Source organism: Xenopus tropicalis, chromosome 7 (assembly GCF_000004195.4).
Source record: "Xenopus tropicalis strain Nigerian chromosome 7, UCB_Xtro_10.0, whole genome shotgun sequence".
Classification (NCBI taxonomy): domain Eukaryota; kingdom Metazoa; phylum Chordata; class Amphibia; order Anura; family Pipidae; genus Xenopus; species Xenopus tropicalis.
The window spans coordinates 75860649-76004827 of NC_030683.2; the positions used below are offsets into that span (position 1 = coordinate 75860649).

The 144179-nt window shown below is 39.4% G+C and overlaps 2 protein-coding genes across 5 annotated transcripts; both read right to left on the bottom strand.

Moving 5' to 3' along the window:
• Window positions 1–15861: 15861 nt before the first annotated feature.
• On the bottom strand, window positions 15862–50640 carry LOC100487011 (NXPE family member 4). The gene is made up of 6 exons (XM_002940452.5): window positions 50531–50640; window positions 44921–45029; window positions 30324–31015; window positions 27759–27820; window positions 19963–20181; window positions 15862–18271 (listed from the first exon to the last, which is right to left on the bottom strand). The coding sequence occupies exons 2-6, from the start codon at window positions 44999–45001 to the stop codon at window positions 17736–17738; spliced, it is 1590 nt and encodes a 529-aa protein (XP_002940498.2). The 5' UTR covers window positions 45002–45029; window positions 50531–50640; the 3' UTR covers window positions 15862–17735.
• Window positions 50641–93151: 42511 nt separating this feature from the next.
• Window positions 93152–125412, bottom strand: LOC100486856 (NXPE family member 2). 4 transcript variants are annotated; one of them, XM_031905623.1, is made up of 7 exons: window positions 125277–125412; window positions 116464–116556; window positions 112061–112166; window positions 107919–108637; window positions 101022–101083; window positions 96906–97124; window positions 93152–95919 (listed from the first exon to the last, which is right to left on the bottom strand). In XM_031905623.1, the coding sequence occupies exons 1-7, from the start codon at window positions 125318–125320 to the stop codon at window positions 95372–95374; spliced, it is 1791 nt and encodes a 596-aa protein (XP_031761483.1). In that variant the 5' UTR covers window positions 125321–125412; the 3' UTR covers window positions 93152–95371. The 4 variants fall into 4 exon arrangements, with proteins under 4 accessions (XP_031761483.1, XP_031761481.1, XP_002940497.3 ...); XM_031905621.1 differs by having other exon boundaries at window positions 112061–112145; window positions 125277–125403; XM_002940451.4 differs by lacking the exons at window positions 112061–112166; window positions 125277–125412 and having other exon boundaries at window positions 116464–116531.
• Window positions 125413–144179: the final 18767 nt, after the last annotated feature.

The window sequence follows — 144179 nt, forward strand, 5'->3', positions numbered from 1 at the left end:
CTTTTTTCTACATACTATACTCTATACTTCTATCAATCAAGTTTCCTTGTCCCATACTAAAATAGGGAATGACCATGAAATAATCTAAATAGTTAGAAACAAGAGGGCCCACTGACACCTGGGCCCACCGGAAGTTTTCCTGGTATCTTGGTGGGCCAGTCCAACACTGTTTATAGGACATTAGTGGCAGTGGTTTAAAACACTCCACATCTGGGATTTGTGAAAAAAAACTCCTCCAAGGACCAATCAAATTATTGAACCCGTCTAAATCATTCATACACCATCAATAAAATGATACCAACAAAGACAATATTCACGTGAATTGTATTTCTTTTCAAATATGTTCATGAAGATGTTAGTATAGGATGGGGCCACATCGGAAACCATGTTGGTCCCCCTGAGTTGAATGAAATATTGATCCTGGAACAGAAAAAAGTTATTATATAGAATCAACTCAAAGCATTTTATTGCAACATTTTTTTGAACACCATCCAGTGCCTCATCCCTCTCTGATTGGATACGGACAGCCTCCACACCCCCATTCCTTATGCTCTGTAATTTATTTAAAAAAATCACCAGTATCTCTAATATATGATGCATATTGCATCACATATGGATTGATGATCCATATAAAAGGTGCGTGCTTCAGTCTCTTGTGTATTTTGGGGAGAAAATAGAACACCAGAGTTATCAGATGATCAATCACCAAATACCTTGCCAATTGTTCATCTATCACTTTCAAATGCAACGTTTCCATTACCAACTCTGTCACTCTTAAGTGCTATACTACTTTTGCCATGTATGGAGCGTATGCTATAAAAATATCCTTGTGACTTTTTTAAGTGGGACAGACAGGTAGACAGTTGAAAGAAGGGATCGGTAAAAACACATCAGAAATAAGACATAATGTAAGATACATAAAATAGCCCGGTTGATATTTCAAATTCTGCAACAGGTTCCTAACCACGCTAAAATGTTGATAAAATAAAGAATGTTTAAAGATGCACTAGGTGCATATGTAAGCCAGAGACATTAATGGCAAAACGGTTTGCAGTTTGTAATGATTTAAATGTCCTTTTTACTTTTAGAGTTTACTAGTGAACTTTATACAAGGACACGTGATTCATATTTGAGATTAAGAATATAACAAAATAAAAAAAACCTTCCCTCGGAATTGTTGCCAAACTAGGGATCTATAATGGTGGTTTATCTATTGTGATAATAGCAACATTTACCTGTGAGTGTGGAAATATATACGAAATAGAGTGATAGTACTCATCGCAACTGCCCATAAAGCTCTTACTCTTGAATGAGAGGTCAAGAGAAATATCCCCTACATATGCGTTTGATTTGTTGAACTGTTACAATTTTGTTTTTGTTATGTTTCTCTGACCCTCTGGATTGTTACACTTTGCTTTTTGATTAGTTACAGGGGAGGTGATACGCACACACAAGGTAACTTGCAACAGAGTAACAAAATCCAGAATCTGCTGGCTAGAGTATAGCCTGTAATATTCCTCTAATAGGTATAGTGATATTTGTGGTTTTAACACCTTCTTTATCTTTTCTTTTTGAATTTTAAAAGCTAAGATTTTAACTCAGGTTAAATAAAAGTGGTTTTAAAAATCTAAACAGGTGTGCCTAGATTTTAGGTGTGTCTCCATTACTTTCAGTTCATAACTTTGACAAAGGCTGGTGTAACAGCCAAAACGTTAGTTCACGTGTCTGACATTAAAATATTTTCTCTTATTTTCATAGACCTGAGTGTGCGACTTCTATTTTTTTCTGTATGCTTTTTTCTGAACTTTGCACCCAGGCATTCTTTGTTTCTGGTTTCGTGAGTGCCGGCTGTTCCACTATGTATATATATATGTATGTGTGTGTGTGTGAATAGATAGATGTATAGTTTTATTCAGATTTTTAACTTGTATAGGTCTAACAATTTGTTTGGCAATTTTAAATGAACTTGTCATGCATGTCTTTAAATTACAAATTTGAATATTGATAGAACAAATGTATCAAATGTAATTGAATTATTAATCTTAGTCACAAGATGGCGATAAAAGACATATATATATATATATAAGTAAAGAATGTCGGCACTCACAGGGTTTCTTTAACTGGTTCACAAAAAGAATAAACAAACATAAATAGATGCAAGTGGTGAGATTTATTAATCCTATGTTTCATTTCCCTACTGGAACCTTCATCAGGGAAACAAGAAAGCGTACATAGCAGTGTTTAAATGCGTACTTTGGCACGATATTTGAACCCATCACTGTCCCACATAACTGTAGGTAAAAAGTGTCCTTAAACCGAAAATAGTTGTTGCATAAAATCAAGCATATCCATAAAAAAAGACTTGTGTTTCTGTATAGTTACCATACTTCCTCAAAAGGCGATTACTTGCATTAATACCATCTCCACTGGGGGATAGAGGGTATCTAGTGTGCCCAAGTCCACCTCCCCCCAATCCTCCATGTGAATTGCAAGCAACTTCTACAGTCGTTATCACATACTAACATGGTGTTGATCCTGGGGAAGCAAGGTGGACGTACATCTTTTTACTATTTTTGTGCAGAGTAACACAATGGTTAGAGATCACCTCCATGGGTGATATGGATAGTTTCTTTTACAGTTTCCCATGTTATATGCCCCTTGTCCAGAAACCTTAAATAAAGTTTTACTAACAGCACTGCACTGCTTTGACATCCTTACCCCGGTGGTTTCACAACAGTTCACACTTCCAGTCATGTACATAGAAGGATTAACACCTGCATCAATGAGAATCATGGTACTATTGTGACTGGATCATACCTTCTTACACCTGTCAGTTTCAGCCAACACCTAAACTGTTCAATGGAACAGTATGATTTGATGCCTGTGACTGTATTACCCCCAAGGGTTTAAAAGTCTGGGAATTCCCTACTAGTCATTTGAACTGAAGAAGCCACTTGGATGAGTGGTCAGGGCCAGATTTGTAAGCCGGGCGCCCTGAGGCCGCCCCCTGTCCGTCGCCCCCCCCTTCCCGCGCCTTTCCACATCCCCAGGCCTGTGAGTGGTAAAACATTTTCAAGAAAAAACTCAGAAAAGTCCAGTTGTTTTAGACTTAATTCTATTAGATACTGTATATCATGACCTGGATGAATGAGAATTGTCATAGACACTTCTAAGTTATATTTCTTACTTTCATCAATGATTGTAGTATATTTTATAATTTCATTCTTACGTCCTCTGCTTCACAATGGACTGTTCTTACTACTGCAGAGGCCTACAGCACCCAGTGGCGCCCCTTGAAGCCTTTGAAAAAGTGATATAAAATTGCTTGAGGTTTTTTTCTAAGCACTTTTGGAATTTAAATTGATTATTTTTTCAGTTTCAGAGTTATTTATTAGTTTATTAAAGGAAAATTAAGAGACAATGTAGGTCTCTATAAGAATATATATTGCATAAAACAGCTCATATTTAAAACCCTGCTTCATCTAAATAAACCATTTCCATAAAAATATTATTTTTAATAGTATGTGCCATTAGGTGATCCTAAATAAAAAATTGCCACTTTAAGTACTAAGGGCCGCCTCTTGGGATCATAGGATTCACAGTGCACACAAACAAACCAGGGGCACACACACATTAGGTCACATCAGCCTATCAGTGGGCAAAGTTCTGTGTTTTACTTCCACGCTTCTTCCTGTTACAGTTAGAGCTGCATTATTTCTGGTGAGGTGATCTCTGAGGGAGCACCCAGCCCATAACAAAATGGTGGCGCAAGGAAAAAGATGTTAAAGAGCAATTTTCACTCATATATATATATATATTCCAGCTTTGTAGGATTCTTTAATAGGCAACTTAATATGATACAAACTGTTAGTTAAGTATTCATCCTTGGGGTATAATTTTACTGTAACTGCTAATACAATGAATGAAGTAACAACAGCACCACCTGCTGGTCACTTTAGTACTGCTCATTGCCATCTCCTTTAGGGGCAAAGCAACATCAGAAAAATTCTCTATCATCCTTCTAAAAGTATGTTTCTCTGACTGTACAGTTACAGGAACTGACCAGCAGGCGGCGATGTTGTTACAAAATTCTGATGAAACCTTTCTCATGTATGTGATAATGGTACAAAAAAAAGTACATGATATATTGTTAATTGGTAGTATACTGGCCAGTCCATGTTTACATAGTTATGTATGTATATATGTATATCTAGATAGACAAGATCGTGATCTCCTGAGGAAAATTTTGAAAGCATTGATCATAACTATTATTGGAATATTGAACTTCTGGCCTTGTACAGTTCAGAATGTTTATTTTCAGTATACATAATTTAGCATTTCTCACAGCATTCTTCTTTTTTATTTCTCCTTTGAGTACAGGTATCGGACCCCTTATCCAGAAACCCGTTATCCAGAAAGCTCCAAATTACGGAAAGCCGGTCTTGCATAGACTCCATTTTAATCAAATAATCCAGAATTTTAAAACTGATTTCTTTTTTCTCTGTAGTAATAAAACAGTACCTTGTAATTGATCCCAACTAAGATATAAATAATCCTTATTGGATGCAAAATAATACTAGTGGGGTTAATTAATATTTTATTGATTTTTTAGCAGACTTAAGATATGGAGATCCAAATTACGGAAAGACCCCTTATCCGGAATACCCTTGGTCCAGAGCATTCTGGATAACGGGTCCTTTACCTGTATAATATCAGAGTTATTTAGGTGTAACCCTTTCTTGGCACAGCTCTGCAGAAGTTGGATTATATTCACTCCTCTGGCCTGTGCTTTGTTCAGGAGATGCATGAATTCCCCTTTTTCAGCCCGGGGGTCATAAAAAGAGCATACTATCATCATATGCAATAATCTTCTTTTTTTACTGCTCTTATTCAGTACTGCCATTTTCTCTGAAATGTGTTTTTTAAAGTTACACTGACCTCAAACCACCTACCTGGTAAGTAAATAGGGCCACGTATACCAGAAAATATGCACATTTCATTTCCTATGCCACTCTAATTCAGAAAACAATACAGTAGTCTACTCGCAGCACACAGATCAAGGCTTATTGATAATTGTTTGCCATAGGTCACTGCACTTGGAGAAATTATCCAAAGTGATACCAGCACAATAAATAATTATGAACAATATAATGGAAACTCAGCAGAGAAAATAGAAACATAGCCGTGAAAACTGCAAAATGCTAAACTTTATTGATTCTAAAAATATGCATTAAATGATATATATGATTAGGAGGACCAATAAGTAGCAATTTCTTAACACTCAATAAAATAATAAAACAGGAATTTTTAATAAAATACATGAATCTGCAAGACTCATGTTTTTACTCCACCCATAACTGTCATATTGCATCATTTCAGTAGTATTTGAATTGCACCTGTGCAGTAATCCAGTTTTTCAGTTAATGGGTGTAATTAAGCCCTCGCCCAGCAATTAGTAGGGTTTAGTATATGTGACCTGAATAACTTTGAAAAACAAATATGAAAAAAACTTTAACATAGCAACATTGTAATACAATGATCCATATAATACAGGTACATGTTCCTATGGAAAAAGCAGTTCCTGGCCGTTGTTTTACTATACTTGCTAGTGACTGGTAAATTTAGTTAATTAGAATTTATGTTTTGTGCTTTCCTACAGTGGTCGACTGAGTAGTTTTTGTTTAGTTGTACATGTTTTATTGGATTTGATAATACCTTATGGAATGCTGAAACCTGATTATTCTGATTGAATGAAGGCAGTTGTCTTGGACATCGTCTGGATGAGAGGATAGTCCTTGAAAAGTTTTGTTGTTTTCCGAATGAATGATTTCTGCTAACGTAATATAAAGTAAGATGGGGCCCAAGAAATGCAGGGCCAATGCATGTATTTGCATGCTTTATTTCACCGTATCACTGCCATTCCAACCTAAATAATTAAACTACACCTTCTAAGATTCCCATATCTTTACCAGTAGGTGTCAATTTAAATTATAAAATCCACGATAAGTTATAATGTCCAGTTGGATTATAATTGAACTAATAAAATATTTCCAGCTTTATATTAAAAACTACTTAAAACCAATTGGTCATTGAGGCTCCTTGGGCCATACAATACAATTCATATATGCAGAATGTATTTTGCTTTAAAAGTTCTTTATCTCTATCACCCCATCTTGATTATACAGGTATAGGACCCCTTATCCAGAATGCTCGGGACCAAGGGTATTCCGGATAAGGGGTCTTTCCGTAATTCGGATCTCCATACCTTAAGTCTACTATAAAATCAATAAAACATTAATTAAACCCGATAGGATTGTTTTGCATCCAGTAAGGATCATTTATATCTTAGTTGGGATCAATTACAAGGTAGTGTTTTATTATTACAGAGAAAAAGGAAATCAGTTTTAAAATTCTAAATTATTTGATTAAAATGGAGTCTATGGGAGATGGCCTTTCCGTAATTCTGAGCTTTCTGGATAATGGGTTTCTGGATAAGGAATCCCATACCTGTATTAGTATGTACTCTATAGGCATGCATATAAATGTAGCAGGGTCATGTTTAGCTGCTGCCTAATTATGTGCAACTGCTTGTTGTGGAATGCCTTGTTTTTTTCCTTACTCTTTGTGGGCCTATCAAGGGTTAAAGCAGTTATTATATTCTCCCCATGTGTGTCTATTCTCTGCTTCATCTTCCTGTTGGAATTCCCACATGGGTATTTTATTATGTATACCACTATACTGTAATGCTGTCACATTCTGTGTTTTAACATAAGTCTACTACACATTCTACTACTCATGACACATCCCTGTATACTTATATAGCCCTGGTTTTAATTTAAGGAAATTTATTGCAGATAATTTTACATATTTATCTACTGTATGCAGTTATGACAAAGCATGTTAAACATTCAGATTATAAGAACAGATGAGGGCTTGGCAAGGCAAGGCAAGGTTTGGATATAGCTATAATCTGAAAATTGTTCAACATGTTTTGGCATACCTGGTGACTATGTGGGCTATATTGACTCACATAATATAATCAGACATATTACATTTTATTTGATCAGGATCTAGGCAGGAATGTAACAGTTGCATGGGAGCCAAGGAGTGTAGAGTGCACAGTAAGACCCTAATTAATTTGATCATTTTAAAAAATAGATATTATTCTTCTGTGTAGCTTAGCTCCCAAAATTTTAATCTATTGTCCCTTTACACATTTGTTTAGTCAAAAGGTCTCTAATATGCCAGTGCAATCACCGCAGAAAGTAAAATAAGATGTGAACTGGTAATTGGAAAAGAGTTTGATGGGAGATATACTGTATTTCCCCAGATTAATCTCCTACTCACTCATGTACAGCTGTCCTGAGTGGGTTAATTCCACTAGGAAGTCTCACCTGGGGAGGTAATTAGCAAGTTAGATCTGCTAGCAGCCAGAGTAAGTGGGTCCCCAGACTGAGAACTGAGACCTGAGAGAGGAAAGGTCTATGCTTATGTCAAAGAGCTTGGAGTGCTGCTGGTTTTTCATCCCCAAAAAAAGGACTCCGTTAAGGTATGGTGAGTTGTACCTGGAGTTGTTTTTTTTTGGGTGTAGCTGGGAAGTAGGGGACCAGTAATAGAGAGGGAAAGTAGCCCGTGTAGTAGTTAAAGCCCAAGTGTGGCAATGGTTTTGTTTTATTTATGCTCCTGTGTAGTGATGAGCGAATTTTTTCGCTGTGTGAGGAAATAAAAAAAAGGAAAAAATTAGTTGCGGTTGTGTCAAAAAAGTTGTGGACACATCAAAAAAAGTTGCACACGTCAAAACAATAATGCAAAGCGAAATGGGACAACTTCATTCATCACTACTTCTATGTGGCAACAGTGTCTGAAACTGTGTATAATAAATTGACTTTTCAATGCTAAAAATCTGTCTGCTCATCTGATCCTGAAATTCTGTCCCACCTTGGAGTCACTTTGGCAGTTCATACCAAATGATTCAATGACTGGGTTTACACCAGAGGCAATCCTGCATGACCTTCTGTGTCTTACAAGAAAGTGACTACAGTCTGACCTCACTACAGCTCATCAAGAAGTGGTAAGATCGTCATAGAATGGTACAGAAAAACTCTACCCTGAGATCTCCAGTGTAGGGTTGGACAGGCAGACCCCTAGGATATGACCCAGATGGTGGAACTGGTGGAGAGGTATGTGGCTACTGGGGGCTACCTAGGAGAGGGAACTTCCCCACAGTACCCTGGCAAGGCCCTGAGACTGCAAGTATATCCTGGTAAGACTGTTTCAGTTGTTAAAGGAGTGGTTTCCCAAAGTAACAGGGACAGAAACTCTGATGTGACCACTGAATTTTAATTCAGATGCCAAGGCTAGAGTGGTGCCTAGTCAGGGGTGAGAGGTCCGAATTACCTCCCCAGGTGAGACTTCCTAATGGAATTAACCCACTCAGGACAGCTGTACATGAGTGAGTAGGAGATTCATCTGGGGGAAATACATCTCCCATCAAACTCTTTTCCAGTTACCAGTTCACATCTTATTTTACTTTCTGCAGTGATTGCACTGGCATATTAGAGACCTTTTGACTAAACAAATGTCTAAAGGGACAATAGATTAAAATTTTGGGAGCTAAGCTACACAGAAGAATAATATCTATTTTTTTAAAATGATCAAATTAATTAGGGTCTTAGTGTGCACTCTGCACTCCTTGGCTTCCATGCAACTGTTACATTCCTGCCTAGATCCTGATCAAATGAAATTTGAATTGGTGGAAGAGTAAAAAACTCAAAAACATAATATGTCTGATTATATTATGTGAGCCAATATAGCCTCATAGAGAGAGAAGGGTGCTACAATGTTGTCAGTGTAGAGAGTTTGGTCATTTTGATGCTTATTGCCCCCTAACAACAGGGTCTATAGACTGTAGTTGGGGAAGACAAAAGTCCCTGTGGTGGACACAATTAACTCTCTGAACTCACGGGTTAGGGTTATTTGCATACATGGGAACACAAAAGACTACCCAACTGCTGTGGTCATGATTGCAACCCCATTTGGAACTTTTTAGTATCTAGTCAGGTTGGTAAAAATCTAATGCATGCTGTTATACTGGGAAGAGTTTTTCCATTGTTTTGGCAGCTGTGGGATGGGGTAAGTAACTCTGAAAATGGGACCCTGAGGGAGGCAGAGAAACCCTTTGCACCCAGTGAGAATGCTGGAAAGGCTGAGGTAACTGCTGATTTTTCCACACCCCTGGAAGTGTTTGATGGCCTTGAAGAAGAATTACAGGAGGGTGATGGGGTACTTGTCAGGCTGGCTGTTGAATTGGGACTGCAGGAGTTAACTGTCTGTGTGTTTGAAGAGCCTGAGACTGCAAGAGTTAACTGTCTGTGCATGTTTGAAGAGCTTGCTGTTCAACCTATGAGAGCCTATTAGGATTTCTACACCTTACCAAAGGCCAATCAGCATGCATCACAGCTTTTTAAAGCCCAAACTGACCTTCCTTCCCTGCCAGATCAATTTGTTTCTGGGAGTTGCTAATGGTGTCTGCGTGTAGTGAGAAAACTACCTTCTTATCGTGAATATCATTGTGTTTTGGTAATTCTTTTGAATAACCCTTTCTTACACTGACCATCCCTAGTTTCTGACTAGGTACTATAAGCAGCTGTCGGTGTCTGTGCAGCTAAACATTACAGCCAGTTAGAGCAGCTGCTCTCTTATAACTCTCCCAGCCTAACATCTCTTTTGCACAGAGAGGGAGGGGGTGTGAGTACTCAGAAGTGCCTTCAGCCATAGGAATCCATTCAGCACATTCAGTTTTTTTAACATATTGATCTGGCTGCAATGGATTCTGCAGAGGCTAAAAAGCTATAGATAATAGGCCTGATTCACTAAAGTGGGTTAATTTTTATCGCACGCTTTTTTGCATTAAAATAGACGCAAAATTAACACGCGATTCACTACAGTATTACCGCGTGCATTAAGTTGCACATCGCATGCGTTGATTTGCGCGCCGAAATAACACTGATAACGCATGATTCACAAACACATAGACACGCTAAATATCGCTTTAGTCTGAGCGAAAATTAACACCTACTTAGGGCAGGCAGTAATTATAGAAAAGTACAGTTAATGAGCTTTTGGCAACACAATATGGACAGCAAACTGGAAAATGAGGTTCAATGTTGACAAGTGCAAAGTTATGCATTTTGGTAGAAATAATATAAACGCAAACTATCTACTGAATGGTAGTGTGTTGGGGGTATCCTTAATGGAGAAGGATCTAGGGGTTTTTGTAGATAACAAGTTGTCCAATTCCAGGCAGTGTCATTCTGTGGCTACTAAAGCAAATAAAGTGCTGTCTTGTATAAAAAAGGGCATTGACTCAAGGGATGAGAACATATTTTTGCCCCTATATAGGTCCCTGGTAAGGCCTCACCTTGAGTATGCAGTGCAGTTTTGGGCTCCAGTCCTTAAGAAGGATATTAATGAGCTGGAGAGAGTGCAGAGACGTGCAACTAAACTGGTTAAGGGGATGGAAGATTTAAACTATGAGGTTAGACTGTCGAGGTTGGGGTTGTTTTCTCTGGAAAAGAGGCGCTTGCGAGGGGACATGATTACTCTGTACAAGTACATTAGAGGGGATTATAGGCAGTTGGGGGATGTTCTTTTTTCCCATAAAAACAATCAACGCACCAGAGGTCACCCCTTTAGATTAGAGGAACAGAGCTTCCATTTGAAGCAGCGTAGGTGGTTTTTCACGGTGAGGGCAGTGAGGCTGTAGAATGCCCTTCCTAGTGATGTGGTAATGGCAGATTCTGTTAATGCCTTTAAGAGGGGCCTGGATGAGTTTTTGAACAAGCAGAATATCCAAGGCTATTGTGATACTAATATCTACAGTTAGTATTACTGGTTGTATATATATAGTTTATGTATGTGAGTGTATAGATTGGTTAGTATAGGTTGTGTGCTGGGTTTACTCGGATGGGTTGAACTTGATGGACAATGGTCTTTTTTCAACCCTATGTAACTATGTAACTATGACTTTGCAGTGGGATTTATTCAAGTATGTGTTGGCCCTAGAGTGATGCAGCTTCCAGTTTGCAGGGAAATGGTCATTTTCAGTACAGTAATTTTCCGCAAGTATTGGCATGTATAGCTAACATGGCGTGCTTTTATTTGCACTATTGTGACTATTTATATGCGGGTATTATTTATATGTGGCTACTATTTATATGCACCTACTATTTATATGCGGGTACTATTTATACGCGGCAACTATACGCGGGCGTTGATTAGCGCATGTACCGTCAAATACCGCACGAAAATAGTCTTTGCTAAAAAGTTTACCGCATGTTATAAATAGCGCACGTTTTAACGCACTTTAGTGAATTGCCCCTAATTTGTCTTAACAGTTTACCTAAATGGTGCAAGTTGTTACAACCTTGCAAACTCAAATGTAACAGTTGCATGGACATTACTCAGAGTGATGCCAATTCTGCTTCTCCAGCCCCCAGGGTAAAAGAGCCCAAACTACCTCTTTCAGAAAAATTTGATGGGGACAGGAAGGCATTCTGGGAATTTATTAATCAGTGCAGACTGATATTTCAATTACAACCCAATTTCCCCTTGTAATGCAGTGGTAAAGGCCAATTTTATGCAGAATGTCCCAAGAAGTCCAGGCGTTCTTATTACAAGAAGTCTGAGCCAAATTGTAAGGAAGCAGTTTAACCAATGCTCAATGTGTCCTCTAGTGCCAATGGGAATTCAAAATATCTCACTTTATCTGTTACCTTGCAGATGGCAAATCAACAAATTTAGACAGATGCTCTTATAGACTCTGGTACTGGAGGCAATTTAGTTTCAACTGAATTAGCGGACCAAGTTGGATTCCCAGTTACCTTTAAATCCTCTCCACTGAAAATTTAAGTGGTTGATGATTCAACTTTATGTTCAGGTCCAATTACCCATGAGTTTCAGAATGTATCTTTATTTTAAGAATTTATTGTTACTTGAGATATTTTGCCTTCTATTTAATTTTTTTACTGTTCCCCTGGCTACTTAAGGTTAATCCAGTTATAGATTGTGTAGGGATCCATAGGGTTAACTAGTCCCTATGGCTTTAAACCCTGCAGCTTCCTGGTTTTGTGCTGTTACTGGGCAAAGACCACTCCCTTGGCACTCTGATATAGTGCTTAGCAGGGGGGTGGGTCTGTCTCTTTGGCTGCCTGTGTTCTGAGAGAGAGGAGCATTGAGCCTGGAGGGAGAAGACTAGGCCTCCAGTAAAGCCATGTGCCCCAGGGTGTGGTCAGCCACTCTGGTGAAGTCGGGGACAGGGACCCCGTGAATGAGGACCAGTTAGATAGCAAGTTTTGTGGAGCACTTTCTAGTAAAGTGAGATAGTGAGGGAAGAGAGCACGAGCAGTTTGGCTCAGAGGAAAGTAGCTGTGGGAGTACCCTTCCAGACAGGCATTGTTGCCTTAGTGTAGGGCCACGGTTTAGACCTAGGAGGCAGGTAGATTGAACCCTGATCCAAAGTTGCCGTGGGGCCTGAGGAGTGTGGTATCCAGCTAGCTGTTCCACAGAGTGAGCAACTGAACCGGTGGCACTGATCCTGCCTGGCTCAAGGGGAGTTGGGAGGAGCGGGTGTGCACCCTCTCTGTGCTGTCCTCAGAGAAAGCTATGCTAACTAATGTGTGAGTATATTGCAAAACCCTGCAAGTTGCTTGTTGCTGAAAATAAACCAGTTCTACTGTTAAACTGCAAGAACCTTTTGACGCCCATTTGTTATTCTGCACTGCACACAGCTACAGTGGGTTGTAGTTGCACTACACCATAGCTCCGTTTGGTTACTTCCACATAGCGAAGGCCCATCCTGAAGGATTGAGTCACGTGTACCCCATGCTCAAGGCCTATCTAGCTGTGCTGTTGGCTTGTTACAGCCAAGAAAGGGTTACATTTATGGCGCCCAACGTGGGGCAGAGCCATCCTTGGACAGGGCGGAGCCATTATCCTGAGGGTGCTGAGCTGGTGTGCATGTACCTTTAAATTTTGCTGACAGGCTGCCGGACTCGATAGGAAAAAGGTGCCTGTGGATGCTGATCGTGAATTCTATGTTGTATTTGGCCGTGGGTTCGGGCTTGAAGGTTCCCCCGAGAGTACCCATTGGCTGTTGAAGCCGTCAATCAATCGCTGTGGGATTTGGCGCGCTTCTGTGAGATCCCGCGGGGGATGACCATGTCTGTTGCCCATAAAGGTGGGACAGAAGTGGACTAAATAAAGTTGATGTTGGGTGGGGTGTGTTTTTAACAGTTGCATGCACCCACTGACTTTTTCTCCTTTACAGCCAAGCACACGATGGGGTTGTAAGTGGTTGAGAAATGGTAACATGTTTTTTTTCCGCAGGAACCATTGTACCTGGTATGCCTCAGGAGAGGGTACCTGAAGAGGATGTTTGGTACTGTGTGTTGTATATGATTTTTGCACTGATTTGAAATGTGTATGTTTGAACCATTGCCGGGACGGAATGGGTTTTCCCCCGGGTGAATGTAGGGATCCATAGGGTTAACTAGTCCCTATGGCTTTAAACCCTGCAGCTTCCTGGTTTTGTGCTGTTACTGGGCAAAGACCCCTGTATCAGTTTTGAGTTCAGATGTGTGATTATTGGTTCACAGGGAGACCACTCCCTTGGCACTCTGATATAGTGCTTAGCAGGGGGGTGGGTCTGTCTCTTTGGCTGCCTGTGTTCTGAGAGAGAGGAGCATTGAGCCTGGAGGGAGAAGACTAGGCCTCCAGTAAAACCATGTGCCCCAGAGTGTGGTCAGCCACTCTGGTGAAGTCGGGGACAGGGACCCCGTGAATGAGGACCAGTTAGATAGCAAGTTTTGTGGAGCACTTTCTAGTAAAGTGAGATAGTGAGGGAAGAGAGCACGAGCAGTTTGGCTCAGAGGAAAGTAGCTGTGGGAGTACCCTTCCAGACAGGCATTGTTGCCTTAGTGTAGGGCCACGGTTTAGACCTAGGAGGCAGGTAGATTGAACCCTGATCCAAAGTTGCCGTGGGGCCTGAGGAGTGTGGTATCCAGCTAGCTGTTCCACAGAGTGAGCAACTGAACCGGTGGCACTGATCCTGCCTGGCTCAAGGGGAGTTGGGAAGAGCGGGTGTGCACCCTCTCTGTGCTGTCCTCAGAGAAAGCTATGCTAACTGATGTGTGAGTATATTGCAAAACCCTGCAAGTTGCTTGTTGCTGAAAATAAACCAGTTCTACTGTTAAACTGCAAGAACCTTCTGGCGCCCATTTGTTATTCTGCACTGCACACAGCTACAGTGGGTTGTAGTTGCACTACACCATAGCTCCGTTTGGTTACTTCCACATAGCGAAGGCTCATCCTGAAGGATTGAGTCACGTGTACCCCATGCTCAAGGCCTATCTAGCCGTGCTGTTGGCTTGTTACAGCCAAGAAAGGGTTACAATTGGGTGACAGGTAAAGCTTTGTTTTGCTTGGCCTATGGTGGTTGGAGATGTTAAACTATACTGTAATTCCTGCCCTGGCTGTCAGATAACAGCACCTAAACCTCATTACAGAGGTCCACTGGTTCCCCTTCTTATCGTTGAGGTCCAATTCAAGAGCATGGTAGGTCAACAACACATACTTGTAATATTGGATTATGTCACCCAATATCCTGAAGCATTCCCTATAAGAAATATTTCAGCAAAATATATTGCTAAAGAGCTGATTCAAATGTTTTCCAGAGATCCAGATAATGAAATGGTCTGCAGTTACCTCGTTTGGAGAGTAGTAGTCAGCACCAAGCCTTGTGATTAGTTAGAAGTAGTGCAGGTTCCCCAATGGCCACTTTCCATCGGCATATCCTGGTACAGAAGAACAGGAACAGCACCTCTTGTCTTTGTAGATTAAAATGCCTTTATTGCAACATTTTTTGGGGCAGCAATAGCAGCAATGTTTCAGGTCACATAAGACCTTTTATCAAGCTTGTGTAAAGTTTGGGAACCCTGGCATTAAACCAATAAAATTAAATTCAGGTAAAATATGATTGGCTGTTGGTGGCCACTTTTCACAACTAAAACTGCAGTCCCCTGTGAACAACTGTGAAAAGTTTTGGGACCCTGAAAAGTCAATAGATAAAATCTGATTGGCTGTTGGTGGCTCCACCCAATTTTTATAACCTTGAACTGCAGTTACCTGGTGCCTAACCCTGCAAAGTCTAGGGCTCCAGCGGTATTACTGTGAGAATGGCAGCAGGTTGAATTTCTGACAATATGTAAGTCAATATGTAAAATCTCATTGGATGTTCATAGCTCCGCCCACTTTTGGGCATCCAACAATCATCATATTTTCATTCAGGCTGATCCTATGACTGTGTGATTCAAGTTTGGGGAGTGTAGCCTCAAAGCTGTAAGATTGGCAGCAGTTTCAATTTCCCTATCAATGGATGAAATTTGATTGCCTGTTGTTGGCCCCTCCCACTTTGGGTTATCCAACAAATGTCGCTGTTTCATTTGGGGTGACCCCATGATTATGTTATTCAAGTTTGGGGGGTGTAGCTTCAAAGCTGTAAGTGTGGCAGCAGATTGAAAATCTTCCCTGTTAAAGTCAAAGGGGAAATTGGGGTGAAAAGCACAAGCAACCTGCTCCGCTATAGGGCGAAGAAGTGTGGAGAGTTTGGGTGTTGTACCCCTAAAACTGTAGGAGGAGGAGTGTTTAGAAAATGGGGGGCGCTAAGAATAGAAAGAAGAAGAAGAAAAAGCGGAAGAATAAGCTGAATTGGAAGAACAGTATGTTGGGTTTTTCAACCCAACATAATGAGTTATAAAAAATGCTGAGAAATGGGGATAGAGAAGAATTGTTGAAACCAAGGAGTTAGGGAGTGAAAATGCAAAAAAATACCTTTATTAACAAAATATGATAATATGAGCTATAAAGAACACATAGCCGCAAAGTTTTTCCCAATTTGGAAGCAGGGTTCCCTTTTTTTGTATGTAAGGATAAACTGTAAGTCAGATGTAACAAAAAAGATGGAACAAAAAGGGAGATTTTTAAGTACGTCTAAGCATGCAATTCTTTCATTAAAAGGTATCATGGAACATCCCTGTTCTGGTAGAATGATCCACATTAAAACATATGCAATGTGTGACACAAATTTTATAGTTTACCAATTAAAATGTGGCTAGGTGTATATAAGAGAAATAATACATTCAGTAAAAGAAAGGATTAAAGAACACAGAATTCATATACATATTTTTTTGCAGGAAATAAACATGAATTACCAGTAACAAGACATTTTAAGTTAAACAACAGTATAGCATCACAGTTTAAACAACAGGTGATAAATATGGTAGAACCAATGCCAATAGGGGAATAATTGCTACAAAAAGACAGTAACTAGACAGTTTGAATGAAAGTTAGAGTATAGACCCATTTTGGCATAAATACGATTTCATATGATCTAGAAAGATTTATGAAACATAATGACCTTGTAAGTTGTTTTCTATTATGTAGGAAGTATATAAGGTTAATGTTTAAAGTAGTGGTTAAAATGAAAGTACAATGCCATGTTTTGGAACACCATGGATAGGCCCCAGTGTGGCAGTTTGCAAGTTCTTTATGTGTTAAATATATACTGTATGTTGTACATTAAGGACTATGCCATCAAACTTGGCAAATGGGGACTACAAGTCACTTGTATACTATGGGAATTGTAGTTGTGAAATTCCATTCTGCAATATTTTGCAAAGGAAATGACATCACTAGAAGTGCGGTGTAAGGTTTAAAAATGATATACATTTCTGAATGTATCATACTTGAAAAATGGGAAGTACCCTAAAATTTGTGTGCATGAGCACTATAAAACAAATGCACATTATGCTAAGTGAGGACTAGCATTGGTTGCTACAATCAAGTTTATTATCTACAAAGTCCCCCATGTCTTTCTCCATTCATGATTTGCCCATCTTACTCCCATTAAGATCTGGGCCGGATTTACCTTTTTTGCCCCCCTAGGCCCAGATGCTGTGCTACCTGCAGAGAAGAGAGAACCGGCAATGTATCTGTCTAAGCCTGGCCACGCTCAGAGTGACATTATAATACTGTGTGCGCTGGACTGATACAAATCGGTTCCCTTTTCTCCAGACAAGATAAGGGGTCATATTTATGAGATTTAATAAAGCATGTGGTCATGTGTAGGGGTGGCATTGTGGAAATGGCAATCTTGAATATAAATTTACAGTACCATACTACACAGACAGCCAGTCATGTAGTTGTGCTGTGGCTGGCTGTTTTGGCTGACTGGACAGTTATATAGATGTTAAGGGTGCCTGCTTGCCACCCCTAAACATCTTGCCACCCTAGGCCTGGGCCTTTGTGGCCTTTCCAGAAATCCGACCCTGATTAAGAGTATAAATGGCCTCCATATTTTTAAATCCCAAATTTTCATTTATCAATGTTAAATCCACTTAGCTGCCCAGATAGCTGCCTAGACTGCTAGCTTGTCCAGATCCCCCTGCAAGGATTTTACAACTTGGATGAACTAAATTGTGCTGCAAAGTTTTATGTCATTAGCAAACACGGATACATTTCTTACTATGCCCTCCCCCAAGCCATTATTCAGCAAATCCAATAAGTGCACTCAATACAGAAGTTTGTAGCATATTATACTTATATTATATATTTTTGTAGTTTGGTTGTTCTTCAAGATCTGTATGTATGTCAACATCTTATTAGGCAATTTCCAGATTTTAACACAAATAGCTTAGTAACCAATCCATTTCACTGGCTATCACGTCTTGTGAAGGATGGGTATTTTCACTTGCAAAAGCAACAGTCATGTCCCAAGCATCCACAACGGCAACATTAAGACCTTGAAACATATTGGTTAGGATTGAATATTGCACATAGCCATGGAAATCATTCATCATTTCTATCTTGTCATCAATTTCACTGGTATTCTCCATTTTAACAACAACTTTGGTTTCAGGACTTCGTAAAAGTAGCTGTTCAATGGCCCGTCTTATATTAACGACCCTTCGGATGTAATGTTCTAAAGGAAATAAACGGAAGTGCATTCCTAGAGTAAATATGTAGACTGTATTTTGGTTACCACCAATGTGATCAATTTGATCAGGAATCGTATACTCCTCCTTAAATGTATGAAAAACAAGCATCATGAAAGGGTTTGTGTGTTTTCTCCATTCTATTTTTATATTTCTTTCCAAGTCCACAAATAAACGTGTCATTGGCCAGTTTTCATTATAAAGGTTAAATGCCTTAAGACCTAAAAAGAGAAAAATATAGTGGTCATTTAAGATGAGTAAATAAGTTATAAATTAAGTGTATTTGCTCAGTGAGGTTCTCCTTAGATAATATCAACATTTGTATTAAAATGTTTAAATCTGAATTGCAACAGTTTTTTTTATTTGTTTTGTTAAAATTAATTTGTTAAAACAGAACAAGAGTCACATTTGTCAGTGATGGGCCATGCGAAGAGTCATTTTATGTACACCAGATATTAAATGAATTAGACAGAAGGAACAAAAACTTTAGAATATGTTTCAGTTCCTTTGCTGTGTTCAGTGCTGCTCAAGGCTGATTCTGTCCTAGTTTAAAGGGTGGATCTATTTATTATAGTGATGAGCCATATCCTTGGATTGCAAGCAGATTAAGCAGAGGAGGAGGGTATTTGTTTGGAGACTATAAATAGATGACTATAAGCTTATTTATGGTGGTTGGATAAGCTATCCTTAACCTATGCTTCTGTCACCATTATCTCTTTTAGTACTAGTGAAACATCGCCAATGATTACTTAACAAGTTCAGTTTCTCTAGATTTACTTCTACTAGATACACCATAACCTGGATGAATTAAAACCTTCATAGTCATACCCTTTTCTGAAGCATTTCTAATTTGCTGGGGAAAAGATTCCTTCCTGACTCCAAGATGGCAATCGGACCAGCCCCTGGATCAACTTATAATAAGAACCAGCTTAACCCTGTATTCCCTCACTTGCTAAAAAGCCATCCACCACCCTTCTTGAAGCTATTTAATGTATTAGCCAGTATGACTGGTTCAGGGAGGGAATTCCACAACTTCGCAGCTCTCACTGTAAAAATCCCTTTCCAAATATTTAGACAAAACCTTCAAAATGGGTGCCATCATATCTGCTGAAATGACCTACTGGTAAATAAAGTGTTAATCCACAATAAATCTGAAACATGGGTTACCTTCCATTCTGCATGCACCTGCATTCCAATCACAGATATCTAAGCAGGGAACTAAAGTAACATGGCCCATGGTGGTGGGTAAGTAGCTTTGCACTTCTCTAGTCCCTATAGGAGTATGTGCAATTTGTGGCATTTGTCAGCTATGCATTTTGGTAAGGTGTCTGTTAGCAAGTGTAATTATGATTCATTAGAACTTATGCAAGGGGGATTTAGGTCACCATTAATTAGCATGAATCTGCAAGAATATTCCTGCAAACTTGAAAAAAGTTGTTAATTCATGAACATTGTGGCTGAATTGTACTTAACTGTACTTAATGGTTCTTAATTCATTAGTAGTCTAGTTAGTGTACATGAGTATAATTTAATATCATTTGTTAATTAACTTACTACTACTTACTTAACTTACTACTGACAATTAATATACAGGTATGGGACCTGTTATCTGAAATGCTTGGGACCTGGAGCTTTTTGGATAAGGAATCTTTTCGTAATTCAGAACTCCATACCTAAGTCTGCTAAAAAATAAATGAAACATTAAATAAGCTCAATGGGCTACTTTTGCCACCAGTATAAATTTATGCAACTTAATTAGGGCCAAGTACAAGGTACTGTTTAATTATTACAGAAAAAAAGGAATAATTTTTAAACAACTTAAATAAATACTCTTCCCACAATTTTAATTTTCTGCATAACAGGATACGGGATCCTATACCTGTATTTATATATGACTTGTTTCTAAACTTACTATTGACATGGTTATTGAGGTAAGTCATCCACTGAAACATTGTGGAATCTCCAGTCATATACACTATTTTTCCTTTCAAACATTCATTAATACTGTCCATGTTGCGATATCTTTTTATACTGCAATACCGGAGGTTCCACATATTCTGGTAGAAATAGCCACTGGGAAAAGTATAGTTCAATCCAGAGCTGCATTTCTTCTTTTCTTCCGTTATATTTCCTAACAAAATAAAATAAAAAACATATTGATAATAAAATAAATACAATTTGAATGACGTATTACTGCCTAACAGGAGGAGGTCTGGAAACACAGACCACTTTCTACCTCTTAAGCAACTTGGACACCGACAATTCTTATATAAAATGTACAATAATCCCACTTCCACTGTGCCCCCTTGGTCTCCAAAGTAGGTGGTCCAATCAATATTACAGAAAGAATATGATTTTTAATAGAATATTATTAACTATTATACCAGTTTATATTATGAATTTGTGTTTTTTTTAAATAATTTTTATATGCCTGCAGGGCAGTGGGTACTTAATCGCCGACAGAGTTGCCATCTGGTCATCTCCTGGGCTATACTATCCCTGCTCTGTGCTCCTGCTGACCAGTAATGTCATCAAGCTATCACTTGTGGGGAAGCAATCTACTTGACTAGGGGACTGGAGATCTCCCTTGGGGATGCTTTGAGCCCCAGAGAACTGCTGGGAAGCTGGTAGAAATCTGAAATTGGTGCCCAGCAGAACAAAGGCTCCACCAGAGGTTTATAAGGGCCAGAGCAAAACCTTTCCAGTGAAATCATCCAGAGAAGCACGGCAGAAGGTTAATGAGTAGAGCAGGGGCTTTATGTTACACAAAAAGTCTGATCAACTGCCTATCGAACTGCAAGACACCCAGGGAGTGACCAATGCTGCTGGTTAGGGTGCCAGCATTGCAGACTCTTGTAGTCTATTATTTCCAGTGAACCCATCCTAGCAAGAGAGCCACCACTGGTAGAGTTTTGCTTGTTTACCTGCTATGTGGGAGCAGATGCTTTGCCTAAGTAAAAAAGAACTTTGGGAAGATAGCACTGCCTGTGGGTTTTAAAAGGTTTTGGGAAGGGCTTTGTGCAAAAGATTTAACTGTGCCTTTAACTTGCCCATCTGGACTCTCCGTAGAGCCTGTTACTATTAATAAACTATTCTATACACAGTTCATTTAATGTAATAATAGTTAACTTGTATTACATTCTCCAATATTGTTTCTTCCCAACACATATTTTGAAAATGATATTGACACTATAAAAATTCACAGGAAAGTGTCAGTATTACTAAAGACTTGCAGCACCAAAATATTTCTTGCCCAAAGTCTCACAAAAAACCTATGTAGGTCAGACGTCAAGACCCGTTAAAACAAGGCTTAACGAACATAAATCTACTATAAGGAATTATAAACCTCCAATTCAGTCCCCCCAGGGAGCGATACAAACTACTAAAAAGAAGGAGATTGATAAGAAAAGGGAAACCCTGCTGGCTAAACATTTTTTTACACATGGCCACCAGGTGGCGTAGGTTAGGTGGCAGATCTTAGAAAAAATACAGGTACGACAGGGCCATGATAAAAAAAAAGCTGTTATCTCAAAGGGAGTGCTATTGGATTTGGCTCTTGCAATCTCGCCACCCAAAAGGGTTAAATGATGAATTTAACATGGCTTGCTTCCTATAAATATTACGTGTTTTTTTCATTTATGTTTTTATAGATAATGTTTCCTGGGTGCACATCAGGGATAGATATTCTTTTTCATCTTGTTGGGGTAAGATATACTGTTCCTTTGATCTGTACCTTTATGGATGTTGTTACATATGTTTTTATTCGATACTTAGCTGATTATTGATACTTTGTATTTTAGCTTCCTATGGGTTTTCTACGGTGATACACTGTTGCTATTCAGCTATAATTCTGGATGTAGATCAGAGAGAAAATGAGAAAATGTGATCACATTTGTATGTACAAAAATTGTTTTTAATGTATATTCATGCACTTTATGAGATGGACTATTCACTGACGTTTAATGTACACTATATATGATGCTCTGCACTTTTTTTAAAAAAACCAGGTTACTGTTGTCAATTAAGTATTTATTCAATTACCAATTAACTTGGGGATGTGGTTACTGCATCTGTATAAATTTCACTTGCCTTCACTGATTTGTATGCTTAATAAAGGGGTCACATTGCCCCGAAACGTTGCACCTCCGCAATAAACTTTTAAGGGTTATACCCTTGTTTGTAGTCCTGAGTGCCATTCGCTTTTTTTTTTTTTTTTTTTGTAGCTACAGTGTTTTTGGAGGGTGCCGATCCCTTCAGCAGTGTGCACCGGACAAAAATCTTTTGGAGTGTTAGGGTGTGCGGATAAGGTCTCTGTGATCCAAAGTCTCACAAAGCCATTGCCAGCTCAGTGATACTTACTGTACCTGAGCCAACTCTCCAACACAGCTAAAGGCTCCTCTACAGTCATACTGGGGTGGAGGTGGCGCAAAAGTTCTGGCTAAAGTTATGTTTTCATTTGTAATTAGCCTGTAGGAGTATTGCGCCGTCCCCAGTCCAGTGTGATTGTTGCAACTGCAGATGAGCATGTCTGAGGGCTGGCTCAGAAAAGTATTGCTGGCTTGGGGGGTTGCTTTGGGGGAACTTTTGGGCAGAAATATTTTGGTCCTGCAATTCTTTAATAATACTGACACATTCCTATGGATTTTTATAGGAACATGTCAGTATCTCTTTAAAGAGCTTCTTTGTATTCTATGTAATCTCCAGCTGTATTCAGGAAAACATGGGAAGAGGAAAGTACAAACAAATTTTATCACTTGTGCTTATTACACAGTGGAGCGGAAAGTCACAACTTATTTGCAGCATGGATTCTAGCGAATTGAAAAAAAAATAATACGCGTCATTTTTTTGACAACAATTTTTTTCCATGCGTGACAATTTTTTTGACACGCATCATTTTCGGTGTTTCGCTATTTTCTGGCCGTTTCGCAAATCTTTTAAAAGATTCGCAAATTTTTCGGCAAAGTGAAATGGGAGAGCTTCACTCATCAATAGTCATAAGCAGAAGACCAAAGCATCATAACCTGCTTAGAGTTTCATACAGAACAAGCAAGTAAGATTGTGAATGGCTAGATTGTGTGCATAATAGTAAATAGGCAGTGACAGGAACAAAAATGCCTTGTTATTCTTTATTCTTGCCTTTAGTGCCCCTGTACATGATCTTCACAACTTCTTTACATTTAACCTCTGTGAACTGAAAGTGAAGCCACATAATTAAAGGAATTTTGTCATGAATTTTATGGTGCACTTTTTATTTCTAAATTACACTGTTTATATAGCAAAAAAATCACTCTACAATTTAAAATGTTATTCTTAAACAAACAAATGTTTGTTGTATTTTTTTTTAGTTGTAATATTGGTGTGTAGGCAGCCATCTCTGTGCATTGTGCCTGAGTCTGAGCTTTCAGAAGCAGCCAGCGCTACACAACAGAACTACTTTCAGATAACCTATTGTTTCTCCTATGTAACTGGAGGAGTCCCAATCTGTTTGCGCTTTTGAAAAACAGATTTCAATGCAGGATTCTGCTGGAGAAGCTTTGTTAAATGCACATTTCCATGACAGTATTCTGTAATCTAACTAAGGGTGGCCAAAGTGCTGTATAAATGTTTAATGCTTCCAGCTCTAATCACAGTTAGAAGGAACAGGGAGCTAGGTAGGGGTGGCCCAAGCTGACCCAGGCACCCTAAGCAGTTCGGTCAGCAACCTCGCCCCTGCACCTTCCCCCCCCTCAAGTGTGTGCGCATGCACAGTTCCATCAAGCATGGGGCAGGGGGGAGTCATTGCTCCCACCACGTAATGACAACCGGTGGGGGCAATGAGAAGGGAGCGCGGGCTGGGGGTAGACAGGAGAGGTTCCTGTCTGGCGTCCCCCAATCGTTGCTCCCTAGGCAGGTGCCTCCTCTGCCTACCCCTAGTTCCGGCCCTGAAGCTGGGAGTACACACTGACCATTAAGAGCTCATAAAAATGTTTTAATTATTATTGACCTGTGCTGGTTTAGTATTTAATCTCTGATATTGTTAGACTACAGCTCCCAGCTTTAACCCTTAATAATAATAAACAGGGGGCAGGGTGCACACAGAGCAGGCAGATTCCTATGGGCCTCTCAGAAATGGAGAAAAGCTTTTCTGAGTAGTGTTGCTTCAAACATCTAGCACTAAACTGCAAGAATATAGCTTCCTGGATGTGTTGATTAACTCATGATAATATATTGGAATATGCTGGGAGTTATAAGCCAGTAATATATTGAAAGAGAATTTAAAAGGTCTGGCTATCACTCAGCCAGAGTGTAAAGGACTTAATGCATTTGGGTGGTATGCATAATGAATGAATGGCTGCATTATACTGTTTTTCTGTGATTATAATCTTTGTCATATATTATTACTTTTGTAAACATGCCTCTATGCATTATGGGGTGCCGTTTGTCCAAAGTACATTTTGTCTACAAAAATACATTCTGTATACAAAGGACAATCCCCAGTACACAGAATGAATGTGTGGCCATATACACTGGTAACAAATATACAAAAGATATATTTCTGTGAAAATAATCAATTTGCACAAAAGGATATAATTATATTACAAACTCAATTCTGTAAATTTTAACAAGCATTCTGTCTCACAGAACTGACTAGCATATTCCAAGCTAGATATTCATGACAAAATAGATGCTTGTGACAAAAAGGAAGATTCTATAGCATAGAATTAATTCTATCAACAAAATGTGAATTCTCAGTTCCACAAAACTGATAAAATATCCATTCTGTGAAACAACACTGTCAGTCAAATTACTGAACCAATAAGTAGCAAGTATATTCATTATCTAATAACATGCAAGTTTTAATTGAAGCCCATTTACTGGTATTTCTTCCCACTGTTTGAATTGTTTCTATAAACCACTCCTGTGGGTGCCTCTCAGTGTAGTACAATATACCAAACAAATATTTATGGTAGCAGTGTAACTCAGTATATGTGAGACACTTATAAATACACCAGTGAGTAGAGCACAAACCCATATAACATAAGCTCCTCCCTCCAAGGATACAGGTATGGGACCTGTTATCCAGAATGCTCGGGACCTGGGGTTTTCCGGGTAAGGGATCTTTCCATAATTTGGATCTCCATAACTTAAGTCTGTTAAAAATCATTCAAATATTGAATAAACCCAATAGGCTTGTTTTGCCTCTGATAAGGATTAATTATATCTTAGTTGGGATCAAGTACAAGGTACTGTTTTATTATTACAGAGAAAAAAGAAATAATTTTTAAAATTAGAATTATTTGCTTATAATGGAGTCTATGGGAGATGGGCTTTCCATAATTCGGCACTTTCTGGATAACAGGTTTCCAGATAAGGGATCCCATACCTGTACCAGCTGATTCATATCTTTACACTGCAATATGAAGTTGCACAAGTTTGCATAATTCCCCCACTGTAGTAGTGACCCTAATAAGCTTTGTAGATGATTGTTAGGCTCCAATGTCTTTCCTCCTCCTAGCCGTAATATTGCACCAGTTAGCTGATAGCGCTCTCTTAATAATGTGCTTAGCTATAGTTCAACTACTACATAATACGCATAGCCATGTGATTCAGCCACTTCAGAATTTGATGCAGACAGGCTGCTTGTATAGTATTATGTGTAGGCCTTATGAGCAGTATCCTAGTTAGCTGTAGTTCAACTACAACATATATGAGTACTATGTGCAAACAAAAGGGATCAGTTACATATTGGTACTTCAGGAGAATCATCATTTATTTATATGATGTATTATGTGTGTGCATGGTGATGGACTGGGGTGTCCAGGATTCACCAGGGCTGCCACCCCAAGAACCCCTCACCTCAGTTGCCAACTTCTCCACCGCTGCCAGCCTTCACCCCCACCCTGTGTGTAATGCACACTGCACACTCCTTGCAGCCGCTATTGGGGTTGGGAGTTGTGTGCCCAAAGTGGGGCCCACTGGATTTTTACCCTGTGGCTACATAATGTAGTAGTTGAGCTATAAGCACATTATTAAGAGGCTGCTGTAAGCTAACTAGTACAATATTACATAATAATAGAAGGAAGCCAAACATTGCAGTCTAACAATCATCTACAAATTTTTTTAGAGTCACTACTACGGGAGGGAAATTGTAAAGTTATGAAATTTCATGTTGTAGTGTAATGATGTGAATCAGCTGGTATCCTTGGAGGGAGGAGCTTAAGTTAGATGGTTTATACCAGGGGTGGCCAAGATGTCGATCGTGGCCCACTATTAATGTTTTTTGTTTTGTTTTCCTTAAAGCTCATTATCAGGAACAAAAGGCCTAGAAACATCATAACATCAGTGCTGTGGCGCAGCATCAGTACAGCACTATATTTCTCATCCATTTGAAAGACCTTCTGGTTAGAAACCTATAACACAGCAGACATTAGAGGGCGCCTTCTATAGCAGGCCAGACAGTATCCTCAGCACTAGGGATAATGTAGCCTTGTGGGGCAGAGCTGGCAGCTTTTCATACTGTCACACAAAGCCAACAAACAAATGTGTGTGTGTGTGTGAACACTTTACAGACAAAAACAGTGGAAAGACTAGTAAATTGACTCCAGTTAAAACCTGCATATTATTGGATAATGAGTATTCTTGTTTCTTATTGGTTCAGGAATTTGATTGACAGTGTTGTTTCACAGAATCGATATTTTATCAGTTTTGTGGAACTGAGTATTCATTTTGTTGATAGAATGTATTCTGTGTTATAGAATCTTTCTGTCATATGCATCTATTTTGTCATGAAAATCTAGTTGGAATATGCTATTCAGTTACACCATTATATAATTTGTCGAAGTTTTGTTTTGCATTATTCATTCTGTAAGTAACTGTACACATAACTGTTTTTTTATATGGATGTTTTACATTTGTGAGACAGAATTCTTGTTAAAATTTACAGAATGGAGTTTGTAATATAATAATATCCTTTTGTGCATAAAATTGATTTTGTTCTCTTGTTCTTCTTCACTAGAAATATATCTTTTGAATATTTTTTTACCAGTTTTTAAATCCACACTTTAATTATGTCTACTGGGGATTGCTTTTTGTATATAGAATGTATTTTTATAGACAAAATGTACTTTGGACAAATGGCACCCCATAATGCATAGGTATTGTTATATGTGTGTGCATGGAAGTTCTAAATTGTTTTACTATTGACCTAAACTCTATTAGTACTCAGTACTGTAGTTCACCTTTAAATTAACTTTTAATATGATGTAGAAGGTGATATTTGCAATTAGTATTCCTTTTTTGTTGTTTTTGAATTAATTTTGTTCAGCAGCTCTCTGGTTACTGTGGTCCTGTTTACCCTAGCAACCAAGCAGTGGTGTGAATAAAAGACAAGAATATGAATAGAGTATGACCTAAATAGAAAGATAAGAAATAAAAACAAACAATAACAATAAAACTATAGCCTCAAAAAACAATAGCTTTTTGGTTCTTAGGGTCAATGAATCCCCTCTGAATAAGGCAGAACAGAAAGACATATAATTTAAAAACTATTAAAAAAAAGACCAATTACAAAAATTGATAAGAATAGGCCATTTTAGAACATATTAAAAGTATGTCAATAATGAACCTCTATTATTTTTACTGGAAGTCTCAGGAAAATTGTTCTTTTTTTGGTAGGAAAGAACAAGTTATTTTATTTAACCTTAGTCTCATTCCAAAAATAATACTTACCATTACAAAGAGAAACAGAAATTTTCTCAAAATTTTTCGGGATTTCAACACGGATATTAGATCTTGAAAAAAGAGAGACACCACAGCTTTAAATTATTTGCTGTAACTTATCATTTGGGGCAGTAGGAATTACATACAGGTACAGAAACACTGAACTGCTTGGGTGACCAAAGACAGGAGTAGTCATTTCCATTACATTTTACAGCTCAGCCATTTGGGAGTTTTAACCTTGAAAGCAAGCAAATTGCAGATAAAACTCAGTCCCTGCATAAAATGTATAATGAAGCAGTAAAAAAGAGTAGAACTGGCCAGACCAGGGATGACTTGACATAGTTGGCCAGCTTGAAGTATATTGAAATGTATGGACAAACAATCCCTGTTTTGTTTAAAGGGGAGGGTATTTCTTAGTAGCTTAATGTACAGAATGTCTTAATGTGTTTTATATATTGATACTGTGTGAGTGCAGAGGACCTCGTTTGTCTGCATATGAATTTTGTGGTCCCAGCCTTATTGCACCCCTACCTATTGGTTTAACATTTAGTTGGGAGCACAACTCTCCCTTTATTGCTACATTCACAATAGCTGCCACTGCAGCTTGGTAGTAGTAGTAGCAGCAGTAAAAAGGTAGATACTAAGAGCTAATTATTATATGGCAAATCTATTCTGTATGGTGATTTCATGAATTCCAAACTGTGCCTGTTTGTGCACCTTCTACCACAAAGAAGTTAATTAAATCTGACCTAGAATGTTACTTGTTTACTACTCTGGAAGAAGACCTTTGGAATTCAATTTTCTTTACATAGATAGATCATAGTTATAGGAAATAAAATATATAACAAAACCAATTTCAGAACCTTTCAGCTGCTAAGCCGAACAATGTTAATTGGTTGCAAATCCAGGTAAAAGTCATGTTCTGACATTACTATGATTTGAATTTACTAAATTATTAAAGAAAAGGTCAATTTGCATAAATATAGAATTTTCAATTGCAACTGCTAGTCTTTTGAAACAAAGACTTGGCAAATGCCATCCATGGTCACTCTTACCTCTGCAAGAGTCCTGTCTAAAAAGAAGTTATGGCTAGAATAGTAGGGATCAAGTACTGTAACCAATCATTTACTGAGAGCACTGTAAGGCACACATTTTAAAAACAGGTTAGTCATTGCATCTAAACTGGATGATGAGAATACAATCTTAATTAGTAGTGCTGAGAGACAGTCTTATATGTATTATTTTATGCCATCACAGTTTCTCTGGCTTAAGAAAGGGCAACAACAAAATCAACTTTATTTTGTTGAGTATTACTTGGAACATGAAAAAAGAATCAAAATCATAAAGTTATAGATTTAAAAATGTATCCTTGTTTTTTTCATTTGCAGATAGTACTTGTTCCTTTTCTTAAAGATGCCACAGGAGTAAATGACAACAATTATTTGTTTAAGGTCAATTTAAATTATTTCTAATGTCATTACTATAGTGTTCTAGAATATACCGTGTCCATAAACCTACTTAATAAGATAACACAAGAAAAATATATAGTTTTATATATATTTGATGTTTGATCTAGATGCTATCATGACATGGGAAAACTGGGTCTTTGCTCTGTTAGGTAATAAAGCAATCTATAATTAGAAATATAAAATATTCTACCTACATTCTTGAGAAAATGACAATTTTATAGCTAAACATCATGAATGCTAGACAGATAATATGCATTGTAACTACAGAGCAGGGAAGCAGTAGGTAACAAGTAATTAGTAGTTAATCTTGGCATACAACTCCACCAGAGTATAAAAATCTAAAATAACCTTAAACAAAGCCACCAGGAGAGAGCAAAATGCAGTGCTTGCTTATCACCATATGCTGTGGTTTCTACTCAGGGGCGTTTGGGCCCCTCTTGGCTCCTGGATGCCGCCCCCCCCCCCCGTTCCCCAGCGCTTACCTCTCCAGCGCTTACCTCTCCAGCGCAGGAGTGGGTCCGGGGGCGGTCTTATCGCTAGTGCTCTTAAAGTTACCAGGAGCGGCTTTTTGTAACTGGGGCGCTTCTGCCGCCTGAGGCGAGTTTCTCAACTCGCCTCATGGCAGAAGCGCCCCTGTTTCTACTCTTTCTTTGTTAAAGTTATTTAACAGCAAACATGTTTTACAGTACTGGGTATTTCCACAGACAGTGTTATAACATTACAATTAGTGGTTCATTAAATTCAAATGTAAAAATTCACTTAATGAGACAGAACCATCTGGGACTACTACATTTAGTTTAACATGTGGATCCAGATGTAAAATTCTACTTAACTTTAGTTTGTGTTTGTCTCAAAAATATGTTCAGTATACAGGGTGAAGTAAAAAATGGCTCTAGCCCTTAAACATTTAGAAATAGCACAGAAGTTTACTTACAATATTCTGTATGCACTAGACCAGTTAAGGGTGAATGCTATCTGTTTTCTGTGGGACAGAGGGACATTTTTTCCATGTATGTGCATAACCACGTCATGTTTGAAATACGAATGCCTTCAAATGGGGCATAAAATACTAATTAGTTACTTTTGAGCTGGATGTATGACTTACCTGTTTAACAGATATTTTTCAGCTTCGCTTAGATACGAGTGAGATTTTACAAAAACACTCATCATTTGCCTCAGGGACCCACATGGAATATTCACAGGTTTTTCACAATAAAAATGTTCCTCTTCTTTGAGATTAGAATATTCACATAATTCATGTGTTTGATTTAGGTCAAATCCACACTTTACCTTTGCCTCATTGCCTTTGTATACAAAGCTTCCTGTGTAGGCTACATAGCCATGGCCTTTGTTTCTCCCTTGCCATAATGCTGAAGTTAATTCACTGGGATGGACCATAAGGATTGAAAATTGCACTGTGCCCTGCCAGAAAAGAGTATAATGTATGTGATAGCTGCCATTTCTTAGATCTTCTACTCTCCCCGATGCACTGGCTTTAACATCAGGAGAGTATATTCTTGCTGTCATGAAGTCTCCTCCATAGGTCTTCCTTTTGCCCAAGTGATCAAACATATCAACTTGGACGGTTAAGGAATCTCCAACACAGTACTTATCTTTAGGATTTATAATGGTGGCTTTGCTGTTCTTAGCACTGGTTGTGTTATTAAAATGAGTGAAGCTGATCTTTGGAATTGAGCTGTTTACTTTATTGAAGATTTTCTTTACTTCCTTTTGAAGTTCTGTCTCTTCTTTTGTCATCTTATCACAGTCTGACTTCAGATATATAATTGTGGGGCTCTAATAATGAAATTTACAAAAGCATGGTAAGGATAAAACAGTTGCCCGTACCTACTGATACACATTTCATGCACATGTAATTGAAGAACTAACTCTAGAATTAAGAAATATTTTACATAAATGATAAAAAAAAAGTTTCACAGTCATGTCAAAACAGTAGTTACAGAGCTCCTTTAAAGTGATACTGACCGGTCACTGTTGAATTTGTACTAATGCAAAATTGCCCTCCACAAAAATAGATAGTACTTGAGTGTGGTACTTTGTCAAAATAGTTGTATTTTTGTTATAGTCTCAGACTGCTTTCAGAGTACTTTAGGTGGCATCTGGTGCTCAGTGAGCAGCTGGGTCTTGGGATTGCATTTTTGCATTAGTTTAATACTAACCTGTCAGAAAGAACCTTCATGAAAGATACCACATAAAAACATGATGTACCCCAGGAGACAAACCTATGTCAGTGAGAACATCCAGTCAGGGGGATAGTATTATTCAGAGTAAGTCCACAATCCATATGGAGTAAATAAAATGTCCAGTACACTGCATATTTCATAAGGCTGGTAATCTAGTATTAATGTCAAGACTTTTGGTGATTAACTTTGCTTCCCCATCCAAGAACAAGACAGCAGTAGTGGGATGACAAGCTATGCATATGTGATACTAATCTGAATATTAGCAAGGGTAATTTTTTTGTTGTTATGCAAAATATAATGTAATGGAGTAAAGTTGACTGTGGGTAATGTGGCACACCCACCATAACTGATGTCCACCAATTCAATAGCAATGGAAGAAAAGTGCCAAAAGTGGATGCAAAATGTACAAGTGTTTTGCACTTTACACCTTATCTCTAGCTTATACACCATAAATGTAGTGAGCACAAAGAGTTGCAGACCTTTAGTATATAAAACATTGATTTCTAACACTGAATATGTTCAGGAGGTAGGCAAAATTTAGGTGTCCCCTATCCCTTCATCTAAAGTTACAGTAGGTCAAGAGTGTCAAGAGTTGCTGGGTACAGCAGAGCCCTGTACTTAATACATAAGTGCAGGGCTACTTGCATTCAACAGCATTGCACTGCCATGTCTTATAATCTAACATGAGGTCCAGAGTGCAGCAAAGCTCTGTACACAAGTTCTTAGTATATGAGTGATTTTATACCCCTTTGCGTGCATGCACCTGTGCCTGGCGCTTTAATAAATGAGTCCTACAATGTTTTAATTCTATGTGTAGTCAGAACAATTTGATACAGACAAATACTTATTTTAATAGCAATTACATCATATGACTATCATACATTTTCAAAATATAAACAATAAAAGTATCAATACTCAAGCAAAGTGAAAAATCTCGGATTCTTAGAAAAATTTATTCTTTAAAATAGTCAACCTTTGTTTTGATAAGAGCTTCCCTGGGAAACAGATACAATTAGACAAAGTGGGTTACACAGTAGAAAGACAACAATGAAAAACATATTATCCAATTTTGTGTGAAGGTTAAACATTATTTAAGTGCCAAGGGTGATCAGAAACCTGTTATCCAGAAAGCCCTGGAAAACCATACATGTAAAAATCTTATCCCATAGTAATCAGTTTACATTTTTTTTTATGTGATTTTCTATTTCTCTGTTATAGAAACAGTGCATTAAAAGTAGTGAAAAAAACTAAGCTAGCATAAATCACTGTTAATAACAGTCCAATAGTTTTTTCCATGTTCAATGTTTAAAGGAGAAGGAAAGGCTAGTAAAGAGTTAATCTCAAGCTGCAGGCATACCTTCAGTTGTCTCAATAGTGCCCTTAAGTCTCCCCATATTTCACCTGTTTAGAAGATCAGAAGCCAAACAGGAAAAAAAAACGCTGAGCTGGGTAGAGAAGATTCCCATAATGCAACGCTCCTCCCCAGACTTGGCGACTTGGACTGTAGGCAGGGCATGCACACAAGCAGGAGCGTCTGGTTGCCATGGCGACTGAGCCACAGGAGAGCGAGGAGCGTTGTGATGGGGGGGGGGTGGTGCTTCTGGGATCCCTGCTATTCAACCCCTGCTCTTTAACCCCTTCCTTGCCACTTGTATTGCCTGTGGTAGGAGATTTTAATCCAAGCCTCCTGCTAAATTCAGTGACATGCACACAGATGGCAGGTGCGGGGATCAGAGGGGGGGGAGAGCCGGGGGGGGCAGATGCAGGAATCGGAGGGGGGGGGTTGTGTAAGGCGGCAGGCGGCTGCTGAGGCAATCGGGGGGGTTGGTGAGCCGGCAGCTAATGCAATTGGAGGGGGGGGGGTTTTGTGAGGCGGCAGGCAGCTGCTGAGGCGATCGGATGGGGGGTTGGTTGAGCAGCTGATGTGATTGGAGGGGGGTGAGGCGGCAGGCAGCTGCAGAGGCAATCGGAGGGGGGGGTTGTGTGAGGCGGCAGGCAGCCGCTGAGGCGATTGTGGGGGATGGGGGGTGGGATTGGTGAACAGCAGCTGATTTGATTGGAGGGGCTGGTTTGTGAGCCGGCTGGCTTGTGCTTTTCAGCCCATACAGACATACTGGACAAGATGGCGGCGCCGTTCACTGAAACAAGTATGTAGGTTCTAGTATGTGTATCTCTGTAAATCTTTCATTAGGCAAACCAGAAATATAGCGTTTTTACACAGCAATAGTAGTACTATTTAATAGTGTGCTTAATAGATTTTGACTTTCCTTGTCCTTTAAATGATAATTGCTGTAGTGAGCAATGACAGACAGTTGCAGGAAGGACCAGCAATCTAATGTCCCGTATTATAGTGGGTTTAGGCGGGGGGGTTTAGGGAGTTTAGGGAGATGTGTATCTCTTTGATCAACATGGGTTTAATGAACAGAGCCTTTGCTGAACATAGTTTTAATCTTACTAAGAATATTTCCCAAATCCTGTAAGTTGAAAACTTCCTCGTTTGATGGTCTCAATAACTACTTCTGATAGTCCTACACATTCTATCTTCTGCTAAACAATGCTAAAGCTGATGGCTCTGAGTGATAAAGAGCTCCCTGCAGAAGAGGTCTGTATTCCAAGGCAAGGCCAAGGATCCTCTCTCCAAAGTCTCAAAAGAAAAATAAATAAAGGACAGTGAGGCCAATGTTGAGTATGACAATTGCTTACACTTGCTTACACTTCCTCCACTGCTAGCAAAGAAAGTACTAAGGGGAAGAACATACACCAGGCAAAAATGTTAGTTCTGTCAGAGAATTCACTGATGTTGGTTGGGGGTGTCACGGGAGGTACCGTGATCTAATCAATGACTGCTCACCAGCAACCACGATTGCAAGAGAAATAACTTCTTTATTTCATAGAGAAACTCCTAACTGAAAGCTTCAACTGGCAAGTCCCCAGTCACCAGCTTCTTCTCTTGAGCTCCTCAGATTGGCCAGTGAATACAGTTGAGCTCCATTGGCTGTTGGAATTCACAGACCCCCTTCACTGTGAGGATAGGCACCGTGACAAAATGCCGTATCTATCTACCTTGTACTGACTGTAACCAAAGTAAAACTATATAAATAAACAGTCAGTCCCCGCTTATTGCTTCCTCACATTGGGGAGTCCACTGTACAGTCGTCCCTCTCCTCCGACTGATTAGATCTGTAAGGGGTTTAACAATAGAGCTATAGTTGGGTATGAATTTCCTATAGTAATTTGCAGTCCCTTAGAATGCCTGCACCTGTTTCTGTGTACGGGGAGTTAGCAGGATCTGGACGTAGTCGCCCTCCCCCCACATAATGTCGTAGATAAGGCATCTCCGCCATGGCAAACTGGCACTTGTCTGGGCGTAGTGTAAGGACAGCCTTCTGGATCCTCTCTAAAACTTGCTGTAAGTGGTGAAGATGTTCCTCCCAAGTGTTACTGTAGACAGCAATGTCATCCAGGTAAGCCTGGGCAAAGTTTTGAATCGAATACTCCCATCTTTTTTAGGCACCAACACTACAGGGGCAGCCCATGGGCTATGTGAGGGTACAATAACACCATTTCCAGTATTGTATCTAGCTCTTTGCGTATGGTGACCCGTACTGATTCAGGTGATAGGCCTGTCAGCGAATTGGAGGGTGATCCCCAGTAAGAACTTTGTGTTTTGTTAGCTTAGTGTAACCTGGGATAGACGAGAATAGGTATTTGTATCTTTGCAAGAGTTCTTGCAGTTGCTCCTTTTGGGAGGGCTGCATATGGCTTAAACCATTCCACCTCTATCATAATAGGGTTTCATCATGTTGAAATGTACAGTTCATAAGGACCATCCCAGGCAGCTTGCAGTTTGTCCTTACGGAATGGCAGTAGAAGGAGAACTTGATCTAGAAATATCTTCACGGGCATTACGGTCATACCAAGCCTTCTGCAGTTGCTGAGCTGTGGAGAGATTTTGATGGGCCCGACGGGTCATCTGGTCTAGCTTTTCTCGGAATTTAAGTACATGTTATAACTGGTTCCCCATTTGCTTGGTTTTCCCCTTCCCAGTACTCTTTTAGCAGGTCTAGAGGACCACGGACTCGTTGCCCATACAGCAGTTCAAAGGGTGAACCTTTCACACAGTCCGTTGGTTTGGGTATGATAAGGATGATGACTGCAGAATCTGGGATATTAACTGAGGGCCTTGGTCAGATAATATCTTTCTTGGGAATCCAACTCTAGAAAAAATCTGAATGAGGGCATCAGCCACTGACACAGTATCAGTTTGCTTGAGAGCAATGGCCTCTGGGTAACGGGTGGCATAGTCCACTACAGTTAATATGTACTGTTTCCCTGTTCAGCTGGGCTTTGCTAATGGTCCAACCAAATCTACAGCCACCCTCCGAAATGGCTCCTCTATGATAGGGAGGGGCTGCAAGGGTTGACACTGCATTTCTCCAGCTCTCCCAATTCTTTGGCAACTATCACAGGAACGGCAAGCGTGTTCTACATCCTGAGAAATGCCTGGCCAATAGAAGTTTTTTGTTAACCTGTGTCGGGTTCGTTTCATTCCTTGGTGTCCAGGTAGGGGAATTTCATGAGCTAAATGCAATAACTGCAGGCAATATGGCTGGGAAATTACTAATTGTCGAGTGCCAGTCCATGGTTGCCCCGGAGGTGCCTTGGTGACCCTATAATAACTGTCTTGCTCAAACACACTCCTGTCACCCCTGTGATCATCTAGTTTCCGAACCCTTTTTCTGATTGCCAGCAGGCTTGGGTCAGTTTCTTGGGCTTCCCTAAAAGCAGGCAGTTGTTTGTCATTTAAAGGTTTACAAAGGTCTGTTAGGTTAGTGTCTCTGGTAACCAGTTCTGATGTGTTGCTAGCTGTCAGTTCTGAAGTTGTTGAGGATACGCATGACATATCTCTTCCTGTGAGACTGCAGTGAATGTTGCCAATATCATTGCCCACCTATACTGGAGCGGAAAGATGATCAAGGACCCCAACTGTATGTTGTATAGGTCCATTACCCACATCCAAACTGACTTGAGCCACTGGAATCTCCTTCTTGGTTCCTCCAGGTAGAAGAATATGAGCAGACTGTCCTGGGAGGACATCCGAGGCAGAGCTTCCACGTGAGGTTCCACTAGGGCAATTGAACATCACTGAGATGAAATGTGTCAGGAACTGTGGGGAATTGAACCCTGGACTTTGTGCCGAGCTGCAGGTGCACTTGCTTGCTAAGCCACAGGAGGCTCTTTGAGCTACATGGGATCTGTTGCCCTTCTGCATTTCTACCAGTTTCCCTTCAGTCGCAACCTATATTGTTCATCACATGTGTGGCTGCTTTAATATTCACCAGCCTATATAAACCCTCTCTGGGCAACACACAGTTGCTCGATCATCATCGCTGCTGAGCCTGGTCCTGCCACATTCCAATGAACTCCCAGAAGGACATACTCCTTTTGCTTGGGTAGAGATACCCCATGGGTGTGTTGTTGTACTGCTTGAATGGCCTTTCATTGAGCAGCAGTTAACTCCCATCTGAGAGCAGTAACTGGGCATACTACTGGGTTAATAGAGGTTCTGGGTGGTTTTGGACAGTGTGCTATAAGATGTGCAGAAGGTTGTTGTGGTGTTGGCCAGATAAGCAATAGAGATGAAGAACCTGCCTGTGGTTTTGTTCCAGGACAGGCCCCAACAGATGACAGAACTGTGGAAGGCATATTACCTCTGCCACGGCGAGTTTGAGCCTGTCCTTCTAAGCACTTGTCAGCCAGCCGAACTGCTTCCTCTAAAGTTTTCGGGAAATGATCCCATATCCACCACCTGATTTCTGGTGAACATTTTTTATCCTGTATTGTCTGAACTTGACTTGTGTTAACCCATTGGTCAAAGGCTCTCCGCAATCGATTTCCAAAATCCCAGTATGTATCAGAGTCGAGTTTATTTAGAGTGTGGAATGACTGCCGATATGTTTCTGGAGAGATAGCATAATGATTCAGCAATACGCGCTTTACTTCCTCATAATCAGCATGCTGGGGATATGGGATCTCTCTACAGATGTCACTCGCTTTCCCCCCCAGTTTACCAGCAAGTATCTTGGTCCATTCTGCCTTAAGGACAGCGTAATCCACACACATAATCTCAAAGATGTGCAGGTACGTGTCAATTCCTTCCCGGTAGTTATCAAAAGAGGGAAAGGCTGCATGGGCGAGCTTGACAACAGGTTTGAAATGCTCAGTATTGGGGGGCTGCAGTTCTGTTCCATCTGCTCCTCCTGAATGGTTAATTCCAGCAGTTTAAGACGTTTTGAACCAGTGAGGTCCAATCCCAGAGCCGTAAGCCTTGACTGATACTTCACCATAGTGGGGTCATCATCCCCCTGACACACTGCTACTCTGTGTAGTGGCAGTTCAGTTTCAGCAGCCATTGACTTGCATGCATCATCTGGGTTGAGGACGGACCTGCCTGCTCCTCTTCCTGTTTCACTAATAAACTTGCCATATCTGTCAGCCCTGGCTGAGTAGCCTTTGTGTGTTGGGCAATAAGAGCTGCCATCTGTGCTTTAGTTAGAACAGTAGTTTTGATTCCCCTATTCTTACACAAACCTTTGAGAATGGGGACACGAAGTTCAGCCAATTCATGCTCCATGGTATGTGGTTCTGGGCACAGTCTCTGCTTAAAAATAATCCCACTGCTGCCACCACTTTCTGTCACGGGATGTACTGTGATCTAATTCATGACTGCTCACCAGCAACCATGATTGCAAGAGAAATAACTTCTTTATTTCATATAGAAAGACTCCTAACTGAAAGCTTCAAATGGCAAGTCCCCAGTCACCAGCTTCTTCTCTTGAGCTCCTCAGACTGGCCAGTGAATACAGTTGAGCTCCATTGGCTGTTGGAATTCACAGACCCCTTCACTGTGAGGATAGGCATCATGACAGAATGCCGGGTCTATTTATAAATACCTTGTAATGACTGCAACCAAAGTAAAACTATATACATAAACAGTCAGTCCCCGTTACTGGCATGGGGCACCTATCACATTGGGTGATAAGCTATTGAGAAAAACTGAGGACCAGAACATTATTTGGCTGAGGTGGTTTTTTCCTTTCTTTCTACCAACTGAAAATTGAGATTGAGCTGCCATTTGTGTTTGCATAAGGTGTTCCTTTTTTAGAAAATCTGCTAACAATGGTTTAGGCATTTATCCCTTGATAGATGTACCACCATTTCTCAAAAGCCTGCTAATACTCAGAACATCCCTTGGCTAGTACTGCAAACAACAGATTTCTAACTATTCTGAACCCATCAAGCCTCTTTTAGTTTTTTATCCAGCAAGTTAATGTCAAGTTTTTTTCAAAACCTAAACAACGGCCATTTGCCATGGACCACTAAGTAATAGTAAATTGTTGAAAAACGACACATAACCATTGAGCTTAACTTTTCCCGTCTAACTGAAACCTGCTTAATGGCTAACTGATCTAGAGGATGACAAAAAAAACCCATGTAAAGTATCTCCAATTTGCCTCATAGAGGGAAAATTTATTTTCTGACTCCAAGATCCATTGCTACTTTGTTTTAAGGGCTATTTCCTACTAACTTTATGCAATCAGATATGTTTGCCATGACCTAGCCTGCATAATACTATGGTGGTTACTACTCATAATGCCCTTCTCCAGAACATAATCTTGAATGTGAGATCTTAACAAACCTTTAAATAACTTGCCCACCATAGGTGTCAAATTTACAGGCCTATAACTGCCAGGTTGAGATTGTAATCCCTTCGAAAAAATTGGAATTACGTTAGTTTTCCTCCAATCCAGAGGTACCACATGAGAGGGAATCTCAGAAAATCAAAAAAAGTATTAAGTTCTCTAAGTACCTACGGGTGTATTCCATCAGGCCCTGGTGACTAGTTCACATAAATTTGTAATAGACATTTATGTACCATAGCCTGTATCAACCACTGGTCAGACTGAACTGAGCCATCTGTGCCCCTATTGAGTGTGTATTGATACTCTGACTTCTTTATTGTATACACTGAAGAAGAGCTGATTGAGTACATTTGCTTTATCTGTATACTTTCTAATCAAATTATTCCATTATTTAATGAAGCGACATATGCAACCTGCATTTTTTTTTTTACTATTAATATACAGGTATTGGATCTCCTTAACTTAACTGTTTTGCCTCCGATAAGGATTAATTATATCTTAGTTGGGATCAAGTACAAGGTACTGTTTCATTATTACAGAGAAAAAGGAAATCATTTTTAAAAAATCTAATTATTTGCTTATAATGGAGTCTATGGTAGATGGCCTTTCCGTAATTCGGAACTTTCTGGATAATGGGTTTCCGGATAAGGGATCCCATACTTGTACTTTAAAAAAGTTTTGGGGTTAGTCTTACTTTGTGTGGCAGTCAGTTCTTCATTTTCTATCTTTGCTATCTCTTGTTATAGTGTTTGTATTGTTAAAAGCAGCATCTGTCCTCTCTGACTTTTAGTTTTAAATGATTCATTTGTTTTAATTTCCTTACTTCTGAGTAAGGATGGTTCTTAATGCTCTTAAATGTTTTCATTAGGGAAAAAATTAAGAACAGTACTGATTTAATATCATTTGAAATGACAACTATTTCTGCTTTTATTAACTTGCGTTAATTTACGTGATGCTGTTTGAGTTATTTAATCGCAAAGACTATTTTCGTGCGGTATTTGACACAACGCAAGCTAATTAACGCAGCGTGCACAAATTGTCACAGTGTACGAAAAAACGCACGCCATATAAGCCATACACGCCAAAACTACTGTTCTGAAAATGACCATTTCCCTGCAAACTGGAGGCTACATTACTCTAGGGCCAACACATACTGGGATAAATCACACTGCAAAGTCCATATTGTGTTGCCAAAAGCTCATGAACTGTACTTTTCTATAATTACCGCCTGCCCCAAGTAGGTGTTAATTTTCGCATAGACTAATGCGATATTTAGTGCGTCTAAGTGTTTGTGAATCATGCGTTAGTATTATTTCTGCATAAGAATTAACGCAATGCGGTAAAATTAACGCATTTGGTTGCGCGCTATTTAACACACGCAGCATGCGACTTAACGCATGCGATAATACTTTAGCGAATTGCGCATTTTTTTCTCATCAATTTTAACGCAAAAAAGCATGTGATAACGCTTATCGACCTTTAATGAATCAACCCTAATGTCTACTATTACCCTGGGGTTCTCTGAATTATGAGATGCAGTAAAGCTTGATTTCTGATTGGTTCCTCAACTGCCTGTGACAAAAAAACGTAATGCAACAGGTAGTACATTTTAAGCAATAAAATCAAATTGTTAAAAATAATGATTTATCTTTGTAATAATAAAACAGTACAATTTGTTTAATGTTTAAATGACTTTTCCCAGATATAAGGTATTCAAATACAAATTCTGGAAAGATCCCTTATTCAGAAAACCCCAGGTCCCAAGAATTTGAATACTGACATATTCCTTACCTGTATTTTGCTTTGCTTTGAATGTTATGCTTGTGCACACCTATGGCTGCTATATTAAATATGATATGATATATCATGATATGAGTTCTCCCTTTTAAGTAATATGTGCTCACATATTCTGGGAAAAGGAGCCCTGAGATGTCAAAAAGATAATTTTTGGATTTTCTCACAATACCTTAACCCTAGAGATTAAACAAAAAAATAGAAATCCATATGTGTTAAAGAAAAAGAGAAGGTTATTAACTAAAGGCTTCTCCTGTAATCTGAGTATAATAAAATAGTTTATATTTATTAATGATAGTTGCCTATATTCTTATACAGTGCTGTCCAACTTCTGCGGTGCCGAGGGCTGGAATTTCTCTAGCATACATGGTGGAGGGCCACTAATGGAAACCATTTTGACCACCCCCCCTTTTTTAAAACCACACCCACTTTAAACCACACCCATTTTATCACAATGGTGGTAGTGCAGCAAAAAACCAAATGCCTGGTCCTCCCTGCAGGGATATCAACCATCATTCATATGTGAAAGAATTATATTATGTTATATTAAAACACACCCATAAATTCATATGCCTCCTCCTACCCTGTGGATAGCACAGCAACCAGTTATAATATCAAGGTATTCTCTCATCCAGAGTATCTGCCTTCATATCCTTTTGTTCAGTTTTTTCACTGGGTGGTATGTATTGTATATTAATGGATATTGTACTATTTAAGATGCAATATTTTGGCTGCATAATGATTTGTTAAATAAAAATGTTTTTTAACTATAAAAAAAATAAAAGTTCTTTTCAGTGTGCAGGGTTTATCTGGGGATTGTTTTCCGATTGTTTGTAAAGGGCAAGAATATCTTAGCCTGGAGTGCCCTCCATTATTCTAAATTTGATAGCACAGCAACCCCCATCATATAATTACACACCTTAGAGACCATTTCCAACTGCTAACAAACTCCCAGAACAAACCCCTGCCAGGTTTACCTCCCACAGGCAGCATAGGGTAGGCAGAGTATGGCACACAGGCAGCACTCTGCCTGCCCTATGCTGCCTGTGTGTGCCATACTCTGCCCTACCCTGCCTGTGTGTGCCATACTCTGCCTGTCCTATGCTGCCTGTGTGTGCCATACTCTGCCTGCCCTATGCTGCCTGTGTGTGCCATACTCTGCCCTTCCCTGCCTGTGTGTGCCATACCCTGTTTGTCCTATACTGCCTGTGTGTACCATACTCTGCCTGCCCTACCCTGTCTGTCTACCCTGTCTGTGTGTGCCATACCCTCCCTGCCATACTCTGCCTACCCTATGCTGCCTACACACAGGCAGCATGGTCCAGGCAGTACATACAATGTCTGAGGTATGAACAGGAGAACAATGTGGGTGATTACAGCCTGAGCCTGAGGTGTGAACAATGCAGGGAGCCAGTTAAGCTCAGTACTGATACCATTTAAAGCTTACACAAAAGTAAGCCATCAAAGCAGCCAGACAGGTGGGGGGGGCCACACAGAGGGGGGTTGCGGGCCGCCAGTTGGACAGCACTGTTCTTATATATATATATTATGAATTTTGTGCTTTTCTAGAGTTTATGTGTGGTTAATCCATTAAGGTAATGTTTTGGTGTGTAAATATAAGGTTTTCAATTAATGTCCTTTTTGAATTAATGTTGCTTTAATATGGAAGTTGATCTTTAAAATATGCATACCCTTTATATAGCAAGAAAGAAGGAGGAGTGCCTTGATGACGGGTCACATGACCAGAAATACATAGGCAGCTGCCAGTCAGAGTTATCTGAGGGTAGAGTCTGGAAACAGCTATCTCTTCCCCCACCAGCCTCTTTAGACACTTCCCAGTAAATCACAGTGGATGCTAAAGGATTACCACAAATATGTGGTGGTGCATGAAATGGCAAAAAAAATATGCTAGAGGAGCAGAGATAAAAAAAAAAGCTCTAATACAGAACAGTACAGCAATTAACAACTATTTGGGTGCATATATGTGCATTCTGCCCTATTGGCACTTACTGTAAATACTGGCTTATTTTTTTTTTCTTGTTATATGGATATTTTAATATCTGGGGATCCTTGTGTCCTAGAGAGGCTGAGCAGTCAGAGAGATAGTCTGCCAGTTTACAAAGAAATGAGGATCAACGCTGGAAGGTTTTAACGTTTGTAAACATTTACCACCTTACCAGGCCTGGACTGGCAATCTGTGGATTCTGGCAAATGCCAGAGGGGCTGCTGTAAGATGCCATAGACAGTCACTATTTATAGGGCCTGTGGTGGCTGTTTGGGCTTCTGTGTATTTGGAATGTCAGGGCCTATTTTGAACCCAAATCCAGACCTGCACCTTAGATACATTTAAAAAATTAATGAGAATCAATAGTTACAATTAATTTAATTAGATATGAACCCTGGCCTTCTAAAAGAGCTATTTTCACACTTAAGATTGCTTTAACATTTAAATTTAGAAAAATGGCCTCCTATTGTAAGTTACCCTCTCATTTAGATTGTAAGCTCTTTGGAGGAAGGACCATGTCTGACATTTACCTCTGGGAAATTCTTAATACAACTGTAGTTTATATATATATATTTGTATTTATTATCTTACATTGTATTTATTTATCTATTATTTTAATTATCCCCTGCTCAAGGGATTCTTATGTCGGGACCTATAGGGTTAACAATTCCTATAGCTTTAAACAGCTTGTAACCGATTTTCCTATTTACATGTTGTGCATTATTGGCCCATAGGTAGACCACTCCCTTTCACACTCTAACATAGTGTATTCAAAGGGGTGGATCTTCCTCTTTGGCCTGTATCTGAACCAGATGTATAATCCACTGAGCCTTGGATCAACAAGGCCGCAGTAAAGTCCTTTTACTCCAGAGGGACTATTACCTTTGGAGAAGTCAGGGAGCAGGTACCGCGTGAAGGAGGATTAGCTAGTGCAGGATATATATATGTAATAGTACTTTATAGGAAAGTGAGATAGTCAGCTTTATTAAGAAAGAGCAGCTTTCTGGCTCCAAACAGGAGAGTTTAAGTGGGAGTATTCTCTTTTAGGGCGGCTTCGACAAATCGTATGCCATGCCACCGACGATTTACATCCTTGCCGGTGGAATGGCATTGTGGGTAGATTAGTTGCCCGCGGCAACAAAGATTTGTAACAGGGCGACTAACCTCCCCATCTGCCACTGCCCTTACAGGCTCAGCTACCTTAGTTAAGGGATCGCAGTAGTGACAAGAGTATCAGGCATAGTCTTCTCCCTGAATCACGTCTGCTGTAAGAGATCCGGAACACTATAGGTAGAAACCCTAAAGATTTTGTTACTTCCAAGACTACCAGAGTGGTGCCTCTGCACATTGCTTGATCTAAATTGAACCTGCCAATCCATTGTTCTAGATCTGCATTGTGAGTATTTCTGCATAACCCTGTGAATCAATTGTGTTATACAATAAAACCAGTTTGTTTGAGTTTGCTGCAAGAACCTTCTGGTATCCTTTTATTTATTTACTTTTACACAGCCCTACCTCCCCCTTGATCTTTCTATGTAGTGTGTGTTAGGGCTCTGGTACATGGGGGAGATTAGTCGCATGCGACAAAACTCCCTGTTCGCGGGCGACTAATCTCCCCGAGTTGCCATCACCTGCCATCCCACCGGCGAAAATGTAAGTCGATTTCGGTCTTGTGAGGCTTTTTCAGCGATTTGCCGAAATCGCGCCGCCGCGTGTGCCATCCCACCGGCGACTTACATTTTCACCAGTGGGATGGCAGGTGATGGCAACTCGGGGAGATTAGTCGCCCGTGAACAGGGAGTTTTGTCGCGGGCGACTAATCTCCCCATGTGCCAGAGCCCTTAGAGTCCAGTGTACCCCATGATTTATAGCCTATCTAACTGGTCTTTGTCTGTTTTCAGCCAAAAAGGGTTACACATTATTATATCATATGGTAAATCTGGACTTGCCTTTACTAAATCAAGGTAAACGAAGATAATGTAAAAAGTTCTCTTACCTTGACAAACCTGTGATGCACCCAAAATATAGTCATTGCTACTAAAAGAAAACTAAAAACAAGAAGATGGCGTTGCTTCATTGCAGGCTGTTGAATAGACCAATCAAGCCTATAAAATAAAAAAAAAAACATTTATTTTATGATTCTATTGTAAATATGTGCTCATTTTATAATTTTTAAGTCGTAACTAGCATGATTATTAAAAATTCTTAAACATTTGGATGCACAAAATATAAAGCTTGCTATAAACTATAAGATTCACTCTTTAGCTGGCTACACATATTTGTAGTGTAGTGCCTGTGTATACAAACTGTGTTATTCTACCATTGAATGCCAATATTATGATAATATCAACATGAACAAGTAGATTGTAGTTAGGCAGGCCCAACAATGAAGCAACTTAAAGATATAACAGTTATTCACAATGCCCCATGCAGTATGTAAAGTGCAAAAAAGGCTGCAATCAGCAGGGGAAGACTCCTAGTTTGAGCACTAAGGGTACTGGAGGTTATGCAGTAGAGTGAAGGTGACACATGTAAAATAACTGTTGCAGGGGGTTGTTTGCACATCCAGAGGGCAGGACACACCTGTGGGGTTATGCTCTAGAGTGTGGGCACTCGGAACAGTGCATGAAAGTTAATGGGATGATGATGGAGCTGGCAGAGTACGGTAATTGGAAGATGAAACTTGTGGGGAAGCAGAAGATGGGTGTGCTGGCAGTTTTTCATAAAAGTGAAAAGTTTGGGAGTTGACTAATTGTTGATTGACTAGTTGTTAATGAAACCTCAGAAGGATTAGAGTTTAGAGTTGATCTGGTGCCAGAGTATTGAAGAATGGGCATGGACTTTTAAAACGTATGACATTCTCTTTTCACAATCATATAAAGTAACGTAATAAAAATGTTAAGTTTGCCCACATCTAAAAATCTGCAACTAGACAGACTTTCTTTCAAATAAGTTACCAATAAATACTACCTACCGATTGGTTGCAACGGGTTGCTACACAAGTATCAAACTGAAGACCCTTCATTACATTACTCCCATAGATTAAAAAAGATAATATATACCCTATTACATTTTAAAGGCTATTAGAAATCAGCTCAGAGTGCCATAATAAAATGTTTTTATATATGAAAGGACATGTTACCCCCCACATAAAAATGTAATCAGGGATCTGCCTTTTTTAAATATTTAAATACCTGCCATTTGTTGTTCAGATGTTATTAATAAGGGTGCAGTGTCTCCTTAATAACTTGGGATTCCTTCTCCTCTAACTTACTTGCCCTTCCTTTAGGAACTTGCATTGGCTACTGAGCATGCTCAGTTCTTCTCAGCTCAGATTACAAAACACATCTCCCCAGTCTAGAAGCCAATGAAGAGTTGGCATTGCTTGTTCCTATAGAAACTCTGCTCTAGCTGTCTGTGTTCTGGCCTGCCACTTATATATTACCAGTTTGGTAATGCCTTTGTTCTCAACATGTTATTACTAGTTCAGTTAAAGGCTTAGCAGACCTTTACAGTCTTGAGTTTTTCTACATTACCCCACTGAAATAATTACCTGTAGGTTATTCTGTCTTGTAGTTATATGTCTTTAAAAACTTGACTAGGCAAGGAAAATGCAATTTCTGATTTCGAAGCTTGTTAGATGTTTCTTATAGTAGATGGCCACTTTCATAATACTGCTGGTATTTGGATACCATCAAGCAAGATTCTTCCAGTAGTCTGTGCTAGTATAGAGACACATTAGGGGCTACAGAATCAGGACAGCAGAGTAAACATGGATGTTCAAGAGCTGGATGTGAGGTCTGTTTGTCCAGGTCTTCAGCTGTTTCAAGCATCAGTGTGGCAGCAGCTAGAGCATGCACTACGGCTGAAGCTGCCCAAGCTAGAGCTGCATATTCAGAGAGAGATAGAAATAAGAATAGAAAAGGTTTGTAAAGAAGCCACGCAAGATAAAGAGAGAGAAGTAGAGGCTGCTGTGGTTGAAGTAGCTGAAATGGAAGTGGCAGCCTCAAACCTAGAGGTGGCAGAGATGAGACTTGTGACTCAGTTACTGCCTGTACAGAGTCAGCAACAGCGTACCACTGAGTATGAAAATAAACGCACACAGTTTAACAGTGATAAACACTTATTTAGAGAATAACCAGGAGCCCCAGTGGATCAAGTATGCTGTTAACAGCTGAGAGCACTCCCCTGCGAGTGTAGGGTCTTTCAACTTCAGCTATATGGAATATAAAAACTTCTGACATGATATTCCATATCATGGAAGAATTCTAACAACTGGTACTTGCAGGGAAGTTTAACTGTTTGAGGAAAAATTGTTCTTAGGAATAGTGAAATATTAAAGGTCAACTTGTTCTTTCAGGTACCTGTGCAGCAGGAACTCGGAAGGTAAGTATAATTATGGTTGTGCATGAATGGTATGCATATATATATATATATATATATATATATATATATATATATATATATATATATATATATATATATATATATATATATATAGGAGAGCTAGTATGCCAGCAGGGATGAAGAAAGAGGGAACGTGCCAAGTCAAACCAGGAATCAGTACCCACAAGTGAAGTACCTGAGGGGGGAACCGAAAGCCAAAGAAGAAAAGCCGAAATCTTTACCGTAGAGCCAACTGAAGAATCAAGCAGCAGGAGTCTAGTCTGAAACTCCAAACTATGCAATGTATTGCACATGCGCGTCCCCTTTAACCCCTGAAGGAGGAAGTCACTATTGTTCATGTCTGGTCCCAAAAGCAGGGAAGGCCTCTCTGTAAATAGGGCTTTCCGTTAACTTTTACTCACAAACAAGAAGGCAGAATCCAATGTGTTTTCTTTATGCCAAGTGTCTTTAAGGTCTATATGCTACTCGTACCACCTTATCAAAGAAGTCCGGTGAGAGGGCACGTTTTCCTAGTTTCCCTGGTATGTAGTGCTGCTGCAGAAGAATCTGTTCTGGGGAAAGTAGTATTGTGCAGAGGGATCTGGGATGCGCTGATCGCCGTGAACGAGCAGGAGAGAATCGTAGATATAATAGGGAGCACAGCAGAGGCAGAGTGAATGGTAGTGTCTGGAAAAGGTATGTCCCTTCAGGAAAGAGGTGCCAATGTCAGTCTAATAACAACAATCCAGGGGGGGTCACTGTGATGTTTACAGAGAAACACTGTTGGGGCCCAGCAGCAAGATGACACACAAGATGCAGGAGGAAGGTCCCATTTAGAGCAGGGCGAGAATAAGAGAGCAGAAAATCACATTCTAAGACCCCCAAAGTGCAGTCTAATACAACCTCTGACCTGTCGTGAGAGGAGAAAATCATATTCTAAGACCCGCAAAGTCCAGTCTAATACAACCTTTAACCCGTCCAAAGGACACTAAAAGGGGCTATAGCTCTTCTAACATTACCAAATCTAGAGGATACTGGATAAATAAACACAGTGCTAGCCCAGATCACAGATCACAGACCAACTCTCCCAGCTCTGCTAAAAAACCAAAGCACTTCAGCATGCTATGCCCTTTTCAGGGCCAAGCGACCAAACAATAAACCCAAGAAGAAACAAGGCAGAAAAGAGCAGCTGTTTCCTTCTGCGTCATTGATATTAGAGGGAAAATGGCCACTGGATGAAAGCTGCTGTTTGTTTTAGGAAAATGTGATGGTGCCGGCAAACAGAGGGGATATATGCAACACAAATTATGCCATTTGGCCTACCTTATATACATGGTAGAAAAGTGTAGACCTTACATGTACCTTTAAAGTGATTCAGTAACCAACCAACTCGCATTAGCACATGCCCTGCATGCACAGGCTTATCGTCACAGGCAGCACCCACTTATCATCAATCAAGGCAGTACTCGCTAAGTCATAGATGCTACCTCTTCCAAGGCTCTAGATAAATCCATCATCAAGGCAGAGGTAAATGCAAGATTTAGCATTTTATACATTCTAAAAAGCCTGTTTGACTGTTTGCTTGACAAATAAAGAGACAATTCTCTAGATGCCATTTTCGATCTTATTTTTGCAGACACATTTTTTTACATTGCATATACATTGCATTGTTGTACACTGTACATTGTTGCTGAGGGATTGATGATTTTAACCCTTTTAGTGCCACAGAGATCTGTGACAAAAAGGTCCAAAGGATTACTGCTTGTAGATTCTACCATCTACAGCTCTTCTGGGGGCAATAGCGTATAACCAGGTTTTACACCACCTCTAGGTAAAGGACGGAGCTGAGGAATGAGTTTATTTTTTTATTATTAATAAATGTCAGTATTCAGAGTCATATGAATTTTATGGTGGAATTTTATATTCTACATAGGAAGGCCCCTAAAACAAAAGGATACATACCCCATATTTAATAAAAGGCACTACGTTTGCCTATGAGAAGTAGCCCATTGCAATCAATAAGACTTTTCTTTTTTAAAAAAAGGTGACCAGTAAATGCTAATTGCTTGTTATGGGATACTGCTCATAACAGCCAGGTGCTGGTTGAACTATGAAATCACATATTTGACTTGTTGCCAGGGGTTACTGCTCATGTGCAAATTTGCCCAGTGTTATAAATGAGCTGCCCTTTAACATTTAATAAAGTGCAAAATAAACAGCAACTTAAAAGGCTGAATGCAACAGATGGTACAGCCTTAAGTTTTACAGTTAAACCCCCATTTTACATTTTTCAAGGGACCAGGAAAACCATGTTAAATCTGGGAAAATCTAAAATCAGGGAAATGTGTTAAAACAACTTAATCCTCAAGTACTCAGAGGATATTAGCGCACAAGTCATTTTTACTTTGACATACATTATTTACTGTGCTAACAACCAGGGTTACACAGTGCAGCATTAATGTTACACTATAGGACTGTATGTGTAAGACCTCTCTGACAATCAGATGCGAAACCTAAAGCAAAAAGATTTGTATATGACTGTATGAGGAGCAAACTAATTGGAACTAACTATTTAAAGACATACCCATGACAAAGCATGGATCTGGTTAGTATTTTAAACTAATCTATTCACATTCTAATAACATTCACAGAGGTCAAAAAGGTATTTTTGGGAATGTTTGGACAAAATGTTAATGTAAAATCTGGAAAAAGATTATGTAAAATCAGGGGAAAGCACCCACTGGAATGAATTATTGCGGTTCACCTACAAATGATCTACTTATACTGATAAATCCACACTGTTGTGCCTTTAAGATCAATTTTATTTTATTCTTTATAGCTTAATACTTTCGTTCTTAGCTCCTCTGCTTTACACTGTCCCTATAGCACACAGAAGCACTCCTTTCCCTATCTTCTTACCAATAAATTACTGAAGATACTAAGTACATACATACAGTACATACATACATACATACATATTGATTTGTTTATGTACTGTATGTCTATCATTATGTAGTTATCTACATAATGATAGTTAGACATACAGTACATAAACAAATCAATATGACACCATATTAACTAAACTGTTAATAACTCTAAACAGAAAAAGGACAGTGCTAATGCCACAGTAATAAACTATACACATTTCAAATATAAAAAATCATATACAAAATATTAGTCCACTATCTAGAGAAGTGTAACTAAAGCACATTATACTTACTGGGCTTCAAAAAGAGAAGTCAAGTTTCTGCTTCTTTAGTCAATGTAATATTGTTCGTCCCACAATTTTGTCTTTCAGTGTTCACTCAGATGTTCATTCCTCCTTGCATGTCTTGATTTACACTGCAGTTATATACTAATGAGCTTCTTTTCTGTCTCAATGTCTTCTATAATTAGCTGCACAAACAGGTTTCTTTTTAACAGTGGGCTGGTGTAAGCAGAGAGAACATATTCAATTTACATATTTGTTTTCTTAGTAAGCGTGAAATAGCAGCACAGGGCTATTAGTACTAATCATATGCTATCTATACCTGTACTGCTGTTATCTTTTAAGAATAACCTTATAGAAGGAAAATAAGGGTGTGTACATAAGTGGGAAATGGGAAAGGGTGAGAAAAAAGGGACACTGGGCTAAAGAGGTAGAAGGAACTGGGAAAGGGTAAGAAGGTTGATTAACTTAAAGAAGGACTAAACCCTAAAAATGATTATGGCTAATAATTCCATATTTTACATATTGAACTCACTGCAACATGCTAAATTTTCAGCATCTCAGTGGCATTAGGTCTTGTTGTCACAGAAGCTCCCCATCTTGGAAAGTGGCACTCAACTGCTCAGTGTGCTCTGAGAAGCTAAGCTTAGGGGTTGTCACAAATGATCAAGCAGAAAATGAGGTTTGCTTGTCATATAAGCTGATGTTACAGGGCTGATTATCAACTTCTAATGTTAATTGCACTGGCTTCAGAGCTAATATGTTATGGGAATCTGAATAAATTACTAATCTGCCATAAAAAGACCAATTGAGAAGTTGCTAAGAATTTACCAAACTGAAGTAAAATATGACTTTCTAATTGAAATATTCTGAAAAATAAAACTGTTCTTTATATATTGTGACATTGAAACTGGTTTCCTGTGTTTTCTTTCATTACATATTGTGACTTTGCGTGACAATAAATAAGAATACCTGGGCACCCTTCACAGTCATCCCAAACCATACCACTGGGAACGCCCTAAACATAGCTCTACCTTGTTCTGAAAAGCAGAGTAGTGCAGAAGGGCTGGGGGTGCCACCTTGGGCTGCATCAGATTCTCTTCTGATAACGATGATACTAGCATGCACAGTTAAATGTTAAATGTTTTACATTTACAACTTATATAAAGAATACCACTTTAATTTACATTTTAGTAGATATCATTACATTAACAAAGTTAAATTGGCAATTTTTTTTTTTGCACAATGTAGATAGTGATTACTGGTCTGGTTTATTGTGTTGTTTTTTTTAAATCTATTTTGCTTTCAAAGCTGATTTGAAAATAATCTGATTGTTAAGGGCACTACCTCTCCTACAGAAAATTACCACCAGAAAACTTGATCACAAGGGCCCCCAAATACTCACAATCTCATAGTTCTGCTCAATTCCAGAACTTTCCAATAACAGGGTGCCACAAGTCTGGCTGTGGCTTCAGGTGGTAGTGTTGCAGTGAGAAAATGAAGACAATTTAGGGGCCCCATCAGCCCAGGGCCCTGCCAGCAGGTGACAGGGTGAACTGTCACACCTTATGAATATTTAACCCGATGGTGGGCCTGCTGGATAGTGGAAATTTACATAAATTGTTTAACTTACTATGCACTTCTGTGCATGGCTGTCTCTATATCACTGCCCAAACAGCTGGTCAGACCCCTGCTGAATATGATCAATAATGCTGTGGAGGCAAGGGTTAACTAAAAACGTAACCTTAGTCATTTAAGGAGTCAAGGCAGGCTGAGTTCTTTCTTAGTCAAAAATCAGGCAGAGGGTCAAATCCAGAAATCTGAACAAAAACAAAGGCTTGGGAAGGAACTGAATACAATGTTTACAAGCAAACAGCGCCTTAAATTTTTAAATTCCAAGCCAAAATGGTGTCACTGTGCATGTGCCGTGTGCAAGACATTGATGCGCATATGCACGTCCTAATGCCTGCCTAGCCAGAAGGCGTTGTGGGAGGTAAGGGCTTTACATCCACCCAATCACAACTAGAGTTGCCACCTGTTTTTCTTGTAATTCTGGCCTTTGTGTCAGGGGAGTAGGTGGGGGCGTAATTTGGGGCAGGTTAATGATGTCATTGGGCAGGGAAATGGGTGGAGTGGGGTGGGAAATAGGTGGGTCTGTACTCATAGGAATTATACTTCAGAAAAGGAAGGATTTGTAGGGTATTGTAGTAATTGCATTGCCAGTGAACCTGTAATTCCAGCCCCAGCCTAATTGGTGATTTACTGGCTGGGCCAGTCAAATGCAGCCGGGTGGTAACCCTAATTGTGAATAAGTAACACAATGCTCTGTTATTGTATGCAAGTGAATGTTACCAGTGCTTAGTTCTGGACTAATTCACCATAAGAATTTTTTTCTCACTCCAAATACATTAAAGTCAATGGACGTTTCTTCTCTGCAAATTTTTGCCAACGTTTCGCAACAAAATTTGCTGATGGCAAAATGCAGAAATTTGACACTAATTTTTCCTTTATTAAGGATTAATAATATCTTAGTTGGGATCAAGTACAAGGTATTGTTTTATTATTATAAAGTAAAAGAAAATATGATTTAAAAGTCTGAATTATTTGCTTCAAATAGAGCCTTCCCATATCTCAGAGTTTTCTGGATAACAGGTTTTCAGATAACTGATCCTGTACCTGTATCATATACTGCCATGCACTCTATGACCTCTAACTTCCCCCCACACAGAATCTTCATCTTCTACTTTATATCATATACAGTACCTTGAGGAGAACTATGCTTGGGCTCCAGTTTGGGAGTATGCTGGCCTGTGACCTAAAGTCCATAAGACTGCAGAGGAGTAGTGATGGACGAAAAAATCCACCAGACATGGATTCGCTGTGAATTTTTGCATTTCGTGAACTGGCCGGCGCAATTCACCATGGCAAAATTTGCTGCGTGTCAAAAAAATTGTAGTGAGCATCAAAACAGTTGTAAAAAGAATTGTCCTGTACCAAAAAGAATTGTCTCTCTCATGAAAAGAATTGCCTCTCACGTTAAAAAGAATTATCTCTCATCAAAAGAATTGTCTCACATCAAAAAGAATTGTTGCGCATCAAACGTATTGTCTCTAGCGTCAAAAAGAATTGTCTTGCATAAAAAAAATTGTCACGTGTTAAACGTATTGTCTCTTGCATCAAAAAAAATTGTCTCTCATCAAAAGAATTGTCTCTGATCAAAAGAATTGTCGCACATCCAATGTATTGTCGCGAGGCAAAAGTATTGTTGCATGCAACAATTTATTTTTTTGATGCACAGCATTTTCCCCATTTCGCATTTTTTTTTTTTAAAGATTCGCAAATTTTTCAGCAAAGCGAAACGGGACAGATTCGCTAAACACTACACAGGAGCTTCATGAACACTGTTTTTGGCTCTTCTAAAGAAATTAGGTGTGTGCATGTTTCTTCTACTAAGCAGTGATGTGTCTTTACTGCAAAAGTAGTAGATGGAACAAACTGCTGCAGTTAATGGTGTCCATGACCAAAAACACTGCCGCACCAAAAACATTTCACACTGCACCAAAATATTTAGGCCATCCAGAACAGTGTGTGTGTGTGTGTGACATGGGTGCTACCTTAAATCATTAATATATCTGGAGACAAAATTTTGGACCCAGTCTGGAGACCTTTTCTCAAGACTTCAAATAGAACACAGCATCCCTAGTGCCTATATACACACAGTACAAACACAAAATGGCTTCATAATGTTGCTAATGATGTCACAGCTTCATTATACAGGCTTGTGAAAGTAACAGTAAAGTATCACATTTGGTCCCTATTATCTAATGGATATTGTCCAGTCTGTGCTGTACCTATCTATCATTTTTACCCTGTTTATTTTCTGTACCAACTAATTACTAGGGTCTTTTCCTATCTATATTACTGCACTGCCTTAAGCAAATTGGACTGTGTGTTATTATGATAGCAACAGTAGGCAATATTTGCTTTTTTTTTTTTTAAACAGAAACAGCACAGGCTGGATCATACCCTACATTAGATATAAGGACTTCTGAATCCTACAGCACTGGGTCTGTATGCTCATTAAATATATATGTAACATTAAGAAACATAACCCACTTATACAAATCTTTTTGGCATATACCGTACTGACTTGTGGCAATTATTTAGTGAGTAGTTCAAATAAACAGCTTAAAGGACATGTAAAGCCTACATTTGCCTACACTGTATTGGGTTGGGTATGTCTCCCTCACCCAAATGGCATCATTTGTACTGCATATATATAGATAGCAGCTTTCACCTGGTGGCCATTTTTCCTCTGATACATAATCAGATACATTTAAATCTGCAAACATCATACACACACACAGACCCTTATTCAGCATACATTTCATCAAGAATACAGGCTCACACAGGCAGAACTACCGTGTCTGATAAAAGTTCTGCTTTGTTTGAGCACTGTAATGGTAAAGCTGAGCTCAGGAGAAAAAACTGAAGCAGACAGCTAGAGCTGAGTTTCTATGGGAACCAGCAATACCATCTCTTTACTGGCTGCTAGACTGGGGGGCGTGTTTAGTAATCTTTTTTTTTTTTTTCAATTCTTTATTTTTCAAAGTATTTTTAAAAAGGGAGGGGGTACAGAAAGAAAAGGGTATGGGTAAGGGGAACATTGCATTTACATTGATTTTCCATAGATAACATAGTAGTTTTATAAAGGACAACATTCAACAAGTCATGTCTAGGTGTGTTTAGTAATCTAAGCTTAGAAGAACTCAGCATGCCCACAAGCCAACAGCCAAAGCAAATTCCTGAGGGAGGGGGAAGAGTGGGTTACAGGAGGAGAAGAAAATCTAAGTGATTAAGGGGATGTTGCAGCCTTACTATTAACCTCTGGACAACCAGAGTGGCAGGTATTGAAAGATTTCAAAGAGGCTGTTCACAGATTAAATTTTTGTGTGTGGGGTTTACATGTCCTTTAATAAATGGACTTGTGCACTATATGTTTCGACTGCTTTCTCTTTTGATACCTGATCTCTTGGCTGGTTGATTAACACTTTCACATTGTATTTTTCATTAAGACAAGTGGGGGACCTCTAGCATTTTGCAATTGAGATACTTTATTACTTTGTTGTCTGTAAATATACAATTCTCAGAAGTGTTAAACATGGCATGAACTGTGTGTCTGAATAGTGTATCACGGGACAAGCAATTCAGTTATAAAAGCATAAGAGCATTGTGTCATGATAACATAATACATTAGTGCAGCAAATCATAGAAACACTACAGTAACAATGTCTATGAAGATTCTCATTCATCCAGGTCATGATATACAGTATCTAGTAGAATTAAGTCTAAAACAACTGGACTTTTCTGAGTTTTTCCTTGAAAACGTTTCACCACTCATCCGAGTGGCTTCTTCAGTTCAAATAACTGGTAGGGAATTCCCCGGTATTTAAACCCTTGATGGTAGTAGAGTCACAGACATCCAATCACAATGGTTCCATTCAACTTGTTCAGTTAGGTGTTAGCTGAAACTGACAGGTGTAAGAAGGTATGATCCAATCACAATGGTACCAAGATTCTCATTGATGAAGGTGTTAATCCTTCAAAGTACATGACTGGAAGTGTGAACTGTTGTGAAACTGCCGGGGTAAGGATGTCAAAGTGGCATTGTACGTAGGTGACAAGCGGTGTCTCAGGCCGCCTCCTCTGTTCAGGGATGGTTTTTCCAGGCTGGCATAAATGGCCTCTTTCACACCTCTTTCAAACCATCTGTCCTCTCGGTCCAAGATATGCACATTACTGTCCTCAAAAGAGTGACCTTTTTCCCTGAGGTGTAGATAGACTGCTGAGTCTTGTCCTGAGGAGTTCGCCTGCCTATGTTGGGCCATTCTCTTACAGAGAGGTTGTTTTGTCTCCCCAATGTATAAGTCAGAGCACTCTTCACTACACTGGACAGCATAGACCACATTACTTTTCATGTGCTTGGGTGTAGGGTCTTTAGGGTGCACCAGCTTTTGTCTCAGGTTGTTGCTGGGTTTGAAAAACACAGGAATGCGATGTTTGTTAAAAATTCTCCTAAGTTTTTCTGATGTTCCAGCAACATATGGAATGGCTATGTTGTTTCGCCTGCTGTGTTCCTCCCTTCTGTTTGTAGGTCTGGTCTTTCTGTTGGTCTTTGATTTGTTTTTGATGAAGGCCCAGTCTGGGTACCCACAAGTTTTCAGAGCTCCTTTTAGATGTTTATATTCTTTCTCCTTAGCCTCTGCATTGGATGCCACAGTTTCAGCCTGATGATTTAGAGTCCTAATAACACCCAGTTTATGTTCCAAAGGGTGGTGGGAATCAAACAGCAAGTACTGGTCTGTGTGGGTGGGTTTCCTGTATACTTCAATATCCAGGTCCCTCCCCTCTTTGATAACTATAGCACAGTCCAAAAAAGCCAGTTTGCTGTCTTTCACATCTTCTCTTGTGAACGCAATGTTTTTGTCCAACGAGTTTATGTGATTGGTGAAGGCTGGAACCTCACATGCTTTAATTTTGACCCAGGTGTCATCCACATATCTGAACCAATGACTTGGTGTTGTTCCCTTGAAAGTGTCCAGGGCTTTCTTTTCCACTTCTTCCATGTAAAGGTTTGCTACAATTGGAGACACAGGTGAACCCATGGCACAGCCATGTTTTTGTCTATAGAAAACTTCTTGTGCTTGAAGTAAGTGGTATTGAGACATAGGTCCAGTAAGGAACAAACTTGTTCTGGGGTCAGCTTTGTTCTGCTGCTGAGGGTGGTGTCTTGTTTCAGCCGTTTCCTCACTGTTTCAATTGCCTCGGTAGTGGGTATGCATGTGAACAGAGATGTTACGTCATAGGACACCATTGTATCATCGATCTCCAGCTTTAACTCCTTCACTTTTTTGACAAAGTCCATGGTCCATGTTCTGAATGTGGTGTACTGTGTTTCCAACTAAGGGGGCTAAGATGTTGGCCACGTATTTAGCAATGTCACACAGTTAATGCTGCTGACAATTGGCCTCAAAGGGGCTCCTTCTTTGTGTATTTTTGGGAGTCCATATAGGCATGGAGTGGCTTCGCCTGGGTAAAGGCGACGGTACAAAGCTGGACTGATGACCTTTTCCTTCTCAAGGTGCTGCAAGCAGTCTATAACCTTCTTCTTGTAGTTGCTTGTTGGATCTCTCTTGAGTTGCTCATATGTGTCTGAATCGTTGAGCAGTGTGGACACTTTGGCATGGTAGTCTGATGTATTCAGTACCAATGTACACCTTCCTTTGTCTGCTGGCAGGATGGTGACACTTGAGTCCTTGGCAAGTGATGTCAGAGCCCTCCTCTCTTGCAGACTTAGGTTGGAAGGGGGAGCTTTTGCATTAGCTAGGGCTGCTGATACTTTTAACTGGATGTTTTCAGCCTCATCCACTGGTATGTTATTGTTGTGGATTGATGATTCTGTGGCTGTGATGAAGTCTACTACTGGGACATACCGTGGGGCCACTGCAAAGTTCAGTCCCTTGGCTAAGACATCCTTCTCTGGTTCTGTGAGTTCACTGTCTGATAAATTCTTTACCCACAGATCCTTGATGTTCTGGCATGTCTTGTTTTCATCTTCCTTCTTCCCTGTTGATTTGTCTGTTCACTGGGTGTTGTTGGTACGTGATAATAAACTGGTGAATTTGTATATTTGTCGCTCCTTGGCATGTTGTGCAAGTTGCGCCCGCTCTGTGAATTCAACAACTCTTTGCAACGTCAGCACCAGTAGTTGTGCTGTTAGTCTCTGTTTTGCATTATCAAATTTATGAACCAGGACCTCAATTGAGAAGTTAGTCTGCCTCACCCATTCATTTAACAGTTGTTTCTGGGCTTTCTGAAGGATTACCTTGGCCCTGTGACCTTTAACCGAAGAACCCAGACGTAGGCTGCATGGTGTGATTCCCTGATATCGGCATCGTAGGTTAAAACGAAGATGGTTTCTGTAATCCGCAAGTTTTCTGGCCGTCCTCTCATATGTCCCCAAAATGAGTAGCAATATGTCTATGAAGATTCTCATTCAACCAGGTCATGATATACAGTATCTAGTAGAATTAAGTCTAAAACAACTGGACTTTTCTGAGTTTTTCCTTGAAAACGTTTCACCACTCATCCGAGTGGCTTCTTCAGTTCAAATGACTGGTAGGGAATTCCCCGGTATTTAAACCCTTGATGGTAGTAGAGTCACACACATCCAATCACAATGGTTCCATTGAACTTGTTCAGTTAGGTGTTAGCTGAAAGTGACAGGTGTAAGAAGGTGATATATAGTGTTATAGACACAACAAAAGTCAAAAACTGGCACGCCTAATTTAAGTTAAAATGTAACTTTTACTTCTAAATGGTTAAAATACTTCTAAAAATAGATATCTATTTTTAGAAGTATTTTAACCATTTAGAAGTAAAAGTTACATTTTAACTTAAATTAGGTGTGCCAGTTTTTTACTTTTGCTGTGTCTATAACACTATATATCATATTTGAGATTTCTGAAATACTGTGCACCCTAAATCACTGTAGTGCGAGGTTTAACACACTTACTATATAGGTGTAAGAAGGTATGATCCCATCACAATGGTACCAAGATTCTCATTGATGAAGGTGTTAATCCTTCAAAGTACATGACTGGAAGTGTGAACTGTTGTGAAACTGCCGGGGTAAGGATGAAAAGTAATGTGGTCTATGCTGTCCAGTGTAGTGAAGAGTGCTCTGACTTATACATTGGGGAGACAAAACAACCTCTCTGTAAGAGAATGGCCCAACATAGGCGGGCGAACTCCTCAGGACAAGACTCAGTGGTCTATCTAAACCTCAAGGAAAAAGGTCACTCTTTTGAGGACAGTAATGTGCATATCTTGGACCAAGAGGACAGATGGTTTGAAAGAGGTGTGAAAGAGGCCATTTATGCCAGCCTGGAAAAACCATCCCTGAACAGAGGAGGCGGCCTGAGACACCGTTTGTCACCTACGTACAATGCCGCTTTGACATCCTTACCCCGGCAGTTTCACAACAGTTCACACTTCCAGTCATGTACTTTGAAGGATTAACACCTTCATCAATGAGAATCTTGGTACCATTGTGATTGGATCATACCTTCTTACACCTGTCAGTTTCAGCTAACACCTAACTGAACAAGTTGAATGGAACCATTGTGATTGGATGTCTGTGACTCTACTACCATCAAGGGTTTAAATACCGGGGAATTCCCTACCAGTCATTTGAACTGAAGAAGCCACTCGGATGAGTGGTGAAACGTTTTCAAGGAAAAACTCAGAAAAGTCCAGTTGTTTTAGACTCAATTCTACTAGATACTACAGTAACAATGTTATCACTGTTAGATTGAATATTTGTGGAAGGCTTGCCTTTGTTTGTAGTGGTCACTTCGGCAACTGAAGTAGATTTCGACATTGTATGTTACCAAAACACTGGAGATTCAAGTAAAACAAAAGATCAGTGAGTGCAAATGTGAGTGCAAATGTGAGTGCATTTAGATAATATACGTTATAGCTTTTTTCTTTAAAGATAACACAGTCAGGGTCTTGAGTTTTATGACTTTTTGCTCTACAAGATGAAATGGTGCATGCTGGAATAAACAGAGTTGCATAAGGACAGTACATTTCCAATGGTGTTGTGATGCCCAGTTTCAAACACAACAATCTATAGTATATCCTGGTAGCACAGCTGGTGTGCACTGTCATTTCTGAACATCGAGAAAGTTGATAATGGTATCACCACCTCCAATTGGTACAAGCATCACAAAAACATTATACAGGAAATTTTAATGGAAACTGGCATGCTATGTACATTATATAAATAGGTTGAGGCCAGATAAGAATACATGAAACAACTTTATTTTATGGTTTATCACATGAAAATTTATGGGCGGGATTCAATTTAATGAGAAAAAATTCAGTTCCAGTTTTTCTCATAGACTTCGAAAGAGCTTTAATGTGATAAGCAATAAGATAAGGTCTGTCACTATCATTTGGTATCTCAGATCCCAGTGTAAATTAAACATTTTCCTTTTTTAAACATAACGACAACTCTGGGGCCACAAGCAAATATTTGTATTTGTATGCAGTTGGGGAGCAATAAGTGCAAGTGCAATACCCAAAGCAAAAATCTCTGGATCTTATACCACCTATGACACAGACAGTTCCTAACTGTGTTGTTCAGATAAGAGGGAGGAGAAAAAAAAAAAACATTTTGTTTAGTTGTTATGTTTGTTGCGTGTGCCAGGCTCACTTTAATCATTTTATGCGTTTGTAGCCATTCGGGCACTTCTGACAGTGTTACATTACTACTCTGCTGATCACATGATGGCATTTGACAAACCTGAGTCACTTTGTGATGGTATGTGGAGAGACTGGGTACGTGATACTTGTAAATAATACACCTCCACCTACCAATACCTGGTCATACAGGAACAATAATGAGGCAATTATAGATATATATGATAATAATAACTTTTCAAAAATAAAAGGGGGGAAAACTAATCATACAAAAGTGTTATGTGCTTCACTACCACTTACTTCGCCAGTGTGAGCTGACTCACTAAGCATAAAGTCATTACCAGACATTCACAGTGAAAGGTGGCTTTCAGCTGTATATTAAGCAGCTATTGTAAACATACATGGTGCCCTTCATAGGGAAACACAGGCTCAATGTCTGCAATGCTACAGGTGAGAGATGCAGGAGGGCAGTAAGTGTGATAGCTAAGAGTCAATTAAGCTCACAGCAAACAAGAGATGGAGGCAGTCAAAGCGTTAATTAGACAGATATTGTTTTTTTTAAAGAGGCTTCAGATGGGGTTTTTTGCCTTCCTCTGGATCAACTTGTAGTTAGGCAGGTTAGGTATAGGCATTATGGTTGAACTTGATGGACGTATGTCTTTTTTCAACCCAACTTACTATGTTACTATGTTACCAGGGTGGGGGACACAGGTGATCTTTGCTTACCACTAGCATACCTCCCAACATTTTGAAAATGGAAAGAGGGACAAAAATTCTAATTCTCCCTTAGCTAATGTAAACATCAGAGGGAGAAGTAATAATCTCCGCTGCATGCTGGCTAATGCGCGTAGCTTGTCGGGTAAATTAGGGGAGCTGCAAGCTATTGCATGTATTGAAAATTATGATTTAATAGGTATCACTGAGACCTGGTGGGATGATAAATGTGACTGGGCTGCGAATTTAAATGATTATACACTTTTTAGGAGGGACAGAGAGATTAAAAAGGGTGGAGGGGTTTGTCTTTACGTAAAGTCAGATTTAAAGCCATGTAATAAAGACATTACCAATGAAAACATTGAATCTCTTTGGGTAGAAATTTCAGTAGGGCTGAAGGTCACAAAGAAAATGATCATTGGTGTATGCTATAAACCACCCCGTATAGATGAGGGGGATGAGGCCCAGCTATTGTTGCAAATGGAGGAGGCTTCAAAACTGGGTCAAGTTGTTATTATGGGGGACTTTAATTATCCGGACATTGACTGGAGTAATGGGGTGGCTAAGTCAGAAAAAGCTAGTAGGTTTGTAAATATGCTAAATGACAACTTTTTATTTCAGGCGGTTCAAGAACCCACTAGGAATGACTCTATTTTGGACCTGGTGATATCTAATAATAATGAACTCATCTCTAACATTTGTGTGGGTGAGCATTTGGGGAACAGTGATCACAACATGGTCTCCTTTGAGATAATGCTGCAGAGACAGCTCTATAAGGGAGTAACTAAAACCCTCAATTTTAGACGTGCAGACTTTGCCAGTATAAGGGCATCTCTGCAATGTGTCAACTGGGAAAGGCTTTTCATGGGGTTAGACACAGAAGGAAAATGGAACATCTTTAAAACATTGCTTTGCAAGTATACACAACAGTATATTCCCCTTGTAAACAAGGAGAGGCATCGCAAAGCAAAACCTTTATGGCTGAATAAAAGTGTTATTGTCGAGGTTGGTAAGAAAAAACGTGCTTTTAGGGCATTCAAGTTAGCTGGGACAGCAGAAACTTTCATCAGGTACAAGGAAGCAAATAAAGCATGCAAAAAAGCTATCAAGCAAGCTAAAATAGAAATGGAAAGGAATATTGCAGCTAGGAGTAAAAAGAATCCAAAATTATTTTTTAATTATGTGAATAGTAAAAAAATGAAGCAAGAAGGGGTGGGAACTTTATTATCACAGGGGGGTAAGTTGGTTGATGAGAACGGGGAAAAAGCTGAAATTTTGAACTCTTATTTTTCATCTGTCTATACATCTGAGGAGCCAGATAATGAAGGCTTCTCTTGTAATATGCCAAGTTCTAGTAATTTAGCTACTGACGCATGGGTCACTCGGGAGGAAATTCAAAAGAGACTTGAACATGTAAAGGTAAACAAAGGTCCAGGGCCGGATGGGATTCATCCCAGGGTATTAAATGAGCTGAGCGCTGTGATTGCCAAGCCTCTTCACTTAATTTTTCAGGATTCATTGAGGTCTGGCATGGTGCCGAGAGACTGGCGGATTGCTAATGTGGTGCCATTATTTAAAAAGGGATCCCGTTCTCAGCCTGAAAACTATAAGCCTGTTAGTCTGACATCAGTAGTAGGAAAACGTTTGGAAGGGGTAATAAGGGATAGGGTTCTTGAATACATTGCAGTTCACAATACTATTAGTTTGTGCCAGCATGGTTTTATGCGTAACAGATCTTGCCAGACTAATTTAGTCGCCTTTTATGAGGAGGTGAGTAGGAACCTTGATGCTGGAATGGCAGTTGATGTCATCTACTTGGACTTTGCTAAAGCGTTTGATACAGTACCTCACAGAAGGTTAATGATCAAATTAAGGAATATTGGCCTAGAACATAATATTTGTAATTGGATAGAGAACTGGCTGAAGGATAGAGTACAAAGAGTGGTTGTAAATGGAACATTTTCTAATTGGACCAGTGTGGTTAGTGGAGTACCGCAGGGGTCAGTCCTTGGTCCTTTGCTTTTTAACTTGTTTATTAATGACCTGGAGGTAGGCATAGACAGTACTGTTTCTATTTTTGCTGATGACACTAAATTGTGCAAAGTTCCATGCAGGATGCTGCCGCTTTGCAGAGCGATTTGACAAAATTAGATAACTGGGCAGCAAACTGGAAAATGAGGTTCAATGTTGATAAGTGCAAAGTTATGCACTTTGGTAGAAATAATATAAACGCAAACTATCTACTGAATGGTAGTGTGTTGGGGGTATCCTTAATGGAGAAGGATCTAGGGGTTTTTGTTGATAACAAGTTGTCTAATTCCAGGCAGTGTCATTCTGTGGCTACTAAAGCAAATAAAGTGCTGTCTTGTATAAAAAAGGGCATTGACTCAAGGGATGAGAACATAATTTTGCCCCAGGTCCCTGGTAAGGCCTCACCTTGAGTATGCAGTGCGGTTTTGGGCTCCAGTCCTTAAGAGGGATATTAATGAGCTGGAGAAAGTGCAGAGACGTGCAACTAAACTGGTTAATGGGATGGAAGATTTAAACTATGAGGTGAGACTGTCGAGGTTGAGGTTGTTTTCTCTGGAAAAGAGGCGCTTGCGAGGGGACATGATTACTCTGTACAAGTACATTAGAGGGGATTATAGGCAGTTGGGGGATGTTCTTTTTTCCCATAAAAACAATCAATGCACCAGAGGTCACCCCTTTAGATTAGAGGAACGGAGATTCCATTTGAAGCAGTGTAGGGGGTTTTTCACGGTGAGGGCAGTGAGGTTGGGGAATGCCCTTCCTAGTGATGTGGTAATGGCAGATTCTGTTAATGCCTTTAAGAGGGGCCTGGATGAGTTCTTGATCAATCAGAATATCCAAGGCTATTGTGATACTAATATCTACAGTTAGTACTAGTGGTTGTATTTATAGTTTATGTATGTGAGTGTATAGATTGGTAGGTGTGATTACAGTTTTGCTAATGAAGGTAAAGTTGCCCTTTAAGCTGTGAGTCTCAGTTCCCCCAAGCGACCTGTTTAGCTTATTAGTTACAATTGTATCTCAGCGCAGGTGTAGCTTGTTAACTTTCTGGGCTCTCTGCCAAAAGCCAACTTATTTAATTAAGTCTGAGAACAATGTATCTATGTGCAGGTGAAGCTTGTTAAGATTTCTGTGCTCTCTGCCAAAAGCTACTTTTTAATTAAGTTTGCATCTTTTTTAGCATTCAGTGCAGGAGATTAAAGGGAAATGAGGGACTTTTCAGTAAGAATCCGGGACTGCGGGCTGAGCTGTTAAAAGAGGGACTGTCCCGACAAAATCGGGACAGTTGGGTGGGGTTGGGTTGGGGTTGATTCACTAAAGTGCGATAAATTTTATCGCACGCTTTTTTGCGTTAAATAAGATGCGTCAAATAGCATGCGATTCACAACAGTATTACCGCGTGCGTTAATTTTCGCGCTGAAAAGAATACGAACGCATGATTCACAAACACTTAGGCGCGCTAAATATCGCATTGGTCTATGCGAAAATTAACACCTACTTCAGGCAGGCGATAATTATAGAAAAGTACAGGTAATGAGTTTTTGGCAATAAAATATGGACTTAGCAGTGTTATTTATTCAAGTATGTGTTTTTTTACGAAATTTTACTAAAGTCTTGGCATGTATGTAATTTCGCTACTATAGCGATAAATATTTTGTCGCCATAATATGCAGTACTGTAGCGGTAAATATTTAGTCGCCATAATATGCAGTACTGTAGCGGTAAATATTTAGTCGCCATAATATGCAGTACTGTAGCGGTAAATATTTAGTCTCCATAACATGCAGTACTGTAGCGGTAAATATTTAGCTGCACAAATACATTACTTATTTGTCGCGACTTTGTAATCTCGCGACTTGCGGACATTTTGTAGCAACTTTGTAATCTCGTGACATGTGCGACTTGCGGCCATTTTGTGTCATTGAGCCTGCAGTCACACTACAGAGAGCATCATGCCTGGGGTTCTGATCTGCTACCAGGGGAGAGGCGCTATATTGTGACTTTTTTCCTGCGCTCAGGATATGACAGTCTGCCACTGGGGCCCTTAGGGGTCCACGAGAGGAAGAGGGCAATCCTGCGTGACCTCCAAGACGGGTTGCGTGCCAGGTTTGCCCTTGATGTGGACCTCCGCCTGCTCCAGCGCATATGGTCGGACCTGAAGCGCAGGAATTCAGATCTGGTCGCTGAAATAGCGGAAGATAATTATTGTACTTTATTATGCTTTTACAGAATACGTTCAGTAAAAGATTTAGCAAGTAATTTGAACTAAAAGTACAAATGTAAGAAATGTCAGGGATGACGAAAGTAACATAGTAACATAGTAAGTTGGGTTGAAATAAGACATACGTCCATCACGTTCAACCATAATGCCAGTGAGGAACTGAAATGTTGGTCACAATAAACCTCTGAATATTATTTCACATCTTTGTGACTCCTTGTGAAAATCCTGTGTGTGCCATCACCCCATGCCTGTCTAGATTTTGTTTTGCCACAGGCACCCAGGTATTATTCTTCCTTATGGTGTGCAGCTTCCCAACACTTCAAATTGTATATATATATATATATATATACACATCTATTTTCAAATACATATGCATAAATAAGTTTAAAGCAGGGGGGAAGCAGCAGGGAGTGGCCCATAGTGTGAGTCATTTGGGGAAGGATCACAAATGTTTTAGGGGGCCCTGGCTAACAATGTCTGTGTGTCCTTTGTATTGATGTGAGGGTTCACAGGGGGAGGGGCCATTGGGGGCATGGGAGGAGGGGGGCCCAAAAAATGTTGTTGTGAGGGGCCCCGTTATTTATGATGGTGTATGAATGTATATATATATATATATATGTGTATAATATATTACACAAAATAACATCTTGCAATGCTATCTCACAGAACTTCAGCTGGACGTAGCGCCTCATCCCCAGGCCCAATCCCAGGCACCCCAGGCTGCAGAGGCTGTCCAGGCCCCTGAGGCCCCACAGGCACCCGAGGACCCCCGAGGCACCTGAGGCCCCCCGAGCCACCTGAGGCCCCCGAGGCACCTGAGACCCCCGAGGCCGATTTTGCTCCCCTGGCCAAAGACTGGGAAGAGGCAACTCCTCAGTCCGAAGAAGTGGGGACCCAGACATCACCATCCCGGATAGACCTCACTCTTCGGTCCATACAAGAGGACATTGCCTCCATGAAGGCCCAGTTGGTCAGAGTGGAGCAGAAAGTGGGCACATTTACAGGCAGCAAGCCCTAAGTTTTATATTTTTAGAGTTTTATATTTTTTAAAATGTTATTGTTGTAATAAAAGTTGTTTTATTTTTGTACTTTTGAACTGAGTAATGTCTAATTATTTTTCCTTCCTTGATATGGTATTCTATACTTTCATGTAGTTTCTCCTACACTCTTACATTTATCAGTAACAGCATCAATATGCTATATGGGTTAAATGTTTGCAAATATTCTGCCAACAATTTTGTCTTTAGGCCATTTTGCTGAATAGTAAAACTTGCGTTAATTAGTACGTAGCGTATTTTCTGGCAAGTGTGATAACTGCCAATCAAATGTTTTGTTGCCAGAATAATTGCAATATTATATTTGTCCCCATTTAATAAAGTGCCCATAACATATTTGCCATTTATTCTGTGTCTAAAATCTCACACTTAATTTAAGCCACTTTAGCAAACGGACCCCTAAGTATTTGGCTAAATATTCTTCATTTTATTATCTCAAGCACTTTTTTTTGTTACTTATATTTTTATTGTTTTTTTTTTTGCAAATAAACATTTATACAGCACCTCTCTAGCACTCTCACTCTGTGCTCTCCCAGGGCAAAATGTTGCCAGTTTTATGCTGCTGATTGCCGCGTGCGTAATGTCGCGACAATTAGCACTTGTGATAATTAGCGTGCATGCAAAAAGTAGCGCACACGTTATTTAGCGCGACTAAAATATCACACGCGGTATCGTGCGTAAATTAGCGCAAGTGTGCTAATAGTGAATCGTGCGTTAAGTCGCGAAAATTTAGAAGTGATAACATTTTTAACGCACGCTATAAATAGCGCACGTTAAAACGCACTTTAGTGAATCGGCCCCATTATGTCTACAGATAAATCTTTTATTCTCTTGTATGCCTGGATAAATAAACGCACATCTATTTCCCTGTGCCACTTTTTGTTTATCCTTAGTTTTTAATACATCACTTCTTTCAATCTTATTGACTCTTTCTTTATATGTTCTTCTCTGAACCCCCTATCTCTAAATCTATTGGAGATACATTTTTTTCTTGTTGGTGTTGTTCTGCTGGATTTGAGCAGTTCTGCCCATACAAGATATTTTGAATATTTAAATTTTTTGGGGAAATGGTTATTGCTTGCAAGACACATTCACTTGTTACAAAGAACGTTTTAAAATTCGTTTGTCTTTCTTTATTTTAAATTTCCAATAGAAAATGTATATTAGATTGATAGTAATTAAGGGTAAATTCCAAGTTTAGACTGTTGTTATTAATTTGTAATTAAGTTTTATTTACAAACATGCAGAATTGCCATGGGAACAAGATACGTGCCCAGCTATACAAATTTATTTATGGGACTATGGAAACAACATCATGTAAATCCGAAGTTAGGCATGTAGCTCATCCTATGGCGCAGGTTCATAGATGATATTATATTAATATGTCGGGGCACTGAGACATGACTTCTATAATTCATTAATGATATTAATGAGCAATCAATTCACTAAACTATATTACCTTTTTCTTTTTTTTGTTATTTTATTTTTCCTTAGCCTTGGGGCCCTGACGTCATAGCTTTTTTCAACATTCTGTACTCCCACCATGTGAGTAACTGGAAAATATGGTGCCATTTCCTGTTGCTTCTGGATATCACTCTCGATCAATCTCTTATTATGTTGCTTTTAAAAAACCAACATACTGTTCTTTGACTTCAGCTGCTCTTCTGATTCTTATTTTTCTTATTCTTATTCTTAGCGCCCTCCATTTTCTAAACGCTACTCCTCGTACAGTTTTAGGGGTACAACACCCAGACTCTCCACACTTCTTCATCTTATAGCGGAGCAGGATGTTTGTGCTTTTATAAGCAAACCCGCCCCCCATCTTTTTGTGGTATCCTTCCGAACACCCCAATTTTTCCATTGAAGATTTTCAAACTGCTGCCACACTTACAGCTTTGAAGCTACACCCCCCCCAGACTTGAATAACATAATCATGAGATCATCCCAAGTGAACCAGTGACATTTGTTGTATGACTCAAAGAGGGAGGAGCCAACAACAGCCAATCAAATTTCACCAACTGACTTTAATGGTAAAATTTAAACTGCTGCCAATCTTACAGCTTTGAGGCTACACTCACCAAACTTGAATCACATTCAGTCATGGGGTCAACCTGAATGAAAATGGGCACCAAAAATTGAATGGGGCAACTAACAGCCAATCAGATTTTACCTTTTGACTTTCAATGGAGGAAATACAACCTGCTGCCATTCTCACAGTAATAACGCCAGGGTCCCCAAACACCTGTGGCCCAATCTCCTAACCGATATGTGTAATGAGTAGCACCATATGGATCAAAAAAGTTAAAAAGCCTTTATTCCAACATGGATAATGCAAGCAAAGTTTCAAGCAGCAACATGCCTTTTTTCAAGCTCACTGACACTTTAGTTATTATTCCTTTTATAGACAAGATAACAGTGCCATCTATTGGTAATAATGTATAATTACAAATAACCAAATAACTTACAGATACAAATAGATACACATGTATATATACTTTGTGTCTCTTATTAAGAAACATGATAAAAAAAAAGTATCTGTAAAAAATAAAGAATAAAACCACAATTAAAATCCAATCTCATGGAAAAATGGCCTGTAAATCGTATTCCCTATTCAAACCATTAGGTGTCAAAGTTTCTAGGTGACTGATCCACATAGTCTCCTTAACTCTATCAATCCATTGTCTCAGTTTTAGTATGTTGATCTATCACCTGGAAATAATAGAAACTGTTGCTCTTCTTTGTTACTGCCTAAATCTGAATTAACAATCCATGAACCGACTGTTTTTGTTCTTTTATAGGACATTAGTGGCAGTGGTTTAAAACACTCCACATCTGGGATTTGTGAAAAAAAAAACTCCTCCAAGGACCAATCATATTATTGATCCCATCTAAATCATTCATACACCATCAATAAAATGATACCAACAAAGACAATATTCATGTGAATTGTATTTCTTTTCAAATATATTCATGAAGATGTTAGTATAGGATGGAGCCACATTGGAACCCATGGTGGTCCCCCTGAGTTGAATGAAACATTGATCCTGGAACAGAAAGAAGTTATTATATAGAATCAACTCAAAGCATTTTATTGCAACATTTTTTTGAACACCATCCAGTGCCTCATCCCTCTCTGATTGGATATGAACAGCCTCCTCACCCCCATTCCCTATGCTCTGTAATTTTTAAAAAAAATCACCAGTATGCATGTTGCATCACATATGGATTGATGATCTATATAAAAGGTGCGTGCTTCAGTCTCTTTGGGTATTTTGGGGAGAAAATAGAACACCAGAGTTATCAGATGATCAATCACCAAATACCTTGCCAATTGTTCATCTATCACTTTCAAATCAACGTTTCCATTACCAACTCTGTCACTCTTAAGTGCTATACTACTTTTGCCATGTATGGAGCGTTGCTATAAAAATATCCTTGTGACTTTTTTAAGTGGGACAGACAGGTAGACAGTTGAAAGAAGGGATCGGTAAACACACATCAGAAATAAGACATAGTAGGGCTGATTCACTAAAGTGCGTTAAAACGTGCAATATTTATAGCGTGCGATAAAAATTTTATCGTGTCTAAATTTTCGCCACTTAACGCATGATTCACTATAAGCATACTTGTGCTAATTTACGCGTGATATTGCATGCGGCATTTACCGCATGCACGCTAATTAACGCCTATTATTATGTGCGCTAATAGTTGCCCCGTATAAATAGTAGCATATAAATAGTAGCCGCATATAAATGGTGCATATAAATAGTAGCATATAAATAGTAGCCACATATAAATATTTATAAGCTACTATTTATATGTGGCTACTATTTATATGCGGCTACTATTTATATGTGGCTACTATTTATATGCGGCTACTATTTATATGTGGCTACTATTTATATGCTACTATTTATATGCACTATTTATATGTGGCTACTATTTATATGGTACTATTTATATGCACTATTTATATGTGGCTACTATTTATATGGTACTATTTATATGCACTATTTATATGTGGCTACTATTTATATGCTACTATTTATATGCACTATTTATATGTGGCTACTATTTATATGCACTATTTATATGCACTATTTATATGTGGCTACTATTTATATGCTACTATTTATATGCACTATTTATATGTGGCTACTATTTATATGGTACTATTTATATGCACTATTTATATGTGGCTACTATTTATATGCTACTATTTATATGCACTATTTATATGTGGCTACTATTTATATGCACTATTTATATGCACTATTTATATGTGGCTACTATTTATATGCTACTATTTATATGCACTATTTATATGTGGCTACTATTTATATGCTACTATTTATATGCACTATTTATATGTGGCTACTATTTATATGCTACTATTTATATGCGGCAAACTGGAGGCTACATTACTCTAGGGCCAACACAGACTTAAATAAATCCCACTGCAAAGTTCATATTTTATTGCCAAAAGCTCATTAACTGTACTTTTCTATAATTACTGCCTGCCTCAAGTAGGTGTTAATTTTCGCATAGTCTAATGCGATATTTAGCGCATCTAAGTGTTTGTGAATCATGCGTTAGTATTCTTTTCTGCGCGCTAATTAACGCATGCGTTAAAATTACCGCAAGCGGTTGCACGCAAATTAATGCATGCGATAATACTGTAGTGAATCGCGCGCTAATTGGCGCGTCTTTTTTAACGCAAAAAAGCGTGCGATAAAAATTAACGCACTTTAGTGAATCAACCCTAGTGTGAGATACATAAAATAGCCCGGTTGATATTTCAAATTCTGCAACAAGTTCCTAACCACGCTAAAATATTGATAAAATAAAGAATCTTTAAAGATATGAAACTAGGTGCATATGTAAGCCAGAGACATTAATGGCAAAACGGTTTGCAGTTTGTAATGATTTAAATGTCCTTTTTACTTTTAGAGTTTACTAGTGAACTTTATACAAGGACACGTGATTCATATTTAAGATTAAGAATATTGTGGAAGTTTTGGAACCTGCATTTTTAATTTTTGTATAAAGTAACCAGAATGTAGTGATAATTGTGATATGTATAATGTGAAGTTAAAGGCATCAGTACAGTACTGCAAAGTGGGTCTGAAATGTCACTATGATTATTCATAACACTATTCAGAAAATATAACAGATCAAACAGGATATTAAGAATTTCTTAGAGTCGTGTAATAATGATGCTACCCAGATATAACACATAAGCAAGTAGTAATCAGACACTTGATAAGATAAAAACAATTGTTGCTGGGTGGGTGTGGCTAACCGGCAAATGGAAAGGACGTACCAGAAGGAGCTCTGTGCTTCCTGGCACTATTAACGACTAAGTCAGAGATCATAACCAGTGTACAACCACACCTGAAACCAGGCGTTTCTGCCCTAGTGCAGAGAACATCATATAGGCTGCAGCTCCATCGTAGCAATACCAGCCAAGGCTGGAGCTGGTATTACAAATTTACTGGCAGTGTACTTGCTGGTAGATTTGTAATAACTAGTCCTCCATCTTGACAATGTCTTTGATCTGCCCCCATTCCCTCAGATGTCTGCCCTAGCTCTGCCATACTGTGATCAACAACACTTGCCCTCCACGCTGTCACACACACCGCAAGGCCGCTCCCATGCTGTCATGCACACTATAAGGCAGGCCAATGTTCTGTTTCCAGAATATCAATACAGGCCCCTGCTGCCTTTACCAACTCCCTAGGCCATGGACCTGCACAAGACATGGATGTAACAATTAGCTAATAGCCTGTCTAGCCATCTGTCCACAGTCACAAACTAGGGACTCTCCTAACAGAACAGACTGGGGAGCTGAGCACACAAAACAACTGAACTTTTTCCATATGCTTTAATTATCTAGAATGTAAGGGGATGCCCTAACTCCTCACCCAATCCAGGACCAAGTTAGCCATTCCAATGAGATAAAACCACTCTTACAATCCTCATAACTGGTGACTGTACCCAGTGATATTCTCCAGAAACACTGCAGTTAATAAAAACTTGTCCACAAGATGTCACCAAAACCAAACAAACCAGGAAATGATACAGGCTTCTAAACTATGTTTCTAAAATAAAACAACAGTCAATTCCTCCCCCTCCCCTGGAGGACACTGAGACCAATTCTGCCATCTCCAAAAAAGATCTACAGAATCTATACCTAAACATAAAAAAGTAATAAAGGCCAGATATGCAAATACCACCAAGGAGCTCACAACTGAGTTGGGGCACAGAATACAGGAGGCAGAACAACAAATCGATAAAGTGACCAAGTACTTACATCAGGTTGAAAATGACATATCCAACCTATACTCCAAAACTGACAACTTGGAAATGCAACAAGAAGATGCTGAAACCAGAACTAGGTGAGATAATTTCAGACTCAGAGGAATCCCCAAAACAGTAACAGACCTGGAGCTTCTTGTAACAGAAATGTTCTGGGACCTACTTCCAGATGGCAGACCAAGAAAGCGACAGAGCCCATCGGGTTCTAAGACCAAAACCTCAACCACCAGATTCTCCTTGAGATGTGATCATCCAAATACAGAAATTTGGCACCAAAATGGCAATACTAGAGGCAGTTAAACCTACAGGCACTGTCACAGTAGCTGATCAGACTATCCAGCTCTACCTTGACATTGTCCCTTCTATATTGATGAAACAACGGTTGCTAAAGGGCCTCACTACTTATATACACCAACAAAACATCTGATACAACTGGGGATATTCATTTAAATGTCTTGCCCACCGCGAAGACTGCATTCACACCTTGAGGCACCCACCCCAACTTCATCTAGACAACACTCTGACAGATACTCTCACAGTGGTGCAGACCTCCAAGAAAACAGTGGCACATAGTCAGAACCTAGTCTCTCCTCCAAGATGGGAAGAGTAGAGGAATGCCTTATGACCACCCCCCCCAAACAGGGACAGGTTTTTTTCTTGGGCTCCCTGAGGGTGGGTTCTCCCAATCGCCCAACCTAGGAGACATCCTTGTACTGGTTTTTCTTTCTATAACTTAGATCTTTAATCTCCGTCACTCCTAGTCTTAATTTTTCCTTACTATCCCAAACTTTTTCTATTCTCCTACCTACCAACAGCCGCAATGGTAATGTATATATGTTATACCAAAGTTAAATTGCTTATGAGTTATTGTTTTTCCCGTATCCCTCCACCCTTCCTTCTAGTTCCTTACAGGGCTGAGTGTATGGCATATGACACAACAGTAGATTAAGGGAATACCTCATGTGAGCACCAAATCTCCATTTAAAAACAAAACACAACACTAAAGCAATGGCTAACTCCACAAACAAAAAATGAAAGATTCTATCACATGATGCCAAAGGTCTGAACTCATCAGTCAAACTGAGAATAACCTGTAAGGATTATTTGAGATGCCAAGCCTGATTTGGAATGCCCTCCCTGATTTCCTCCGGAGAGAATCCTCCCCCAGTCTTTTTAAAACTAAGGTTAAAGACTACCTTTTGGAGCACTCACCCAGCAACTGATCTGGGAACTGGCACTTATATTGTAGTGTCACCCACTGTGACCTACAGCACTTATATTTGTCTATCTGTGTCTGTTAGTTACCCTCCCATATAGATTGTAAGCTCTACGGGGCAAGGACCTCCTTCCTCTTGTGTCCTCGACTCTTAACTTATTGCAGCTGTATTTATCTGTATTTATTGTTATACTTTGTATTTATCTATTATCTTATTAACACCCTGTTTGTATTAATGTATTCTACTGTACAGCGCTGCATACATAAGTAGCGCTTTATAAATAAAGATATACATACATACATACATACATATTATAATAATACAAGAGATACATTTCAAAAAAGAAAGGGAACCCAAATATTGGTCCCCACAGCTAACACGATTCTTTTTCTCCGCCTTCAATATAGCACAAGGAGTGGAAATCCTTATTAAAAACTCCAGCCCAATACAGATAAATGCTTACAGTAATTTACAGACACCGAGGGCAGAATTGTACTACTAGGAGATCTCAGTAAACCAATGACACTGATAGGAGTATATGGTCCCACCACCAATCACTACCCTCTGAAAGAATAAATAAGACATAAAGTAAAATAAAAATTGTTACATTAGGTACTATTTATTGACATCTATAAGCTACAGTAGTGGTGTTCCTTTCTTATTGCTGTAGATACAATGTCTTCACTGTGCTCGAACATTGCAAAGTTTTGAAACAATGTAAAATATAAAAGTTAAAAAAATTGTTGCCATATTTATCTTAAATACAGGTACCAGACCATCTCCCATAGAGTCCATTATAATCAAATAATTCACGTTTTTAAAAATGGTTTCCTTTTTCTCTGTAATAATAAAACTGTACCTTGTACTGTACTTGATCCCAACTAAGATATAATTAATCCTTTAAAGAGCTAAAACAATACTATTCGGTTTAAATAATGTTTAAATAATGTTTAAATATTTTTTTTAGTAGACTTAAGATAGGAGATCCGAATTAAGGAAAGACTCCTTATCTGGAAAACCCCAGGTCCCGAGCATTCTGCATAATGGGTCCCATACTTGTACCATAAATCTGTCATGAAAATTCATATTGTTCATTCAAGTTTGTGTATTGCCACAAAGAGGGACAAAGAGCCATGACTAAAATGCATTTTTTCATTCTATGTTGGAAAAACAGAATGCCCTATTAGTCAAGATAAGTAATTGTCACCAGGGGTTGAGCAAGCAGTTGCTAAGTGTTCTAGATAGTAGTCAAGTGTTTCTGACATGTTGTTGTGGTAAAGGTAAAGCTAATAAAACAGCAAAATTGCCTTTCATTTCAATGACACACCTCCGTAAAAAGAAAGTCCACACATTCTGAAATGTTGAAAGTTATATTTCTTGTTATACAATGACCTTCTGATGCTGATGATTGTTTAATAAAAGTTACACTTTTCTCCATCCAAAATGTTAATAGATTTTTAATTACCCCAATTATTCCATTTTATATAATACACAGTAAGGGGTTTCCATATGGAACAAGGTAGGGAATGAATGGAATGGTTCTGCCTCCCCAAGTAAGGGTAGTTACATGGTCTCGGCAGAGGCACTACATCATGGTTTCCTTTTAATCTACAGAATTGTGTACATGTATGAATTGTGTTTTGTGTATATATTTCCTTTTGGCAGTTCAAATAAAATGTATGCACCATTTTGCATAAGCCAAACTAAATGAGCTCATGCCAAAAAGAGGAATATTTTTGGAAGTTGCAAGTGGGAAGTGATAGTGAAAAATCAACTGAGCATTTGTAACCATTTTATATACACATTTCTTACCAGCGCCAAATTTGTGTTTAGGGATCCCATTGGCCACCCCCATTCTCCACCCCCCACCCCCCCTGCAGGTTTTTGTCCCATCCCCAGTGCTCTGCATATAAGCAAACTCTACTTGCGACTTGGTGGCAATGCCACCCCTAAATTTATGCCACCAACTAAGCCCGGGCCTTTGTGGCCTTGTCACAAATCCAGGCCGGTTTCTTACAAACAGGAATTTTGCACCAAACACTTTTTAGGTGAGAAGTGCCAGAAACTGCTTCTTTTAAGTCACACACTAGAGCTGAGGAAAAACAATGTTTGTTTCAGAAGTTGTAACATGCAAGCACATTTTAAATTTCTCTTAAAGTTGTGCAACTGTTTTGCAAGTAATAAAAAAGAACCTTGTGTTTCTTTTACATTCAGTACATTGTTGAAACACTGCCCCATGTGCCATTAGCTTCAGACTCTCCAATTTAGTTTGTACAGTATATATATATATATATATATATACACACACACACAATAAAATGTAAAAAAAAAACCATATATATAAATATATATATATATATATATATATATATATATATATATATATCAAACCAAGGGTGGCACACCGCTTCAATCCTTGTCCCGGATGCACGGTAAAAGAGTTTAAATATTGAAAAAAAGACCAGCAACACCGGATCTATTGCAAACAATCAATTATATATTGAAAAATACATGAACAGTCAACGTTACATTTCGGTCCCCGTCGGGACCTTTCTCAAGGCCTTGAGAAAGGTCCCGACGGGGACCGAAACGTAACATTGGCTGTTCATGTATTTTTCAATATATAATTGATTGTTTGCAATAGATCCGGTGTTGCTGGTCTTTTTTTCAATATATATATATATATATACACAAGAGCCATGAATATCCTGTAAATAATATTCCTATAAATGTTACATAGCAATGTCATCATTTATAATTGGTGCTCAGTGTTGTTGTTTCTGTCACATGACTTATTGAGACTGGTGCAAAAAATAGCACCCCCTGTTGCAAGAATTGTAAAAGTTTTATGACCTGTTAATTTGCTCTACATATTCCATGACCATATGGTCATGGAACTACTTGGTAACTTATCCTTTTATTTTACATTAATTGCACATGGTATTTTATGTGCAAGAGTGCAGTGCCTATTGATGCTGAGCATGAAGAGTTAGAGGAAGCAACAGGGCTCCCCTGCATCAATAGGTGCAGCAATGCTTGATTTGTAATGGAAGACAGGAGAGACTGAGGGGCGCTCAGCGTAACTATAGGGAAGTCCAAGAGAGGACATATTAATGCAAGTATATTTAATGAAAGTGGTTTGATGCACAACTGGCAAATTGCGAGGGCCTCAGCTGCACTTGCAGATGTACATGAGCCTCAGTTTTTTAAAGCAGAAGATCATGCGAAACCATTATTAAAACTAAAATAAATGGTTTGAACATAAAATTTTAAATGGTAGAATGAATTATTAACAAGGCACTTAGTATAATATAGCAATCATCTCTCAACTGTACTTGATTGCCTCTGTTTTCTGTACTTTGCACAGGATGAGTCTGATGAATACATCTAGATCTTCTAGGCCGGTAATAATGTGTGTGTATATATGTGTTCTAGGGTTGATTTGGAGGGGCTGAACTTGATGGATCTTGGTATTTTTTTTTAACACAACCTAACTGTGTAACTATATACAGATTCTTTCCTCTTATGTGGTCTTGATATTAGCTAAGGATAACACTGGCATCTATTCTTATAAATTGCAGATTCAGCATATAGGTGGCAGCTACCTGTAGCCAAAACCCTTAGGCTGCTACCTATGGCAGTCATCAATTTTCAATCAGCATATTGTACAGAATGTTTAAGGTGTAAGCATCATACAAGGAGCCTGGAAAAGAACATAGCTTCCCAGTTTTACCATTCCAGGGACAGTATGGCTTTGATTAGTTAATGGCTGAAAATATGGCTCAAGCACCTCATATAGGCCATTTCTTGCTGCTCTGTTTAATATATAGCACCTAACTATTTGATTATCCTGCTAAAGTAGTTTTGGCTCTGAGAACTCTGGGACACAAAAGTCTAGTTGAATCAGAGGCTGACTTTTCTTCTACAGACAGCAACATCAATCCAACAGCAAACTCCACTTTGTCACAGCAGACATACAGCAATGGCTACACTATTCTACTAATGCCCACTCCTACCAAATAATTATAGGTATAAGTAATCTTTGAAAATGTACTTCTCTATTTATCCGAAAAACTCATGCTCCTGTTCAAAACTACCTTGGCCAAACAAAAGTATTGTTAAAATAATGCTTATTAACATTATATTAAGTTAAACATTTTACAAACTGTGAGTCCATATGAAGATGCTAAAAAACATATGAGATGAAAAACAATCATTACTGTTTATATACAGGGTGATATGGGGTACCATTCATTTTTCTACTCCTCATGAATGTTAATCTCTAAAACATAAAAGACATATTCGGGGCTTACTCAGGCATTAACTGGTTATTGTTTTAGTCCCTAATAAAATGTCAAATTGGACTTAATCACTTGATTAGTGATTAAAAAAAGGGTCAATTTCATGATGTAGTGTGCCCCTCATTTGCATTTTTTGAGATTATGGGGTGTGGACATTATGTAGTTTGCTGGGACAACCTGTTTAATGACTAAAATATGTATGTAGTTAAAGGAATGTTTCCTCAGAAATCCTCAGTAAAACATGCATGCAGTAATGACTGTCACACCCAAACAATTTCCAGTTTAATTATATATCTAAGAATAATGATGTCCCATAACTTGAATGGCATGAAACATCTATAAAATTCTTGTTGGTTCCTGGTTTATTTCAGTGCTGTTTTATTTTCTGAATTTCAGACATTGTTAAGATTTGTGCAAAATAAACTCTTCAAAAATAACAATATAATGTATATACTATATTATACCAGTTCAAATGACCTGGGTGCAGGTTAAATGTAGAAATGTATAGAGAGAGTACCACACACACACAGGGGCTTAATGCAAAAAGTGTTTATTGAAAAAAGTCCAATGTTTCGAGCACAGGTGGTGCTCTTCCTCAGGGACAAACCAGCAAGCTGAATCCCAACACCCACAATAAATACCCCACCATGGAAAAATGGCACCAAATACAGCTGCAATCACCATGGGAATCACTGTCAACATACACGCCCGGTACCAAATTTAGCTAGAGAACCAGCATGATGTTTTCAGGGAGATGAAAGAAACAATATTAAGTTACTAGTCATGTAGCTAATAAACAGTGTTGCAAAAAATATGTTGCTTCTAGGGAACATCAGCTGTAAGATTCCAAGTTCTGCAAAGACTCCAAGGTCTTCTCCATTATGGTTTTGCCTACTGCAGTTCCATTAAGGGCAAATTTTTACATCCCAGAAGCATGACCTTACATTTATGGACATTTATTATGGACATTTCATCTGCCAGTTTGTCAAGATCCTGCTGGAGGATGCCACCTCCTGGGTAGAATTAATTAGGCTGCTGAGTTATATGTCATCTACAAACACTAATAAATTACTTACCATACCTTCCCCTAATTCAATGAACAAATGAAATAAAAGTGCACATGGTACAGAACCCACTGAGAACCTAACAGCCTCCTTGTATCTGATCCTGTAGCCAGTTTCCTATCCATGTGCAAATAACTTCAATTAGACTAAGAGACCTTAGTTTAGAAAGCAATTACATTTTTCTGACATGACCTGTACTTCATAAAACCATGCTGATTACTGCTCATTATGCCATTCTGCAGAACATAGTTTTGAATGTTATCCTTTAACAAGTCTTCAAATAACTTGCCATCACTGATGTCAAACTTACTAGCCTATAATTGCCAGGCTGAGATCATAATCCCTTTTGTAAATATAGGAATTACATCAGTTTTCTTCCAATCCATAGGTACCATACCAGATGAGGGCGAGTCTGAAAATATCAGAAAAAGAGGCCACTGTAAATCTGCCCCTAGCTCTCTCAGTACCGAGGGTGTATTCCATCTGGCCCAGGTGCCTTGTTCACATTCATTTTGAGTAAACCATTATGTACCATATCCTGCGTCAGCCACTGACTAAACTGAGCTAAGCCAACAGTGCAGCTATTGGGTGGGACTTGGCACTCTGGCTTCTCTACTGTATACACAGAAGAAAAGAACTGATTTAGCACATTTGCCTTTTCTGTATCAGTTATAACCATATTTTTACCTTAATTCAAGCAGCCACACTCTCGACCCCTATTTTTATACTATTAATATACAGTACTTAAAAAACTTTTTGGGGTTAGAATTAGCCTCTGCCACAATGTGCTCCTTATTTTCTATCTTTGCCTTCTGGATTGTGTTTATATACATTAAATGCTGCTTCTGCCCCCTCTGATTTGTATCGCTTAAATGCTTTCCCTTTTTCCCTATTAACCTTAGTTCAGAAGTAAAGAAGTTAATAGGGAAAAAAGGAAAGCTTCTACATTTACTTCTTAAGGGAATAAATGGAGAACAGTAATGATTTAATATAATTTTAAAAGACAACCATTTCTGTTGTCTGTTGTCAGCGCCAATCTATGGTCTGAAGGACAGCCCTTAAGTAGATGAAGTTTCCTTTTTTAAAATTAAGGGTCTTTGTTGCCCCCGTGTATATTTGTTTTTTGCACCAAACATCAAATGAAATAACATTATGGTCACTGTTACCCAGGGGTTTAACCACTTGCACATTTTCTATTCCTTCTGGGTCGTTAGAGAACACTAGATCCAGTACAGCATGGTTTCTAGTTGGCTTCTCAATAACCTGTATCATAAAGTTGTCAGCCAACAAGTTTATAAACTTCTTTCCATTTCCTGCCCTAGTAGTAATATAGTTCCAGTCAATATCTGGGTACTTAAAATCCGCCCATTATTATTACTTGCCCTAAACTAGCAACCTTTTCTATTTGCCACAGATAGCTATGTCTGAATGAGAATTATAGTCATCACTGTTCAGTGAATCTGGTGTAGGGAACTGGTAAATTGTGCATTTTCTCACTGATAGTCCCCTAGTTAACTATAAAGGGTCCTTAAAGGACATGTAAAGTCTACATTTGCCTACAGTGTATATGAGTTGTGCACATTTCCCCCACCCAAATGGCATAATTTTTACTGCATATATGCTTTCCATTTGCCAGCACCATCACATTTTCCGAAAGCAAATAGCAGCTTTCACCTGGTGGCCATTTTTCCTCTGATACATAATTGGATACATTTAAATCTGCAAACAGCATACACACACACACAGACCCTTATTCAGCATACATTTCATCAAGAATATGAATATGATAAAGTTCTGCTTTATTTGAGCTGAGCTCAGGAGAGTTGGTTAGGAGAAAAAAATTAAAGCAGACAGCTAGAGCTGAGTTTCTATGGGAACCAGCAATGCCATCTCTATACTGGCTGCTAGACTGGGGGGCGTGTTTGGTAATCTGAGCTTAAAACAACTGAGCATGCCCACAAGCCAACAGTCAAAGCAAATTCCTGATGGAGGGGGCTGAGTGGGTTACAGGAATAGAAGGAAATCTAAGTGATTAAGGGGTTGTTGCAGCCTTACTATTAACCTCTGGACAACCAGTGTGGCAGGTATTGAAAGATTTCAAAGAGGCTGTTCACTGATTAAATTTTTGTGTGTGGGGATTTATATGTCCTTTAATGAAATGGGAAGTAAGTACCTTTTCCTGGGTCATAGCATGACCTTTTGCAGTTCCACAGTTTGGCCATAAGGCGACATAGTATAAAAGGCTAAGCAGCCATGAGGCTGGAAGCCATTTTGCTGAAAGCTCTCCACCTGAACAAGCAGGTGGGGAGATAGTGTGGAAAGCTGGGAGTAAACCTGAAAGCTGGGGGTAACCTCCTGAAAGCTGGGGGTAACCCATTGTGCCCTGCGGGGAAAGAGTCATTGTGACCATTTGTCATGAGTACTGTCTGACCTGTGAGATGCTACTACCTGCTTATATTGCACTTGTTATTACTCCCAAGTGGCTGTGTAAATAAACAGCTCATTGTTCAACGTTAAGAACCACTAACACCCATTTCTTGAGAGATACAGTAACACAACTACCTAGTCTCCAACTCAAGCCTGAAGGAATAAGTCTCATCCCAGGTGATATAGGGTGTGGTTTGTGGTAAAAAGTAGAAGCTAATTTACCATAAGCTTACACTGGAATGCTGTGTCATGCTAATTAAAGGAAAATATAAACCACCCCTTTTTTTTATATAAGCCCTTTCAGTTTTGTAGAAAAGTTGCACAAACACTATCTGGATACTTGCACTGGGAGCTTCCTCCTGGTGTGGAGAGCCTAGTGCTCACAGGGGGAGTTTTTAAAAAACAACTATTGTTTCCTTCAACCAGAGGGCAAGTTCTATTAGCCTCCACCTGTAGAGGGGAAACAATATTAGGGTGACAGGTACCCTTTGACAACCAATTAGATAGAAAGTTCACTGCATTGTAAGAATCACAAATCTTGTTACATAAGGTGGTGTATATAAAATATTTATATAATAAAAACCTCAAACTCAGTTAAATAAAACATTTTAGGGCTGATTCACTAAAGTGCGATAAAACGTGCGCTATTTATAGCGTGCGTTAAAAATGTTATCGCTTCTTAATTTTCGCGACTTTTCGCAAGATTCACTATTAGCACACATGCGATTTTTTTTTGTCGCGATAAATAACGTGCGTGGTATTTTTTGGCATGCACGCTAATTAACGCAAGCGCTAATTATCGCGACATTACGCACGCGACAATCGGCAGCATAAAACTGGCGACATTTTGCCCTGGGAGAGCACAGAGTGCTACAGAGGTGCTGTATAAAAGTTTATTTGCAAAAAAAAACCCCAAAAAACAATAAAAATCTAAGTAAGAAAAAAAAAGAAGTGCTAGAGATAATAAATTAGGGGGGGGGGGGGGATTTAAGAATATTTAGCCAAATACTTAGGGGTCCGTTTGCTAAAGTGACTTAAATTAAGTGGGAGATTTTAGACACAGAATAAATGGCAAATATGTTATGGGCACTTTATTAAACGGGAACAAATATAATATTGCAATTATTCTGGCAACAAAACATTGGATTGGCAGTTATCACACTCGCCAGAAAATACGCTACGTACTAATTAACGCAAGTTTTACTATTCAGCAAAATGGCCTAAAGACTAAATTGTTGGCAGAATATTTGCAAACATTTAACCCATATAGCATATTGATGTGTTACTGATAAATGTAAGAGTGTAGGGGAAACTACATGAAAGTATAGAATACCATATCAAGGAAGGAAAAATAATTAGACATTAACCAGTTCAAAAGTAGAAAAATAAAAACTTTTATTTTAACAATGAAAGGGAAAAAAATAGGGAAAATAAAACTTAGGGCTTGCTGCCCTTGAGTTCTCGAATGTCTCATTTCGTCCATTTCCCCCCGGAGCTGGGCCAGCTAGGCCTTGATGTTAGCCAGGTCCTCCTGCATTGACCGGCGTGATGGTCCCTCGTCTGCAGGAGAACCTGGTGCCTGGGGTTTGGGGGCCTGGGGGGAGAACTCAAGGGCCTGGGGGGAAACTGGGGGGAAACTGGGGGAGGAAAGAAGGGGGGGAGTGTCCGGGGCCTCTGGGGCCTGGCCGGGTGCTGGGGCCTCGGGGGCCTCTGGAGCCTGGTGGGCCTGGTCGGCCTGGCCGGGTGCTGGGGCCTCTGGAGTCTGGTAGGCCTGGCCGGGTGCTGGGGCCACAGGAGCCTAGTGGGCCTGGCCGGGTGCTGGGGCCTCTGGAGCCTGGTGGGCCTGGCCAGGTAGCTGGGGCCACAGGAGCCTAGTGGGCCTTGCCGGGTGCTGGGGCCTCTAGAGCCTGGTGGGCCTGGCCGGGTGCTGGGGCCTCTAGAGCCTGGTGGGCCTGGCCGGGTGCTGGGGCCACAGGAGCCTGGTGGGCCTGGGGTTGGGCCTGGGGATGAGGCACCAGCTGAAGTTCTGTGAGATAGTATTGCAAGATGTTATTTTGTGTAATATATTATACATATATATATATACATTCATACACCATCATAAATAACGGGGCCCCTCACAACAACATTTTTTGGGCCCCCCTCCTCCCATGCCCCCAATGGCCCCTCCCCCTGTGAACCCTCACATCAATACAAAGGACAAACAGACATTGTTAGCCAGGGCCCCTAAAACATTTGTGGCCCTTCCCCAAATGACTCACACTATGGGCCGCTCCCTGCTGCTTCCCCCCTGCTTTAAACTTATTTATGCATATGTATTTGAAAATAGATGTGTATATATATATATATATATATATACAATACAAAGTGCTGGGAAGCTGCACACCATAAGGAACAATAATACCTGGGTGCCTGTGGCAAAACCAAATCTAGACAGGCATGGGGTGACGGCACACACAGGATTTTCACAAGGAGTCACGAAGATGTGAAATAATATTCAGAGGTTTATTGTGACCAACGTTTCAGTTCCTCACTGGCATTATGGTTGAACGTGATGGACGTATGTCTTTTTTCAACCCAACTTACTATGTTACTATGTTACTTTCATCATCCCTGACATTTCTTACATTTGTACGTTTAGTTCAAATTACTTGCTAAATCTTTTACTGAACGTATACTGTAAAAGCATAATAAAGTGCAATAATTACCTTCCGCAATTTCAGCCACCAGATCTGAATTCCTACGCTTCAGGACAGACCATAGGCGCTGGAGCAGGCGGAGGTCCACATCAAGGGCAAACCTGGCGAGCAAACCAGCTCTGAGCTTGCACAGGATCGCCCTCTTCATCTTGTGGACCCCTAAGGGCCCCAGCAGCAGGTTGTCATATCCTGAGGGTAGGAAAAAGCTGACAATATAGTGCCTCTCCCCTGGTAGCAGATCAGAAACCCCAGGCATGATGCTCCTCTCAGTGTGACTGCAGGCTCAATGACACAAAATGGCCGCAAGTCGCGAGATTACAAAGTCGCGACAAAGAAATCGCCAAAATATACCTAGTAATGTATTTTGTGCGACTAAATATTTACCGCTATAGTACTGCATATTATGGCAACTAAATATTTACCACTATAGTACTGTATATTATGGCGACTAAATATTTACCACTATAGTAGCGAAATTCCATACATGCCAAGACTTTGTGTAAAAACACACATACTTGAATAAATAACACTGCTAAGTCCATATTTTATTGCCAAAAACTCATTTACTGTACTTTTCTATAATTTATCGCCTGCCTGAAGTAGGTGTTAATTTTCGCATAGACCAATGCGATATTTAGCACGCATGAAATCATGAAATCGTGACTGAAAAAATTAACGCATGCGTTAAAACTAGCGCATGCGGTCGTGCGAAAAATAACGCTAAATAACGATAATACTATGGTGAATCGCGCACTAATTATCGCGTCTAATTTAACGCAAAAAAAGTGCGATAAATTTTATCGCACTTTAGTGAATCAGGCCCTTTATATCCTACTTTTTGTGCTATATGTCACCTTGTCTAATTGGCAGAATCACCTTTTCTATGACCTGTACTGGGTGAAATGTATTCACACTGGTGTATCTATATTCATTTCCTCATTGGCCATAACATTTTCCCTTAGCAAGTCTTTAACTTGGGCATGGCATGGCCAACATAACAGATGTGACATTTCTGACATAGCAGGAAATAAATCACTGATTTGGTATTACAAATGAAATGTCCCCTAATATTATGTATCTTGCCAATCAATTATTCATTTTTTGGTTCTAGACATAACATTCACAGGAAGTCCTGTTTCACCCATACTAGTGTTATTCTGTTGCACACATGCATGGGGGGTAGTTATGTGACACACATTGGGGCAGATTTATCAAAACGTGAGATTAGAGCTCATCACAGAAAAAGTCCCCCACTTTCTATTCATTCCTATGGGATTTTTAGAAATGTATTTATAAAATGGTGAACTATAAATACACCCATTGATAAATAAGCTTTAAAAAATCCTATAGGAAAGAATAGAAATTGGGTGAGTTTTTCTGTGGTGAGCTCTAATCTCACACTTTGATAAGTCTGCCCTTTAAACCGTGTGTTCCAAAACTACTGTCAATTCAAAATCCCCAAATAATATGGGAAGCTTTAATCTGATGAAACTTCTTTGCACATTCTATAGATGAATAGATGATCTCCTTCCCTCAGTGTTGTAGTTGTTGTAATTTTTGGTACCAACGCTACCAAATCTAGAGACCCATTGATATGCTCCTTAAAAAGTCTCTTACAGATATGACCTATATAAAAATTTACCCTTCATGTCCTCAGCTCCTTGATAAAATAAAACATTGGTTGAGCAGTTTTTCCTAATACTAATGCACTTGTGACTGCTTTACAAATAGTGGTAGCTTCATTGTCTCCTAGTTTATTAATAGCCAGTCTTTCAGCAAAAGTCAGAAGTTGTTACCAGTCCATATGTCCTGAGTAACTTAATCAAGTCCCTGTTCACACAGTTTCGGTAAAAATCCAGAACATTATGCATGGAGCTAACTGTATAAAACATTGATGGAGCCTTTAAATGTGTACCAATGTACTCCACAAATGGAACCTGTGGAACCAGTAGAACCTGGCCTGCTACTAGCCCAGGATTAGTCGGTCAGAAAGGGATGGAGAGGAGGTGAGAGGAGAGGCATGCTTGATGGTTGGGAGGGTGTGAGCAACTGGGGACCTCATCGGTGGTGGCAGGGGGCCTATATACCTCATTCGAACACTGCTTGTTCCTGCATGGAGGGTTCTGGAATATTTAATGCACTTTCATCAATGAAATCTACAGGGCATTCACTAACTATAGCAGGGTTTGAAAAATGTTTGGCAATGTGCCTCTTAGAGTTAATTATAGGTATTATTACCACACAACCACCCTTCTCTGCATTACGAATAGGCAATGTGCCTCTTAAAAGTAATTATAAGTATGTAATATTACCACACAACCACCTTCTCAGCATTCTGAATAGTTTTACCTTAATTGTCTCTCAATTTATTAATAACCAGTCTTTCAGCATAAGTAAGATTAGGAAAATTATAACCAACCTATACTGTATGTTCTGAGTAATGTAATCAAGTCACTATTGTACTACATAATGTACTGTTGCTGTGCACTAGTAAAAATTTTGTTTGCCTCTGAAACACTACTATAATTTCTATAAATTGTGTGAAGAGCCCATCAGGGGCAAAAAGCGGAAAAGAAAATGCACTGCCTATGCTATGGGCACAATAGAAATTTAGTTAGCCTAACATTTTGGCACCCCCAAGTGACTTTGCCTTTCCTTCTCCTTTAAAGCAATTAAAACAAACTGTATATCAGGTATTACGGGCTGAGAGAAATAGTGGGGTCAAGTATTACTACGAGTCCCCCCCAAAAATGTTACTTGAACCTCCTTCTCATATACTGTATGTATTGGCCTTTACATACAGTCGTATTACATTGCCTATGAGTGCCACAAGTTAGAACAGGGCTAGTAGTAGTGTGAATTAGTTAACATTAAGTTATTTTGTTGATCATAACAAAAATTTGAATAGATATAGCACTTTACCACAGGCACTTTATTGAATAATTTAGAATTATAAATTACTTGTGTGATTAAGAGAAAAATTGATTTAAAACAAGTATTTTTAGAGCATGTGCCCTTTACAACCAATAAGCACTGCTCACTTTCCTGGATTAATTAATGAATCATACAATATATACCTGATTATAGTTGCAGTTGAGGTAGATAGTGAAAGTTCTTGAATAGCGTAACTCTAAAATAAAGAGTTTGTCTTTTCTTTCACTGGATTTTTTATAGTGTGTGAAGGGGGTTAATTTTCCTGTTTTCCCTTTTTTTTTTACCTTGCAGTGTATTACACATTTTCAGCATAATTGCGCAGTTGAACATTATTTTATGAAGCATAATCAGACATTATTGTAACTAGGGTTGCCACCTTTTCCGGTGGCTAAACCAAATTAAGGGGGCTGGGCTGATGGCACAATGATGTTGGAAGGGGTTCTGATGGAGTGGTGTATTAGCATCACTTTTTTCCCATAAAAACAATCAACGCACCAGAGGTCACCCCTTTAGATTAGAGGAACGGAACTTCCATTTGAAGCAGCGTAGGGGGTTTTTCACAGTGAGGGCAGTGAGGCTGTGGAATGCCCTTCCTAGTGATGTGGTAATGGCAGATTCTGTTAATGCCTTTAAGAGAGGCCTGGATGAGTTCTTGAACAAGCATAGTATCCAAGGCTATTGTGATACTAATATCTACAGTTAGTGGTTGTATATATAGTTTATGTATGTGAGTGTATAGACTGGTAGGTGTGGGTTGTGTGTGCTGGGTTTACTTGGATGGGTGAAACTTGATGGCCTTTTTTCAACCCTATGTAACTATGTAACAACTGGCTGGATTTCTGTCCAGTTTTATCAAAATTTTAAACTGGACATAAAGTTTTGAACCAGACATCCCTTTCAAAAACTCAGATGTCCAGTTTATAACACAATGTTCCCTCTAATTCCTTTTCAACTATGTATTAAAAAAAAAAAATTCTGTGCACATTTAATACTTTGTGCCCATTTTGAAAATTGTTTGCTCAGGTCAGAATCAATACAAAGTTTTGGGGTTTCACACAAAATTCTTTTTGTGCACCACAATATGTTACATGTGCTGAGGTCAAGATAAGCGTGTGCACACACAAACATACAGCTTAGAGGTGACAGCAATTCTAATTTAGGAAAACAATTCCCTTATTTTTGACTGGTTTGGTAATTTCTACAGTAGTAATAAAAAGTAGCTGTACTTGATTATAATTAAGCCATGATAATAAGAAATATTTACAGTGAGTATCTTAATATCTAAATGTTTTTACTGGCCAGATTTTGTTTTGGGCTTCCCATATAGATTGTAAGTTCTACGGGGCAGGGACCTCCTTCCTCTTGTGTCCTCGACTCTTAACTTATTGCAGCTGTATTTATCTGTATTTATTGTTATACTTTGTATTTATCTATTATCTTATTAACACCCTGTTTTATACTGTACAGCGCTGCGTACATAAGTAGCGCTTTATAAAAAAAGATATACATACATACATACAGTGCTGAATTTGAACAGACAGTTGAGACTCGAACAGGCCTAAGAAAAAACAAACTGTTCAGGTGACAACTAGTGATGAGCAAATCTGTTCCGTTTCGCCAGAAAATTTGCAAATCTTTCAAAAGATCCGCGAAATGGCGAAAAATTCGCGAAACGGCGAAAATGACGTGCAGCAAAAAAAATTGTCACCCGCGGCTATTATTTTGTCACCCGCGGCTATTATTTTGTCGCACAGCTATTCTTTTGTCGCCCGCGGCTATTATTTCGTCGCGCAGCTATTCTTTTGATGCCCACGACTATTCTTTTGTCGCCCGCGGCTATTATTTCATCGCGCAGCTATTCTTTTGATGCCCACGACTATTCTTTTTTGACAATTTTTGGATGTGCGGCAAATTTTTTCATCCGTTTCGCAAAACAATCCGCCAATGGCGAAACGTGGAAATTCGCCGCAAAACCATGCCTGGCGAAACGTTTAGCCTATCACTAGTGACAACCCTAATTGTAATCCTTTTGGCACACTCCCAAAGAATAGGATAAAAATCCCTTGGAACTGGAATTTTAAATACTGGAAATTCGAAAAACCTAGGAACTGCTTCTGGTTCCTAACTTATGTAGCACTTTTCTGCTACTGAAAGAAATCTAGCACTGATTTCCTTTTTTGGAGCTATAGACACAAATCACAACACAATTAACACATTAATGTCCATGGTGTACAACCTTAATAACCCTTATACAAAGTTCATCAAATGCATCAAATGCATCAATATACATCCAGAGTCCATAATTCATGTGTACCTAAACCAAAAACATCAAAAAAGTACAAAATTCCGATTAAAATCTTTTTTTAAAACCACCATCCGGAACTGCACATCACTGAGCCTACCTATGCACATAAGGGGTTACAGCAAACACTAAGTTATTTTATTTCATATTGGCTCCTACCGTTCTCACAGGCTTGCAAACTTCTATATACATTTTATTACTATAATAATTTTCCTTAAAGAATTTTTTCTCTCATCGGGCAATACATTAGTACTCAACTTTTACATTAATCTTCACTAGCATTTCAAAACCTCAGATTGGTTGAGACAATTCTCAATTGATCCCCCGTCCTCTACCATCTGCAGTTCTTCAATCATTTAAATAACTGTTCAGCAGCCCTCCAGTTTGGAGTCATAACAGCTATGTAGTTGCTAGGGTCCAAATTACCCTAGCAACCAGCAATTATAATAATTTTACTTAAAATTTTTTATCGGGCAAAACATTAGTACTCAACTTTTACATTAATCTTCACTAGCATTTAAAAAATACCTACATTTACCTCCTCTAGAAGTTGCAAAATCAAGGGGCGCAGCTAGTTCACACTTCTGTACCTGCAAATAAACATTAATAATAATAAATGGTCAGCATTATTTACAAATATGGTTGGAGGCTCCAATAATCATTCATACCATTAGGTATCATAGTGGACAATCTTTTAATCCATTTCCCTTTCTGTTGTAACAATCTGACTTTTCTGTCACCCCCTCTCTTGCTTTGTGATACCTCCTCTAGGACGCACCATTTTAGCTGTGTAGCGTTGTGTTTACACAACGCAAAATGCCGTGAGACAGGGGTATCTGTATATGTATCCATTTGAAAGTTTTTTATGTTCCCCCTATGCTCCTGTATCCTGAGTTTTACGTACCCCAAGCCACATGGGCACTTCAGGAAATAGACCATGTAAGATGACTTACAGGTAGCATAGGCACGCACTGGTACTTTATACCCTTTAGTAGGGTGGTTAATCGTAAACCCTTTTGTAATAGAGTTGCAACAGTTGCACCCTAAACAGGGAAATTCCTAAGAATCTTCCTTTTCTCCCACAACCGATATCTGAGGGGCGTCACAGGCATGCACGGGGCGCAAACTTATAAAAGGGCCTGTTGCCGCCACACAAGGAGCCGTATAAGAAGCAGAGCGGTAGAAGAAGAAGGAGCATCTATGGGGGCACGGTGTATGGGGGTTACTGTCTATAGGGGCAATTGGGGGCACTGTCTATGGGTGTACTATGTATGGGGGGTATTGTCTATGGGGGCAATTGGGGACACTTTCTATGGGGGCATTGTGTATGGGGGGTACTTTCTATGGGGGCTACTGTCTGTGGGGCATTTGGGGGCACTGTCTATGGGGTCAATTGGGGGCACTTTCTATGGGGGTACTGTCTATGGAGGCAATTGGGGGCACTTTCTATGGCGGGCACTGTGTATGGGGGGCAAAACTGGTACATAGTTCTAACTCACTTATAACTGACTGCCTTCTCTCTATATTTGTATTTTATATGTAGGAGTTGCTATATTGTTTTCCTTAGGTAGTACAGTATGTGGGTATAGCGCATTTTGCGTCTGATCCCACCATTTCAGCTATATAAAAGGAGTTTTAAAAAAATGGGGTGTGGTAATTGGGGCGTGGTCACAAAAGTGGGCATGGTCAAAAAATTTCCGCGCTGCACGCGCCAAATCTTTTTGTCCCTCTTTTTATTTTTCAAATGTTGGGAGGTATGTACATGCAGGGGCTGCATGACAAGGGATCAGAATGACCAGCAGCCAGATTACACACTGATTTGTGTTTAAAGTTTGGCAGAATCAGATGTAGCTGTGATTGGGTGAAAAGCAGTGAGTTAAGGGGGGGGAGAGGGATGTGATATCAGAGGAAGCAACCCACTTCCTTATCTATGAGCAGGTAGAAACATCCCACTCATCTTCCCCCCTTTTTGCATATTTTGTGAAATATCAGGAATTTCTCTTCTCTGTGTTCACATTATCTATAACCAAATGTAGACGTTTTCCTGTATGCACTGTTATATTATAGTTTATGTATCTTTATACAGTATAAAAGTGAGATTCAGCATTGTATTAATTCATATTATTTCCGAATGCTTGATCCAGGGAATGTTTCCCCATTGGGGTTAGGAAGGAATTTTTTCCCTCTTGAGGCATAATTCGCACTGGCATCAGGCTTTGTTTTTTGCCTTCATCTTGATCAAAACAGTCGATAAATGATAATGTACTTTAGGTTTTATTTGCCACAGTAGTGGTAGGACCTTGCCAGAGTACTGCACAGGAAATTTTAGAAAAGGGAGAAAGGAGGGTCTCTACTTTGACTGCACGGTGGGTTGATTGATACAGTTGCTACTACTACTTGTTCTAGATGACAGCCTGCTTGGATTTCTTATCATAGAGACACTGCAGATTCAGGACCGGGAGCAGGGCTGCTGAACTTCCTTCATTGTGGGAGATGCAGCTCCTGCTGGTAGCAGAGTTTGGGGCCATCTTCTGTGTAGGCAGAAGCAGTCTGATCTTAAGTCTTCATTGAGGAACAGCAGAGCATAGTAGCAATCTCTTATGGAATTCTGGCTTTGAATATTGCCTTGCCTTTATGATAGCATGGATGAAGATGTGTAAATTTATATTTGCTAGTAGATAATGTAAAATAGTAGATTTTTTTTTTTAAATTGCTTGTATATGGTTTTTAGACAAAAAAATTGGACACTTTATTTTAATAATAGTATTCATGTAAATCCAGAAGCACTATTACAATGTTAAAATAAAATGTAATATATAAATAAATAAAAGTGGAAAAACTTTAAAAAATTATGTCAAATAGGGGGTTAATTTATCGATGCTCAAATTAAATTTTTTTCCATAATTCAAATTTTATTGCACACAAACTCACAAATTAGAAATATATTTCCAAAATCATGAATATTTGGTAAAAAAAAAAAAGAAAACTAATAAATCTGCGCCAATGAGAGTTGTCCTAAGCAAAATTCAAGCCAGTTTTTCAAATCTTTTGTTTGATCTTGCAAACTTAAATAAATAAGCAAACATTCAAATTTTTAAAATTGTGATTTATTTAAAGTAGAAAAAACTCTACTAAAAAAAAAAAAAGTCACAAATTTTAATTTTGACAAATCGGTCCATAAATATAGTGTATGAAATTACAGCCTCAAATGACGCTGAAAGAGGTGCTTGCTGGAGCCACCTTATTAACAACGTCATCTTTTTAAAGAAATAGCAGGCATGCGAATAACAATAAATGCTGGTTTCCACTGCTGAAAATCATTTTGACCTGTTATAGTGTGGTGCCCAAGGCTGATGGCATGCTAATATAGTGATATATATCTCACACTATACCATATCATTCATAATTAGTGATGATTGAATCTCTCCCATTTAAGTTGGCTAAAGAATTCGCAAAACTGCTAAAAAATTGGAGAAATGTGGCTACTGCACGTGCAAATTTTTTGACACAGCCGCAATTTTTTTTTCCCCAGAAACATTACTTATTTGACACAACTGCAACTTTTTTTGGACACAACAGCATTTTTTTTTTTGCTGCAACAACTACATTTTCCTCACAAATGTGCTCATCACATTTCTGATATTTATTAAATGAATACTAAAAAGTGACTATTCAGCCTATCCATTATCAAAACAATTGATTGAAAATAAAAATATAGGTCTTGAATTCATAAATACATTTCATATACAATTATTTTTACAACATGCCTTCATATGAAATTGTATTGTTTTTAAGGAGTAAAACTAAACATGTATTAATAAATATATTTTATTCTAATAGCATCAACAATACTTTATGCAAAAAATGTATTCAAATACACAGTATGCTAGATATTTACGAGGTAAGGGGCCAGTAACAAAAAAAGTGAGAACCCTTCATTTACAGTTGTAATATACACTGTATGTGCTTGTAAACATGATGTGATTAAGTTAGGAGCTTTAATAAAGGATATATAAATAAGCTAAAATATATCCATGGGGGCTGCATTTCATAGACTAGTCCAGGGCAATGCCATTGCCCTGAGTGATAATATATAATAAGAACTTTGTTAAACTGTGCCATTCTATTCACTTTTAGGTAGCCGTCTTGTTTTTTTTTTCTTTTAAATATACATTTATTCCTTTCACCCATGTACAGCTCAAGGAACAGCTTGGTAAACACACAGCAAATGGATGTTATCATAAATTCAGCTATGTGTCAGGGGAGATCACAAGATCTTAGAAATCTACATCTTTGTTCTTTGAGACCTAACAACCACTTCATCTGTTGTCTTCTATGTATTCATACAAGGCTAACTTTAATAAGATAGTTGTATAAGCCTATTTTACAGTTAAGGGCGAAGACATACGGGTGATTAATCACGGCAACTTTTAAAAAAGTTAGCTTCGGCGACTTATAGTGGCAACTTTTGCACCATAGAATATTACAAAAGAAGCTGCAACTAATCATGCTGTGTTTTTGCATTGTCATGTGTGTCTTCGCCCTTACTCCTCATATGTTATGAGTGTACAATGAATTAAAACTGTGTCACCTTGACATATGATTATTATATAAATTAAGCCTAACTGAAGTGATATATAACTATCCCATTGTAACTTGCCAATGTCTTATATAAGAGCTCAATAAACTTACATGTACTGCTTCAAGATTTGTCCCCAATCTATTTTTCTTCAGCAAGAGCTACTAAATACTCAGGCAATCCTTGAGCAGCCATGTGTGCCAAGGAATTTTTGTGTCTGCCAATGCATTTTTTATTTGATATAATCTATATATGTAATGTAATGACTGATTTGTTTCCATGCATGCTGAAAATGCTTTGAGATTTCAGATGATTTTAAATGACACTATGACTAAAGCACTCTAAGATCAGCATGTACAGGTATGGGACCCATTATCCAGAATTCTCAGGACCTGGGGTTTTCTGGATAAGGGGTCCGTAATTCAGATCTCCTACCTTAAGTTTGCTAAAAAAAAAAATATTTAAACCATAATTAAACCCACTAGGGTTGTTTTGGCTCCAATAAGAATTAATTATATCTTAGTTGGGATCAAGAACAAGGTACTGTTTTATTATTACAGAGAAAAAGGAACCATTTTTAAAAATGTGAATAATTTGATTAAAATGGTGTCTATGGGAGATGGCCTCTCCGTAATTTGGAACTTTCTGGATAATGGGTTTCCAGATAAGGGGTCCGATACCTGTACTTCTAAAATAAGTTTTAGATGAGAATATGATTCTGAACACTAATCTGTAGCTTGTGTAAAAGACATGCTTATAATGTTCTCAAGAACTTCTACCGGTGGATGTATAACATTGCAGGCATATGCTATGGTCATGTCTAAAGCATCAACAAATCCAACATTTAATCCGTGAAAAATTTCCCTGAGCACATGATATTGGATATGACCATGGAAGTCACTAAACCTTTCCATATCAATGTCCATATCCCTGGCATTCTCTTCTTTAATAATGACCTTGGTGTGTGGACTTCTAATAAACAATCGTTCTATTGCTCTGCGAACATTGAAAGCAGCTTTAATAAAAATGCGAAAGTTGAAAGGTCTGAAATGCTGACCCATAGTGAGAATTATTATAGTGTTTATTCCTCCTCCAATTTGGTCAATCTGACGAGCCATGTAAGCATCTTCTTTTATTGAGTAGAATGTCTTGCTTACAAATGGAAAGGTGTGCTTTTTCCACTGGACAAAAATAAAGTTTTCTAGGTTAATTGCTAGAAGTGTCTTTTGCCAGGACTGCATCTCATCTTCTGTGTGATTGAAATAATCCAAAACTAAAATAAGAATATAAATGAAATGTTAAGATACGATTCTGATGGGGGTATGTAACATTGCAAATTTGCTCTGGGTCATTTAACACATACAAACCTAAACTACCGTATATACTCGAGTATAAGCCGATCCGAATATAAGCCGAGGTACCTAATTTTACCTAAGAAAACTGGAAAAACTTATTGACTCGAGTATAAGCCTAGGGTGGGAAATGCAGCAGCTACTGCTAAGTTTCATCAAAATAAATACCAATAAAATTACATTAATTGAGGCATCAGAGGGGTATATGTTTTTAAATATTTATTTCAAAGAAAAACAGTAAACTAGCTCTGTAAGTGGAGAAGAGGGTCAACAAAAACAACAGGCACTGGAGGGTCTGGTTGAGGGAGACCTAATTTGCACACAAAGGACACAAGGTGCTAGTCTGGAGGGACCCATGGCACCCGACTCGCGTATAAGCCGAGGGTGACTTTTTGAGTACATTTTGGGTGCTGAAAAACTAGGCTTATATTCAAGTATATACAGTAAGTTTGTTTTCATACAGCAGAGCAGTAAAAGCTACATACATGCTAACTAACTTCTTTGTTATACTATAATTAGGGCAAACTTTGTAACTATTTAGGGGAGTAAATACAGAGAAAGCAAACCCTACAGTTGCAGAGGGGCCTAGGAGTGAAGAGGACTCTAAGGCACAAATTAATGCCCAATTTCAATATATCATGGTAGAATAAGTCAAATTACAAATTTTCGGGGGCCTTAAATTGAAGATGCTGTGGGGCTCAGTAACATCTAGTTATGCCTCTGTGCCTTTTATTATATTATCCCATGGTGACTGCCATTTGTTGCCTATTTTTGGTTAAAATAGTATACCTAATATTAAAAAAGTTAAAATGTATTTACCTTTTTCACAATCCTTATGTCATAACAAAAGATTCAGTGTTTATAGGCAGTTAGGTAATGTATGTGGTTTTGACCATGGAGTACTTACATTTCATTGATTCCGCAAAATGTCTTATGTATTGCCGTACTGTGGAGTCCCCAATAAGGAAAACCTTTTTTCCCTTAAGGAAACGCTTGAGCTTTTCATTTTCATTAAATAAATTCATTTTGCAGTGGACAGGATTCCATATATTATGAGAAAAATATCCACTTGGAATAGGATAGTAGAATCCTCTGTTACAACTTTTGGTTGGTGGAATAAGTGTTTCTAAAAAGAGGAAAATAACCATTCATAAATAATAGATTCAAAGTTAAAACACATGACATATGCTTTATTATTATTTCAGTAAGCATTACTAAAAATAATTAGTGATGAGTGAATTTTTTTTCGGCAGGCATGGATTAGCAGTGAATTTCTGCATTTCGCCATTGGCAAATTGTTTTGAGAAACTTCTGCAAAAATTTGCCGCAGAAAAATTTGTTGCGTGTCAAAAGAAGTCACAGTCGCATAAAAATGGGCGCGACCACATAAAAAAAAGCCACGGGCGACATAAAACAGACACACAAAAAAGTTGCTTGACAAACACATTTTGCGTGAATTGTCACGACTTTTTCGTAGCCGTTACGATTTGCTCGTATATTGTTGTGGCTTTTTCGTATTGAGCGCTTGTAAACGGCGGGCAAACCTTTCAGACTTTGCATGATTTTGGAAGCTTCCTATAGGACTCAATGGCACTCTGCAGCTCCAACCTGGCCCAAGGAAAGTCACGATACTGAAGCTTGAATGAATCCGAAACTTTTGTATTTGGCGCGACGGCTATGAAAAAGTTGCGACAATTTACGAAAAAATTGCAAAATACCAATCATTACGAAAAAAACGCATTCGGGCGCTTTTCGGACGTTCGTGGATTAGTAAATGTGCCCCTAAATTGTGCAAAACTATAAGTTCCATGCAGGATGCTGCCATCCATACAGAGCAATTTGACAAAACTGGAAAACTGGACAGCAAAATGGAAAATGAGGTTGAATGTTGACCAGTGCAAAGTTATGCACTTTACCATTTAATGTATAAGTTGCATTTATATTATTTCTAACAGTGTTTTGGGGGGATCCTTAATTGAGAATGATCTGGGGATTTTTGTAGATAACAAGTTGTCTAATTCCAGGCAGTGTCATTCTGTGGCTACTAAAGCAAATAAAGTGCTGTCTTGTATAAAAAAGGGCATTGACTCAAGGGATGAAAACCTAATTTTGCCTCTTTATAGGTCCCTGGTAAGGCCTCACCTTGAGTATGCAGTGCAGTTTTGGGCTCCAGTCCTTAAGAAGGATATTAATGAGCTGGAGAGAGTGCAGAGATGTGCAACTAAACTGGTAAAGGGGATGGAAGATTTAAACTCTGAGGTTTCATTCAAGGTTGGGGTTGTTTTCTCTGGAAAAGAGGCGCTTGCGAGGGGACATGATTACTCTGTACAAGTACATTAGAGAGGATTATAGGGAGATAGGGGATTTTCTTTTTTCCCATAAAAATGATCAGCGCACCAGAGGTCACCCCTTTTAGATTAGAGGAACAAAACTTCCATTTGAAGCAGCGTAGGTGGTTTTTCACAGTGAGGTCAGTGAGGTTGTAGAATGTCCTTCCTAGTAATGTTGTTATGGCAAATTCTGTTAATGCCTTTAATTGGGGCTTGGATATCCAGGGCTATTGTGATGCTAATATCTACAGTTAGTATTGATGTTGGGTTTATAGGGTTTATGTATGTGATAGTATAGATAGGTCAATATAGCTTTAAGTGTGCTTGGTTTACTTGGAAGGGTTGCACTTGATGGACTCTGGTCTTTTGTCAACCCTATGTAACTATATTCCATGTATGACAGAAACGAAGTGTTAACTAGAACTTTTGCACTGCATCAAGCAATGGCTTTGGCATAAGATATCCTATTCTGATATTTGTCCACTGACCAGGACCACAGTTTCTGTTATGCACAGAAACATTGCCTTTCAAACCACTCAGTCAGTATAAATAGATTTGAAACCCAATTAGAGCATGTATAATGCAATACTAACATACACATTTTTAGAATTCTATTAACACCTTAATTACATAGTCATCATGCTGAGGCATCAAAGGTAATAGAGTATGTACAAACAGCTACCTTTATCACAATAAGCACAATAAGCAAAATAAGGCAAAAGGCAGTCCACAATCTTATGATTATAAGTTGTTTTTCTCCCTTAAGTTATGCAAAACAGTATGTGTGTCCACTCCCTCTCTGTGAATGTTTGATAACCCTGCCCATATATAGGTACATCCCATAACACTGTCATCTTTGTTTCTTTTGCTGGTATTGATGCTATCACGTGGACTGGTATAAGGGATTGTGGAGGCTTAGTCCAGAACATTATGTTGCAAAGGTTCCAACATAAAAAAAAAAATCATCTGTGAATGCAAATAGCAACACAGCATACAGTATATCTTTGGATTCCCTACCAGCCACACCAACAGTTTTAGTTCTTACAAAGAATGTTTTTATTAAACCCATGTTAGCAATATGAAGGCTGCTTTTTGTTGAGGATATAAACACTCCCTAGATTTCCCAAGTATGTATTTCTAAATAGATTGCAGATGCAAGATAATTCCTTCATATAAATTATCCGCAGTAGCCATATGTCAGACATTCCTTATAACATTCTGAGATTGCTATATAATTTATAGCAGTGCAATTAAACTCCAAAAGCATATATAATTGTTTACAGCTTTTAAAATCATGTTTAACCCACTGGGTTTAGTTGCACTACACTAAGTGGCCCATTCATGAAAGCACACATTTTTTTTTCATAAAAAAAATCGTATTATTTCTAATTTATAGAACTTTTCGTAATGACCACAATAATATTGTTAAAATTACGCAACTTTTTCATGGTTTGCGTTAACTTCCACGAATTTTTCATAAAGACTACGACCATTTCGGAATTTATTCAAGCTTTGGTATCGGGACTATCTTTTGGTCAGGTTGGATATGTAGAGTGCCATTGAGTCCTATGGAAGGCTTCCAAAATCATACATTGAAGTTTCAAAGCCATAAAGGTTTTTGCACCATTTACAATCGTTCGGATCCGAAAATTTTGTGACTTTCGGATCGCAACCACAATATTTTCGTAAGACCAAGAAAACAATTTTTGCAACATTTTCGCACATTAGAAATTATCGTGGTTACTCCGAATTTTCTCCAGTCGTGCTTTTAACCACACAAAATTTGTGGTTTCATGAAAAGGCCCCTAATAGTGTATAGGTAAGCAACTAATTTTTTCCTAAAGTGTAACTTTATATCCAGGAATTGCGCGATCTCCAGATTACTTTCCTTGCTGATGATATAGAATCAACATTGGTGGTAAGCACAGTGTAGATGCATATGGTGACAGGCCAAAAAAGACATTCAAGTGTAAAGGGACAAGGATGGATTCTCATTGGACTATCCTCCGGCATCAGTTATGCAGCTATGTTGGCCCTAGAGGATGTAGAAAAAGCTTTATGTTCTCTTTAATTCATTCTAGGTTCCTAAAGTAACATTACCCTGTAAACAGCATTTCCAGGAACCAGTGGTAGTTTATATCATAATAAGTTACCTATTTAGGAATCTTACCAAATAGGCATATATATATATATATATAAATATATATATATATATATATATAGCAGTAAATATTGTCCTTTTGAATCTTTTACCATGAGCCATCATTTTGCGATTGTCTTTATGCCCCCAAGAGATCACCTGACAGGAAATGTTGAATCGCATGGCCCTTAGTACTTAAAATGGCAGGTCTTCTATTTAGAATTTTTTAATGGTACATACTACTATAAGGGTTTGTATTTTTACTGAGTGAGGAATTCCCCTCTTTTTTCTATAGCCATCTTGCCTTTGAAAGAGACAAGATATTAACCCTAATGTGCCTTGTATCGCCTAGTGTAATTTGTAGAAATATGAAGTATGCTTGAAGAGTACTAATTTTTTTATAGCAAATTTTGTGTTCTCTGAGTAAATATAATATAATTTTATTTTGTGAAATCATATCTGTGGTTTTAATAACATGACTGTATTTGGTATCTATTCTATGCTGCTGAAATTTAGAACATTTTTAGAAATTATTTAATAAGAAGAAACTTACTTCCACAGCTGGAAACACTGATGGTCTTAAAGTCTTTAGAAATTTCCACACCAATGTTTGACCTAAAAATGATATGTTAAACAGAAACATGCTGGTTAATATACAAAGCACAATATTTGCATGATGTCTTGCACTGGGAAGACACTGGTTGTAATCAAAGTATAAAGGTACCTCCACACCTATTAATCTGTTAATCCTCTTTTGAAAGTATACCATACATTGATCATAAAATATTAAACTGCTGTGTAAGGACTGAGTGAGTTGCAGTCCATCACAAGGTAACTAGTCTGAACTAATTGTAGGACAGCAATGTAAATGAAACTAGGCCCAGATTTGTGGGTAGGCCCCACAGATCGAACCTAGGGCGGAAAAGATCTGGGAGTGGCATGCCACCAGCTGGCTGCATATGAACTGGTGCTGGTGAAGCAGCCGGGAGGTGCATGCGAGTGTCCCCAACTAGCAGCCGGGAGGTGTGTGAGCGGGGCTGTAGCACGGTAGATTTTCTATTGATTTTATGATTTACAATATATACATCTGCTTTGACATATGAATCAAATCTTAGGTTTGAGTCAAGTAAAAGCAGCAGATTTTGGGACAGCTATTGTCTAGTGTTCAAGGTACAATGTTTTTGTTCTATGTATATTGCTGGGTAAACAGTAAACACAGGTATTGTTACCCAGCAAATATCCTTGGAATAAACAAACAGACAGCATATAGACAATACACTTTATGTACAACATATTTGAGCAACAAATAAGGCCTTCTAAGTCTAGTTAATAGGTTTTGTTCATGACAAAAGTTTGTACACAAGTCAGCACTTGGTGTTGGGGGTTTGCTAAGAACTCTACTATAAAAAGGAGCCTCCACCATGTGTCGGGAGCTTCGCCTAGGACTCCTGAATGAGTGCCGGGACATTTGGATCATCGCTTGGTTATCGGGAACCTGAAGGTCTTGCGCCAAAGGTTGTGGGGCTCCCCGATTGTGCTGAATTGTGCAGAACTGGCTATACTTGTAACTAATCATACTAAGATAAGTAAATCTATTTAATTCTATTATTACTTGTGTGTGTGTAAGTTATTGCTCACTAACAGTCTATCAGAAGGTTTAATCATTGATCCTGCATATTTATTAATATTTGTCATTAATGTCAATTAATACAAATTATTAATATTAATAAAGGTTCACCCCCTTTATTACATTTGGTGTAGTCGGCAGGATTAACCCTTTTGATGCTGGGAAGTGCAGTAATAACTTGTATAGAAATTGTAGAATTTATAGTGCAGCTTTGTATGGTAGTGTAGTGGCAGTATTGTAGTGGCTTGTGCAGGGCAAACATACTGTTGAAAGTTAGCAATAATGTTCTGTTGGTTGAAAAACAAAGTTAGAGGGGTAGATGATCAAACGAGCAACCTTCCCACATGGGCTAGTTCCGGACCCTGGACCCATGTTGCTCGGGATGTGATAGGAGATCAGCAACTCTCTCAGGTGACTCAACCCCATCACCTGTTGCTGAATTTGGATTTGTCTATGTGTTCCAAGGAGCTGAAGTCCTCAGCACAATTGGGTTGGTTGTGTTTTCAGGCGCTCAGGGAGGAGACAGTCCAAAGGGAGGCAGTTGAGCTTGAGCTGCAGGCAGTTAAAGATCAACTAGCCACAATGAGAGAATGTTTGCTCTCCTCATTAGCACACAATGAGGAGTTGGAGATAGAATTTACAAAATATGTGGTAAGAACTATGAGTAAAAAGCACCATAGAAAAGGGACAGAACAAGCAGAAAATGGTGTAAGAGTAAGAACTCTTGTAAGTAAAAGAGACTAAGGGTGTGATTTATTTCTCAAGATAGAGAAACAAAATAAATGTTACATTGTGTTAAATTGTACTGTATGTTAATGTCATATGTTTTTCTGTTTCAGGATTTAAGAATCTGATTATTTTGAGTTAATATGGTTTTTGATAACAGGCATCAAGAGTTGATGGATCCATTATTTTTGACACTTTTTGTTTTGTTTTTTAAGTGCACAAATTTGTGCGTAAAGGCCTTAAGACATGTCTGTTTTTGTTAAAAAAAAAAGTTTAACAATGAAACTTGAAAGTTTTTAACACTTTTTGTTGTATGTTTCTGAGAATGTGTGGGCCCACATGCATGTTGTTATGGTTTGTCTTGTCTTAATTGTGACAATGACTTAAATGTGACAGTGACTGAAAAATTCTTGACAAAGTAATACAAAATTAAGAAAGTTGTTAAAGTTGACTAAACAGATGTTAAATGCTAAGAACTGATGTTGCCTTGATCTTTTGTTTTATAGATGTTTATCAAGTGCATTAACAAATGGGTTAATAGCAAAACAATTGACAGCAAACAAGGATTTGGACATTGTTAATCTTGAATGGACATCAGTACAAAGTATTGAAGAACCTGGAATTCAGTTGAATGGTGACTTGGAAACTTAAATGGACATTGGTTTTGGACTTTATAAATGAATACTTATGTTTTGTTCAACTGTTTCTACAGACTGAAATTAGCATTGCATACACTATTGTACTAATGGTAATAGGAATGTTACATGAACTGTAAAGTGCTAGTTAGTGGGTTTTAGAGCACAGGCAGCACAGCTGAACTGTATATCTCCTATGGTATATAATATTGTGCAGTGAACCTGCAGTATAGAGCAGGCCCTGGCTGACAATCTGTAGATTTAGGCAAATGCCAGAGGTGCTGCTGTAAGATGCCATAGACAGTCACTATTTATTGGGCTGGTGGGGTCTGTTTGGGTCTCTGTGTATTTGAAATGCCAGGGTCTATTTTGAAATTAGTGTCAACAAAACTCTTTGATAAAACAGAAAGAGTGAAATTTATTATTCTGAGGGAGAAATTGTTATGTGAAACTAACAATGTCTGTAGACAAGCAATATGGTATAATTGTTGTAAGTGTGAATAGGGTAATGTCATTTTATGAGTTAGTACTATGATATCAATGGAGTTAGCTGAATGTTGGCTGTAAGAGAGTTTGGACAACTCTATATGATTGAAGTGAAAGCTTTTTAAAGACTACAAGTTAATACACAATTCTGCTGAGGGACACAGTTGTTTATAAGAAGTCACTATTAGACTTGATAGTATCATCCCAAGTGATTTGAATGCCCTGGGTGATTTGTGGCCTTATGGGTGGAATTTGTGGCTACTAGTGATAGACTGATATTTTAGAAAAGCATTGGCAGAATGTGTATTGAGGTTAAAACTCTGCTGAAAGGAATTCAGTTGTCATTTGGTCTATAAGAGGGGGGTAAGGTAGAAACAAAGTGCATGGCAGATACATAATATAGTAAACATATTGCTTATCAAAGAGGCACTGTTTAACTATGTGAGCTGTAAAGCCTGCAATGAAACCTGCCCTTGGCCTAATTGATTTGAGCAGCTGATAGCCTATAATGAAAATGCAGAGCAAGAGGGATGCCTATACATGTTTGCCTCATGTTTGCCCAAGATATGTATCTACAAGTAGACACAGATTTTCTCACTGGACAGAAATCATTATAGAGGTGTTTTATGACTTGGGATGTAGGTGAGATTTGTTTAATCTTTTGTTAAATGTAGTGTCCTTCAGTCAGAATTACAGTAATTAATTGTTTATTTGTTTAGGGTAATGGGGACAACCAGTGAATGCATATATTGCATTGAATGCAGCATTGTATGTTATCTGTATTAGAGGACTTACCAATTTGTATACTGTTGGTTATTATTATCAAATCAGTATATTTTGTAAATCAAGGGGTGGAATGTAGCACGGTGGATTTTCTATTGATTTTATGATTTACAATATATACATCTGCTTTGACATATGAATCAAATCTTAGGTTTGAGTCAAGTAAAAGCAGCAGATTTTGGGACAGCTATTGTCTAGTGTTCAAGGTACAATGTTTTTGTTCTATGTATATTGCTGGGTAAACAGTAAACACAGGTATTGTTACCCAGCAAATATCCTTGGAATAAACAAACAGACAGCATATAGACAATACACTTTATGTACAACATATTTGAGCAACAAATAAGGCCTTCTAAGTCTAGTTAATAGGTTTTGTTCATGACAAAAGTTTGTACACAAGTCAGCACTTGGTGTTGGGGGTTTGCTAAGAACTCTACTATAAAAAGGAGCCTCCACCATGTGTCGGGAGCTTCGCCTAGGACTCCTGAATGAGTGCCGGGACATTTGGATCATCGCTTGGTTATCGGGAACCTGAAGGTCTTGCGCCAAAGGTTGTGGGGCTCCCCGATTGTGCTGAATTGTGCAGAACTGGCTATACTTGTAACTAATCATACTAAGATAAGTAAATCTATTTAATTCTATTATTACTTGTGTGTGTGTAAGTTATTGCTCACTAACAGTCTATCAGAAGGTTTAATCATTGATCCTGCATATTTATTAATATTTGTCATTAATGTCAATTAATACAAATTATTAATATTAATAAAGGTTCACCCCCTTTATTACAGGAGCGATGAGGCGTGGTCTGAGGGTGGCCTAGGGGCGCCCTATCATTAAATCTGGCCCTGAATGAGACATCTAACTTGGCTATTAAAAACTGGAATTGGTGTCAGAATCTAGCACTGAAGCTGTGAGTTTCATAGACGTCAGGTGTTCACATTCCATTATGAGGCAGAGTAGAGAGATTATGTTATAATAGAAGCCTGTGATTAATGAGGCCTTTAGTAAATATGGGTGTGTTTTGAAGTAACCTTTTGTATGAATGCATTACATTGTTATCAGAATAATGTAAACCCAGTAAAATAACAAGAGTATGGGTATGTGCTTACCAAGCTTGGGAGTAACCCTATGATGATTTTTAAATCTTGCGGCACTGCTGTTTTATACCTTGTTGTAAATATTTTGAGCTAGTAATCAAACTCTTTATTAAAGACACTTTTGAAGTTATTTACTATGTCTAGGAATGCAAGCACTAGAGCACTAAGGGGCATAAAGGCATGCCAACTTAGTGCTCATCTGCTCATCACATGCAGCAGAGGTCTGTCTGTGCCCTGCAACAGAGGGCAGCACTGGCAGAAACAAGGCAGCTCTGTCCTTTCCTGCTATAGGAATGCAGAGACTTGCAGCTCCCATTGAATTAAGTTTGCATCCTGTCCTGCTGTTTGCAATCGGCCCCTTTGATCTTTGATTAAATGACTGGAAAACAGTCCATGGAAGTGACAATAGAGAGAACAGACCCAACAGTTGCTGGAACCCAAGAATATAGTGGGCTTGCTGAGGATTCCAAATGCACTTAGTAAATGATTGACCCTTCCAAAGTTCTGGGAGAAGGGCATCCTATAAAGATTTTTTTATTACCCTGCTAGTAGCATTTACGACATTTGGACTTGGCATCACCATGAGAATAGTCATAGTTTTTCCACCAAAACTTTTAATGAAAACTGTTTTAAAAATTGTGACACTTTATGATGTGTACTTTAGCTACTGGGTCAGCCTTTCCAAGCATAAAAACCTTCACAAACCTATAGTTAGGGTTTCATACATTTAAATTAAATGAAAATGTTTATGTAACATTGTAAGAGGATGGAATATATTTGCCGTCTTGTTGCCTATATGATGATCAGGATATCATCTTGATAAGAAAAAGGGAAAACTCACATATTACTAATTAGCAGGAAAATTAGTATAATTTTGCAAGTAAGGGTCCACCGCTGTGTTCTTACCCATATAATCACAGGCACAATGTTAAAGGTCACTCATCAACAACTAACTAACTCCATGATTACGTTTACTCAAGTTGTGCAAAGGAGAAAAGCATTAAAGATTTAATCATACATGAATCCTTTTAATGTTACATAAATTGTTAAAAACAGATGTCTACTCGCAAATATAGAGACAATAAAGTGGTGAAAATTTCAGAAAGACGCTGACTGCTCCTGGCTTTCAACACGTTTCCTGAGTCTCCACCCCCACTTCCTTAGGGAATAGGAGCGTCAGCACATACAGCATCTTTAAAATGCAAGCAGTTGGTAGGACATCTCCCCCAGCTACATCCACATACATTCAAAAACAACAACTGCATCGGTTACCAGGATCTCTCCACAGCATCTTAATTTGCTATACCTGAACCTTATTACCTCTAAGAAATTCCTACACTTACTATAAGCACTATATTTATTAACGGCACCAGGTGTTGCCATGTATTTCTAAATAGTGATGAGCGAATCTGTCCCGTTTCGCTTAGCCAGAAAATTCGGCAAGGTTTGTAAAAATCCACAAAGCAGTGAAAAATTGGTGAAACTGGAAAATCAAGTGCATCAAAAAAAAAAAATTGTTGCGTGCATTAAAAAATTGACAGTTTTTTTTTTGACCTACGCGACTTTTGTTTGTCTTACAGCAAATGTTTTCTGTGATGAATGGTTGCACCCGTTCCACAAAAAAATATCTGCCAATGGTGGGAACATGGAAATTTGCAGTGAATCTATGCCTGCCGAAAAACTCCGCTATTTCTCAATTTGATTTTTTGTAGACATCACTTTCCAAAGTGTTGGATCTTGTTTTACATCTCATATTCTATTTGAGTGGGAAACACACTCATAATTTAGTATTCTAATTAGTATTGAATTATCTTCATCCGAAAAGCACAGGAAATGTAGGTTGCATTAAGGTCTGTCTTCCAGCTTCTACCAAGGATAAAAGCAAGTGAGTCTTGGCAAACATCAAATATGGAGTCAGAAATAGAATAAGCTATTGTCACCTTTATTCATGACCCCCAGTGGCTTAAAAGCAAATGAGCTGTATAGCATTTGTCATATTTAAGCTATCTTTGGTGGTGATTATGTAGAAAATGCTGTTATATGTACTTCTCCAGCATAACAATAATTTCTTAGTATTTGGGGTTATTCTTACATACCTGTTAAGAAGAAGCTTCTCCACTTCAGAAAGGTAAGAATGGTCTCTGTTTACTGAGTTCATATGTGTCAATGCTTCACAAGGAAAGTCTGGTGGCTTAATGCAGTAAAATGCTTCCTGGTCCCTTCTGTCTGCATACTGGCAGATATCCTCTTGAGTTTCAAGCTGGAATCCACATTCCCTATTTACATATTTTGTAGCACTCGTAAAATTTCCAGTGTACAAGATGTTGGCAAATCCTTGATTTCGTGCTCGCCACAAAGCAGAAACTGCTTCACTTGGATGCATTAACAAAACTGTGGCAGTAACTTCACCTTCCCAAAATAGAGTAAATGCAATTAAATAGGTTCCATTATTATAGTCTGTGATATTTCCACTTGCGCTACTGTTGGTTTTAGGTGAAAATATCCTTGCCCTTAAATAGTCTCCCCCATAGGACTTCATGTTCCCTAAATAATCATAAGCCTGTACTCTTACGAAGAGCTGCTCACCAAGGCAATAACCATCTTTCTGATTAACAATAGTAGCCTTGCTTTCTCCTGCACTTGTTGCTTCATCAAAGTTTTCTAATTTTATTTTGGGAATGCTTTTGTCAATTTGGTTGTATATTTCATCAATTCTTCGATTCAGTGCATCTGGGACAGGAGCAGTCTTTGAGCTATGAGCTTCTTTTTGTGACTGGTCACTGCACATTTGAAATGGGTATGTGGCTTTAGGAACCTAAAATGAAAGTGACATGTTTGTGATTAGAATAAACATGAGATGTAAAGAAGGAAATGATGCAAAAATATAATTAAATGAACTTTAAGAAAAAGAAAAGTCAGGCTTGTACAGTAATTTGAACAGTAATTTAAAATATGTAATGGAATGTATTGTATAATAAAGTAAAATATATATACTGATATAAAAACCCTCAAGGCAAATGTGGCTAATAATGCTGTGTATAGCACCAGTCTAAGGGTTTAGCATCTCTATAACAGTAATGATCCAGGCTTTGAAAGTTGTAGACAGGAGTTCACCATCTTGGATTTTGTTTACAGCATCAGTGACACTCACATGCTGAGTAGCTGTTGAGAAGCTGAGTTTAGGGTTTTTTGCAAATCATCAAGCAGAAAGTGAGGTTTTCCCAGGGTCGGACTGGGGGGTGAAGGGCCCACTGGGGCCCGCGCCCATAGCCAGGAGTGTGTGGGAGTGCCAGGGTGTGTGGGAAAGATCTTCTTTTATTGCATATTATTTGCATCACTGATTTTTGATACATATATATATTAATAGGGCAATAAGAAGTTAAAACTTAACACATAACACTATGCTGATTAAAGTTACTAGGGTTGCACCTAGGGTTGCCTGTGCAGTTTTGACCCACACAGTTTTTGAAGGAACTGTCAGGTTCAAAACCTCCTGCCTGGTTTGTACATGTTGAAAATCCAGACAAATCCTAGTGAATTTCATGGCATGTGACATCATAACCCCACACCCCCAACATCTCAAACCTGCCCCCTGATTCCAGCCCCAAACATAACTGTTTACATGTACAAATTAGGGCAAGGACAGGTGAAAAATCTACTGCTGTCGTTCTAATAAAATGTGTTACAGTTTCCTTAATCATTTACAGTTTCCTTAGTCACATGATTTTAATGGTTTGATTCAGCCAGGCGGATGTATTTTGCCAAAACCAAACCCTGATGAAATCTGAAATAAATCTGGGATTCTGTGCATCCCTAATAGTTACAGTACCTATTCTCCTTTACAATCACAATGGTTCTTTCTTTTTAATACCAAAACTCTTTACAAAGTCTAGTTCATCCCATCTTGCATACTAGAGATACTGTAAGTAGTACTTTCCTTGTAATCTTTAAAATGAACGCTCTATTGTAGTCAACCAGTACACAGGGTGTGTTGTTGATCCATAAATAACAAGAAAGTGAGCAATAATGTCATTCTTTACTGAAGCCACAAAGCAAATATAGTACACTTTGTAAAAACAAGGAAACATAGCTAAAGGTTAGTCCACAGCAATAGGGCTGATGGGCTTTACTCACATAAGTTATCCAGTTCATGCTAGATCTGAGTTTCCAGAGCAGGTACTATACTTGCTAACATACTGTAACCCTTTTTTCGCTGTAAATACAGACAAGTCCAGCTAGATATAGGTTAGAGCAGGGGTCCCCAACCTTTCTTACTCGTGAGCCACAGTCAAATGTAAAAAGACTTTGAAAGCAACACAAGCATCATAAAAGTTCATGGAGGTGTCAAATAAGGGCTAAGATTGGCTATTAGGCAGCCTCTATGCACACTATCAGCTTACAAAAGCTTTTATTTGGTAGTAAGTCTTGTTTTTATTCAACCAAAACTTGCCCCCAAGTCAGGAATTCCAAAATAACTACCTGGTTTGGGCGCACTGAGAGCAACATCCAAGGGGTTGGTGAGTAACATGTTGCCCCCGAGTCACTGGTTGGGGATCACTGGGTTAGAGCATGGGGACGCAACTTTATTGAGTGTGTTGTTATACTACACCTCCCACTGCCAGATGTAATAAAGTAAATTAAGGATGTCAGAAGCTCTTATGCAGCAAAACAGGATGGAACTTGTTTTAATGTCCATGGCAATGATCCACAGGGTTGTGTAATACTCATAAATACAGATGTTATAGATTTGGAAGGTTAAGCAGAAAGATATAGTGCCCGCCAGTTTATCCCAACTCAGCGTGTGTGTGAGTGTGGGCAAGGTAAAGACTGCTAAAAGCAAGGCACCACTATGGAGAGTAGTCTGGATAGTAATTCTTTTATCCTTAGGGTATCTACCTTAATGGTCCAGATTCCCTACAGCAGGCGTGGATCAGGGAGAAGCCTATGCCTGATATCCTCATCAGTACTGCGGCCCCTTCATCTACCTATCTGAATGGTAACAGTTTTTTGTGTGTGAGAAGATTGTTATCCTTAAGCTTGGCCAGTCATATTTAGTGATGAGCGAATCTGTCCCTTTTCGCTTCGCTGAAATTGGCAAAAAATTGCGAAACAATGGAAAAATTGTGAAATGCAACTTTTTTGACATTCGCAACATTTTTTGACATGACCACGATTTCATTTGAGGCAACCGTGACTTTTTTGACGCACATAACAATCTTTGACTCAACTGAGACATTTTTTGGTGCCACTATGGAGTGTAGTCTGGATAGTAATTCTTTTATCCTTAGGGTATCTACCTTAATGGTCCAGATTCCCTACAGCAGGCGTGGATCAGGGAGAAGCCTATGCCTGATATCCTCATCAGTACTGCGGCCCCTTCATCTACCTATCTGAATGGTAACAGTTTTTTGTGTGTGAGAAGATTGTTATCCTTAAGCTTGGCCAGTCATATTTAGTGATGAGCGAATCTGTCCCTTTTCGCTTCGCTGAAATGGGCAAAAAATTGCGAAACAATGGAAAAATTGTGAAATGCAACTTTTTTGACATTCGCAACATTTTTTGACATGACCACGATTTCATTTGAGGCAACCGTGACTTTTTTGACGCACATAACAATCTTTGACTCAACTGAGACATTTTTTGGTGCCACTGCGCATTTTTTGCTGTGCCATTTTGTGCCCGTTACACGAACAAAATTTGTCATTGGCGAAATGTGGAATTTCACTGAGAATCCATTTCTGCTGAAAAAATTTGCACATCCCTAGTCATATTTTTTTTATTATGTTTTTACTTATTTTAAAGCAATTATCTGTTATCTCTATTTACTATATTTGGTACTTTGTTTTAATTGGCACTAAGTTGATTAGTACATCTACTTACTAACACGCTGGTGGCTGGTTGAAACAACTTGCTTTTTCAATTCAACAAAAAAAAGGGATAAGTATATGAACTAAAAGGTTTACAGCAGGTTTGCCAGAAGTTGCATTCCTTCCTGTACTGTATACTGTATCAAATTATACAAATTATTCTTAGACGTTTAGACATCCATGCTACTTCAAAGCTAGTTTGGACATTAAATTTAAAGGACCAGTGTGTTTTTACTCTGATTCCAAATAAGTCTACAGGCTACATATTATCATATACATGTTTAATCAAGATGAACATATATGTTTAAAGCACACAAAAAATAGACTTATACAGAACAAAAGAAATAGAAGCAAAGTATGCATTCACTTACCTGTATTTTGTCTTCTCTGAAAACCAGGAATTTAATCAGTATTATCATTGCAGCAGCTAATAAAAGCTTTGAAAAAAACTTCATTCTAAATAACAAAGGGTAAATGCTGAAAGATATTAAAATACAGATTTTTTTAAAATATATTAAAATACAGATATTAATATACAGGCCTGTCAAATATTCCGTTTTGGAATCCTGAAGGATTTCCAGCAGTAAAAGATTTTCCTCATTTATAAAGGTTTTCCTTAACATTTTCTTGACAGAAAAGTTTTAAATGAATTAAAGTGGTGGTTCACCTTTAAGTTAACTTTTAGCATGTAATAGAATGGCCAATTCTAAACAACTTTCCAAATGGTCTTCATTTGTCTTCATTTTTTTTTATAGTTTTTGAATTATTTGCCTTCAGGTTCTGCCTTATTCCAGCTATCAAAAGTGGGTTAATGACCCCGGCAGCCAAAACTTGTTGCCCCGTAAGGCTACAATTTTGTTGTTATTGTTACTTTTTATTACTTATTTTTGTGTTCAGGTTCTCTCATTCGTATTCCAGTCTCTCATTAAAACCCTGGTTGCTAGGGTAATTTGGACAATAGCAACCAGTTGCTGAAATTCCACAGTGGAGAGCTGCTAAACAAAATGTGAAATAATTAAAAACTACAAAAAATAAAAAATGAAGACCAATTTCTAAGGACTCCATATACCTGCACTGAAAAGTACAGCTTCTACCTAAGTGTAGGTACATAGAGCAGAATGGAGGTCAGCCTGAAAACGCCCACTGATGATAAGCCTGTCAGTTTCCAAACCGTGCATCATGTATTTTGGAAGAAAGTTGTTGTTCTTATATGTCTTTTTGTGAACATAATTGAATGTACTCTTAAAAAATTGTTGACTCTGTAATAAACTGCTGGCTAGCAGTGGGTTAATACTTCTGCTGTGTTAGTTCAGGTACAGATACACACTGGAACTTTTGATATATTTATTAGAACATGGCAGGTAGATCTGGCCTGCTCCATGCTTGCTCTCAGCTTAACAGGAAGCACACAACAGGAACAGGAATATCATCATCATCAATTAATGGCAAAACAGCAAGAATGCCATTAACCAAAATGTCTATACAAGCAGGTTACTACATTCCTCCCTTTTTAGCAAAAAGTAGATCTCAAAAATATATATATATTATATATATGTAACCAACAGTTATAACTCAGTTCTAAACATTTTAAGGCAGAAATGTCCAAGTTAACAATAACATAGTGGCATTATAAGTCCAGTCTGTCAGGAGCCTTGCGTGCCCGTATCGGATACCTCCGTTCACCCTCAGAGGCTGTAGCACTGGTTGGATTAGATGGATTGTTGGCATCTGGTTCCTGTGAGGGCGCTACAGGTACTTGAAAGTCAATGGTAGAAAATGAAGGAGGTACAGGTGACACACTCTTATCTGGAACCAGATGCTCCACATGGACATGAATGTGACGATTACCAATTTGAACCTCATACGTCAGGGGACCCCTTCTATGACAAATGGTCCCTGGAGACCAAAGGCGCCCTGAGTGGCGGAAGTCTCGAACCAAGACCTTATCACCTGGGTAAAAGTTTCTGATTCTTTGTCTGGAGCTATTATGTGCTTTGACTTGTTGCTTCTGATGTTTCTCCACTGTATCAGCTAAAGAGGGTTTAAGCAAATCCAACCTGCTTCGGAGGTGCCTCTTTAAAAACAGTTCCGCTGGGGTACTTTCAGTGACTGAATGTGGCGTATTCCTATAATTAAACAGAAAACGGCAAAGTCTCAACTCTCCTGTAGTGCGAGCGGACTCACTGGCTACTGAGTGTTTCATCCAGGCTTTTTTAAATGTCTGAACAGCCCGTTCAGCAGCACCATTTGAAGCTGGGTGATAAGGTGGAGTTAATTTGTGCCTGATACCGTTTTGTTTCAAGAAGTACTGGAATTCCTGAGATGTGAACTGAGGTCCATTATCTGAAACCAATTCCTTTGGCAGACCATAGGATGCAAACAAATTACGAAGCAAGGTAATCGTTTTCTCGCTTGTACTCGTTTTAGTGGGTAACACCTCCAACCACTTGGAATAGCTGTCTATAACCACAAGAAATGTTTGCTGGTTTATTTCGGCATAGTCAATATTGATTCTTTCCCACGGCGATGTGGCCCATGTCCATGGGTGAAGGGGTGCAGTGGGTGGCTGATTTTGTACAGAAGCACAAGCAGTACACTGACTTACAAAAATTTCTATATCTTGATCCAGGCCTGGCCACCACAGGTAACCACGAGCTCGTGCTTTCATCCTGTTTACACCTGGATGGCCTTCGTGAAGTTCATGCAAGAGCCTCTGACGATATTTTGGGGGAATGACAACCCGTATCCCCCACAAAATAACAACCTTGATCTATGGAAAGCTCATCTCTCTTTTCAAAATATGGCTTAAGGATTTTGTCAGAGCTGTAGTTTGGCCAGCCTTTGGAAGTAAAGTCCCACACTTTTGCAATAAGAGGATCACGACTTGTTGCAGCTGCAATATCTTTGCAAGAAATAGGTAGTTCCTCTGCAAATGAAACTTGAAAAATGACACTTTCGTCATGAACATCTGTTGTATATGGGCACGGAAGCCGTGATAGAGCATCTGCATTCCCATGATCCTGAGAACGTCTATATACAATATCATAGTCATATGCCAATAGGAGTAGTGCCCACCGTTGCATTCGAAGTGCTGCCAATGTTGGAATTGCTGATTTTGGCCCAAGAATGGCCAGAAGTGGTTTGTGATCAGTGACCAGTGAAAACTTCCTTCCATAAAGATATTTATGAAATTTTTTTACTCCAAAAATAATACTTAGTGCCTCCCGCTCTATTTGAGCATAGTTGCGCTCTGTTTGTGTTAGGGTTCTAGACGCAAAAGCAATTGGATCTTCTTCTCCATTAGGCAGTATATGTGATATAACTGCTCCAACTCCGTAGGGTGAGGCATCACATGCTAATCTGAGTGGCTTACTAGGGTCATAGTGTGCTAGCCACCTGCTGTTCATTAGTCTTTGCTTTGCATCCTGAAATGCTTTTTCACACTCGGCTGACCAAGCCCACTTGGTATCTTTCTGCAAAAGTTCATGTAAGGGTTGTAATAATGTTGACAGATTTGGAAGGAACCGTCCATAGTAATTTAGCAGTCCTAAGAAGGAGCGTAGTTCAGACACATTTGAAGGTGAAGGTGCATTAACAATAGCAGTTAACTTTGTTTCTGTTGGGTGAAGACCTTGTGCATCTATGCGGTATCCTAAGTATTCTACAGACTCCTGGAGAAAGTGACACTTGGACAATTTTACTCGCACCCCAGATGCTTTTAATTTTGATAACACCTTATCTAACAGTGCCAAGTGCTTTTCAACCGTTGAACCTGTAATTAAAATGTCATCCAGAAAACAGACCACATGATCAATTCCTTGAAGAATCTGATCCATTGCATGCTGAAAAATTGCTGGAGCTGTAGATACTCCAAATGGTAAGCGCTGGTATTGGAACAACCCCTTGTGTGTGTTGATGGTAAGAAATGGCTTTGAATCCGGATCCAGCTCTAGCTGTTGATAGGCATTTGATAAATCAATTTTGCTAAAGTATTTACCTCCAGCAAGTGTAGCAAACAAGTCCTTTTTTGGGACCACTACAATTGGGGCAGCCCAGCTGCTGTATTTGACACGAGCAATGTGGCCTAACTTTCCACATACTGTAATAAACTGCTGGCTAGCAGTGGGTTAATACTTCTGCTGTGTTAGTTCAGGTACAGATACACACTGGAACTTTTGATATATTTATTAGAACATGGCAGGTAGATCTGGCCTGCTCCATGCTTGCTCTCAGCTTAACAGGAAGCACACAACAGGAACAGGAATATCATCATCATCAATTAATGGCAAAACAGCAAGAATGCCATTAACCAAAATGTCTATACAAGCAGGTTACTACATTCCTCCCTTTTTAGCAAAAAGTAGATCTCAAAAATATATATATATTATATATATGTAACCAACAGTTATAACTCAGTTCTAAACATTTTAAGGCAGAAATGTCCAAGTTAACAATAACATAGTGGCATTATAAGTCCAGTCTGTCAGGAGCCTTGCGTGCCCGTATCGGATACCGAGGCAATATGCAAAATTGAGTTAAGTGAGAAAGGTGGACTGCTGACATATAGATGGGAGATTGGTGAGCTACCCCAGCCCAGAACAACTTCTAAAGGAAGTTCAGGAAAGGGAGTATTTTACAAAGAGCTAATATGATGAAAATATGATGATAATATGATGTCCCTTTAAGATAACATTTAATTAAGCTTTGTAGCCTTTAACTTCTGATTGACTCCTTATCCTGTATGTGCACATCTATTCATGTAAAGATGACTTACCTATGTTTGTAGTGTTTAGTAATCAAACTAAATGCTTCACTCTCATTGTTTTCTTCTGGTTTTCTGACATAATGAGGTTCACCTGAAATCATTCTGGAACATATCAAAGGTACTCGTGATTAAGATTATATTCATATATTATAAATTGTATTTCTGTCTGTGCCTTGTGCATACATTAATCATTTTGCCTAATTATTTTATTAAGTTTGTGTTCCATGCAAACTCATCAAGCAAACTCAGAAGTGATGATTTTATTTCATTCATTGGAAAAAATGAATAGTTTTACTGTTAGCCCATATACTAACATTGTGTGTAAATAGATTTGCTTTTCTTTCTGCTGCCCAGCAGGCTATGTTCTATAGTTAAATAGCTATTAAGAAGGACAGCGCTGCTGCTTTTTGAAAGAAAAATTATATTCTACTTTGTTCTTCTTTCCTTTTAAGTTTCTCTTTATTTTTCCTTCTCATATTGCTATGTCTTTCTCTCCTCCTTTCATCCTGTTCTCTTATGTTCTATTTTTAAGCCATATCTCCTCTCCCGATTCTTGATAGAACTACAGAATATAGTAAGAATTGGGACATTAGTGGAGAAACCGATACAGCTTGAGGGTCTGTAGAAGCATATGTGCATTATTATGAGATAATTGGTGTGCATTCACATATATTACCATATCACTAGGGATGGCACCCATTGCCTCAACCCAAGTGAAGAGGAAAATTATGTTTACAGGCAACTATTGCCTAACAAAAACTTGCAGTTAAACTTTTACAGAGCAAATCAGTAGGAGAAATGTTAATTTAGTTGTTTCAGTTGCCTAATAATGCAGCATTTTAAAAGTGCCAAAAGTGCCCTGTGTGTTACTGACACATTATTTACTCTACAGTTTAAGTTATCCTACCGTTGCCATTGTTCTCAAATCAAACACAACTTTGCCTTTTTTAAGTCCCAGTACAGACCTGGTGATCAGTAAGTGTGAACATCCACTCGCCACTCCCCCTGTTCAAACCTGCATCCATTTGGATCGTGAGTCTAGGATCATATTTTTGAAATGTACCATATTTTCACCAGAACCCACTCCTGGGGCTCAGTATATCATGTTGAACCAGTCCAACTTATGGATAAATACATGGGACTCATTTATAAACACTGGGCAAATTGCACCTGAGCAGTAACCCATGGCAGCCGATCAAATATGTGATTTCATTATTTAACCTGCAGCTGGCTGAGAAACTGCTTGGTTGCTATGGGTTGCTGCCCATGGGCAAATATGCCCAATGTTTATAAATGAACCCCCATGAGTTCCGCAGGGGCTATCTAAGATGAGGCAACACTGACTTTGATCAAAACTATACCAGTAATTGGCACACGATATCCAAAAATATGTAACATAGCAGGGATTAGGAGAACACTTAAGTAGAAAGAGAGGTTGGTAAATGAGAAGCTGCCAATAATAACTATGAAGGTTTATTATTATGTTGTTTTGTCTGTGTGGATGATTTTACATATCAAGGATACATTTTATTGTATCAAGGTGCTATTGAAATATTAACATTTACATCTAGAAGGTCTCATTTATGATATGTAGGGCAAGGTTCAAGTACAAAAACAACAGGAACAAAGTCAGTTTTTTACACTAGTACCTTGTCCCACAGTGTTGTACCTGAATGTAATGTTAGATAGCCCCTAATGTAATGTTTCCTGTGTTTTTGCCTGGTTGGATTTTCTTAAAACTTGTAATAACTTTGGCCATGGGTTAAAATGTTTTTAGCCATCCTGAAAAAAAAAAATTACAAAAACAGGTATTCAGAAAGCTCCAAATTACAGAAAGGGAATCTCCATTTTAATCAAATGATTATGTTGGGTTGAAAAACCCAGAAAAACCCAACATAGTTCTCTGACTTCAGCTTATTCTTCCGCTTTTTCTTCTTCTTCTGGGCGCCCCCATATTCTAAACGCTAGTCCTCCTACAGTTTTTTTTAAGTGGTTCTGCCCACTTAAAAAAAAATCCACTTCCATCCATTAAATAAGTATTAATTCCAGGGTTGTTAAACTTTCCTGTTTAGTTACTGGGTATTTGCTGTTCAAAGTTAGAAAAAACATGCCAATCACATTTACTTTAATTGGTGAAGTGTAAAATGCTGTCAGTCTCACAATTTTTATCCCTGAGACCCCAAATTTTGCAAAGTTGTTCACTTGGGGACTGCAGTTCAAAAATAGGAAAAGTGGGTTGGGCCGCTAATTTATTATTTTTTTATTATTTATTTTTATTATTTTTTTTTTTCATTATTTATTTTTTGGTTTAAATTTAAAATGCTGCCATTCTCACACTATTTATGCCAGGGTGCCCACTGTTTGTAACTGGGTGACTTAGACTCAAGGTTAGAAAAAGTGGGCACACCCACCAATCGCAATTTACCTATTGACTTTTATTTGTTTAAATTTAAACTGCTGCTGTTTTTTTAACTATTAATCCTAGGGTCCCTAAACTTTGCAGAGTTAGTCACTGGGTAACTGCAGTTCCAGGTTAGAAAAAGGGGGCAGAGCCACGAACCGCCAGTCAGATGTCACTCGTTGACTATCAGTTGGGAAATTTAAGTTTCTGCCGTTCAGACACTATTAAAACCAGGGTCCCCAAACTTTGCACAGTGGCTTTTACTATATAACTGTGGTCCAGAGTTAGAAAAAGTGAGCGGGGCCAACAACAGATCAGATTTCATTTAGTGACTTCACATTTTTCAATCCAACATGAAGTTTGTTGTCAAACTTCCCTTTCTAGTTCAAAATGTTAAACCATATTTCCTTTTTTTCCTGTAATAATAAAACAGTACTTTGTACTTGATCCCAACTAAGCTATAATTGATCATTATTGGTGGCAAAACAGTCCTATTGTATTTATGTAATGTTTAAATAATTCTTTAGCAGAATTAGGGGCAGATTTATAAAAATGTAAGATTAGAGCTCACCACCTCCAATTTTTGTGAAATTGTGAACTTTCACCGTTTTGATAAATATGCTCTAAAATCCCATAGGAATGAATAGTAAGTGGGTGAATTTTTCTGTGGTGAGATCTCACATTTTGATAAATTTGCCTCATAAAGTATGGAGATCCACATAAGCGGAAAGATCCCTTATCCAAAAAACCCCACATTATAAGCATTTTGTATAAAAGATCCCATACCTGTATTATCAAGAGGCAACAGAAGATGTTTTTGGTTGGGGGGGGCCAGGGGAGAGAGGATTTGTGACACATGCAGTGGGCTGCAGAAATGTTTGGCCATGCCCACTTTTGTGGTCACACCCTTTAGACTCCACCTACTTTAATGTGTGTTTTCACCAAATTTCCAGGAAAACCAAACTGTAGCAGTGGGGGCAACATTTGCTTAGTCTGGTAACCCAAGACAAAATTTATAAGATTATAAGATTATAAGTGCAGTTAGGCAACAAATGGCCGGTTGCTATGTATGGGTTATATGACCTCAGCAAACCTAGCACTATTTACTACATGTCTAAAATTGATGGAACAAGGGAGCTGTATACCAAGTAAATAGTAAAAGTTTCTTTACTTTTGATAAAGTTATGGCAAGAGTTTTGTGAGTTTAGTTTTTGTTCAAAGAGGGTCCAGGCTTCCGCACGCAGCTGAGGATCGGTGGTCGGCCTGGAAAATGTGAAAGCAAACGTACCGAAGCACTTCTCTCAGTCAGGCAGAAAAGCACACGGCTGAGAGAAGCGGATTAATGTCTGCCCTTGCCCTAAAAGATTATTACTTGAGTATATGGCAGATTCTGCATAAGACATAATACAGTAATGGGTATCAGGACACTGTTGATTTGTAGCATGTTTTAGCAGCACTCACTGCCATGACATTACAAATGTCATCCCCAGCACATTATACCAACACAGGAATGGCTAATAGCATCATTGTATATACGGTTAGAGCAGTCAGTGCATGGCAGCAGAAACTGACACCGTAGGCACATTATATACTGAGAGGTGCTTTCAGGGGTTATTGGCACCAAAAGTACTTTTAACATTGAGAGCTGTGAATGCAGGCACTACAAGCACATTATACCATGAGAGGAAATTAATACTAGCACCCAAGTACATTATATGCAGAGGCTGTGGGGTACCCCAAGGACATTATATACAGAGAAAAGCAGTGGGTATTGATCCCCTAAGGAAGTGCTGTCCAACTGGCGGCCCGCGGGGGGGGGGGGGGCGACCCCCCTCTGTGTGGCCCCCCACCTGTCTGGCTGCTTTGATGGCTTACCTTTGTGTAATCCCTCTGTATTGTTTAAAAATTGAATCCCCTGTACTGTTCACACCTTCTAATCTCTGCATTGTTTACCCCTTGCAGTGTTCACACCTCAGGCTCAGGCTGTAATGGCACATAGGCAGCACAGGGCAGGGAGGGTATCGCACACACAGGCAGGGTAGGGCAGGCAGAGCATGGCACACACAGGCAGCATAGGGCTGGCAGAGCATGGCACACACAGGCAGGGTAGGGCTGAGTATGGCACACACAGGCAGAATAGGGCAGAGTATGGCACACACAGGCATCATAGGGCAGACAGAGTATGGCACACACAGGCAGCATAGGGCAGGCAGAGTGCTGCCTGTGTGTGCCATACTCTGCCTACCCTATGATGCCTGTGTGTGCCATACTCTGCCCTATGCTGCCTGTGTGTACCATACTCTGCCTACCCTATGCTGCCTGTGGGAGGTGAACCTGGCAGGGATTTGTTTTGGGAGTTTGTTAGCAGTTGGAAATAGCGATGAAATGGTCCCTAAGGTGTGTAATTATATGCTGGGGGTTGCTGTGCTATCCACAGGGGAGGAGGAGGCATATGGATTTAAGGGTACGTCTTAATATGACATAATATAATTCTTTCACATTTGAATGATGGTGTGAGTGAGGAAGAAGCATTTGGGTTTTTGCTGCACTACCACCATAGTGATAAAATGGGTGTGGTTTGAAGTGGGTGTGGTTTAAAGGGGGAGTGGTCAAAACTGGCTTCCATTAGCGGCCCTCCACTATGTATGCGAGAGAAATTCCGGCCCTCGGCACCGCAGAAGTTGGACAGCACTGCCCTAAGGATATAATATAGAGAAGTTATGCACCCCAAGCAATATACAGAACATTATATATTAAGAAGCAAAGGGCATTGGCACACCAAGGGCATACACAGGAACCAATGGATAACGGCACCACAGGCAGTAAGAGACAGCAAATACGGGCTCACCAAGGACGATAAACAATAAAACAAAGTGGGTATTGCCATCAAAAATACATTATATAGTAAGAAGCAGTGAGCACAGGCACTCCAAGCATATTATGATGTTTGAGATTTGCAAAACGGCAAAATTGTCGCGCGTCAAAAAAACCTAATGCATCAGCATTAAAGGTCCACAATTATATATAAACATAGTAATTTAGGTTGAAAAAAGACAAAAATCCAAACTTTTGGTCTACTTCAGTGCTATCCAACTGGCAGCCTGCGGCCCACCCCTCTGTATGGTCCCCAACGTATCTGGCTGCTGTGACTTGCTTACCTTTGTGTAAACTTTAAATGGTATCAGTACTGAGATCAACTGGCCCATTTAACTGCATGCATGGTTCAAACCTCAGATTCAGGCTGTAACCCCTGTATTGTTTAAACATGTAATCCCCAGTACTGTCCACACCTTTTAATCTCTGCATTGTTCACCCCCTGCATTGTTCACACCTCAGGCTCAGACTGTAAGTGCCCACAGCCATACCCCGCCTGCCCTACCCTGCCTGTGTGTGCCGTACTCCGCCTGCCCTACCCTACCTGTGTGTGTTATACTCTGCCTGCCTTACTATGCCTATGTGTGCCATACTCTGCCTGTCTTACCATGCCTGTATGTGCAATACTCTGCCTACTCTACCCTGCCTGTATGTGCCATACTCTGCCTGCCCTATGTTGCCTGTGTGTGCCATACTTTGCCTGCCCAATGCTGCCTGTACATGCCATACTCTGCTTGCCCTACAATGCCTTTGTGCGCCATATTCTGCTTGCCCTATGCTGCCTATATGTGCAATACTCTGTCTGCCCTATGCTGCCTGTGTGCGCCATACTCTGACCTATGCTGCCTATGTGCAATACTCTGCCTGCCCTATGCTGCCTGTGGGAGGTGAACCTGGCAGGGGTTTGTTTGCGCTATCCAAAGTGGCGGAGGAGGCATATGGATTTAAGGGTATGTCTCAATATGACATAATTCTTTCAAATATGAATGAAGAGTGATATCCCTACAGTGAGCACCAACCATTTGGGTTTTTGCTGTGCTACCACCATTCATATGGGTATGGTCTTAAAAGTTCTTGTGATAACATGGGAGTGGTTTGAAGTGGGTGTGGTGTAAAAAAGGAAGTGATCAAAACGGTCTTCCATTATTGGCCGTCCACCATGTAAGCCAGCACTGGTCTAAGTGAAACCTGCACAACTGCTAGCTGATCTAGGTCGAAGAAAACCCCATCTAAAGCCTCTCTTTAGACCTAGCCACGTTATTTACAATTTTGTTCTTTTTCCCATCACTGATTTTTCTCTGCCCCTCTCTTCTCCTCTCACTCTAAACTCTTCTGGTGTCCCCATTCTTTTCCATTTTTCCCTTATGCTCTGCTATCTACAGCCTACCTAATTTTATTTACACTTCTTTCCCTTTTTTTAATATTGTCCCCTTTCCATTTTCTGGCCTTCACCACAGCTACAGTACATCCACTAGCCCATATCACTTCCTCCTTATGAATCTTTTATTCGCCCTCTCCTTGTAGTCTCCTCTGTCTTTTAGTCATTCATTCTCACTTTTATCTCTCTCTCATCCCTCTGGCCCAAGTTGCTCGCCTCCCACCCTAGGTGCCTGCCAGCTGCTGCTTCCATCTTTCTGATGCAGCGACACCACTACACGGAAGTAGAGATGTAAGCAGTGGCGAGTCTGCTCAGTTTGGCCGCAACTTCCAAAACCGGGGGGAGGAATTCTGTGGGGCCACGGCCCTACTGAACCCCCAGTTGCTATGCCTATGTACAAATCAATAAAAATTCTTAAAATTATTCACATAAGTAAAATCAAATTCAGTGCAAAAAAATTAGTCGAGTGTCATAAAAAGCCACGGTCGCTTCAAAAACGGCACGCAACAAAAAAAGTCACGTGGCAAACATGCTTTGTGGATTTTTCACCATTTCACCACACATCCCTCCCCTGAAACTCAAACAAAAGATTTCCTGAATGCCACAGCAGCTATGCTACAAAGCTGATGTGCTAATTTCTGGGTTAGAGCAGCAAGCAGTCAAATTCAGGCAAAATGGCACCTTTCAGAAACTTCCTGCAGAGCTAAAAACATATTTTGTATGAATAATTTTTAATAAAGCAATTCAAATCTGAAAGGGAAGTATGCAGTACCTATTATTACAGAAACGTAGAGAAACTATATAGAGATAGGTGGCCATGGGGAAGAAAATGTATGATTTTTTAAATCTGAAGGAAAAAAAATATGATCATGGATAAATGGAGAGGGAGATGTTTCTTTTATTCACAAGCACTAGTATATTTAAACATAAACTTGGGCAGAAAAGTTGGCTTTTGTCCGATAAAAAAAAAAGTAACACACAATTGAAATTCCATTCATTTTAAGTGAGACTGAAAATTTTTACTGAGAAAAAATTAATAGAATGACAATCCATATTAACCACAGAAACGACAGCTTTTACTTGCCAAGTCTTTTCATGCAAATTTATGTGCTTTTTTTCTTTAACTATTCAAAATGTGGAAAACCATAATTTTGATAAATCTGCCCTAGAGTCCCAGTTGTCTTTGTGGACTCAACCTAAGAAGGGTGTAATAAAAGGTCACTATAACATTTATCATTTTTTAATTTGGATTTCATTTACGAAAACATTATGAACTAAATATGAATTTATTTGTTCCTGTTTTATTTCCCCTAACTTCTATAATGCTGTTAGGGGCCCACTTGCTTTTAAACTTGGCTTTGTTACCACAAATGTTTGACAGGCTGATCAGTGCAGTTTTGTAGGTTTGTAGTATCCTTTGCTTAATAGGACTATTGCTTATTCAGGTAGTTGTATAATATTCAAAGGAGATGAAACATGACATATGGGGATAAAACAGGGGAGGACATTGTTGATCTACCCAAGTGCTGCTGACCTGCATATGTTGTTGCTTTATAAATATATGGTAATAATATTAATACAACTCTCAGCATACAGTATTAAGGTTTAAAGCATGCTGGGAGCTGTACTCCTACACAGAAAAGTCAATTTCTATTAAAAAATATTGTCCTTTTGTACTTGTTCTTATTTAGATACCTCAGTGAAATCTCCCAAATAGCCAGTGAAACATCACATAACCTATAAGTTTCATATAAATTATTTTAACATATATAAAATTATTTTAACAGCAGTTTGCACTATGTGTACTGTGACTGTGTGTTCCGTATTAAACACTTGTGTAGCTTATGTTGGTTTAACATATTATCAGTACATGAATACTCTATTTAAAAATAGATGTGTTTGTATTTGTATAATAACCCTATAACATTCCAGTTTTAAAATAAATTGCTAATTTATTTCTTTATCATCATTCTCATTTGCAAAAATATTAGTGAAATATATAAATATATATGTGTGTGTGTGTATATATATATACTGTATATATTTTTATATATATTATATAACCAATAATCTATCATAATATATATGTATATACCTGTACTCAAATTATCGCAAGACTTATATTAAATAAATCTTAAAGTAACCCTTTAAAACAGGACTCATTCTTACCTTAAAACGTCACTTTTGTACCTTTGAGACTTAGATTTTTCCATATAGTAACATGTTCCTCCTTTACGATCTAAGTCTTCTGTTTCAGGTGCTTTGTTGTGTTTATGAGATAAGTTCAGTAGTTTTCTACTCCAGGACAATTAAACCACACTAACTGAACCTGTCTGAGGAGTCTTACCTGTTCAAGTTGCAGTTCCTCTTTCTGCGTTCCAAAGTCTTTCAGAACAAAAGAATCAGCAGCAGTGTTGTCATAGATATATATATATACATTTGTATATCTAGTATAAAAAAGAAAAAGGTCACTCACAGGATTTGCTGAATTAATTTTCCAAAGGTTTATTTTGTACTGTTTGAATTCTGACGAAGGTCCCTGTGGGGGACTGAAACGTTGAGCAAAATAAACCGTTGGAAGACCGATTTAGCAAATCCTGTGACTGCCGTTCTCCTGCATTGTTTATGTTGTTTCTCAGCACAGAATACCCTGGTAAAACAATTGTTTATGGTGTGCACCTTACATCTAACATATTATCAAGGGCTAATGCATAATGGGAGCTTTAGTCTTGTAACATCAAAATGTAATGTTATATCCTTAGTATGAAGTATAACAATGTATTAATAAAGTTCTGCTGTTGTCCTTTCTTTTGAATCACGGTCATTCATTGAAATTGTGGAACCCATTAAGTAACAGATAGCATGAAGGCGTGTATCTTTGCAAGCCAAATTAAAGAGATTCTGAATGCAATCATAAGGCTGTCCCACCAATTCACCAATGACAATTCTCCTGCCCCAAAACTTAATTATAGATGCAATTCACCAGTGGAAATGCTGATTATTAGTGCTGTTTGTCATCTTACTTTTATCATTCATACAGAGATTATTATGTCATTTTTTCTTTATTGTAGTACACTGTAGTGAAGCATGGGGACAAAGGACATAAGGGAAAATGTATTTATTGGTTTGAACTCCAATTGCAGGAACAAAGAACACTGAGCTATAGTTATACAAATTCTAATTAAAGGATTCCTTTCTAATTCTTTTTCTAATGGAGCTGTTGGCTGCAGGGTTGGACTGGGCTGCAGGGGCACCGAGAAAAAACCCGGTCGGCCCAGACCCGATTCCTGTCAGCGCTCCCCTCTGCTGCTGGTGTCCCTCCCTGATGCACTGAAAGTAAGTTCCACTTATACATGCTCAGGGGAGGATGCCAGGTGGGTGGCGGGGGCCCTGCGGGGGGCTAGGGGGCCCCTGTGCCGGTGCGGGGGATGTGGCAGGGGCAGCTTGGGGGGTGCAGGGCACATCAGAGCTGCCATCCCAGGGGCCCCATACCTCCTAATGTGCCCCCGCGGGGTTGTGTATGGGATAGATCAAAGAAAGAAGGGTTAAAGAGGTTAGAGGCACTGTAATATTTCTGTGTGGAAAAAGCATTTTGCCTGCTTAAGCTTTCAATACATTTGTCATTTTCTTAAGAACTCCCTCTGCTGATCATTTGGTGCATTTGCACAAAACAACTTCAACATCATATTTGGCTGCTTTATGCACAGCTCCAGTTCCTTGTGTCATATTACACTCTACACTTTAAGTTCTTGTGTAGCTTTTTAACGTGTTTTGAACTTGTTATCTTTAGTGGCACTTTTATTTTTTTGTCCCAGCTGTTGGCAGGTATTTTAATTTGGTCCTTGCCATTAGGAATATGTTAATAGGGTTCACTTTATGTGTCCACAGTGGCATGGTGGCTGGCATTTGGGGAATCTCTTTGTTATTAGTAGTGATGGGCGAAATGTTTCTACAGGCATGGATTTGCGGCGAATTTACGCGTTTCGCCATTGGCGGATTGTTTCGTGAAACGGATGAAAAAATTTGCTGCGGAAAAATTTGGCGCGCAACCAAAAATTGTCACCCACGTCAAAAGAATAGTCGCACAACAAAAGAATAGCTGCGAGTGACAATTTTTTTTGACGTGCAACATTTACGCTGTTTTCTACGCAAATTTTCTACCGTTTCGCAAATCTTTTGAAAGATTGGCAAATTTTATGGCAAAGCGAAACGGGACAGATTCGCTCATCACTAGTTATTAGAGGGCAAGGACAGTTTATCTAGTTAAGAAACATTGTAAAGCTTTGGCCGACCTCCACCCATTAAAGGCAAACTGATTCTTAGACCCTATTTAAATGAAAACAGAACTGCATTTAAAGAGCTTTTTCACTGTGCTCTTGCAAGTTGCCTGTACAGAGAGATTGAGTATTTTGCTGAAAATGCCTTTGTCTTCCATCGTAAATTTATTCAAACAGCCTTTTCAGAGTAGAGGCCAATGGTTAGACAGGCCAAGACAAGCAGCAGGAGATTTATTTGCCTGTAATTCCAATAATTTAGCTGATTCAATTGCTTGTATATGTGCTCTGCCTTTCTTTGCTATGAGCGAGGAAGTCAAATGAAAAACAGGTAAGAAAAGCAAGGAAAGGGAAAGCAAGGAAATTCCTACACTACATAGGGAAAAGTAGAAAATAAAAAAGTGGAGAGTTTAACTATTGAACTGAGAAAGCCTGATTTATTAAATAAGTTATATATTTATTTACAAAAGTAATAAAGTGTATACCATAAAAAGGGAAATAATTAAAAATGAGGGAGGAAGAAAGGAAGGGGAATGGTACAATGGGGAGAGGAAAGTGCCTAACTAATAAACTATATACAAATGCTGTTTATATACATGAGGAAGACTATTCAACCAAGCATAACCCATACTATCCCTTATCAAGGACAGGCACACCCAAAGGACAGTCCCGGCCACTCAGGTCAATGTGAGTTGTTTTTAGGATGATTCATCGCTTCTCAGTAAGCCAAGAGAGTTATATTAAGATCGGTTGTTGTGCAGATCAAATCCCATTGAATTCAAAGCTGCAGGTATTCCTTTGTTGATTCAGCAGGTTCTCCTTTCCTTAGGGCAGTGGCACACAGACTAATCTCCCTGACATGCCATCCCACTGGCAAGAATGTAAATCGACAGTGGGATGGCATACTTGTCACTTCGGAGGAATACTTGTCACTTCCTTGTGAGGCAACTTCAGGCGACAGAAGCGACAAGTATGCCATCCCACCAGCGATTTACATTATTGCCGGTGGGATGGCATATCAGGGAGATTAGTAGCCTGCAGTAGTTAAGCTTTATTGCAGGTGACTAATCTCCCTGTGTGCCACTGCCCTTAGGAACTCTGACCCTGCACCCACACCAGTGTGTACAGTCATTTGCATCTTTTTGATTTGCTATGTGATGGAAAGGCAGGATATCTGTTTACCTTTTGTGTGCAAGTGGGCTCATTGTATCATTTCCAAAATGCAGTACTACATTCCCCACTTTTTTTTTGTCAGAATGACAAACGTGATTTTGGATATTCTATGCGGACAAATATCTTTACTGTAGTGTGTCTATGAAGATTTTCATTCATCCAGGTCATGGTATATCTAGTATAAATAAATTTAAAGCAACTGGACTTGTTAAGTAATCATTGAAGACGTTTCTCTACACATAACGGGTGCAAAAATTACATGAGCCAGAGCGTCTTATGTGAAAATTCATATGCACTATTTTTATTTGGGTGCCCCTGTACGGCACTTAGTTTGGCCAATATATGCATATAGGGCATCAAACTGTTCAGTAGACTCCTAGCATTCATATTTAGAAATGTGGGGGTACATAATGAGGTAAAATGCAAGCTTTGTGAGGATTTTCAGAAATGTCATAAAAACCATTCTGTTTAGCATAGCTTTGTAGTTTGGTAGTTTGCAGTAGAAAGATGTATTTACCCATTTTTGTTTTTTCGGAATGTGTACTTTTGTAAAATGTATAGTTTTCTAGGGTCTCCGTACTGTTTATGGCACATAATGCACATGCCGGTAACTTATATTGCAGCGTATACACTTTGTATGCACTAACTTCCTTATGGGGTCTCTAAATGCCAGATACATTGGTGATCCTATGTACAATGGGCATCAAACTATTCAGCGGTGTGTTTTCTTGGGTGTGTTTTCTTGGAACCTAATGTTTTGTGGGAGATAAGGTGCTTGAAATTGGAAGATTTGATGTGATTTTCAGGTATTTCATCAAACCTGGGCAATTTGGGAAAGCATTGCGGCTCTGTAGTTTGGAGTAGAAAGATATGGGTACCAATTTTGAATTTGCCCGAATGTGTTCTTTACAAAAATATATTGTTTTGGGGGGGTCAATGTATTGTTTTGTGTTTTTACCCCACAGAAAATGCAGTAAACGTGTTGAATGTTCAATAGCTAAAGAGACCTCTGGGGCAATTTCTATTCACTAACTTCCTTATGGGGTCTCTAAATGCCAGATACATTGGGGATCCTATGCACAATGGGCATCAAACTGTTCATTGGACCCTTGGCTTCCATATTTAGGGTGTGTTTTCTTGGTACCTAATGTCATGTGGGAGATAAGGTGCTTGAAAGTGGAAGATTTGATGTGATTTTCAGGTATTTCATTAAAACCAGCAATTTTGGAAAGCATTGCGACTCTGTAGTTTGGAGTAGAAAGACATGGGTACCAATTTTGAATTCGCCTGAATGTGTACTTTCCAAAAATATATGGTTTTTGGGGGGGGGTCAATGTATTTTTTTGTGTTTTTACCCCACAGAAAATGCTGTAAACGTGTTGAATTTTCAGTAGCTAAAGAGATCTCCGGGGCAATTTGTATTTACTAACTTTCTTTTGGGGTCTCTAAATGCCAGATACATTGGTGATCCTATGTACAATGGGCATCAAACCGTTCAGTGGACCCTTGGCTTTCATACTTAGGATGCATTTTCTTTGTACCTAATGTTATGTGGGAGATATGATGCTTGAAAGTGGAAGATTTGAGGTGATTTTTTTGAATTTTCATAAATTTTTATAGAAACTGCTAAATTCAGTAAAGCATTGCCGTTTGGTACTTAGGAGTTGGAAGACATAGTTACCCATTTCGGATTTGTCAGAATGTGTACTTTTCAAAAATATATGATTTCCTGGGGTAAACTTAATGTTTCAGGATTTTTGACTTTGGAATGTAAAGCATGCCGTATTCTGCTGTAATGCTTTGAAAATTTAGTAATTTACTGCTGGGAGTTTTTGATCTATAGAAGTCAGAAATTTCCATAAAACTATACATATCAGGTATTTGCACGTTCGGGAGACATGAGGCTTTCCAAATCAGTTGAATTTTTGTCCATAAAATAAAATGTTTCTGGTATAAATCCCTATATCATGAAAAATAGCATTTTTCTTTTTTTTGTATTTCAAGCTCTAAATCTTCCAGAAGTGGAAATACACAGAAACTCAGGCAGATTTGGAAAGGTTCTCCTGAAAAAAAACAATATATAGTTTGCCTACCTAAACTTAACCCTTCCCCCAGTAAAAGCCCCTAAACTGAGAGAGCACAGAATGTTTACAAAACGTCTGGCACTGAGGGGAACTGAAATGTCAAATTCTGCTGGCACTTAAAGGGTTAATGGGCTTTAGAAAAACAAAAGCTATGGTCAACCCCCATTTGGTACCAAAAACATAGGTACCATTATGCAAGTAGAGCAGAAATAAAAATAAAACTTTTAATATGAAATGTTCTGTTGATTTTAGCACTGTTTTTGAGTAATCAGCTAATACATATTTACAATGTATTGTTCTATTTACATAAGTAAACTAAACACAAACAAAACATAACTCAGACACAATACACTTAACGACAGTTTTTGGATGTGCGACTATTGTTTTGACGCCCGCAACTATTCTTGCGACAATTTTTGAACGTGCAGTGAATTTTTGGATGTGCCGCGAATCCATGCCTGGTGAAACATTTCGCCCATCCCTAGTGGTTTGTGGATATAACAGAAATATGTATCTGGAATTGAAATGCACTTTCTTTGCGTGCGTGGCAAAAAAAAATTGTCATGTGTGCAAAAGAATGCAAACTTCAGAAATGTTTTGCCATTTCACAAATTTTTTCAAAGTTTCACAATTTTTTCTGCAAAGCGAAACATAACAGATTCACTCATCACTACTGTTGTTCACTGAGCCTCCACCTCTTCTCAGATTCCTGCAACATTTCTTCTAATAACTTATTCTTCTACATCTCCACCTTCTCCCTTATTCAGAAATGTTTTCTGTAGAAGTGCCAGCTGCAACGAGTATTGACTCTCCAAACTTATCTAAGTCTTCTCTGAGCTGGGCCTACTCACGGTTCTACTGTACTGCCTTTTGCTCAGCAATGCCTTTCATTTTTAATAACATGAATAACTCAATTTTATCTTCTTTACCATCTTTGTAAATTGATTACTTTTATTATGTTGGTTTGAAAACCCCAACATACTGTTCTTGGACTTCAGCTTATTCTTCTTCTTTTCTTCTTATTCTTTGCACCCCCCATTTTCTAAACGCTACTCCTCCTACAGTTTTAGGGATACAACACCCAAACTCCTCACACTTCTTCGCCCTATAGCGGAGCAGGTTGCTTGTGCTTTTCTAAGTGATCCCACCCCCCGTCTTTTTGTGGCGCCGCACTTATCACCCCAATTTTTCCATTGACAGGGAAGATTTTCAAACTGCTACCAATCTTACAGCTTTGAAGCTACACTCCCCAAACTTGAATAACATAATCTTGGGGTCACCAAATTTCACCCATTGACTTTAAAGGGGAAATTTAAACTGCTGCCAATCTTACAGCTTTGAAGCTACACTCCCAAACTTGAATCACAAGTCATGGGGTCAGCCTGAATGAAAATATATATTGTTGGATGCCCAAAAGTGGGAGGAGCTATGAACAGCCAATTGATTTCACCTATTAAATTTTATTGGTTTGATGCCAGAGTTCCCAAACTTTGCACAGTTTGTAACTGGGTGACTATATTCCAAGTTTAAAAAAGTGGGTGGAGCCAACAGCAGCCAATCAGATTTCACCTACAGACTTTCATTTAAATTGCTGCCATTCTTTAAATATTAGTACTAAGGTCCCCAAACTTTGCAGAGTTAGGCACCATGTAACTATGGTTCAGGGTTAGAAAAAGTGGGTGGGGCCACCAACAACCAATCAGATTTTATCTATTGACTTTCAATGGGGAAATTCACCCTGCTGCCATTCTCACAGTATTAACACCAGGGTATCGAAACTCTTCACAGTTGGTCACTAGGAGACTGCATTTTTAGGTTTGAAAAATCAGACCAATCAGATTTCATCTATTGAATTTTTTTGGTTTCAATTTAAAATGCTATTGTCACCAGGGTCTCCAAACTTTGCAGAGTTAGTCACAGGTTGACAATAATTCAAGGTTTAAAAAAAAGCGGGTGGAGCCACACACAGCCAATGTCAGGACCTGCATGTGCTTGAACTCTGAACTGTATGTTAGGCAGGTTCTGCATTACCTTGCTCAGCCACTGGAGACATTGGGCATCCAGCCTTAAACATTTTGTTAACCCCTCTTTACTTCTTTGTTCATGCTCACCTCCTCCTCCCTTAGTAAGCCCAGGTGGTTGCAATCGGAAAAATTAACGGGCTGTATGAGCCTGTTACAAGCAACCTCTGGTTGCTTGATCATTAAGCCTTTTTCCGTGATCCAGTGCCCATACCTGCCTGATTCCTGTCCGTGTTGCTGCCTGGTTCCTGCCCCTGTTCCTGCCTTACTCCTGCCCGTGTCCCTGCCTGGTTCCATTCACCATACCCTGTTCCTCTGCTCCAGTTCCTGTTGGATCTCCCGGTATCGACCTCGGCCCGTTTATTCAACTTCTCCCTGTCTTCAGCCTGCCTCTGACCACTGCCTGTTATTTTGGACCCTCCTTGCCTGCTGCCAGTCCAGACCCTCTGCCTGCTTTACGGACTTGTATTGTTTGCTGCCTGCCTCTGACCACTGGCCGTTGTAAGGATATTCATATTTCTTATCGCTCATTTATCATTTCAATCCTCATAATAAATCATGTTTCAGCATCACAACTTGTTTCCTGCTTATCAACAAGCGAAGTACCCCCTTTATCCATATTACATGGCATATAAGCTCCTACCTGACTGTGGCTGCACCTGACAGCCAATCAGATTAATTGAATTAGTTTTTAGGAAATTTAAAGTGCTTCCGTTCTGACACGTTTAAAGTCAGTGTCCCCAAACTTTTCACAGTTGGCCACTGGGGGACTAAGCTTAAAGGTTAGAAAAAGTAGGTAGAGCCACCAACAGCCAATCAGATTTCACCAATTGAATTTCATTGGTTTATATTTAAACTGCTGCCTTTCTCACACTAATTATGCCATTGTTCCCAAACTTTGCAGTCAGTCAGTCACTGGGTGACTTTGGATTCAAGGTTAGAAAAAGTGGGCAGACCCACTAACAGCCAATCACATTTATTTAATTGATTTCAATGGAGAAATTTTAACTGCTGCCATTCTCACACGTTTATTGCCAGTGTCCCCAAACATTTCACAGTTTGTCACTGGGGGACTAAGTTTAAAGGTTAGGAAAAGTGGGTGGAGCCACCAACAGTGGCCATTCAAGCGGATACATCAGGGTCGAAGCGAATCCGGGAGAGAGTAGGCAAGTTTGCAGACAAAGCACAGGGCCCAGAGGGGAACAGCACGCCAAGGCGGGAGGCTCCACAGGAAGCGCATCCACACCCAGCAGAGGTGCGCGCACCACAGGGAATCTGGCACAGAGGCCTCAGCACACTGCAGGTTTGACATCATCACCGGAGGTCAGCAGCCCCCCTGGCACAGGGAACGGCCCAGGCACCAACCAAGGTGGGAGGTCCAGGGGTCACCTCCACTGCACATACCACGGCAACAAGCCGCAGGGGACAAGGGAGAAGGGCAGACCGCAGGGGCCCCTCAGGGCCAGTGTGGAGGTCGGCGCAACATGGCATGGCTGGTGCTGGGGGCCAGGAACCCCAGGCAATGGGTGAGAGCCCGGAAAGGCAAGAGGCAGAGGGACAGACAGGCAGCCACAGTGCAGAGAGTGGGGCAACACGTGAGCCAAGTCTGAGGGCGGGGCGATCCGAGCGGGAGAGGACACTAGCAGTGAGGGGCAGGACATCCAGGACAGCAGACAGGGCCACACGGGAAAGGAGCCAGGGCTGGGACGGCCGGGGCAGGAATTGCCCCAGCAGGGACAGATGGGAAGGTGCGGAAAGGAGCCAGTCCAGGGATGGGAGACTCTGGGGGAGGTCCACGAGCAGTTCGCGAGGCCGCAGCAGCACGGTGCATTACAGAGGGCCTGCAGGGGGAGCACGCCAGAGGAGCAGGTCCAGAAATCAGGGGAGGTCTTGGAGGAGGGAGTGCTCTCAGGTCCACTCGTAGTGCTACCTGCCACCCTAAAGTTCAAGTTGATCTGCAGACAATGAAGTTCCAAGACCCTCAATAGTTTCCTCAGAATAAGTGACTGGCCACAGAAACACAGCCACTAAAATCTAGAACAGCTCCAAGAAACACAGATTCCCCACCAAGCCCTTCTGAACCCAATCTAGTGGCCACCATTCCATTTCCTATATAAAAAGGCCCTAAAACCACCATTCCCAGGTGCATCAGCAAATAACAAAATCTCCTTACAAGAGACCTTTGCCCCTTGGAAAAGAAGCTGCCCGTTAAACTCTTTTAGAAATCACGCCCACACTGCCAATTTCCCTCTGACCACTTTAAACAAGCACACTCTATGATGCTGTGCCTTCACCCCTGACATATCCTAAGCAGTGACAAAATACCCTCCCCCCAGGAATAACCCTGCAGGTGAAATTTTGCTTGCCAAGCAGGGACTGCAACTCTTTTAAGTTCACCTTATGCCAACCTACAAGCTTGGCAACCACCCAAATCAGATTACCCAATTCGTCCTCAGGGAGCCAGGTCAACCACACTGCTGAGTCAATTACCATCCCCAGGAAGTGAAGGCAGGTCACTGGTGCCACTGTTTTGTCTGGGGCCTAAAGCCTTTTAAATTCACTGGCAACTTCTCACATGACTTGTGCTTTAAAGCACACTTCTTGGTGGCTATTGGGTTATAAAAAGTCATCCAAATAGTGCACAATCTGATTGCAGCCTGTACACCTCCTGACTGTACTAAACTGTGCAAAGCAAGTGCAAGAAATCGACCAGCCCATGGGCACACATAATTCCATATAAAACTTCCCATCCTATGCACAACCTAAAAGTATCTAGTGGACTAAAGTCTAAAAACTCAAAAAGTCCAGTGGCTTTGGACTTAATTCTACTAGATACTGAATATCATGACCTGGTTGAATGAGAATCTTTATATACACAACCTAAAACATATCAATGCACCCTCACCCATCTCCTTCGTCAACACCCTGACAAATTCATGCAGAAATAAGCAAAGAGGGTGGTTGTGGGAGCACTCCAAGTCTGGAAGTGAAACTGAGGCTGATACATCATTCATCAATTCCCTTTCAACCAGCGCTTCCCCTGCTGCTTCTTGGGTGCCACCCCCAAAGGCGAAATACTCAGGATGTAAAGTGGTGGCACAGTGAAGCGCCCGACCATCCGGCCCTGCTTGGCCTTTTTGTCCAGATTTTGTCTTACTACCCCCGAATTCCTATCCCCTGATGTCAGATTGGCATGCATTCCCTCCACCCCGCTAAAATAGTATCCTAAACCCAAATAAAAAAATGTCCCTGAGAAAATAAGCATTGTCAAGCTTAACGTACTGCTTTAACCAAGGAAGCATTGCATCTAGAATAACCGGTGTGCTCCCTTAGGAAGCCTCTGCACCTTTGGCCCCCCCTTTTCCTTTTTTTTTTTTTTAAAACATTGGCTGTAGAGGTGGGTACCTTCTGTGCCATCATCAATTTTATCCATAGTGCCATGTCAACCTGATCTCAATATATTCTTGGGTACACTGCAGGGTACATTGCAGGGTGCTGGCAGATCTGTTCATCATACTGCCACCATGTTAACCTACCATATACTTTAAATATCTCCCATTTACCTTCAAGGTAGCAAAACAGAGCTGAACACCTATCGGGGAACTTCTCTCCAATAACTTTTGCCAATATGCCAATAACCCCAAGCCATTTGACGAAAGTCCTGGGAATCTTCCTATACCACTGACACCTCTCTTTCTCTTCTAGCTTCCCTTTCTTTATCATCCTTCTTAACATCTGCTACCTCTTCCAAGGGAAGTAACGAGAATAACTCCACAAACTCCCCCTTCCAAATATATCCTTCACCAAATGCCCCCACAAAAAGGAGACATATGCCACTTCCACCACCCTTATGGTCATTGTTTCCTTCTTTTTTACATGTTCCGCTGAGGCTGTGCAGGTCCCATACACTGATCCTAGCCAACGCACATGCTCCCTTATCCCCTCCACAGGCCCTGCAATATTTCCCCCCTGCACCACCCCAGACCCCTAAACCATACCTGCTGGACTTCCTACCTCCCCGCCCTCCCAGCTAGCTAAAAACTCTTTTAGCCCCTCCAATAGGGTCCCTCCTTCCCCCATATTTACCCCCACCTTACTGGTTTCTTACCCTGCTCCTGGAACTCTGGACAGGTGAGCCCCCAGCTCCTTAGGAGAACTCTCGTGCCTCCCACTATAGAGTTTCAAGCTTCTCTTCACACAAGATCCACTAATGCTCCTTTCCCTGGAACTAGGCTGCTTTTGAACTGTAGGTGGGCACCGCTGGCTGTCTCCTTCCATGGGGCTTTTGCTGGGTCTGCCTGCCGTGGGGCTTCCTAGCCCCATGCTGCTGCCAGCTCCCTGCCCCATACGTGTTCCCTTTCTCCTGCCTGCTGGCCTTTCTGCAGCTGGAATCCCAGTCCCAAACATTCCCAGCTTCCCCTACCCATGTGGTTTCACCCACCAGCTGCTGGTGGCAACTCCACTGCCATCTCTCCTCATTTGCCTGGCCATGGCAGCTCCCTCAGCCCCACCATATCCTTCTGGTGCATCTCTTTCCTGCTTCCTGCTTAGGCTGTACTCTGCCCCCTTCTGGGCTCCTGTGTAATTCTGCTGACTCTCTCTCCATCATCTTCCATGGTTGGCTCCTGTGCCAAAACTTTTGGGTGATGTGGTACAACATGTGGGCTGCCCCGCCGATGTTTCCACAACCTCTTCTTCTAACTAATCCGTGTCCAAACTAAAACCCCCATCCCCCCTCTGTACTATCCTTATAGGGGCCCTTCCTAGCCCTGTAATGGCCCTGTCCCTCCACCTTCCTTTTCTGGCCGTGGGGCCTGCTTTGATTATATGATAGCATGAACTCTGTACAGGGGCTTGTCCCTGCTCTGCAGAATATCTGTTTATTATTTCCCAGATACCTGTGGGGCTGCCATCCCCCTTAGGGTTCTCATACATGTGTGTTTAGCCCTGCATCCCCCTGCATTGGATTTACCCTAAGTACCACCACAGGGGAGCACAGGACAAAACATAGCCCATTCTCTGTTAACAGCCTGTATTCACAGAGGCTCAGGGGAACACAGGGATAACCCCCCCCCCATACTTCTGTAGCACCAGAAACTACTGTATATAAGCAGAGGCCAGGTGTGTGTTTGTGTGAGCTTTGTTTCTAATTGTATAAATACAAATTAGTCCTTAGGTATTGTAAATTATTTCAAATACAATGATACCATACATCAAAATATATTTACATTTCCATTAACACAATCATATACAATTCAAAATATAAATAAGTAAAAATTTAAAATAAATGTACAATAACTACATAAAAAATATCAGAGATAAAATATAAAAACAGTAAAGTTATGGGACCATCTCCCATAGACTCAATTTAAAGCAAAAAATAATAAATGATTTCCTTTTTCTCTGTAATAATGAAACAGTACCTTGTACTTAGTCCTAACTGGCATCATGAATCCATATTGGTAAAACAATCCTATTGGGTTTATGTAATGGATAAATGATCTATAGCAGATTTAACCCCTTCTTGGCTGTAACCAAGCCAACAGCACAGCTAGTGTAGTTTTGGAGCATGGGGTACACGCGACTCAATCCTTCAGGATGAGCCTTCGCTAAGTGAAGTGTAGTGCAACTACAACCCACTGTAACTGTGTGCAGTGCAGAGCAACAAATGGGCGCCAGAAAGTTCTTGCAGTTGAACAATAGAATTGTTTTATTGTCAGAGACAATCAATATGCAGGGTTATAGCAATACTCACGCAGAGGAGATATCAGGCAATTGCACAACAAGTAGAAAAATATGGTGTCCACTGTCTTTGCCCACCTCAGCCGAGGGTGGGGATGGTAAGGACCACCAACCAGCATGGCCTCTCTGTGGAGATTAGCCTGGCCAAGTATCTGTATCCCTTGTCCCTTAGCAGCCAAGGATCCCTCACAGCCGACTATGGATCAGGGATAGGAACTGACCTGATACCTGCCTGTAGGGAAGAATACTTCCAGCTAATTTCTCCTGGTTGGAGCCGAAACTGCTCTTTCTAACTAATCTCACTATCTCACTTTCCTAGAAAGTGCTCTTATAAATTATCCTGACACTTACTATTCCTCATTCACGGGGTCCCTGTTCCCCGACTTCACTAGAGTTAGATGTAGCCTCTAGGGTACTCACTTTACTGGGGCCCTGTTGATCCCAGGCTCAGTGGAACTTCCACCTGGGATGCAGCCAAAGAGGAAGACCCATCCCCCTGCTAAACACTATATCAGAGTGCCAAGGGAGTGGTCTACCTGTTAACCAACAAGACACATATGCAAAACTAATACATGGGTCTTTGCCCAGTAACAGCAGAACTAGGAAGTTGTAAGATTTAAAGCTATAGGGACATGTTAACCCTATGGGTCCCTACACAGACTTAAGTACTGGTAATCCAACTTATGGAAAGATCCACTATCCATAAAACTCCAGGTCCTGATTATTCTGGATACTATATCTTACACCTGTACAGTCCTGTATAAAATTAATATTTGCAAAATGTTGTAAAACAATATCCAGACCAGAAATTGTATATGTGGCTTAGCATAGCACAGAAATATTTAGATTTATGGTGCATGTTCTGGGCTGCAGAGGTTTGAGGTGCAAATGGTTAATGTTCTTTTGACCTAATAATTGCACTACAGCTGAGTACAGAGCTGCTGCACTTAAAAAGGTACAGACCAAAGCTAATGCCACACATAGCATATTCTCGGCAAGCTGAAAAACCCTTGCCGACAATACACTCCTATGCTTAAATACCCCTACCTGTGCCTGCACCCGATAGCATTGAACATGTAGCCGCTATCCGCCAAAGAACAAAAGACTTTACATTATCAGCAGATATTGGCTACATGTGCCTGCATCTGAGCGTATTCAATTCATTTGGGTGCAGGCACAGGTAGGAGCATTATTAAGCATACAGTATGTAGCGTATTCGCCACAAGCATTTTTTCACTTGCCGAAAATACGCTACATACGATATGTGTTGCATTAGCCTTACACTTGATTGCTCTTTCCTGGTTGTACAAGGAAGAGACCACTCTTCCTTGGATGTGTGATAAAGAAACAGCTCTTCTTAAATATGAGAAGAAGAGCCACAGGGCTGGATGGTCTCTGTGTATAAGGAAACCTGAGAGAAAGCCAAGGAACCTGAGTAACCAGTAACTCATAGCAACCAATCAGTGATTGGTTCGATTAGTGGCTTTTTCCAGACAGCTGCAGGTAGAACAATGAATGCAACAATTAAATTGGTTGCCATGGGTTAATGCCCACAGGCATATTTACCCAGTGTTAATAAATGTCTCAAACTCATACAGACTTTTTTTTTTGTAGGAATTTGGGCAATAGGCCTACACCCTATTATAGACAGCAAACCCACCTGTGTGGAAAGTAGAGTCAGACAGTATAAAGATTTTATTTTCTGTGTTTTTTTTTTTTTTTATTTCTGCAGAAGCCTTAATACTGGCCAATTATTCTGCACTGAACTGCCTGTGCCTCTGTTTGGGTGTCTGGAAGTGTATGCAGAGGTCTATTTCTGCATATCTACTTTACTTTGGCATGAAGTTTGGTAAACAGGTCCAAACAATAACAAATCTACAACCTGGTCCTGCACCCTACAAAGCACAATTTAGGTGGAAAGCTCCATTATTAGCCAAAAATTAATTTACTTACTATAAAAACAATCGCCTTAAAATACTATATGTAGCTTAATACTAGCATACATTCTACTGCTTAATAATAGTTCATGCAAAGCAATGAATCGCCATTAATTTTCATATACATTCAAGTGTGACCCCAGTAAATACGAGGTCACATTTACATGAATAAATGTATGGATATATATACAGTTTAAAATAATACACAAAGAAAGGAAGATAATGTGCATCAGACCATACGTAAGTAATGTATGTCTTGAGTATCTATTTTCCTGATTAGACCACCCCAGGATGAAGTTTAAACACAGAGAGCTGTTTTTTTCCAGTTGACAAGAAGCAGCAAACCAATAACTTTGGCTCTGTGTCTCCACTCGTTTTCTTTATCAGAATAACTGTTGCTATGGCCTCACCGTGGGCCTATAACACAAGCAGTGTTAGCATAACTTTTTTTCAAAGGGACAGTAACACCAAAAAGTGTTTTAAAGTAAAACTGTTACATTGGTTTGCTCCAGAAACACTACTGTAGTTTATATAAATAAGTTGCCATGGGGCTAGAAATTCAAGCTTAAAAAAAAACCAAAAAACCCAGGTTACATAGCAGATAAAAGATAGTATCTGTACAATTCAGTGGCTTTTAGTTGCACAGGAAGGTAAAAAGGGGGTTAAATGCCATTAATCACTCTCTACAGCATTTGTTGCCAAGAAATCATTTATTTGTAAGTTCTGGATTGATTTCACTTGGGGCGGGGGCAAAATGTAAGGCACCCCCCAATGAAAAAGAGCCACACTGGCACTTAACTTACCTTTCCATCAGCATTTCAGACATCCCCTGCCAAGCAAGACCCTAGCAAACAGCCCATATTAAACACTTCATCTATTATGTTCCATTGGATAATCCTAAACAGATAAACTGCCATTGTAAGAACTAAGGGCTGCCCCCTGATCCCCTGACTGTTCACTGTGCTCACAAACAATCACTTGTTACATTTGGTAGGATTCTTGAATAGATCACTTATAAATTATGTTATTATGATAAAAAATAACAAAAATATCTCTTGGCTGATTCATTATGAATGTATAGATTTCCTTTAATCAGAATCATTTTTTTTAATAAAGGTTATGTTTTACAAGTGAAAAGTATCTTTCTTACACTGTGTCTACTGTATATGGTTGTTTTATTTAGATTATTATTATTTATTATTTATTTATATATTTATTACACTTATTTATAAAACACCAACATATTTCACAGCGCTGTACAATAAATGGGTTTTATACATTGGACATACATACTTTTGAAGGCAGAGAGATTGGGAGAAACTCTGACAGATTTTGGGAGAGAATTCCAGGGAAGGGGGGCAGCCCTTGCAGTCTTGCAGTGTGTGAGGAGGGAATGAGAGAGGAGTTGAGGAGCAGGTCAGTAGAGGAGTGTAACAAGTGAGTTGGTTGGTATCTAAAGATAAGTTCAAAGATGTAGGGCGGGGCAGAGTTATGGACTGCTTTGAATGTGAGAGTCATTAGTTTGAATTTTATCCTGGATGGTAGGGGAAGCCAGTGCAGGGATTGGCAGAGTGGCACGGCAGAGGAGGAGTGGTTGGAGAGGTGTATGAGCCTGGCAGCAGTATTCATTATGGACTGGAGAGGGAACAGTCTTTGGAGGGAAAGGCCAATTAATAGGGAGTTACTGTAGTCCAGGTGAGATATTATAAGAGAGTAAATAAGAATTTTGGGCACATCTTGGGTGATAAATTATCGTATTTTGGAGATATTTCTTAGGTGAAAGTGACATGATTTGATAAGTGATTGGATATGAGGAGTGAAGGACAGGGCAGGTGCTCTGCAATAACTTGAGCAGTGACTGAAGCACATGGAGGGGGTGAAGGAGGGGACAGCAGAGAGTTAAAGGTAGAGAAGAGTTGTGCAGTTTTTTTAGAGAGGGAGTTAATGAGTGCAGTGAAGTAGGTTTGTTTAGCTTGGTGGAGGGTGGTATTATAGGAGAGCATAGCAGATTTATAGTTGCAGAGCGGCGCTCAAGTGTATGTGACTGTTTTTGGAGGGATTTGGTATGAGCAGTGTGCCAGGGTTGGAGTGGTTTGGGCCTCATGCATTTTGTCTTGGCAGGAGCAAGCTCATTAAGGGCAGTGGTGAGTGTGTTGTAGTAGACAGAGGTAGGAGTAGGTAGGAGTGAAGAGAGTCAATGGAAGAATAGAGATGTGTCGTGTTTAGGGATTGCAGGTCTCGGTATGTGCATGTTTGAGGGACAGCAGAGGGTGTAGAGGGAGTTAGCGAGAGTTAAAATGTGAGCAGATTGTGATCGGAGAGGGGGAAAGGGGAGTTAGTGAATTTGGAGATAGAACAACATTTTGTAAATATAAGATCCAGGGAGTTTCCATTAGAGTGAGAGGGGGAATCAGAGCACAGAGATAACCCAAAGGAGGATGTGAGTGAAAGGAGTTTAGAGACAGGAGGGGCATTAGGATTGTTAACAGGTATGATGAAGTCACCTAGTACAATGGATGGGGAGTCAGAGGACAGGAAATAAGAAAGTCAGGCAGAAAAGTTGTCAAAGAATTGTGAGGTCGGTCCAGGAGGTCGGTATATGACCGCAGTGCAAAGTAAACCAGGGGAGAAGAGCCTAAAAGAGTGAACCTCAAATTAGGAAAATAAAAGAGAAGGAGCAGGTGGAAGGACATTAAATGAATAGCGGGGGGGGGGAGAGAAGGAGTAGTTCTACAGATTTCACCCTTTGTCTCTTTATTGCAGTGTGGGAAGGTTTAGCTGTATGTCAAGCTACACATCACCTCAGGGTAACACGTGGTGAGGACAGAACACCCCCAAAGGAAAGAGCAGCAGGTGAGGCAGTGTCAGTAGAGGAAAGCCAGGTCTCTGTTATTGCAAGTAAGTTAAGGGATTTAGCAATGAAAAGGTCATGGATGGAGGTAAGTTTGTTGCAGACGGAGTGGGAATTCCAGAGGGCACAGGATACTTGAGCAGTGGCTTTGGGTATAGGGATAAGGTTTCTGCAATTTAAAGGGGTACAAAGTGGGTTAGGAGAACGTGGCTCTAACAAAAAGGGATGGGGTAAGGGTATGTAGGGATCCCCAAGATTTGGGGCCCCTAGGATGGGTTCTCCTTAGACAGGCACTAGAGGGTGGCCTTAGGGAATTGGACACCTAAAAGTGGTCCTAGATGTTTTTCTGCTAAAAGGGAGTTTCCCCTGCATTTCTCACCAGCAACCACTAGATGGGGTGCTGGGATATAAAATGGTATGCAGCCATGTTCTGTTAGTTCTTAGTGCTGGGAGTGCCTCGGATAGAGGTGCTCCACATATATCCAAGTTTAGTAAGCAGTTTCAAGTAATAGGACACTCTAGGAGTGCCATGTAGGACACCAAGTGCAGGGCACTAAGTGGCTAGGTAGGTGGATCAAGTGACCGCTAGTCCAGGAGTCCGGATCTGAGGGTGCCTCTGAGAGTACCTCTGAGAGTACCGGTGTGGGTCCCTGTGGTGTATCGGCCTCGCGTGAGTACTGGGGAGAACTCTATGAGAGAGTGTGTCCTGCCGAGAATACCGGGGAGAGCACCTAGAGGGGAGCATATGGCGTGAGTACCGTGGGGTATCTAACAGGAAAAGGTTCTCAATGAGAAGTAAGAAGTATATGCCCTGCATGTGATTTGTATGCCGCTCCTGGAGAGGTTCTACCCGAATAAACAGCATTCATCTATTTCATCACAATCGTGTGTATCTGGCTCATTTCTGCACTGGGATCACCTACCCATCGGTAAGCAAAAGGGAAAGGTGCTGGGAGTTGTGTGGATCCCCTGCATTGCACAGAGTTATAT

What these genes read in the sequence shown, in the direction of transcription:
- LOC100486856 (XM_031905623.1), bottom strand. Translation starts at nt 125,320, where the DNA reads ATGGAAAAATCTAAGTCTCAAAGGTACAAAAGTGACGTTTTAAG. An exon ending in GAGAAGCTTCTTCTTAACAG is followed by an intron (nt 101,084 to 107,918) that starts GTATGTAAGAAT and finishes TATCATTTTTAG; the next exon opens with GTCAAACATTGGTGTGGAAA. An exon ending in CAGTGTTTCCAGCTGTGGAA is followed by an intron (nt 97,125 to 101,021) that starts GTAAGTTTCTTC and finishes TCCTCTTTTTAG; the next exon opens with AAACACTTATTCCACCAACC.
- LOC100487011 (XM_002940452.5), bottom strand. Translation starts at nt 45,001, where the DNA reads ATGAAGCAACGCCATCTTCTTGTTTTTAGTTTTCTTTTAGTAGCAATG. An exon ending in TTCTGTTTCTCTTTGTAATG is followed by an intron (nt 20,182 to 27,758) that starts GTAAGTATTATT and finishes TTATTTTGTTAG; the next exon opens with GAAATATAACGGAAGAAAAG. An exon ending in CCTCAATAACCATGTCAATA is followed by an intron (nt 18,272 to 19,962) that starts GTAAGTTTAGAA and finishes TTCTCTTTTTAG; the next exon opens with GTCTTAAGGCATTTAACCTT.